The sequence below is a fragment of the Molothrus ater genome, chromosome 2 (genome assembly GCF_012460135.2).
Source record: "Molothrus ater isolate BHLD 08-10-18 breed brown headed cowbird chromosome 2, BPBGC_Mater_1.1, whole genome shotgun sequence".
Lineage (NCBI taxonomy): Eukaryota > Metazoa > Chordata > Aves > Passeriformes > Icteridae > Molothrus > Molothrus ater.
In genome coordinates this window covers 79,078,900-79,205,892 of record NC_050479.2, presented here as the reverse complement: position 1 = coordinate 79,205,892, position 126,993 = coordinate 79,078,900, and the positions used below count along the sequence as shown (strand labels likewise).

Below are 126,993 nucleotides of genomic sequence, written 5' to 3'. Positions count from 1 at the left end.
TCGTCCAGAGGAGGTCCCCAGCAATCCTCGTGCTTCTTTCAGAAGCACTGGACAGTGTGAGATAGTGGGAAACATGATTAGAAAACATGAAAGCATCCCAATCCTGAAAATTCATCTTTTCTCAAAAGCATTCCTGTGTATATATATACACCCCCAGGAGATCTGCCCCTCTGACCAGGGAAAGAGTTACACACTGGATTAGCCTTTTTGCAGATTTTCCATTCTCTTCCTGGCATTTCCCTCTCCTCAAGTTTTCTTTAGTAGAGTTGTGGAATAAAGAGAGACATTTCAGCGTGCTGGTCAGCCCAGGCTCCTCAGGCTGAGTGGAGGAGAGGACAATCACCCAGGCAGGGAGGGACAGCTGCGATCTGCCCGAGCCACCTGCGCTGAGCAGCCACTTTCTCCCTGCACTGTATGGTTTGCATGCAGGTTTTACATGCAGGTTTCCTTATGAACAAGCGAGTCCCATAGGGGTCTGGATGGCTGAAGCACAGCTCTGGATGGAGGGCTGTGTGGAGTGAGGCAGGAGTGAGGCTTGTGCAGGGCTCAGCTGCAGGGGACTCACTCCTGCTGGGGCTTTTCAACCAAGTGTGACACTATCATGTGCTGCCATGCTCTATATGGCATTACAGCTTCTTTCATGCACATCTCAGGAGGGACTTCCAGGAATTAAGTCAGGCCTTGACAAGAGAGAGTGCAATCTTCAGGGACTCCAGGGCCCAGATTTTGTTCAGGTGCAAAAAAATCTCCAGCCTCACCAACTTCTGGTGCATCTCCTGAAGCTTCAGCGATGATACTCAGATGAAGGGGCAGGGAAGGAGAGGTCCGTGAGGACGTACTGCCCAAGTGTTAGATCCCATGTAGGTTTTGCAGCCTGCCATGGTGCTGGGGTTGCCTGGAAGTGTGTTTGCACTGGATCTGCAGAGGCTGGCCATGAAATGCTTCCCTTCCACCTCATCTGTCTGAGCTGCTCCTGTGCTTTGCCAAATCCTCTCTGCTGCGTTAGGCCAATGTTGTGCCTGGATGTCCCTGGTGAAAATGTAATTGCATGAAAAAGTGTGCAGTGCTTTCCCTGGGGGAGATTGTGTCAGATGAAGTTTCTTCCTGATCCCATCACTTTATGGCAGTTTTATTCCTCAGAGCATTAAAGAAAGTCTCATGGTGATGTGCTTTGTGTAATTTTCCTTTTTTGTTTCTTTCAGCCTTTATTTAAATTATTTTTGAACTTGTGGCCCAGTGAACTATTTTGGCAGCACAACTTATGAGCTATATACTCATACAAAATTAATTGAACCCTGCATATTTTAAATGTATCAAACTGGTTGCATTGAGTAAATGCACTTCATTGGAAAGATAGATGATAGTAACGAAATTGAAATACAGGCTTGGAGGTCCTCTCAAATTTTCAGTTTTGGCTACCATAGGTCAAATGTTCAGTCTTGCGATAAAAGGAAGTCCCGTGTTTGTGTTCAGCATCAATAATTAACAGCAAAGAACTTTTAAATTCCTTCTTTTTAAAGGGAAAATTATAAAATATCTAGAGGTTAGAGGTTTTTTTAGTATAAACTGCACCTCAAGAAATACATATCACAAAGTGCTCAGCATTAAGAAAGCATTATAAACCATATTTATTTGAAAGCTGGCTGGTTTCACTCTCCCTGAGAGCTCCTAGGAAGCAATGCTTCCTCTCTCTGTGCTGCAAACATCCCCCCTGCAAGGGAGGAGGTTTCTCTTAAGCAGAAATGCATTGGAGTGTGAAGCGGCAGTGCTGGGTGACAGCTGGGCAGGGTGGGGGCCCACTGGCAAGGCAGGGGAGCAGCAGGGACAGGGGAAATTTTGGGGCAGTCTTCTTGCCTGCAGCTTGTGGAGAAGTGTGGCCATATGAACTGCACTGTGGGGGCTGCTGCTGGAGGCCATAGGGTACAGCCCATCAACAAGTCACTATAGAGAGAATCACTTGGCTTCAAGGAATCATACAATCAGTTTGGCTGGAAGAGACCACCAAGCCAATCATTAATCCAGCACTGCCAAGTCCACCACTAAGCCATGCCCATAAGAACCATATGTACATGTCTTTTAAATACCTCCAGGGTGGTGACTCCACCACTTCCCTGGGCAGCCTGTTAAGTGGTTGACAACCCTTCCAGAGAAGCAATTTTTAGTAATATCTTCTAGCATAACCCAAAGTCATTTCCTCTTATACTGATGATGACTGGATTATTGATTAGCAACCAATCAAACTGAATTTAACCTTGATGCTTGACCCATCTGAGTCCCACCAGCACCCATCTACCTCCCAGCACCCCAAAGGCAATGGGGGATGAACTTCAGCAGATATCACCTGCTGTTGGGCTGGAGTTTGGAGAGGATGCTGTGGACATCCTGGGCTTTGGTGCTTGGGCATTGGTGCAAGGCTTCAGAGGGGAACAGTTTCTGCCAGGTGTGAGTGAAGGGATGCACCCTGCCTGGCTCTGCTGCAGGATTTGATAGTTAACTCAGAGTAACTTTACAGAAAAGCCAGATTGGAGTGTTATTCTTAATTTTACTTACCTTAGCATATTCATGATGTATTTTCCTAGCAAAGCTTTTTATTAAAATTCTGTCCAATCACATTCAGATGAGGCTAATGATATGCTATAGAATATTAATCCCAATATTTCCAGGTGGGATGTGCCTGGCCTCGTCTGACCCTTGCTGCTGGGCCAAAGGCTGCAGCTGTGGTGTTTCACCTCAGAGATACCTTTGGCCAGCTGGATGCTGCAGCTGGGCACTCGGAACAAATCCAGGCAAAGTAGGAACTCAGTTTACCTCTGGTGGAAAAGGTTCAGGTGACGGTGAAGAGAAAGGAGAGGATTCTCTTGTATAGTCTTAATCCAGAGTTTTATTTCAGCATGGTAGACCTCTGAATGTTGTAACAGCTCACAATAGAACTCCAGCCGCATGGTCTCGTGTCCTTTTTAGCCCCGGGGACAGGGGGAGGGGAAGGGACAGGTGAGGGCCCAACCAGGTGGGAGGAGGGGAAGGCTCAAGGGATACAGACGCTTGGACAGGCCAATGAGCCCGGACCTGAGGGGCATCTTTTGAACTTCTGCCAACCACACCACGCCCTTGCTGGAATGTTAAGATTGATGGACAGCTCTTAGGCAGGAGGGCAAAGGGGAAAGGAAAGGTTGGCACACCTGAGAGGTTGGGATAGGTGAAACAGGAAATCCCACTGCAACAATATGCCACTCCAAGCTGTAGGTTTTTCATCCATTAGTACTGCTCTTCTAGTTTTATTTTTCTCTGCTTGTCAATCAGCAGTTCTAGGAAGCAAAAATGTATCAAACAATATAATACACACTGTAAAAAATTAGGTTGTCTTTGTTTAATTACAGAGTGGCCTTAAACTACCAGGCTCTGGGAATTACTTAGAAGATCTGTAAAATATTTAGTTTGCCACTCCTACCCTGATGTAGGCATCTGCAGATTTTACTGCTACATGCTCAGTATTTTAGGTCTTCCCTTTGCTTATTTCCATTATTTTAAATGGTTTTTTCCTTTCTTCTCATTGCCAGATGGGAAACAACAGTCTCTCAAGTTTGTCTGGAGGGCCTGATTTCTCATTCTGCTGCCATTAGTAATGGAACAAAACCACATTAACGATTGTAACAACAGCCAGATAGGAGCCAGAAAGCTCCTTTTGCTCTCTAATATGCTGCATGAGTACACTGAAGTGCTTTATACAGAGGGTTTGCTTTTTTTTCTCACCCTTTTGCATTGATGTCTTTTTTGGACTTGATAAAATGCTTGACCTTGTCTTTTGCTGAAGAAAAGATAAAAACCACCAGAGTTAAATATTTGAAGAGGTTACAGATCTGAGATAGCCCTTTAGAGGTAATTTCATCCTGCAAGAAACCATAGGAGAAAACTCAGCAAAGAAATATTGACAGCAACTGCAGGGCATTGCATCTGCCTGGTCTGCAGAGGCTCCTCACCCTTGTTTTGGTTGATGTTGTAGTGAGCTGGCAAACAGCTGGCAGAGAGCAGGAGAGAGCTGCCGGCTTCCAGACCAGCAAAGAAACATGCACCTGGCACAGAAGTAGTCAAAAAATAGGTAACATTCTGCTGGCCCCTCCTCTTTCCCATGAGGTTAGTCATCCGTGCTTAGCTTATTCTGGTCTTCTGGAAGTGAGAAGAACATTTGTTGTGAGGTCTTGGTGTGTAAAAACATTCCTTCTGTTTGCATAAGATGAAAAAGGATTTTTCAGCATCTGAAGTAAAACCTTGTCAAATCTGCCTTTGCATGTCACTGGTTTCTTTTTGCTTTTTATTTTTTCTGCAGAGGCACAGTACAAAAAGCCCTTTTCTTACCCCAGATCAATCAACAGCTGTAAGAAGAAAGACAATGGGCAGTTCTGGTCTGACAGCATTCATTCACTTTTAAAGCACTTTTTAGACTGCCTAAATCTTGTGGGTTTGGCCTGTGGGTTTGCAGGTTAGGGAAAGAGAGGAAAAAAATCAAATGATGATGCAGAAATGTTTATCTGAGAATGCACAGATGCTTAGTAGAAGGGAGCCATTTGGAAATAGCTTTTATCAAATTGGAGGTGCTCAAAGCACACCTTTGAGCGGGGATGGCTGACATTTGCCCATGGGGTCCTGCTGTGGCAGTAAATATCTTCCAAGACAATACATCCTTCCTCTGTACTCACAGAGAGTGAAATATCCCCATGTTCTTTCCTTGGGAAACCAAAGTACAAGATTGCTTTTTTTCTAGGAAGTTTATATCAAAACAGAGAAAATAAATCCTCATTATCTTGAGTCTCTGAGGTGGTCTTTATCCTGCCTCTCTGAGCAACCTGTTCGAGTATTTCACCACCCTCACTGTAAAAATTTTCTTCCTTATATCTAATACAAATTGAATCTCCTCCAATTTAAAACCACTACTCCTTTTACTTTCTCTACAGCTGCTCCTTTTCCTTTCTCTACAGGCCTTCCTCATCCCTATCTTTATACACCTGAGCAATGTCCTTATACTCTTCCCAGGATACCTGTTCCTGCTTCACTGCCTGTGCATTTAGTTTCTCTAGCAGGTCCCAACTCAGCCCTGCTGGTCTCTTGCATTCCTTTCCTGATTTCTTATACCTGCGGATTGAGAGCTTTTATGCTCTATGAAAAATGTCCTTTAAGATCTCTCATCTCTCTTCTGCTCCCTTGCCCCTGAGGGCAGGTTTCCACAGGTGTCCTATTGACTAACTCTTTGAAGGATTGGAAAGTTGAAGTTTTTTTTTCTAAAATTCAGGGTCCTGGTTTTATTCTTTGCCTGACCTTTATCCCTCAGGATGTGAACTCCACTAGTGCATTATCGCTGCAGCCCAGGCTGCCTCCAGCCTTGATGTCACTGATTAACTCAACTTGTGGTAGTAAAATTAAATATTAATGCAATTCCAATTAAATAAAATAATTATGTTCCACTTTGGACACTTTGGAAAGTCAGTCATTCCTACAACCCTTCACCTCACATCAATGTCCCAGGTTAATGTCTGTTGGTTAGTGTTATACCATACAAAGAATATGCAAGAGGAGCCTTTATCACAAGGAAGATTCATCTGACCATTTTCCAAGTTTCTAGTTCAGCTTTGCAGACCGATGGTATTTTTCACTGTTGCTCATTAGCAATATAAATATTTTCAATTGCAGAATTCAGCAAAGTGAATGGCACATCTGTCCACTGTGTGCAGAATGAAAGCAGTCTCAAAAAGGGAAGGGACAAGTGCAAAAGGGTCTCTTCTGTCTTCCCTTTTTCCCCCTCTTTTTTCCCCTCTTTTTTCCCCCTTTTTTGTCTCCATTGCTGTCCATTACCAGAATAGCACAAGCTTTTTTCATCTCAAATCCTGGGATGCTCCAGGTGCTCAAGCCTGTCTCTCATCTCTGATGTGATCACAGTCCTAGGGTGCAGGATCCTAATCTGATATGTACGGGTTGGGTGACAAGTAAAATTAAACATGAGTAATAATTACGAAAAGCAATAATTAAGCATTATTAAGTTGGTCTAGTTGAAATGCATTGTTTAAATATTCACACTTCAGTCTTTACAACACTTTTTATGCAGATCACCTAAGCAGCTCTCCAATTCATTTGGTCTAAATTTGGTGCAAAGTATTTATTCTGACCTGCCCTGTCAACACAGCTATGTCCTCATGGCATCTGAGCTGCCAAAACCAGAACTCATTTTTCTACCACTGATGAGGCTCACTATGGGCTTGCTGAAGCACCAAGCAGGGGCTGCCACAGGGTCTCTCTAGAGAGCCAGACCTGATGATCCTTGCTGCAGGCAATCTCCTTATCTGTGCCGGTTGCCGTGCCTGGACACAGCACCTGCAAGGCTGCTGGAATACAGAGCACTGAGGTGAATTGAATCCAGTCCGTCTGGCCTTGCAGAATAGCTGCTGAAGCATGTCAGGCATGTGGTCTTTCAAATAATGACTGTGATTGAGCAATGGAGGTGTAATTACGGTGTCTCCCATGGAAATAAGTACGGGTAACTCAGGGCAGTCACAGCTCAGACCCTTGCACAGGCACAGTGGGTGGTTTCCCCCTGGAGCACCACATGTGGACATCACAACACCACTTATAGCCTGGGGCTTTCACCCCACCTCAGCCTATGTGTGTGGAGGACTTAGGAACTGCTCCCAACACAGCAGAGGTGGCAACTTGATTTTTCAGTGCAGGATGGGTAGGTGGCTGCTGGAGGAGTCATGCAGCACCATCACTGAGAGAAGGAGACCTTCTTCCCTCATGTTTGAACAGATCCCTTAGGGTCCAGGATACAGAGAGTCTGCTAATGGTGGACCCAGTTTAGATTTAGAAATCCAAATCACACTGTGTCCTTGACTTCTTATTGTTGGAGTTCAAGAGTGGCAAGCAGGGCTCTGAGCAATGTCATCATTAATACAGAAGTGGCAGTGGTTACCTCAGTGGTACCTGTGGAGATTGCTCATCTCCAGTAGGGCTGAGAGAAGTAAGGAACAAACGTCACTGAGATTTGTCAGTCTGAACTCTGGGCTGGACATCAGATATCCTAGGTCTACACTGAATGGATTCCTCTTAAAACAGAGGGCTAACTTTGACAGAAGCGTCCACTTTCACTGTAGCTTTTTAGTGATAGCAAATCCACCTCAGCCCTTGCCAACTTACTCTACTTAATGGATGTTACATTTAAAATGCTGAGCCTCATTTTAGTCTTAATTTGTCTAGTTTTAACTTCCAGACACTGGATGTTGTCATAAGCCCTGCCCGTGAGGGAAAAAAAAGAGACAAAGTAGCAGAAGCATGCTCTGGGTAAGATTGATCTCACCTAAATCTCAACATTGCAGTGCATAGCATCACTCAGGCCTTCCTTTGAGGACAACACAGCCAACAGTTTGTTTTAGGTTGTGATACACTTGATCTGTCTGTAGATACCTGCATTAGATTGTCCCTGAGCCCACACTGACCTGCAGCTTGTTTGACCAGCTGAGCACACGATGTAGACTTCTCCTCATTGCCCACCCAGTCACTGGTACGTGCAGGTCCACATGATGCCAAGAATCACCCTCACTAAAGGTTCTGATACCGGATGGTAATTTCCTACTTGTAATTGCATTTCAAACCTGCCAGTTGTTAATCTACCTAATGCATATGGCATTGATTTTGTATGGTTCTTCTTTCTTAATCGAATTTCAGTCGGATCCCATCTCAGATGCTCTAAAGATGAACTGTAAAAATGTCAAAGAAAGACAAGACAATGGAAGCCTCAGGGTATCTCAGTGGATCCTACCAGCCAAGGAAACAATAGAGTACTGCTGGGTGCTGGTGTTTGCTGCTTTATGTAGCAGCTGTCTAGGCTGAGAAAAGTTAATCAAAACTGAAACTGTATAGAGTCATTGTCATGGACACTTCTAAGGGTCAAAGGAGGTAAGTCCACATGTGGAGAGGTAAACTGGAAGAAAAATAAGGGAATATGAACCAGAGGCTGTAATCCATGAATAGAATGGCTTCACAGGAGTTGGGTCATTATCCCCCATGCTGGCAACACCTCAAGGACCTTGAGTCTGCTGGACTGGAACAACTAGGCATTTGGGCATTAAGTATAGGACAGAAGTACTTTTGTATTTATTTTACTTGCACCTAATTGCTTCCAAAACTTTGTCCGACCTTGATGAATGTTTTCTTTTTAAGCTTGCTGGGGGATGTTCGGAGGAGAGAGTCATATAAGGATGGAAAATGGTAAGCATTTGTGAGAGTTACTGTAATTGTGTTTTTGCCATTTTCCTCTCTTCACACAAAGCAGAGCGCTGTTACTGGTATGAAATTTAGGGAAGCTTTGCCAGGGCCAAGTATGGCTGAGTATGGCAGATACCCCTGACAGCAAAGACTCATGTTTGAAGTCTCTGTGAGTTTCTGTGGTGACACTGGGTGGTAACATGGTGGCAGTGGTGACACTCTTCAGCAGTGTCCTTCGCTGCTCTCTCAGGAAGCTGTGGATCTAGTGCCTGCCATGCCAAATCTGTTAGCACAGAAAGGCTGCAATATCAAACTTTGGGTCTCTGCAGGGTAAAAGCAGGAGAAGTTGAGCACAACAGTGGAAAGGTATCTCCAGATGTAGACATTTGCCTGTCAGAGCTGCTGTGTGGAATGGATTCTGGGCTCCTTCAAAAGCAATGTGGCCTGCAGGGCGAGGGAGTGCATTCTGCCCCTCTGCTCTGCTCTGCTCTGGTGAGACCCAACCTGCAGTGCTGCATCCAGCTCTGGAGTCCTGGCACAGGAAAATGTGCTGACTGGGACCAGAGGAAGCCACAAAGATGATCAGAGGGATGGAGCACCTCTCCTATGGAGACAGACAGAGAGATTAGGGGTTGCTCAGCCTGCAGAGGAGAAAGCTCCATGGAGTCCTCATTATGGCCTTCAAATATCTTAAGGGGGCTTATAAAAAGGAGGGAAGGGGACTTTTTGTATAAACAGATAGTGACAGGACAAGGGGCAGTATTTTTAAAATGAAAGAGGGTATTTTTATATTAAATAATAAATCTTTACTCAAAGGTTGGTGAGGCACAGAAACAGGTTGCCCTGGGAAATTGTGGATGCCCAATCCCTGGAAGTGTTTAAGGCCAGGTTGAATGGAGCCCTGAGCAACCTCACCTAGTAAGTGGCATCCCTGCCCATGGCAGGGGGCTTGGAACTAGATCATCTTCAAGGTCTCTTCCAAACCCCTAGCACTCTACGTTTCTATGGTCAGGAAGTAGGGTGATAACCTTGGCATGAGGGTATTGGGGTTTCACTCCTATCTGGGTCATGCAGCAGGTCTCTGCCCTGGTTCAAAGCATGTGAGCTTTGTTCTGCCCCACACAGGGGGATGGACAGGTCCCCAAACTAGGTCACTCCTAAATCTCTCAGGGGAGTATGTTTGCATCAGCATCCAGAACCTGTGCTTTAAGGAGAGCCCTGCTCTCCTGGCGCTGGGGTAATGACAGCCTTGGTGCCTCCCTTGCGTAAGCACAACCTCACACACTCCCACTCAAATCACTGCTGTGTCAAAGACTCCCGTGGGTGACAGCCTAGGGCCATAGTCAATGGCAAAGCTTTTGATTTTTAAAGCAGTTTTTTTTTTCCTCTTTTCTAGACACATTATAATTAATATTTCATGGCAATCTCTAGGGACACAGGAGAGAATTCCTGGTCTTGGTTTAACAAAGCATATCAAGAGGGTGGCTGTGCATTGGAAGGTTAGTGTGCCCAGGTGCTCACTAACACTAGCACAAAACATAAGGTTATGTGAAATTTTTCTGAGGAGGAGCAGAATCTCCACCTTGCTGAGGATGGATATTTTATAAGAGATGAATGATCCTCCACAGGGAGCAGAATCCTCAAAGCCAAATCTAGAGTGCAAGGCTGGCAGTCTTCCTCCCAAGCCAAGGCAGTTGCCTTGGTACAATTCAGAATCTTGTGGCTTCTTGCTGGGCTTGCTGCAGTAATGCACAGTGGCACCAGTGGAGCTACTCACCTTGTGCATGCCCATGCTGGAAGTAAATCACGGAGCAGTGCTTTGTTTTCACCTCAGCAGCTCTCTCGGCTGTGAGGGTTACTCTGCTGCAGGATATTTTGGTTATGCCAGTAAATATCTTCCTTTCAGTAGTGCCAGGTGTTTCCACTCACAGCAGCTCCCACAACCACTTTGGAAGGGTACTGTGAGTATGGTTCTTGGTGGATTGCAATTGACCCTGGTAAGTTGCTGCACAGCTGCTGAAGGAAGTACAAAATGACAGCCATCTGTGAGCCATTACTATGGAATCCTCCTGAATCTTTAATTCAGCTCACATCTTAATGCTCCATCTCACTGGGACATGTTCTCAGTCCATCAGACTGCAGGCTAGAGTCCAAACTCGCTATTTATCTGGGTTTCTTGTCTTCCAAGCCATTAAGAATTTATGCAAACAAGGTATTGGGGGCTTTTCTGTATTATTTGTGGCTTGAATCTTTTTGGGATCTTGCCTTCAGCATTTTAGGATTTTGTGTCCCTGCAGGAAAGTTTAGGATCAGTTTCCAGCACCTTTCTGTCATCACAGTCCTCTGACTTCTCACACACCAGTTTGTGTATGTCACATGCCATCCTGTTGCTATGCTAGGGTAAAACCTTGACATGAGTGATTTAACAGGTTTTAGACAAAATTCAGATTTGAATGTAACAGGTTTTAGACAAAATTCCAATAGTCTGTCTGGCACCTCTATTTTGCTATCTGGTTTTTGTTAAACAGTGGCTGTGTAAATGTTACTTAGTGAATAGTTAAGGGCTGTGGCTTTACCTTGCTTACCTATTACTGCCCTACCAGGTTTTATAGAGGGAATGTCCCACACGTTCCCAGGCTGAGGGATCCACTGGCAGATACTGCAGTGGGGAGAGACATGCAAAAACTTTTGCAGTATGAAGAAAGCTTTTGCAGTATGAAGGAAAGCATACAAGGAATGGTGCAGAACTGATATTACTGCTGCACTGCTGTGGCAGTTGCACTGCTTTCAGTAATTGGTGTTTTCAGGGGTTTGATGTGCTCCCCAGGGATGATTATGCTAAACCCCTTGCTGTGTAATGGAAACAGGCCTGCTCACCTTTTTTTTTTTTTTTTTTTTTTTTTTTTAATCAAGAATACCCAATCTATCAGACATTAATTTGTCTTCCTTGTGGCCAGAAAAGTAGGTGACTTGGGAACTCCCTAAGTGTTGGAGCAGGATTATGGCTTTGCTTTCAGGTGGAATACCAGGGGCACCTCAAAGCAACCACTGCTGTGGCCCAAGGTGTCCCGTGGTCACCACCACAAGATTGTGCTCCCTCACCATGTGACTTTAATCACTGCTGACTTCAAACTCACATATTCTCCTTGGATGAACAGAAAGCCTCTTTATTTCTTGGTGAGGAATTTAAATAAACTATTAGTGGAGAAAGCAAAGAGTGATGCTGTCTGTGCCATGCTCTAACTGCTGAACACGCTGTGGCCTTTCAAATGAAACCCCATATTTAATCGTGGTTCTCTTCTAGTGCAGTGGTTGGCAAAGGCTCCTGTTTCTCCACCTGCTGCAAGGGGATGAGGATGGCAGTTCTCCCTGTGATATTGCAAACATCCCAGCTTTGAGGGAGGAGGTTGTTCTGAAACAAAGCCTTGGCCAGGTGTGAAACAGCAAGGATTGTGCCCAAGGTAAGAAGCACAGTGAATGTTTTAAAGGGGAAGAGCTGGCTGTAGGTCCCGTTCAGCAGGGAGCAGGCTGGGTAGCGGATGACAGGGGGGATGCTCAGGGCAGGCTCCCCTGCCAGCAGCCTCAGCAGGAACCCAACCAAGAAGCCAGCAGCTGACCCATAGGTGTTTGTGCTGGGTGCAAAGAGGGCACAGCAGAGCTGGGGGAAGAGGAGGGCGTACACCAGCTCCCCACTGAGGAACCAGAGGTCGTAGATAGAGTTGGAGTAAAAAGCCAGACCAGCAGCCCCGGCCCCAAACACCACCATGGAGGTCCTCATGGCCCACAACACCTCTGTCTCTGAAGCCTGTAAAGCAGAGATTGCAGCATTAGAGACACAGTGTCTTCTGGCAGGATGGCCACCACTGCCCTGGCCTGGGCTGGTTCTCCCCAAGCCCTTGGTGCTTTCAGGCACCGCTTACTACCAGCAGCCAGGCAAGGCAGGTACCCCTGGAGGGGGCCTCTGATTTTAAGGGTCATGGTTTTATGCTGTTTCCATTAAAACCTTAGTCGAAATTTTACACTAGTCTTGTTAGAATGAGCAAAGCTCACCAGTGTGGGTATTGGTACCCCTACCAAGGATATGAACACCCCTGGCTTATGTTTGGAGCTCTCTCTCCAGAAACCAGTTCAGCAGCTGAAGGACACACACCTCCAGTCAGAGACTGGTTTAGAAATAGCCTTGAACCAAGACTGTCTTTTCTGACACCAAAACTACTGAATGCTGCAAGCAGGTACCTTTTTCCTCAGGATTTTCCTGTAGATATTGTGAGCGAACATGGAGCCAGTGGAGAGAAGAGCTGAATCTGCAGAAGACATTGCAGCAGCAGCGATGGCTCCCAAACCAGTAATGGAGATGTATGCTGGGCAGAGATGTTGTAAAACAAGTGGGAGGATCATCACCGACTCCCCTCTCTCAAATGGACTTGGAAGACCATAGCTTGTCTGATTCCAGTCTTTAAAACAAAACAAGGAAAAGTCACAACAAATCCTTTGTGAACATTTCTGCTGGCTTTAAAATTGTCTTTTCAGAAGGGCCAGTCACAAAGGGCTAGGAACTGAGACCCACTAAGTATTTTAGGACTTAGATTGATTTTTTTTGGTTTTTTTGTGAACTTTTGTGATTCCCTTTAGCATGCTGCAGCTCCCACTAGATAAAAAATTTCTTTTTTCCTCAGCAGCATCTATAGAAATGGGTGTGCTTTGTGTGATTCCAGAATTGACTCTATTAAAGGTCAACCTCTAGACACCGCTCATGAGGAGAAGGGAATTGGATGAAGTCATGACTTGAGCTGATTTCCTTAAATGTTCAGTGGTCTGGCTGCCTTTTACCCTTGCTCACAGCCAACACAGGACTGATTCCCTGCATGGAGACTGTGAGTTTACAGGACTGAACTTGATTCCTGCAAGCAAGAACCTTATTAACAATCTGTAGTAAGATTGCTGTGTCTTACATGTCTAAGGCATGAACAGAAGGAAGCATAAAATTTCTTCTAAAATAGGATTATACAAGGCTTTAGAGAGTCTGCCTTCATCTTTCCTCAACACAAAGTCTGGGAAAAGTCATTCATCATAAGGAAATAGCTTTAAACAGGTCTTGGGACTGTTTAAACATCTGTAAGTAGTTGTGCAGTGTACCTCAGAGGACTTCACATTTTCTGGACGGATCACCTATCTTGGTGTCGAGGATCATGGGATGGGGTAATTTGAAGTCTCTGTCAGGACTTCTTTGGATCCTGTTCTAATCACCTTTGCCAAAACCACATTGGTTACTCAGAGACAAACTGTTCATTTTACCTGTTGATGCTGCAACTGCCCCAATGAGCACCGAGGGGATGGCCATAGCAAAGCACCCGAGTCCAGAGAGGTAGGAGATGAGCCTTGCCTGTCCTGTCGAGGCAGCAGAGAGCACCCTTTGGAAGTAAGTCTGCCATGGGATGCTCCCAAGCACCTGAAACATTCATTGGTTACCAGCGGTACCCACCAGGCTGCTGTAGGTCATCATCCATAATAAATTCTAATTTCAAATAATCAAATTCTCATTTCAAGTGCATAAATATTGCCCAGCTCTAACTCTTAAGGATAATATTTCTGATAGTTGAGAATTCCCTGTTTTCTTTGTTTTCATCCATTCACATTGGATGTGAAATTTTAATGAAAACAGGTTAATGGTTTGGCAGATGGAGAAAGCTGAAAAATGGTTGTTTGGAATTGTGAATCAGGCACAGAGAAAATGAAAGGGAAGTTTTTCAGGAATGCAGCTTTTGTAAATAAATCTACCCAAACTTAGCTATTCAGCTTTTAAAATGAAAAATAAAACCACAATTTTCACTTTCTTAGTAAACAAAATTAATCAGATAAAATCTGAAGATTCTGTCCTCACCAAACAAACTTCTATGTGTCCTTATTATCAGTTTAGTAAGAGCAGAACAACCTCCTGGAGTCTTGGCTATATTGGTAAATCAAAAGTTGTGTTGTGCAGTAGAGCAAATTGCACTGTGCTTGCTGATGACTGACAGTCATGTCATTTTAATTTTTTTTTTTTTCAGACAGAGGGAATTTTACATATTTATGTTAAAAGCACACTACTGGGGCTGCAAGACCAGCATCTCAAAAGGTAGGAAATTACTAATTTATGTGCCAGGAGAGGAACTGGCTGTCTGGATGGTCTTACCCAAGAGGTATGTTCCTCCATGTGGGTAAAGGATGGAGTGGCCCTACTGCTTCTTTTCATCCCACAGCTGAGCCCTGGGTCTCCCCAGTCCATTTAGGCTGCTGCAGGGGGTGCTGAGGGACAGTTTTACACCTCCAGCCCGTGTCAGCTGGCCATGCAGTGCAAGGCTCCTGGCTGGTAGAACTCACAAGCTTTCCAGAAAGTCCCCGCACAATTTCTCCTCCCAACCACTTGTCCAAGAAGTACTCCATACCAAGTAGAAGAAGTCATCCAGCCACCTTCCAAGATACTGTTTTTCTATCTTCCCAATCCAAGGGTCTTGGTAAGATTGATGGGTTGCAGTGTAATAAATACTTTCTGTTGCAGAATTCACCAGGGCAAAGGGGATACAGATCCACTAGGATAGAAATGGAAGTTGTTAACCATTTTCCCAGTATCCTTGTTCTTGGAGAACAGATGCTTAGGTTAAGGTAGATGTAGAACGTTGACTTACATAAGACTAAGCCTAGACTTAGAGTCTTCCTTACTCTAAGCCTTCCCCCTTCCTTACTCTAAATCTACATGTTTCTGGTTAATGGCATCATCAAGACCATGAGTCTGTAATCAAGTTAATTGGTACTTTCTGTAGACAGATATCTCTCCATTCAAGATGGTTCTAGACAGGTTCTGCAAACTTCACTTTTGTGCAGACCCTTTTGTGTTCACCCAGCAAGGCCAGTGCCTTGTGTGAGCACTGTCTGAAATGCATAAGGTACGAAGACTTACAAAGATTGTAATATTTTTCAGGAAACATGTTCTCCTAAAGGGGAACTGCAGGTCAAGGAAGTTATTTTTTGTCTGAGACATGCTGAAAAGAAGAGCAGGACTTTTCCCTTTAGTTAGAAAACTACCACAGAAATGCACAGGACTTGCCAGGCTGAAGGTAATGAAAACCATCTGGATGACATCGGTGTAGGCAACAGAGTAGAGGCCTCCCAGCAGAGTGTAAAGTATAACAGTACAGGCCGAGATGGTGATAGCCAAAGGGCCTCCAATATCCAAGATGACCCTCATTGTTGCTCCTAGCAGACAAGAACAGCAGTCAAGTTTTTAAGACAGATTTCATATGTGCAGAATAGAGGATAAATAAGGATATGTTATTCCCCTGGTGCCAGTACAACATACTGTATGAAAAATGCAGTCTATAGAGAACGTGCACAGTGGGAGCTCAAGAGAGCCCATGATTCCTTCCTGCTCTTACTGCTTCACCTTGCTGCATGGCCATTGCCAAGGCACTTTGCCTTTTTACATCTGCTCTCCTGCAGGGAAGAGGAAGGTACAAACTCATACTGGAAGAGTTCTGTATTATAATATAATGAATATATAGCACTATTTGTTTTAAACCTGAAAATATATTTTCTAGAAATGAGAAATGCTTGTTCCTCTCACAAAAGGAGACATGAAGCACAGCTTTCCACAATTCACAAAGGTGTACGGCACTCTGTCAGTCCATGTGACCTTTAACAGATATAACAGGAAAGCAAGTATTTACCCAGGGATGCCAGGATGGCTGCAAACCAGAACACCTCTCCTAGCAGTGGTGGAATGAAAAGTAAGGTACCCATCACGTTCCCATAAGTTTCTTGAAGGGGGTCCATCACAGTCACATAGTTCTTTGATCTCATTGGATTTACAAAGAAGAAACCACCTATCAGAAAGAAATGACCTTTTGGTAGAATTTTGCATATTTTATATTCCAGGAAAAAAAGAGGTAAGAGCAATATGGTATACGTCTATCAGACCCACCCAGTGAATTTGTACATAATGGACCCTAGAGAATGAAGCAGCCAATCAGACACCAGGGTTTAAATTCACTTGCTAAATGTAGGGTTTCATCCATTTGAGAATTCCCATATTATAAAGCATATCTGCTTACAGCTTATATATATGACTGTCCACTTTTGGCACACCTAGATCTTTCTGAAGTGACTACTGGAGGTCACCCCCTGTGGCACCCCAGATGGAACAAAATACCTGTGTGACTGTAACAGGAATTTAGCTCAGTGGATACCCATATATAATCTCCTCTGCATCCTCAAAGTACTACCAATCTGAGACAAAGTTTATTGAAAAGCATCCCACGGAAGATGACAATAGCCAGAGTGAGGCATTGAAGTCTCATATTTGGCTAAAAAGGAGGCAAAGTTTTGTCCTTGGTCATGTGATGCAACCTGTTGATATGTGGTCCTTTTCTGATTACAGTTTTCATTTTGGTGCCTTCATTGTCTCTTCCCAGGACTATATTGTTTTAATCTGCACATTGAGCAGAGTCTCACCCACCTTCATCTAAATATTGGACCTCAGATGTGCAGCCATCTCATTAAAACCAAAGAATACATATTGTGTCTAACCCTGAAGCCAGCAGGACTGCTTGTCTGGGCACTACTGACCTGAGCAAAGATTGCAGGATCAGACCTGCACTCCTCAGTTTCATTAGTAGGAATTACTCACATAAGCAGTCCTGGCAATATATTTCCAAGCTTGATTCATATTCACGTCAGTTGGACTCTTTTCTTTGACTTGAGAATAAAGGTTATTGTTCTTTTAGAAATTCCTGTGTAAGGTCTGCACAGGTCTCCTTGCTTTCATCATCGTGTGTCCCTAGGAGAGTTATAGTATAACACAATGTGGCCTGAAAGCAACTTTGGTCTTGGCAAGAGAGCTGAACTTCAGCACGAGTCCAGTAATTCTCAGAGTTAGAAATGGCAACTCAGGTATAGAACACTGCGAACACTGCACACTTAGCTTAGTTTCAAAAAAAAAACCAGCTACAAAGTGGCGTAAGCTGGTAAGCTGGATACATGACACATTCATCCTGAGACGAGACTACTCAGAAGAATGCATTTTAGTGGAAAAATCAAGATACTATTATTTCATCACTCAGAAATTACAAGGAAAAAATTAGATACCAATACTCTCAATAGTCTGTGAATTAGAGACCATGTGAAAAAAGCAATATGCACAAAAAAGCAATAGACATATTATTCTAAATTCTCAGATAAGATTTTTGTCTCATAAATTACTTCAAGCAAGCAAAACTCTACACTAGCTCCAAGCTACCCTATGTTTCAGTTCAGAGGACAGCATTATAAATGCTTGTTCTCAATATATGGGAGACTGAAAAAACAAAATAACATTTTAAATGTACCCTATATTCTGTTACATATCTTAATGTACTCCTATGATATATTTTTAAAGCTTATGTGTCCTAATCACATGAATTATTTACCAATAACAAGGGACAAGGCAAATCCCACAGGTGCCTGGACCCACAGTAATCCTTTTGAAGGCAGATAGACGATTTCAGCTGTGCTGTTGATATATGCTCCTCCAACCCAGGTGGCTGTAATCACGGAAGATGAAAGGTCAGAATTGAGAGACATATTCTCAACTAGCCCTGCAAAACACTCTGAGAACTTGTAAACATTTTTCTCATACAAATATTTCATCACACCTCTATTTTCTTTGCAAAGTTTTCTGCCATACAGAGATGTGCTGACTATAGGTAATAGTATTATAATCTCACACTAAATTATTTTCCAGCTTCAAGAATGAATATTTGTGAGTGCATGGAAAAGCTCAATGTTTAAACATTTAGAGGCAATTTGAATATAGTAATTTTTAATTACTTTTTTTTCTCAGAGGAAGACTTTTGCTAGAGGAAACGGAATTGCCTTTGTAGAATTGCCCTCTTTCAAGAGCATCACTTACAGGGTCTTAGAAACTAGACATTAGGGAAAACAAATGCAAACAGGCAATGCAGTCAGATAACAAACCTACAACAATGATTTAGGTGCCTTAGCCATGGAAATGCCACTGGGGGATGCCTTTACAAAACACAGGTCAGGGAAGCAAATTTCAGATTATGCCAGGCAGCAAGGAGAGAAAAGGGAATTGAGGGAAACTCTCTCTTTAAGAGAGAGACCAATGTTCACGAGTGACAATTTATTTCACACAGAACTAGACTTTTCTGTCAGTAAAATTCTTCTGTTATGTTGGATAACAGAAACTGGTTCACGACTAAGACCACAGTCCTCCTTAATGAAAAGTGTTGTATTCTTTTGTCACTCTTAAATTAAACTCTTTACTCTTAACTAAACTCTTAAACGAATCTCTTTAATTTAAGAGAATATACATAAACATTAGGTTCTGCTCAGTGTGAAGAGGTTGGTAAGAATCCATCCCAAAATGATTCATGAAACCATACTCCTTTAAAGTCACACTTAGGCAAAATCTACCCTGACTTTAAAGGAGTTCACTTCCTTTGAAAGAAAAGTCACCCAGATCTATGCAATACATGTGTTTTAAGAAGAATTTTAAAAAGTCTTTTAAGAAAGCTTACCTGTTGCAGTAAACAATCCAATGAAAACATGTATATTCCTGCCTCCAACCATGGCCATCTCTGTCGGGTTCCTGTTCTGCTGATCCTTTCTGCTTTTCCAAGAAGCCCAAATTCCAGTAGCTAAAGTTAATGTAAAAAATACACTCAGAGATACTAAGCCTGGTATATTTAGAGCCATTTTCTGTTGCTCAGTTTAGGCTATATAGAGGAATAATGGTGTGATGATAATGTTCTTTGATTGAGTACACAATCAGAAAAAATCAGTGGAAATAGTGGTGCCTTGTAAAGGAACTGCTGGACTTTGCAACAAAAGAAGCAATATGAAACAGAGTGATAACCCCAAAAGTCTGGAGAACCAGATGCAGAGTCTGTCTTTGGAAAAACACTGGCAATTCTGCAGCCTTCCCCCTTCTCCAGTAGATATCCAATCTTATTTTTGTGAGGAGCAAAGATTAAGAGCATAGGGATTAGTGATGATATGCCTAATGGAAAACTGATGTGCGGGGCATTACCAGATTGGCTTAAAGTAGGGGAAATGTTATATTTTGTCTGATATGAAATTGTATGAAGATAATCCATATTTCTCTGGGTTCTAGGCACAAGGCTATAGCAGAAGACAGGGCTAAGAATTTGTCTGTTTAAAACTGACTAGACTAAACTCTCAGCAATGATCAAAATAAACATAGGAAACAGTAAAAAAAGATTTACCATTGACCAATAAAGGAGATACATGATAATACTCAAAGAAATGATCGGAAAGTGGTAACAGAGTGAGGTGGTGTTGGACTCTTCAATGAAACTATAAGAATGATACAGACTTTTAAACTTTGTGAGCCTCTCTGTTAAGATAAATAATTCTGGGGAAAAACCTCATATATGTGCATTATGGAATTAAGTTGGTTACATTTATAGTACATTTATTGTAGAGTTGCCACACCAATATCTTTTCAGTTGCTCTGTCAGTCTTTACCATCTGTCCCTGTATGGCTTTTATAACCAATTCTATGTAAAGTCTGCCTATTTTAGGGTACATATATGACTTTCCTGGATACCTTTGTTCATCCATGGAGTGGGTAGCTCATTTCCACCGTGAAATCTCCAATGTCTTCTTCTCAGATGCACTCTGAGTAAAGGCCAAATCTTTAGGAGGGTTTTCTGCAGTGTACCAGCTCCTGCAGACAGACAGGAGTGGCTGTGCAGGGAAGTGACAGTGGCACAGGCTAAGCATATCCCATTGGCAGGACATGGTGGGAACACACAGGCTGATGGCTGGGAGAAGAAAAGGGGAGAAGTGCAGGAACTCTGTGTTGTCTGTGACACCTCTCTGTACAAGGGGTAATAAAGGTTTTGGTAAGATATGCAGTGATCTGGTGGGAAGACTCTATAATTAGTGTTTATTAGTGAAAATTAAAAGAGATGAAAAAGACTGACAACCAGATGATTACTTAACCTACCTTAGGAGAAATATTCCCTTATAATAAAATGCTATTTTCACTGAGCAATGACTTTTGAATTTGACCCAATTATTTCAAGTACAAAAAGGGACACAGTGCATTTTAAAGGCACATTTTTTGGGGTGGTAATTAGAAACACTCCTTCCACCTTAAATGAACCTGCTACAAGGTCCTAGAAACTGCAGCTCCATTGCCAGTGGCAGTGGAGCCATTGGTTTCTCTGGTTTACCTTCCTTGCTCAAAATGGGTGTTCCACAAACTATTAAAACAGCCTACACATACTAAGTTTTTTCTATGAACAAATGTTTTACAGCATATTTGGTCAGCAGGAGCAGGGAAGGGTTGAAGGTGCATGTGGCTGAGGGTGAATGCAGCCAGGTCTCAGCCTGCTCTGCAATCAGACACTCCTGGGAGGACAGACCTGACCTTGCACCTTTCATGTGAGGGTCAATTAAATTCAACATGCCCAAAGAAAGATTTGAATTTTGTCTTTGACATCTGCAGAGAATGTCTGGACTGACCCTGCTTTTTTTCATCTCTTGGGAAAAAATCCGAAAAATTGTCAGGCATAAAACTCTCCAGAGAAACTTCATTTAAAGACCCAGACGGGTGGAGGGCGGATGTGGTAGGACACAATGTAAGTGAAAACATGACATGATGGGATGAAGGCAACTTAGAGAAAGAGCATATGTAAGGTAGTTCATCTGAATCTGGAGTGTTTTTGCTGATATACAGTGCAAGGGCTGTAAAAATACAAGCTTATACCAAGAAGACCAGTTCCTCACTGAATCTGTTATTGTACTCTTTTGCCATTAAATGACTCTCAGCTAATGCATCTATTTTTAAATAAAAAAAAAAAAAAGAAATCTCACCAATGAAGAGGTTTTTGAGGTGGGTTTCACTCCCTGCTCATGTTGGAGGCTGCAGCTTTGGGTTCCAGCTGCTGTGCTGCTCACTTCAAGCTCCTGGAGTAACCCATGGGGACAAATCTTAGGGGGAATTGACTGACCTGTTTCTAGTCTTGTGAGGCAGGACAGAGTAAGGACATGTCTCAGACTGATGAACTCAGGGTTGCTTCTAAGAGCAGTGTCACTGTATTTCAGAGCTTGATTTGAATGCTTACATTGAGGTGGCTGGTGTCACCTGAGATGCTATAAAACCACTGAGATGTCCACTTGGCCAAGCAGAGGCTACAGTCCCCGCTGGAAACACCTTGCCCTCCTGGAATAGCAGCCAAGATATTCTGGTGTATCTCCAATGGTTCTGAGCTTGGGGGATACAAGTCCTTTCCAGTACCTGAGGGAATACAGGAAAGCTGAGGAGTGACTTTTTACAAGGGCATGTAGTGACAGGACAAGGAGTAATGACTTTTAACTGAAAGAAGGTAGGTTTAGATTTCACAAAGAAATTCTTTACTGTGAGGGTGGTGAGGCACTGGCACAGGTTGCCCAGAGGAGTTGTGGGCGCCTTATCCCTGGAAGTGCTCAAGGATGTGTTGGACAGGGCTCTGAGCAACCCAGTCTGGTGGAATATATCAAGTTTGTTTGCAGAGAAGAGTTCACCTGGGAGCAGAGGCACAGGACTGGGGCTGGGGCAGTACAGCAGGAGGCCACGGCACTCTGAGATCTGCAAGGATCAACCTGTCACTGGTTTACTTTGCTCTGCAAGCCAAAAAAATCGAGAACATCGAGTGCCGAGGCCTGAGGCATCTAAGCCATTTGCATCAAAATGAACTGACAGTTCCTCTTGAGATGAGAGGGTATGAACTAGTCTGTAGTGTCCAGCCCAGGTATTTGGACTGTGTCCTTGATCTGACAGCTGAAACACATGGCTGTTGGTCTCCAAACATTTACATTTTTCAGATGATGTCCTTGGTCTAAAGTTTTGTTCCTGTCCCAAGTTAGTCATAATTGCAAGTGGCTGATCTCCTGCATGAGTTTCAAAGGACAGAGAGGGATAATTTGATGCAAACCCAACATATTTAAGTCCTTCAATCAGAGCCTGTGTAGTGTGATTGCACAGTGAATTAATATCAAAATGATACAAATATTTTTGTCTTTATGTCTGGGTAGTTTTTGACTATTAATTATTTAAAGTCAATAGATACAGAAAAGATAGACAGATAGATAGATAGATAGATAGATAGATAGATAGATAGATAGATAGATAGATGATGAATGTAGAGAATAGCTAGATATAGAAGAATAAGTGTCTTAGTTTTACTAAGTTCTTCATGTACACATTACAAAAAAAACCTCTTAAGGAAAAAATTGCTCTTTTCCTTTGCTAGGAGATTTCCCTGAGAGAATTCTTTCCATCTTGGAAAAAAACCCCAAAACCAATAATTTAAAATCTGTAGTAATCCTAATTCTGAACCATGATGTCTTATCTTCAGTCAGGCCAACTCCCTGTTCAAATCAAAGTTTTTATTATTTTTAGTATTATGCAGACATTTTCTTTTGAAACCTTGCCCACCAGAAGAGTTTGGGTTCGCAGGTCTCCCTGCAGTTCTTGGCATGAGGAGCTGCCCCTGTTGCAATGTGCTGGCTGGCTCCTGGAGAAGGCTCTGGTGTCACTTCTGAGAGCACAGGTCTTGCCTCATGTAAAAGGTGATCTGGGAGATCCAAAAAAGCACGAGCTGAAATAATTTAATCTAATTTAGTCATCTTTACGTATTTTCACTAAATGATTTTTTAGCATCCTTGTGTTTGCAAGAGACAGCTGTTTGCTTTGGTCAGCCACACCTTCATGTTGTTAGCTGCAGATGAGACTCTTGGATCTCCGGACATTTGTGCCTGGGTTCTTTGCTGCACTTCAAATGGCACCAGATGTTCCTGTCCATGGTGGACAACTGAACCTTGCTCAGCAGGGCAATGCCTCCCACTTGCCTTAAGTATCTCTTTCAGGTGTGGGCTGGGGGAAGGTTCCCTCTCCCCATGGCCTGTGTATCTTGATGCCTACCCTGGAAGAGACTTCTTCATGGTGATTCAAGTCAGCTTATTTAACTCTGCTTTCTCTGTTATCCCATTTATATTCCTATTGGAGGTAGTTTGAGCTCACAAGTCCTTCAGACCACACAAATCAAGCCAGAAAATAAGTTCAGAATAGCAATATTTAATATTTACATATATCAGTGAGGCCAGTGGTCACACAGTTGGCAGGATAGAGGGTGTTCCCAGGAGCACACAGACATCCCCAGGGCAGGACAGCCTGGAACAAGCAGATGGCAGCAGCACAGTGCACTTATTTTTCTGTGCTGGAGGTGTGCCAGTGGGTATCTCTTCCTCTTCTGGTGCTAGCACAGCCAAAGTTGGCTTTATCCCAGAGGTGAGAGTAAGGGAGTCAAAACTAAGGGATGAGGAAGGGCAGGTATTTAGGGACTGTGAAGGGTTCACAGAGCCCCTGTGCTGATGAAGGAGTCCCTCTCCACCTGACTACATGCAAGTATACTTCTTTCACTGCCTCTTTAACTCTTTTCCTGGTTGGCTGTCAACTGTATGTGGTTGCTCTGTCCATGCTTCATCTGCTGGCAAAGAACATGAGCTTTTTAAGCCACCTGGCAGGTTTGGATGCACCTAATGATGGGCTGCAAACTTCAACAAGTCTTATGCTTTCTTCTTTACAGAAGTTGCATTTAAATTTTATAGGTTAAATTTCCTCCTTCTAGGGGTGAAACTATGCTCCAAGGTGCATATGCGCCTCATCTAGGCAACTGGCCTTTTCTTCTCCATTTTGATATAAAAGAGAAGGTGAAGCATTTTGCATGTTGCATTAAAGGACAGCACAAGCAGCCACATATGTCTGCAGTAAGTGTATTTAAAGCTTGTTCCCATGCTACAGCACAGAAATACAAACAACTTTGAGAAAACATAAATCAGGGAAAATAGGCTCCAAGTGCTTTAAATATATTCAGGTTTTCTAGCTGCCTACATGCATTTAGGATGGGTAAAGATGATTTCATGGTTTGGCTGACAGCTCCTGTCCAAGAATTAACCTTTGAGGAAGTCACTGAAATGATGAGTTTTCTGAAACATCCCAGTCATGGACATTAGCTCAAGATCAAGGGCTTGCTCTTGAGTGATGTTGGGGAATTATGCAGATGCTGGTTGGTATTACAGTTGCTAAAAAACTAAAGCTGATGCAATCTGCTGCCTTCAGATTATATCTTCTATATATTACTAAGTTGCACATAATTACTACATTTATCTTTGGTGATAATCCTTGATCCATGTGCTCTATTCTAGAGCAGCCCTTCAGACCTGTGTGGAAGTTAGTGAAGTTCTTAGGCAGTTTCATGAAGGCAAAATTGGTGGTGAGGTTCTTCACCCTTTTGTTAAGCCAGACATTTCTAAACTCTTGCTGCAAACCCTGTTACCTGTGTCGACCCAAATGCTTCTCTACGGCTTCCACAACTCTCAGATGTTCCTGAAGAGCCAATTTAGAAGTGCCCTGGGCTTTGGCAAGGGGATCTGGCTCCAGGGTGGCAGAAAGAGGGTGGAACCCATGTTCTTGAGTTCCTCTGCAGTGTCTCAAACACTGCTCGATATATTCTCTGCTCATCCTCATTCAAATCTGTGAGTGCCCCATTCGAAAATTAATAGGAACAGACAGGTGAGCTCATGGTCAGATTTGGGGAGCATGGGACATTATTTACATCAGCCAGAGAGTGCCTGCTTCATGCAGCTGATAAATGTGTACATTAGCAATAGCTCCATTTCCCACATACATGAGAGGGCAAGTGGTGATCTTTTATCTGAGGACTGTTGTGCTTTATACACAAGTACAGCAGTAAGGGCCAGACAGATTAATGTTTTTTGCCAGTACCTGAGGTTTGGCAGGTATGTTTAGAGAGATGAAAATGTGGAGTCTCAGACTGAAATGATCTAGCCCTTTTCCACCTTGACTTCTTCATAAAAAAATAATTTTGCCCTGTGAAACACCTGAACATTTTTTTTGTTGTTGTCCCCCCATAAATAAAACAGTACAGTGCACTATCCTTATTGCATGTGAATCAGCATTTTGGGGCTTGTCTTGGCATTCCTTGTAGGTCATTCACATTCCAGAAATATTTGTCTGAAAGGCAATGAATGAAAGATGATTAATTAACATTTCAGGGGATATCTGACTTACTGCAAATATCTTGTACAATGAAAAGAAACAATGAAAAGGAAGCAATAGTGATAAATGAAATTTGAAAAATGTTTCTTCCATTCAGTAAAATAACAACATTACTATATTTGACCAATTTTAAAAATCTCTACTTTTTGTCTCTCACTTACATATGCTGGGGAGGGTCATTATACTTTATCAAAAAAGGCCTCTTAAATAGCAATAGAGCCATGCAATGAGTATGTCAGTATGTCATACTGCTGTTTAGAAAAATCTGAGGACCAGGTTATCCCTGACTATGATGTGACAGACAGAAAGAGGCTGTGCAAATGCATCTGTACTGCCCAGAGGAGCTCGTCCAGGGACTGTGCAGATCTCTCAGCTCATGTACCATCACCAAAGCCTGAAAAATAAAACTGGAAAGAACATAAAGCACCCTTTTACTGCATACCAACCTTTCTTCTCCTCATACATGTGCCACATATGAAGCCAGTGAGTCCATTGATGACTTGAATGAAACAAAGAATAGCTTCAATCACACCGATGACCAGGAGAATAGAGGAAAGGACAATATTCCAAAGGATGATGTTTTCAGGTTGTTTGCAAATACTCCATGTTGTCTGGTTAAACAAATAATTGTCTCTGTGATAGAGGAAAATATTTGGCAAGGTATTAGAAAGTAAAAACTTGAGAATGCTTTCTCTGTTTTCTGGCATTTCATTTTCTGAACTTGACTGCACAAAGTGAGTCTCAAATGGTGCTATAATTGGTCAAAGCTGCTGCTTCTCCCCAGAATTCTCTTTGCAGAGATGCAATTGATAATTAGGAAAGAGAGCCACATCCATACTTTGTTGCATGCACAAGTATCTCCTGTTTGTTGTATGCCAAAATTATGTTAATAACTAAAGAGAAAGGTTTTAAAACGTGTCTCCACATTCTCCATTCCTGCTGTGGTATCTCAGCCCAGTCGATTCATTAGCTCTAGCTCTGATTTGAAGAGCATAGTTGTCAAGGTTGGCTTTTTAGATTTAGAGAAGATTTTTGCTTTGCTTTTCAGAAGCAGGCGGAGCAGGCTGAATTCTTTGTAATTTAACAGATTAATGTGGCACAGTAAGCAAACATTTCCTTTTGACTCCAGTGGGAGCCACAGCTCACGGAATTTTGAAAGCTTGGTGCAAATTGCACAAGAGGCTTGTGGCAAGCACAGCAAATGAAACTCAGGCAATTTGCCCAAGGATGATTCCTTGGTCAAAGAAATGACCAGCTGGAACATGCTACTCACAGAAGTGTGAGTTTAGGAGTACACAGGGTGAACCATCAGTTCATTTTGGAAAAATCAAAGTTCACTTTAAAAAGATAGGGGAGCGATCAGGGAAAGCAAAATTGGAGGAGTTTGGAAGCCGTACTCACTCCAGAGTGTCATTCCTGAAAGGGTAGAGGTATTCTCCATCACCTGTGTCACACAGAGGACCCCCAATCAGCCCCAACAAAGAGATGACCACACAATATGCTCCTCCTGCAAATCCCATCACAGACAGGATCACTGACAGCAGCATCTGAAAGGGAAAAGACCTTCAACATAGTGTGCACAAAGGTTTGAGTAGCATGGAGAACTCACAATGAATGAGAAAGAATTCTCTTTCTTGTCTCTTACTTTATGCTGAAACGATTACTGCTACTAAATTTGTGGGAGTAAAAAATAGTTGACTTTTTCTGACTATTGTAGCTGTCCTAGATGTTAAAGAACTTATTGAGTTTTATGCTTAAGCTATTAATGATGAAAAATCTGGTGAGTTTTCTTTCAAAGCCGGCATAAGGCTAATGCTGGATTGATCTGTTCTGTATCATGTACCTTGGCATTTCCAACTCTTCACCTTTCTTGGCCCTTGCACCAACAGAAAAAGGCAAGCAACTACTGAACAAGATATGAAAGTAACAAAAGATAGGTTAATTGTTTTTGCTAATTGATGGAATGCAAAAAAGCCTTTCTTTTCCCTGCTTTCCTTCATTTTGCAACACCATGACATGCGATTACCACTTCTCATGTTGAGAAATCTAATTGTGCTGCATGTGGCAACAAACCAGCAGTGACTTCAAATTGTATGTAATGCATTCATGTTTTACATCAGCCACTCCCACAGAAATGTTACCTTTACTCCATTCTGGGTAGTTTTCTAGTAATGAATGGGATGTATCCGGTTGCTGTTTGTCTATAGAAACAAAAATCCCAGGAGGGTGCTACTGGTGGTGCATCTGGGACAGGCTTCTCAATAGTCTTGTTAAGAAACACTGCTTGTGGTTGTTCACAACTCTGCCATAGAGCCAGGGGAAGACCTGGAGCAGGGAGAAGGCAGTAGGCCTGCCTTAAAGGCAGGGCAATGGCATGACCAAGGAAGCACATACAGAATACTGTCATCCATGACTCAGGTTTGAAGCCAAATATCTCAAGTCTCATAATTCCCCATTGCCAGCAAATACCAGGTGAAATCCACCACCCCACAAGACAGGTAGAAACCTTCTCCTTGTCGCAGTTGTTCCACAGACCACTGCACTACACAGTCAAATGGAAATATCCACCATCCATGTCAGAGTTTTTTGACAAAGCCGTGAAAAGTCTTCACTGTTTGAACACATTCAAGCTGGTGAATGCAGTTTCCAGCTTACCAGCCAACAGCTTTCTGTAGAACCTTGCTCGATGCTGGTGTGTGAATTGACTAATTTTGTGTATTGTTTTGCCTCTGAGGCAATCCTTGAGTTAAAAGTTGCTGGGATTTCTCATGGGATTTATTTAATCATAACCGATTGACAACTCAAAGCTGGATACTCTTTCCTTAGTCTTTATCTGCATGTTGGCTGAATTGCCTCTTAGCAGAGCTCCATTGTCAGCAAAATGTAGTTAATTTAGTCTATTGTCCTGGACCAAAACAGTGTCTGGGTTGTAGCTGATGCACTGTCTCTCACAATAAGATCACCAACCATGCCTTGTGGTGAAGGTGAGTGACTGATACTCTCTTTGAAACTCCTACCTATTCTGAATCACTTTTCCCCGTTTGCTTCCTCATTTACTTCAACTCTGCATTCTGCTTCTTGGTTGAAGGATCTTAATTATGTTAACAATTCATTTTGGTAGCAGTACAGGGCATCCCAAAGATAATTATGAAGAAAAAGTCAAATGGTCTTTTGGTATTACTATGTTTTATGATAGCAGTTACTATCATAAACATAGTAGTACCAAAAGTATTTATGGTATTTATTTATGGTAGTACTTGTCAGTGCTATCTGTGATGACTGTGTTCTGTCACATGATTGTCTCATTTGAAATCTGTTGACTGTAGGACTAACCTCATCCCAGCTATTTCCCTTACTGTGTACAGGATCATCTAGACAGAGACTTTACTTGTCACCAAAAGAGGAGTCTGAATTTGCTACAGCTGTTAGATTGGCTCTCCTCAGCATTTTCTAGACATGCAGGGGCATTTCCCCATTTTATCTACTGATCTGGAGACTTTTCTGGAGGCTTGCCTCATAATCTGTGAAAATCCAAGGATTTTATTGACCATTTCATCATCTCAAACTTTCAGCATTTTCTCTAGTAGTAGTTCTCATTGAAATATTTCATTTCCTCATTTGTGTCCTTAATTGCAACAGGAGGCCTAAGCTGGGATGCTTGAGTGTGTTGAAATTTGTTTCCCATGATGTTGACCTGTTCTGTACTCCTGAAAAGGTTTTGCTGACAATTTTTGCTGATTTTCCCTGCTTTATTCAATCCTTTAATTGAATTGTCCCTGGTGAGCTGCTCTTAGAATTCATTCTTTGAATGTTTGTATCAGCTGCTTTGGTGAAGTTACCAAGTTCTTCCTGTCCCAGCTTGTGCTGCTCTTTAATACCCTGGTTCTTGCTCTATACACATTTCTTTCTTCTCTATTTTTTGTCTGGAAGTGGTTTTTGGGTTTTTTTTGTGTTTTGGTGTTTTTTTATGGTTTTTTTTGTGGGTTTTTTTTGTTATTGTTTTTGCTTTGTTTTGGTTTTTTTGTTTGGTTTTGTTTGTTTGCTTGTTTTTGATGGAATAGTTATTCTGTCTGGTTATCTGGATATCTTTGCTTAAGTTTGTCTGGAAAGCTACTATGACTATTCTTGTTCTACTAGTAACTCTTAAGGAAGACTTAGGAATATTGGACTATATGTTTGCTGATGCAATGAGAGAAGCTGTATTTTGGGTGGGTCTTTTTCCTCATCACGTCAGTGCAGTGGGTAATTTCAGATGTGTACGTGCTAAGCTGCAAGACACTGAAGCTTTCTAAATCTATTACTTTCCAAATTCATTACTCCATAATGCAAGGACAAGAGGCCATTGATGTATGTTTGTAAATAATAATTTAAAGTTGATTAATGAAGAAACTTAATGTAGCATGTAATCACTGTGAACTGGAAAACTTGCTAAAGTGAATAAAAAGTATGAGAAACATACTATTTTTATTACTGTTGAAGATACTTTGGCAGTGTGTAAAGGCTTTGATGAAGTCTGAAACTATTAAACCAAGAATTGTGCAAAATAAAATAGATCAGAGTCCCTGCCCTGAGCAAAATGTTATGTTTTGATTAAACAATAATTCTGATCAGTAATAATTCTTTAACCTTTTTTTTCCCTTTTTATTATGACAAGCAGTTCTGCAATTTGGAGTATCCAAGTGTAATTTATCATTTTATACGTAAGATTTCCAAAGCAGAAAGGTGCCCAAACTTGCCTTTGGATTACAGTGGCTCCTGAGTAGTTCCATGAGGGCTGTTTCTCTGCCAGTAGGTGGGGAACCCTTAGCAGGTCCATCCAGACCTACCTCCCAAGGAGCTCTGTCACTCTGGGACGTTGCTGATATTGTGGATGTTTGAACCAATCCCAGGAGTTCTCTGCTCTCCAGGGCCTCACACCATACCTACCCTGCCTTGCATATACAGCCCTTATAGTCAGGACATCTGAGCACCCCTGCTCTGGATGCCTGTGCATTTCCTTCACTCTCCACAAAGCACATTTTGCCTGAAGTTTCATCCCTTAAAGAAGCAGACCATCAGCCTTCAGATCTCCCTGCAACACTGACCTCTTTGTGAACGTTTGGAAATCACTCTTCCCCAGGAGCTGTGCAGGGTAAACTTGTTTTTAGTTGTTCCCAGCCATTCACTCTTCGCTCATGTCCCCATCTCATCCCTACTTTGAGCATCTCAAGCAGACTGTTTAAAACATAGGGAGCAGAGCTTCACCATTTCCACCTCACAGAGGTGTATGACTCCAGAGGGGTGTGTGTTCAAAAAGACAGCATTTTCATAGATAGACTGTCCTCACCGAGCCTGTTTTCCACTTTGCTTTGGGTAGCTTCGTCACTTGGCCATCAGCCACTTTGTGATATGGTTTAGTGGGCATGGTGGTATTCATTTGAAGGTTGGACTTGATGAACTTGGAGTTTTTTTCCAACCTTAATGATTCTGTGATTCTCCTGATTCTACAAAATATCACAGTGCATAATCAAATTACTTTCTTAATATCTATTTTATTCCTCCATAACAGCAAATAAAGAAGAGAACAGCTTGTAGGCAACCAATCAGTGATGGGAAGGTGCAGACAGGGTATCTGGCATTGATGTACTGCTGCTAGGAATGGCTCAGACAGTGAAAGACGAGGTGGAGAATGGAGGATTGTGGTAGGTCTGTGGATGTGGGCTGCTGGATGACACTGTGCTATCACTTGTGTTGTTGGGCTGGGGAGTGAAACCAGCCAGCCTGGGGAAGTTTGACTCTTGGCTCTGGAATATTTAGGGCTGGGATGAAAGATGGAGAAGAGACACCTGAGATGTTGTGTGAACTCAGCCCAGTTCAGCTGGATTTCCCCTTGTGACTTAACAGATTCAGTGAGCATAGGAACTACAACAGTAGCTGTGTTTCATCACTGCTTTCTACATCACCCAAAGTCAAGCAAAGCAGCTGGCTCAGGCACTGTTTGCAGGGTGCCTAGGATCTCACCCCAGCTCTGCAATTGGCCTGCTTGGCCATTGTCAGCATCCTGTCTGTGCATGTGACATTTGGTAAAATCAATGTAACAGCATGTCCCTTGGGATGTGCCTGCTAATGTGTGACATCCTGATAAAGAATGCTATTTTGGTATTATGTATCATGAATTAAGTAAAATGTTTTAAAGAGGCAAAGGTTTTCTTGTGGATCAGACTAAATATTAATTGAAGAGTACAGAAGAGACATGCTTTACTGCATGGAATCTCTCATTCCAAGCTGCTTCTGGGAAGGATTCAGACTCAAAAAAATTTCTAAGTCAGTTTCTTCTTGCCAATAATGATAGCCACACAGAAGTCTATACCCAGGGCTTGAGGATGAATGGATATGCCTTTATAACATGTTGCTTTATAATATTCTTAATTATCAAGTAAAACATCTCTCTGGCCTTTCTTTAGATGTCAGAGAGCCTAAATTGCATTTTCACATTTCACATGCATAATATTTGAGCACATGTGAGCTACTGGTCAGAACTGCAGGAAGCAGTGCTGGCTCCTCAGTGCCAGATGCAGCTTCTCATGCTTTGGCCATGGACCTGCAAATAGGGGATGTGTGTATCCCTACAGAGAAAAGCAGGGATGAAGCTGTGGAAAAGTAGATTGCCATGGAAGGGTATAGAGGAACCAGGACTCTGTGGAAGCAGGAGGAACAGGCAACTGTCTCAGTCTTTATGATTGCCTTGAACAGGGGAGCTCAAGGAAGCTGGAGCCACGTTTTACTTCATGGGATGTAGCCCCCTTTGCTCTCAGCATTGTGCCTGAGGGCTCCAGCCCTGGCCCTGGCTTATTTCCCTCCTATCAGCAGCTGCAGCATCATAACGTTCTTGTTGGCTCACTGAGCCCTCAGCCCCAGCCCAGGGACGCTGCAGATCAAGCTCCTCTTCTCCGTTTCCCTGACATGGCTGCTGACAGAGGTGTGATGGTTTGTCACTGCACATTTCCACCTGCTGAGCAGCCATTTCAAGAGCTATTGCACAAACTCTGTAGTGCCATTTCAACACATGAATATCCACTTACCCCACACCTGTTAGCGCAACATCCTGCTCCGCCTGCTCCCAGCATCATGAATGCCGGCAAAATAACCTGTAAGAAAAGCATAGGCTTTGAATTAGTGTGCAGCACTTCTGCTGGGGTGCTTTTTAAATTCTAAGAGCTTGGGCATCATGTTCCTCAAATGTAAGTCACCTTTTGTCTCTTCTCTGGGAGTTACACCTGCTTGGATGTTGGTGCTACTGAAGAGTTACTCAGAAATAGTTGTGGCATTACAGCTAGAGCTGTCTGGCAAATTGCTGGTACATCAATTCTGATTGCTGAAGCTATACTGCTTTCTTTTCAGGGTATAAAAAGGTTCAGCACAGTATTGTTGGAGGTTTTTTTTTTGGAAAAAAATGTGTTAGTTTTGAGAAAACTGAATTTCTGCCCAGAAAAGATACATAGCTGGACTAAGAACTATGATCAGTGTAAGCCTCCTGAGCATTCTGCTCTGGATTATAATTAGGAAATCAGCCTTGAGCTTCCTGAAACAGATATGACTTTGGTTTGGGTGGGGGGTGTTTGTGCTGAATTTCTGGAAAACCTACAAGATGGACTTCAGTCAATGGGGAACTTCAGTTCACATCAGCTTTCTCCATGGAAATTATCAGGCAGAGCTGGACCAATATAATGCAGTCAGTAACCATCTGTGACTGGAGATATTATGCTGCCTTACAGACACCCTGGAGTTAGGAAAAGTTGCCTTCAGTTTGGTAGCCAGAGGGCAAGAAAGCTTTTATGGGTCTGGCTTTGCAGCCAGCACACTCCCACTGCCTTGTCTATACACACCAGTAATGGTTAAAGCATCTCAAAGAGCAGCACAAGTAAAGGAGTACTTAAAAAATTAGGAAATGGTTACCATAAAGTTAATGAAAGAAGAAGAGCCCAAATCAGTCAATCAATCAATCAATCAATCAAACAAACAAACAAACAAACACAAAAGGTAAGGACTGTAAAAATGGCCTCACTAGATGCTGGCAAGATTTTTTCTCATTCAGGGCAGGAAGAGCAGAATGTCCATGATTAACAAAGCCCACAGAATTTATGTGTGTAGTGTGAATATCCCTGTTGAACAGTGTGAGACGTTGTTATGAAACTTGCTTAGATTTGTAGGCTCCTACATATTTTTCAAAGGATTTATTCTCTGTTTCCTTTTATGCACACCCTAGAGGCAACCTACAGCACCTGAAGTGCTGGCTGGACCACATCTGGAACCTGCAGAAACAGAGCATTGAGGTTAAAAAGGTGTTCCGCTTCCTGCAAAGAAGTCCAGTCTTAAATAATCACAAATGGTCCCCAAGGCAGCCTCAGCCCAGGTGTTCTACTGTCAGGCACTCAGAAGGAGAGTTAATACCTCTGCCCATCAAACCAACACTCCTGCTCCTCCAGGGCTGTCATTTTTCTTTCGAGGTTTCCCATCTAAGTGGCAAACACTTTTGTGTCATCTATTAGCCTGGCTCAGGATGAAGGGTTTGCTTGGCAGCTTTCTTTTTATGCAGTGCCTGATTATAAACACCTGCCTTTTGACACGGGCATGAGAATTTGCTGGGTTTGGCTGTTGTCAGTAAAACAAGAGCTGTGTGTGAGCCATGGCTCAGTCAGGCATTTCCTTCTGTTGCACACAGGCTTTCTATGAGGAAAGGCGTTACTGTGACACATAGAGCCAGTCTTACTCTCTTTACATCCCAAATATTTGAAATAAGGAAATTGAGAGGTTTTCATGTCATATAATTTCCATTAGAAATTCATCAGAGGAGGAAAGGGTGGAGCTGGCTGCTCAGCCAAAGGGTATGCTGACAATCTATGTATCAGTCTACAGATGAAGTTCCCAGGTGCAGGGAGGTTTACTGGCTCACAGAGCTAAGCCAGGCTGTTATGAAGTTTCTCCCACAGTCTTGACTCTGGAGGCTGCATCCTAGTTGTGGGGAGATTCTCCAAGATCAGGCAACCTGTTGGCAAGGCTTGCCTCAGTTTCCTTTGGGAGGAATCCAGGTGGATGGGGGAACACACTGCAGCTTCATCTTTCCTCACTGAAGTGTCAGGATATGGACCAGACTTCAGTCGTGGAGCATCCTCTCCCTTGTTTTAACTCCTTAGGACACTGAAAAGCCAGTCTTCATTTTCCCATGCTTCCAGCATCTGGAAGATGGAGCTGCTGATAATGCTTTCTTTCCCCTTACCTGTGGGCATTTCTCATGCTGTTTTCTGGAAAACGTGCACTCAACAGAATTTTTTGTGGATCAATTACTCCTAATGTTTTTTGAAGGTCAGTGCAAATTCTTCCTCTCCTCTGACTAGCTGTTCTCATTTTTGATGTATGTGGTGCTGGCCACAGGCAAATCTGTGTGGAAGCCTTAAAAGAAGGCACGTTTTCAATGAGCCAGTGATGCTCTCATGTCTAACATCTCTCCTTTCCTTTCATTGAACGCCAATGGCTCCTGGGCTTGCAGTGATGCGAATTTTCCACAAGGTCTCTCATGTAGTTGCACTTCTTCCTTCTACAAACTCATGCTTATGTTCAAGCTCAGCATGAGTAATAGGCCCAAGTGGTAGCCACAAGAAGAAGCAGACAAGCTGCTGGTGGAGAACAGTTTATTGAATGACCTTATGCCATGTTTCTGCTTTGGGAAATATGAGTATGAACCAGATTCACTGCAGGCTTTCCATAGACTTAAGCAGCAGCTGCATCATAGGCTGACTGTGAAAGAGATTTACTTTTTTCTAAGTTAATTATTCTTAAAGATTAATTTATTTTTTGGCCAGCTCTGTGCCAGTTTGCCATCTGCCCAGTACTGGTCATATGCATTTTACTTGCTCAGCTTTTTAACTGCACTTGGGTAGATAATTGAAAGGGCACAAGGGGAGCAGGCTTTCTGATGAACTGGAAAGATAAGTATTGCCCAACATGTTCCCTTCCAGACATGGATATTCACATAAAAGTGATCTTTCCTGAGGCCTGGAATGGAGAACTAGTTACAGAAGAGCACATTCAAACCAGATCCAACCCAAAAGAAGGTGGGTGGGAGTGTGGGAACAGGAGGCATTCAGCTTATTAACCCATTTGCAACTCCACATTTGCAAAGTGTTAGCTGGGTCTCAAACTAACACCTGCTGAAACACGTTTTTGATTTTCCCTTAATGTTTTTGTGAATTGGGGGTGCAGACAATAGTGAAAACTCATTGCCTCCAGCTGACCTCAGCTTTGCTTTCACTCTTGGAGGATGAACACTCATGTAGCTCTTCTCCACAGTGAGTAGTTAGGCCTAGTGCTTCTTGGAGTCCTGATATTTATTTCAGGAATGTTTTGTATTTCTTTGACTAGGCACTTTTTTGCCATAAATGCATTTTCTCAGTTACATACCCAACTTCTCATTTAAGCTGTTCACATGTCTATGCAAAACACATTTTATGACTTTTTTTTAATGGTGATTTTCTTGGCCCCAAATTTAAAACAAAACTGAACAAAACTCACAAGAAATATTAATCTCTTACCAGTATCCCAGCTCCCAGAATGCCGTGGAAAAACCAAACTAAATCAGTTATCTCGCTGAGCTGCAGTACTTGTCCATTGGGGAAGTACAGGAGAATGTTGGAGACAATGGCACATATTGCCAGTGGGAAGAGGGTGATCCCAATGCACTTTGAACACTTCCCCGTGCACATGGCAGCTCTCTGCTCAGGAAAGATACAGGGAGGTTTGGGTTACTGCAGTGCAGGGAGCACCACATTTCAGCAGTTTTATACTTTAATGAAAGAAGAATCAATTTCATAGAAAGAAATGTTTCAGGTAAGACATACACAGATAATCCTGTTCTACAGACCCTGTTCCCTTCAGAGAATTTATTTAAAATTGAATTATTCACAGCTGGGATGTTTAATTGAATTTATTTAAAATTGTGTTGGTAGGAAATTACCAGAGAGTTTCATTTTAGTTTTTGATGGACAATTGTCTGTCCGTTGGGAATATCAGTCACAAAACCATGACTCCACAAACAGATACCCTGGCTGGCAGTCAGGGCTAAGGCCTGGAGTGGAAGGGGAGGTGGATGCTGTCCTGGTTTAACCAAGCCTGGTTTTCAGTTGGGGGGGAAAGATTGACATCCCCATTACCAATCAAAGGGCTAGTTTTGGAGATTGACACCCAGTTAAACCACTTAGAAGAGCTGGATACACCTCTACAAAAACGCATTTATGGACGGGCTAGGGCAGGGAAGCTCTCTTGGTTCCTGGCCTCTGAAGGGGTAACTAGCCAGGCCCAGGCTGGCCCCTTATGGCTAGGCCAGGCCTGCCCAGACCAGGCTTGCACAGCCCACATGGTTGGGTTGGTGTGCTGCTTGGTTCAGATTTCTGCTGCCTCCGGGCCATGCCACTGAGAATGTCCCGGCGCTGTGGATGACCACGCAGCCAGGATGCTTGGCTGGAGTTGGTGTGGCCGAGACAGCGCCGTGCAGCCAGGGCTATCTCAGCATGGCTCGCACATAAATTTTGCTTTACTCCAAGACCAGCTCTAGCAGTGGCCCTGTGGCCAGCGCTGGAGACGGCCCCAAGGCCAGAAGCGGTGAGGGCCAAAAGATGGCCCCAAGGCCAGAAGTGGCCAGGGCCAAAACTAGCTGCTGCCAGCCCAGTCCAGGAGCAGCCATGGGGCTGAGAGCGTGTGGCCGCAGCTATCTCAGCATGACTCGCAATAGACTTGATTTGCTTAGCCACTTTTAGCCAGCCATACTGCAAACAGAAAGACAAAAGCAGCAGCAGTTTTGTTTCTTTTTCCTGGTGCCTTGCATGAAGAAAAAGCAAAGGGGTGGCACTTGCAGCCAGTGTGGCTTGCACAGTGCTGGCAGGGACCATGTAAATAGCAGCAAAAGACACAGCCATTCCTCAATTTCAGAGCCTGGACGAGATCAACCTTTCAATGCTGCAAGACTATCAAAACTATTTCAATTGATAAAGCTTAAGAACAAACAAACCTACAAACACTAATTCTCTCCTAAATGAGGAAAAAAACAGAGTGAAGGCATGTAGAGAAAACAACGCAGAACACTGAAGTCAGTAAAGATGTCAAATACTAGATGGGAAAGAATCAAGGAGATGCCTTAGTCTTAGGCTGAAATACTTTTGTGAGGCTGTGGTGGAGATATATTTTTTGATATATCAAACATCATTTTTTCCCTATAATTCATAAAGTGCGTAAAGAAATGCATCATTCATCTGCAGCCCATGAAAAAAACGCACTCATGCTAAAGCATATAAATGCTAAAAAGCTATAATCCAATAAAAAACTTAAACAGCAAATGATAAGAGAGATGAGAAACTTTGCCCTAGGGATAGAAGAAGAAAAACTTCTGTTTCCAGAGATTAAAAAAAAAAAAGAAATTTTGTTTTTATGCTAAAACAACTTATCCTTAAAATAGTACCCCATGAGCTGACATAGCCCATAGAAGCAGCTTTGAGAAAGCTGCAAAGCATAAGAAAGACCTTCACACTGCAAAAATTTTCCTTTCCCAGGTGGCTGATTCATTATGACATTAAAGCCATGAGAAAACTGTTTCTTGTAAAAAAGTCTCCATAGCATGGCAAGAGAGACTCCTCTCCCTAAGTAAACTAAAGAAAGTTTATTTTAGAAGGGATAAACTGACTAAAAGTTCCAAATTTTGTCTCTTCATGTTGTCAGGGGGAAAGAGAAGAGGGTATGGGGAGAAGATAAGTGTTCTGAAGATTTGTTCTGATTTTCTTATACTTTTTCTTTTAATTCTGTTAATAAAGTTCTCTTTATATCCTTTAAAATTTTGAGCCTGTTTTGCCCTCCTCCTCCTAATCCATACCTCATTTCAATAAATGAGTATATAATTTCTAGTGGGTGCAGTAACGTTTAGCCAGCACTAAATCCATTACAGATGCCTTGGGTTTTCTGGGAGCACTGTCTTGGGAAGCTGATTTGAAATCTCTTGCACTGAAGGTATAGAAGAACAGGAAATGGCTACCAAGGATACCATGTGAATGTTCAACCCTGCCTTGGCACTGAGACTAGCAGGGAAGCCTCCCCAAGGTGCCTACCAGCTGCATTTCCTCTATTTCAGTCAAAAATACACCCTCAGCAAGAATTGGAGAGATATTTATAATTGTTTACTGTGCACGTAAGGGTTGATAAGACTGTGGATTATAGGCCTGCTTGGCACCCACCCTAAAGTAGCTGAAAAACTGCAATCTTGTCTAATTCTGTGTCTGTTTGCTAAGGGCAGGTCAAAAAACCATCCCATCTCATTTTCAGAGATCTGTCATAACATACAGTAGCTTAGTAGTTCATAGCATCCAGGTTCTTTTTTTAAAATCAAAGAATGAACATAAATGAAGCACTGGATGAGAGAGATCTCTGCAGGTGTCCAGTCTGACCTCCTGCTGAAAGCAGGACTACCACCAACACTAGGTCACTGTGTCAGCCACAGCTTTGTGTAGCTGAGCTTTAAAAACCTACAAGGATGGAGCCACCACTGCCTCTCTGGGTGACTTGTTGCAGAGTTGACCCAATCTCTTGATGAAAAAGACTTTTCTGTGTCCAGTCTGAATCTCCAAAGCTGTAAACAGGGCTGTTGCTCCCCATTATATCCTCTCACACCACTCCATCACCTCTGTCACATCCCAGTTTTTCATAGGCCGTTATTAGACCTGTCTTCACCAAAGTCTACAACCTCAGCTCACACTGCATCCATGCTGTGATCTACAGCTAGAGAGAAAAGCCTGATCAGTACAAAAGTGGATCCACAGATATGCCTCCAATTTGGAAATTTCAGACTACTGGGTCAGAGATTATTGAACTTGCATACCACCTTCAACTTTATGGCACAAACTGATCACAACTTCTTCATAATGTTTTATTATTGCTTCATTCCAGCTCAAGGGTTTCAAATGCATAAAAATAAAAATGTGCATGAAAATACAAAATATCAAGCTGTGGATTTCTGTCCTCAGAGAGAACTGTCAGTTTATAACAAAAAGGGCTTTGCTCTCCTGTGAGTCAGTTACCAAATGTAAGAGAAGGATAAGGACATGGGCACACACCATTTCATGCACACACAGGTGCCTTCGCTTGTTATGTGCAAATAGTTTTTGTAATTACTGAGGCACTCAGCAGTGAAATGTCCCTCAATTTACTCATATGCATTGGCTAATCCGGAAAGTTTTATGACAAAGATTGCTGTGGAGAAGGCATTAGGAGGCTAGGAACACAGAAATCCATCAAGGTTGGGTTCCCAAGCAAGAAAAAGGGCCAGGTGAAAGGTAGCTTGAAGCCATTTGAGAAAGGCAGAGACAGGCTAAAACAGATCTTGGCGACAGAATGAAGATAGTAAAGAGATAAGGTAAGATATCAGGTGAGATGTCCTCTGACCTATTCAAATGAGAGGGAAAACAGAAAGACTTTATGGGTTGCCATATATTGCTGTGAAGCAGATGTGGCTGACAGAGACTTCTGAGTTTGCATTTCTGTAGCAAAAAATTTGCATTGTTCTCTGCTGCTATGAGTTGAACAAGAGCACTGTGCTTGTATGCATTTTCTTCTGAGCACTTTGCAGTCATGTTGAGCTTTATAATCTGTGTTAAAAATAAGCTAATGGGCATTAAACTATTCCAGATGGGATCATTTTTAACAGAGACACTTCTGTGTTTATGGTCATTATCTGTTGTTTACACAGTGCTCAAAATTTGGCAAAGCATTTTGCAAGCCTCTGGAGAAAACCCTAGCTCAAAGAGATAAAAATCTAAACAGACCAACAATGTGCAAGTGAAAGATGAAGTGGGGAAAGGGAATGGAGGAAAATGGAAAGAATACTGGATATTTCACCTGCCTTTCAAATCACCTGTCTTTCAAATAAGGTTATTTTTTTAGACTAACTCTTGCCTGCCTGCTTTCCCATCTCATTCCAGCTTTAGCTTTTCCATTTGTTTGCCCAACCTCACCTACCTCCCCTCCCCAGAGAGAAGCAAACAAGGACAGGCACAGCCTAGCCTCCTTCTACAAAAGCTAAGCCTTGTAGTTGAGTTACGAATTCTCTTCTGCATCTTTCGTACATGGCTGGAGGGCCCAGTTCTTGTACGGCACAAAGCAACCTGACGCTGCTTTGGCTGGAAGAGCTGGGGGTTCCAGCCCTTTCTCTCTGACCTATCTCAATACCACTTCAAACTGCAGGGAGAACTTACCTAAACAACAATCACCAGACGTAGTGAGAGCCTCTACCACCAAAATCAATGCCGCTTTGCCACCTGTGCACATCAGAGGATCTGCATGCGTTATTATAGCTTAGGAAAACACTCTGGTTTGCCAGAAGCACTAAAACACTTTATTAATTCACCAACCAAAAGCACATTCTACAGCTTCGTTAAGCAAAGTGGCTAGAGCAAGCTTCTAATTTTTAGTGAGGTTTTTAGAAAGTTTTGCTTTTTAATGCTACAGTAAGCATGTAAATACTTTTGCTTACCTTCTAAGCAGGGCTAAGATGGCCTCCAGAGTTCCCCACAGCCAGCTTCAGGGCTTTCCAGCTCCTCTCTCCTGAAGTGTCTCTGTTTGACCGAGGCACGGCGATGTTTTTGGGTGACGGCCTCTATTAAACAATTAGCTGTTTCTCTCTGAGAATGAGGAAATACCCCAAGTTATCCCTGGTTGGCCAGTGAGAGGTTGGCATGTCACCCGCAGTTATTGATTATTTTAAGGCAGTGTTCCAGTGGTCAATGTCTCAGCCCCCGGGACACATGGATCGGAGCAGTGGAGACCTTTTTGCAGCTGTAACCATTTCAACTGTGTGGAGTTTGGCAGCAGAGGAAAGGCAGGGGATTGCAGAGGAACAATGAGTACCTGGCAGAAAATGTGGTTGGAGCATGAAGTGGTGGCATAGCAAAGTCTGGCCATTGCTGTGGCATCATCTTCTGCACAGCAGGCTGTGGCTGCTAAAATTCAGTACTGGCTGTGCTCCAAAGCATGCTCTAGGGAGAGTTAGGTGAGGAGAATGGGGATGGGAAGGGAAGAAGAATCACAGTGAGACAGGAGAAAAAAGAGAAAGAAGGACAGACAGGCTGGGGAGAAAAGAGAGATGTGACCAAGGGAGGGAGCAAGGAAACAAAAATCCACACTATTCTAAGGAGGAGAGAGTAGGAGTAGAGAAGGGAAACTGAAAATTTGCTTTGGCAGTGGAGAAAATAAAGGTAGAAGTGACACTAGAAATGTAAAACACAGTGAAGAGTAATAAGACATTAAAATTGAACTGGGAGAAGACTCATACTGAGGAGAAAGGGAGTTTCTTTTGTAGAAAATGTGATGATAATAATAACTGTTAAAATATGTCCTAACTTTCAAACACAGAAATATATATCTTACTTGGCAAGTCAGATTTGGCCCCAGTTGTGCTGGGAATATACCCAGATCCCTTCCTTCAGCTGAAAACATCACCTCTCTGACAAGCACCTGCATCCTCAGCTCTCACCTTCATCTTCTAAACTCACCAGGAAAGATTGATGGTGAAGGGTGGAATTCATCTCATGTGACTTTGGGCATAGATGTCAACCTAGGCTGTTCTTGTTTCTTGTGAGAGAAACAGACACTTCTAAGGAAAAGAATCCCAAGATCTATTTTAGGAATTACTGTAGAGTTACAGTAAACCATTAATGGTAAAAGAATCTCACCTCTTGTTCAGATCTAGATGTCAGAATCTGTTGTCAGATGAATCACATCCATGAGGACTACCAGCATGGCAGAGTGACTGCAAAAGCACCAGGAATTCAGTCCCTGGTTGCATATTTAATATAAATAATAATATTAAATTATCACTGACTCACAGCCAGTGAAAATCTTTAGTGATCTCAGAGGGATCTCAGGCAAAGAACCTTCATTGAAATGCAAATGGTAACAAGGAGAAAAACTGAACTAACTCTCTGAGTCCCTAAATATCATATAGTGGTTGCTTGGAGTTTTTATAGACTTTAACTCCATAATATTTCTCAGGCACCACCTTTCCCATCTTCCCATACCCAACACCCTAAGCTGGGCTCAGCATCCTTCATTTTGATTCTGCTCTTCTCTGATTTTGCCTGGCTCATACTCCTCCAGGATGATATGCAAACCTCACCTCTGTAGTTTCTCACCTATACGGTACCCCCAGCATTACACATTCTTTTACTGACCTTTTTCATTTTGTTCTCTGCACTTTCCAAAGTTTATCTATCAACAATGTGGATTTTAAACTGGGGCAAGTTCAGTGTTTTCATTGATATTTATATAACACTTACGTGCTCAGGGGCTTAACAAAAGACTAGTGCTTCTAGTTACTACAGAAAAAATAAAATACTAGTAAGATATATTGAACTCTATTCTCTTACTGGTTCAAGAATTTCTTTAGATGTGCTCATTATTAAGTAGGATCTACATTCAGTCTTTGATGAGTTCTGTGCTAAGTACTGCTCATTGTGAGGCACAGGAGGAATGCCAAAAAGAAGAACATAATAAAAATCTGTATTAACACCAGGCATCCTGACTCCTACCTGTTTTTCTAAAGCAACAGACTCACCTGAGAGAAATGAAAGCAAGCAAGCTCTAAAACACTTAGAAACACTGAGCTTTGTCTTTGGAGTGTTTAGTGGCTAAGCTGAGTGTATACAATTGTGTACATCTATTTTTCCCCCTGCAATATTGACTTTTAAGGCTATGAAAACATTTTCTGTTCCACTCATCAATGCCTCCTGATTATATTGACTTACTGTGCAGCAGCTCTGATCCTCCTTTTATTTCTACCCTTTTAGCCATAAATTCTTTATTAATTTTCCAGTTACATGTAGTAGCATGGGAACTGAGAGAGGAACTGTAAATATGTGAAAAATCTTGTTCATCATGATAGGAATGAAAACAGTTCCAGCCCCACAATTTCCCTGAGTGGCGCGATGTGAGAAACTGAAGAATTACAGCCATGTGCAGGTTTTTGAAGGGCATATCTGACTGCCCACTTACTCTATTAATTGATCTGCCCCAGTTGGAGTGTGGCTGCTGCGCACTAAGGAAAAATGGCCTATTTACTGTTGGTGTGATGTGGAAAAAGGAGCAAGGAGCTCTGTTCCCATCTATTCTTGTACAAAGCTTGAGCAATTTCTCTGAAGTAACAGCTTTTTTCTGAGTAGACAATGGCACTCCACTCAATTTAATTTATTCCATTTTGACACAAATTATTTCTGCTGTTTCCTGTGACACTTTGCTGTTAAAGTTCCCTTCAACTGAGTGAAAGGGAGGTTGATTGTCCCGAGATGAGACTGCGGTTAGGAAATTTAACTGCTGTTAAGAAGCTTTTTGAGATGAGCTGTCTCTGAGAAGGTCCATGTGGTTGGGCACTGCAGGCAGCCTGGCCTGGAGAGCCAGCTGCCCCTGCTTCTCTTGCAGCAGGTGCCCAGCTGAACCTGCCTGCCTGTATCCAGGAGCATGCAGATGCTCTGTTAAGGTAGAAACAGGCAGATGGAAATGGCACTACCAGCATTATTCAGGTTTTCCTTTATCTGGAGTATCCAAGACCTGCATGACCCAGGCCATAAAGAGCTGATTGCACAGCAGGAGTATTGAGGAAGCTCAGTAAAAAAAAGGTCATGTCTTGAATCATTTCAGAGACAGCCAGAAAACAACTATTTTTAGTGGCTAAGTAGTGCAAGTTAAGGTCTTTGTATTAAGGATGCCTACGAGTCTGAAGAGGGGGAATGGAAGTTATTCTGGACAAAGTTTGAAATAGGCTCTCTGTACTCTTGGGAGTGTATCACCTGCATTGCACCATCATGCACTGGTGGTCCCAACGCACAGCATATGCTGGACATGCACTTCCCAGCAACAACAGTCACATGGATGGATCTTTCCTTCTCTTCTCTTTTACCTATTTTTCATTCTCCCACTGCTTATTTCTTTCCTCTTGTCTCTCCTTTTATGTGTAATTCCCTTTCCTACATACTTAGACTCTCCCTGCTCCCTGAGGTGACATCCTGCTAAGCACACTTTTCCCCCTGCAATGGCAGCACTCACATCATTGCCTCTGGGGACACTTGCACCACTACCAAGAGACAGAGCTTTGGGAATAAGCCCCGTCACTATCAGTTACTCTATGACCCCGGGGTGGCACAGCCAACCCTCTGCAAAAGCACCTTCTGGGGTGAGGAGAATGATCCTGACACCACACCCAGTGAGCTCTGCCCATCCAACAAAGCATTATCCATTGCTTGCTTGTGTGCACCTATGTTCATCTGATTTATTACAAAGCTTGTTTTATTTAATTATCTGAGTGGTTTGCCCACGGACAGCACTGTACCAACCCCAATGTTTTCTACAATAGCAATGGACTACGACCTGTGGCCAAGGGTTGTTTGTACTCCCAACACAGAACAACACTGTCACTATCCAATATTAAAATAATTAGAGGTTTGTGCTTTCATTTTGCTGGTTTCATGCAACACTTCTTTCTGGTTTTGGCTGAAAGGCATTTCTCATCCATATGTTTTGACACCGGGGTTTGCCCAAGAATGTGCTTAGGGAGAGGGTGAATTAGGAGCTAAAGTAGTACTGACTGGAAAATGCCCCTGTTTACCTGAGCAAACAGAGAAATCTTATTGGTGATCCTTCTCCCTTCCTCTCTTGCCCTGAACTGCTCCAGGTTTCTTAGGAAGTCTTCAGTAATGAAGAACAAATACTGGGAATATGCTGAAGAAAAATGTGGTTTGTCAAAAAATGCTCATTGTATTTTTTATAGATGTTTGACACTGTCAGGAGGGAAGGTTTCTGTAGTCCAGAGTGCTGGTTTTGGCCAGACTGAGAGATGTAGCTTATCCAGGTAACTTGAAAGAGATTACAAATTTCCATTCCATGCTGAGGCACCTGGGTCAGTAACTCCCACCGGAATGAAAGAGGAGGACAACACCCAGGAGGTCAGAAGTGACCATCAAGTGTTTTGTTATTGCAAGGGCCACTGTCCACTCGTTCACCATCTCCATCTGGTTTTGTGCCAAAAGGAAAATCAATACTAGCTCTGTGTGCATAGTTGTGATGTTTTGAACATGCACATAAGGCCAGGTTTGTCGCCAGAATTACTGCTTGCTAGTAGAAGTGCTTACTACTTACTTTGCCTGTTTCAGAGAAATGAATATATGTAGAAAAATTGGATAAGCTTTGGAAATACAGCTGGTTTTCAGATCCTGATGTTTGTTTTTTCCAGCTGGTGCTGGCTGGTTGAAGAAAAGACAATCCATCCCTTTGCTTACTCGAAAGCTGTTAGTTGTTTGCATCCATTGTGGGACAGGATAGTATTTAAAATCTCCACATACATAGCAGAAGAGCCTGAGGCAATTAAGTCAACATTTCCTAAGTGGGAAGTGCTTTCAGGCATTTCTTGGCACTGCATGGGTTTCTGAAAGGGATTCTCTGCTTTCACAAACAAACACATCCCAGATTTTCCCAGAAATTAATCAATCTTCATCTTCAAATGATTTATTCTTTACTATGTCCACTGAAAGGCAGATTCAGGCTTTTTTGAAGGTGAGGGGACATTGAGGAAAGTGGGCTGCAGGCATTTTTTTGTGTGCAAAATTAGGCAGACATAATTAAAGGTTCTTTCTGAAAAGGGGTGAACTGTCTGTCTCCATCCTTGGAGATCTATAATCTCCAGTCCTGGAAATATTCAAAAGCTGTCTGGGCAGGGTAGCTGCAGGTAGCACTGCCTGAGCCAGCATGAGGAAGAGATTAGAAAACAAGATTTTAAAAAATGAACAAACCATCTGGAGTATGCTCATGTCATTCCTTGGTGGTGTAATCCATTTTTCATATTAGGTGTGGGCCTGAGCTGAGCTAAGGGCAAGACCTGCATTAACTCTGTGATGATGGCAAGGCTCCAGAGGCTGGGAGAAAGGCAAGAATTCCAGGAAGTGATAAGAGGGAAGATACTGGGTGGAGACAGGATCACAAAAGAGCTAGGTGAGAGATGAATTGCCACATGCATTGCCAGAATAAAAGCCTGGAGGGCCTCCTCCAGGGGGCACATCTCACCTTGTGATGATGTGCCGGGGCTTTGTGCCTGTGTGGCTCCCCTGCAATGGCACAGAGGGACAATGACCCACGGCGTCGATAACCATTAGTGGGAGCTTGGAGGAGCCCAAGGATGAAACGTGGCCCTGGAAAGCAGAAGCAGTGTATGGAAGACAGCTGGTTCCGCATTTTAAACCTATTTTTAATATCCTTGAGATGCTTAATGAGATAAGGAGGCATTTCCCTATGATCTCCAAGAGATACAGCTGCTTCTTCCTTGGAAGAATTGCTTTTTGAAAGATGCTGGGATTCATTGAAGAATAGTTGAATAGTTTAATTAAAGCACATGTCTGGTGGTGTCTTCCATCAGGCATCCTCCTCCCATGATAAATTTAAAAAAAAAGATTCAGCTGGTGTTGTCTTAACCATGTTCGCTAGCTGTTATTAAATGGACTGGATGCTTTTACTTGGGAAAAAGCAAACAAGAATACCATTTGGATTCATACAGCAGTCAGAGGAAGGGTCAGCAATTGCTGGATTCACCCAGGACACTGAGCCAGGATTCACTCAGGGCATTCACCCAGCAATTGCTGGATTCACCCAGGACACTGAGCCAGGATTCACCCAGGACATTCACCCAGCAATTCCTGGATTCACCCAGGACATTCACCCAGGTCCAGCCACAAGCTCATTCCACTGACGGGCTGAAACAGACCCTGAAGGAGGTGAGGGATGCAGATGCCTGACACCTGGTACTCCCTGACCCAGGATCTGCTTCTGCAACCCTTCACACTCTGAAGAAAAGGTGTGATGGCTCAGATTGGCACAGCTCATCCCAGAGCGTCCCACTGCAGCTATGCTACTGGCTTTGGTCATGTTTCCCACTCCCTCCACTGAGCCAGCCCTTTCACAGTCATGTTGTGAGAGTGTTCAGCATCTGTCTGCGACCCACCTGGGTCTTTTTACTTCTGTATCTGTCTGCCTGTCTAGTCAGGCATTAGATAAAGGAACAAATTACTGTGGAGCATTTCATCACTGCATGCAAGCTCCTCCTAACACCCAGCCCCCTGGCACTTTGAGGAGAATGAAAACTAATTGTTAGAGACTCGCTGGGTACACGGGAGGGAAGAGGGATGAGCTGTCATGCAGCCCATGCTCACTTCCTTCCTGCCGAGCAGTCGATTGACAGCAACCTGTTACCACCAGGAATTTGTTCTACCTATCCAAATATTTCAGATTGTTCGTGGATAGTTTTGACTTCTTCTTTATTAATGAAATATTTTAGTGCTCATGGCTGCAAAGAAAAATTTCAAAGCTTGATTTGCTCAAAAATTAGAGGGCAAACAAGGAGGGTTTGCATTTACTACCTTTTATAAAAGACTTTTCCATTTTTGAGATGCTGACTTGAGATTTTTAAAATACCTCAGAACAGTACTATCGTGCTTTCTTTGGCTAACAGGACACTTGTAAAAAAGCAGCTGTTGCGAAACCCAACCCGTGTGCGGTAAGTCACTACATGTATTGCTCTTGTCTGGGTTTGGGCTCCCTTCGCCGCTCTTTGTCTGGGTGATCTGGCTGGTGAGATTAGGAGCACTGCAGGGCAGGGAGGATCCCCGTCTGTGTATTTGCGCTGTGTCTTGACACTTGTAAAGGAAGCGAGTAATCATCACTCTTGCTGCTTTCATGTCTCCTTGCACAATAGAAATAATTAATAGTAATAGCAGTGCTTTGCCTATCTGCGGCCCCTTTCATCTAAAGACCTGAAAGTGCTTGACAAGCATTAACTAAATTAGCTTCCAAATACCTGGAGAGGGAGTCAGGTGTAATCATCCCCACTTTTAGATGAGCACACAGGAGGAGAAGCTAAGCTAACTGAGTGCTTACAGTTAGTCAGCTGAAACCATGTTTCCTCCATTGGGGGAGCTTGCTCAGCACTTAGGAGGCTTTTTGAGGTATCCAGAGGTGGGGTTTGATGTCCACTTTTTACTTCCAAAACATACAGGCTGTGGAGCTGTGTGATCTGCCCTGCAGGAGCTGGAGGATGCATGTCTGGCACTGTCATTCATGAAGTTTACCATTTGAACAACTAACGTGGACTGGGAAGAAAGGAACTTCTGCTGACACCAAGTTGGCAAAACTTGAGTGACTCTGAATTTGTCCTGACTTCAGAAATGTAAATGGCCCCTGACACAGAAACACTTCAGCTTGGATCCAAGGGTGGTGCAGCCAGGTTTGCACCATGCTGCCTTTCACTTCAAAACCCTTTTGGTGGCAAATTTGATCAGCCTTATATACAATGTGTGGCCACCCTGCCACTGTGGCCCTGCCACAGTGTTCACAGCTCTTTCTTGCAAAGAAAGATGCTGACAGTCAAATCTGACACAAATCTGGAATCTTAAATAGATCTCTGTTAAAACAAGGGTACTCTGCAACTCCCAGGACTGTACTCAGCAGGGGAAAGTAAGAAATTCTCAGTATCAACTATGTAAGATCAGGTACTGACATGAAATTATAAAACAAAGGCAGGTGATGTTTTGAAAGACCACAGCAAGCTCTTCAAAGTTGTAACTGAGCTAGTGGACAAGAGAGGTTTCTTTCCATAAACTATGGAATTTCTAATGCTGCTGAAATTATTTTCCTTTTTAATATCATACCTGAAAGGCTTCCATTCCAGGAATGGTACTCAGGCTGTAGCATAGGCTTGAACAGGAAGTATCATAGTCACTGAAGAACAAGGGCTGCTCCTTATTGCAAAACTATGTAGACTCAGATGAAAGGCACTCATAGTGTTGGCAGCATATCCCATAAATCACATGATTTCACTGTGGGCAATCATCCATGTTTCTACAAGGTTGTGACATTTTCCACATTTTCTCCTTTCAGCCGAGAAACTGGCCAGAAGAAGTTGTCTGGACATCAGGTAACTCCTGTCAGCTCTTCCACTTCATATGGCACCCTCCCATTTAATCAACAGACACTAAGCAAAATGTCACAATCCTGCTTGGAATATGCAGCTTAATATCAGTCTTGGGGATGGGTTGCCTGTCAGAATTGAGTTTGCAACAATTTGAAGCCACTTGAACAGATGCAATCACATCAGTTCTTTCTTTTCTGCTCACAATGCTTGGTACCTTCTTTTCTTCTACCTGCTTTAAATAGTCCTGGTTAGGTTTCCAGTGCTGGGGTTTATTACCTCAACTCCCCTATTTACCCAGAGAGAAAACGAGGCAATGATCTCACGGAAGGAAAACAAAAGGGTCACATTTTCTCTAGAGTAAGTAAGTAGGTCAGTGCCATGAGATGTGATGGAAGAGGATCCCATGGTGATGGAAGAGGATCCCATGGTGCCCACAGGGTGACTAGAGGAGGCTGGACAGGCAGCAGAGCTGCCTGGAGGAGAGCTCAGGTGAACCTCAGCACTGGCCCTCTTGCTGGCAGGCAGCAAAGGTGTGTGTGAAAGAGTTTCACCATGCCACCTGTCACAGCATCACTTCCACAAACACTTGAAGTCCAGCAAGACACTGATCTCCACCAGCCCCGTGCTCAGGGGGAAGCCTGGGGGCCAGGAGGGCTGTTGCCTTGCTCCCAGCTCTGGAGAGGGAGTCAAGAGACCAGGCTCCCTTGCTTCATGAGCAACTGGACATTGTGTACACTTCCTCCTTCCTCATTTGTATAATAGGGTTAATAAACATGTTCTGTCCCACAGTGCTGATGTAATGCTAAGCTCTTTCATGTTTGTTGAGTGTTACAATGCCACTCCATGGAAACTCATAAATAATGTGCCTTGAAGTTCTGTCGAGGTATTAACCTTGTTTTAACAGTGCAGATTTACATGAGTTACCACGCACAAGAAGCTTCTCTTAATTAGGATCAAAACTTACTTTTTTTAGCTTTGTTTTAATGGCTCTTAAGGTTGAACAATTTTTACTTGCCCAGCCTATTTGGCAATTTATTGTAATCTCTTCAAGCTTGCAGTTCCTTTCAGTGCTCAGTTAAATGCCTTTCTTCTCATCATTGCATTCCTTTACACTCTTCAAATTGAAATAACTTTAGGGGTTTTTTTTTACAAATGTATAGTTGGTTTCTTTGAAATATAAATTAATCTATGTTATCGCACTTTTTTGGTGGTGTGAGAGATACTGGGTTTGGCTCCAAATGTTGACAGAAAAGAAAGGATCTGTGTGCTGCTTCTGACACAACAGAGGCCCTTTTTTTCCATTTCACACCTTGCCTCAAGATTTGTCAATGGCTGGTAAGGTACCAAAGTAGCTGTTCTGCAAGGAGACACAGACAGGTACCGAGAAAATTATTCTGCACTAATGATCTCCAGACAAGCCACTGTGGTAAATGCCCAATTGTGACGCTGAGCTGGGTGCATGGACTGAGCCCAAATGGCTGGAAGGCAATGCCAGGGAGCCATGGGGGCTCTGACATGGGAATCTGGAGGGATAGGTTCAGTTTCCATCCTGCCACAAAGACTTCTGGGCAGATGTGAGTCAGGTTCACCATGTCATGTGTAATATGGGATATAGCTGCACTTCTAATATCTTCACTGATAGTAGATCCTTGTTATTCTTGGAGTTCCAGCAGCTTTTTTGTTGTTCTGTCTCCAACAGTTTCGGTTTTCAGTTCTCAGACTTGGAATGCTCCAGGAAAATGCTGTGTATGCCAAGGAAGCCTTTCTCACCAAAGTCCTATCCAGAACTCCAAACAGAAATTCTGAATGCCTTTTGAGATTTCCAACCTACCAGTGTGAACTCAAAAGATTCAAGTAATTCACATGCATCTTGTGTGACTACCCAAGATAACGTGAGGTTTATATTCTGTTCACTACTGCTGCAACTCAGAAAATTTTTTGAAAGTGCAATAGAAAATGGTTTTAAGTGATATACAAAGAGGCTTTTACATTTAATGTGTGTTTGTGTCTGGAAAAAATGGGACAACTGATGAAGGGAGAGGATGTCCTGGTTGAAAGGCTGATGCAAAACTTAGGAGGGTTCAATTCCCAGATGTATCACAGACACACTGTCATCTTGGGATAGTCACTACAGGCACGGCTCCAGGGCTGGTGGCAATACTAGCTGAGGGTAATCTTATGCTGGAAACTGAGACCAATTCCCCAACCTGGATTGCAATGGTGACACAAATGAACACAGCAGAGGCACCAGGAAGAATCCACTATGAGTGGGAACTACTACTATCAAGAGAAAGCAGAGCAGACAATCACAGAGTAGACAATCTGTGTGAACATCAGCTCATCATCTGCTCAGTGATTGGAGAATCAAAGCTGGGCTTCAGTCATAGGCAGCCTGAATAAAGTGCTCGTCTATGATCTAATGTCAAGGAACTGACAAAGGTCAGCACATCCATCATCTCTCTTGTTTGATCTTACAGCCATCACTAATGTTTTAGTTTGATCACTAATGTTAGTTAGCGCAAGTCAGGGCTTTAGTGCACTAACTTAAGCTAGTTCTTCCAATAATTCTTGATTTACTTGAAAAGAAAGCTCTATTGGTGATGCTTTGGGGCTCATTCACAAACTGGTGTTCAAGATGTTCACCCTTCAGTCCTATGAACATTGCTTCTCATTGCAAAACTTTGAAGCCCAGCCATGCTCTAATTTTAGCCTTCAGAGGGACAGAAAGTCTCAGAGTAACCAACAGTCAACCCCTTTGCGGAAAGGATCCTGAACAAAGTGACAAATTTAATCCCATGAGCTCACTGCTGGAAGGGAGCTTCCCAGAAATTTTCCTGATGCAAGGGCAAAACTGCTGTTCTTTCATCTTTTTCTGAGTCACGCCCACAGCACCTCCCCGGAATGCAAATGTGCCTGGGTTTAATGATGTGACAAGGTAATTAAGTGTTAATGTGTGGATGCAAAGGGTATACAAGTTGCCAGATTTACTAAGTGCTGAAGCCAAGCTAAGGCGTTTACCAGACTTACAACACATTGCTGATAAAGGGTGCTAATGTCTACACATTATTCCTGCTACACAAGTAAATTTTACAGTAATAGACAAATAAATTAACTTCATATTTGAATTTTAAAGAGGTATTCTAACAATAAAGCAGCCAGGATCCAATCCTAGGTGCGTGAGAAGCAATAGAAAAACTAGGACATAGCACTATTATTATTTAAATGACTATAATGCAGTCAGAGGCCAGCTTAGAATTGGACACTCCCCCTTCGTATTCACCATTACCCTGATGCATTTGTGTTATATTAGTCCATATATACTGAGATTTAAACAGAAAACAAAATTCTTGAGTTACAAAAAAGCACACGGACAGAAAATCATAATAACACTGTCTAGATTAAATTGGCCCTGTACCCAGTCCTTAAATATCTCAAATGGCATGCAAATGGCTGATTTAAGCAATTGAACTCCACACAATCTCATGCAAAGTGAGCAGTGCCCTATAAATAAACATATTTCCTACTCGAATGCAAATGCTTGTTACACCATGACAATGAATATTTGCATAACAGGCACGAGTTCTTGTAAATGCAGGTGCTTGAGTGACAGGTGATGAAGTCTGTAGCTCCCCTGGGCTCAGGAGAGCTCCTCTGGGCGGGGGAAGTATTCCTAGGCCCTGAGAAGAGATGACAGTGGGATGCTGTTAGCCTCCAAGTGTCCCCTTGGCCTTTCCACAGGTTTGTAGCCCAGCAGCTGGCTCGTCTGTCCCACCCCAGGGGCATGCTCCCTGGATGTGCCACGGGCTGGCAAAGCTCAGCTCAGCTCCCACTGTCACTGTGTTTTCTTTTGCTTTCTAATTAGGCCTGTTAAAAGCACAGTGCTTTTAGTCATCATCATTTGAGTAACAACAAAGTGGCACAATAAAGCAGTGGAAAAGGAAGATGACTTGAGAGTATCAGCATTTTGGAAAAGAGGATACAGATTGACGTGAGAAGACAAGAGGCTGGGCACAGTGTGGTTTTGCAGCAAAAGAGTGAAGAGATCAGCAAGGTGTCCAAGGATATCAGGAAGACTGGAGGTGCTGCCTCTGAGGATCTCTGTACAACACCTGTATTGTCCTGTTGCACAACACCTGTGTTGTCCTATCACGTCTCCTCTTTCTCGATGTTCATCAATTAACTGACATGAGCAAATGAACATCAGCATGTATCAGAGAGAATTTAGGGGGCCAAGGGACTCCTGCTTTTATAACTGTGTCAAGCTGACCATTTGCAGTTTGTCTGACTGTACATATATAACCCACATATACTGGGCTTTCAGTCTTCATAGCTAAAGAAATGGAAAGCATAGCCTAAAACCAACAAAACCTTCTTCAGCACGATACTGCGTGTGTCTGTGTGCCTTGTCTCTTCATTTAGATGAGACCCATCAAGGTCCAGGTGGCTGGAGCTGGGCTGCTGTCAACAGCACCTGGTTTTTTGAGTTGTTCTCTGTGACTTCAGAGACACCTCCACACCCTTGAGGAGAGGGAAGCTCAGCACAGCTGACCATCGATGTAGCCATCACTCCCACATGCCAGAGGGTGAACCTCACTCAACTGCCACATAAAATATCACTCACATCACTGAGCTACATCCTGGTGGACAGCACTAAACCTGTGACTTCCAAATCTGTTTCAGAAGCCTCCTGCATCCCTAGTCATGGATAACCATTAGCTTCCACAGGAAGAGGTCAGATGGCTCTGGACCTGAAAGGGGAATTTCACAACTGTTAAAGTTTGCAATGAGTTCAAGAACTCTATTCCAGAACTGCAACTTTTTTTATACCTGTAGTCACTTAAAAACTAGGAACAGTATGATTTTGCAAAGTGTCTTGTCACCTAGATATTTTTGGGGCATTTCCTAAGTGGTTTAAAATATCCTATCCTATCCTATCCTATCCTATCCTATCCTATCCTATCCTATCCTATCCTATCCTATCCTATCCTATCCAGTTACCTGGGCTTTGCCAAGATGGTAACACAGATATCCTCTTGGAAGACGTTAAGCTGTAAAGCGAGGGAGTGATTTTCTAGAGAGCTACGTGGGTATGTTAATTGCCAAGGTTAATAAAAGGGTGATCTTCATGTGCCTCAATTCTTAGGTGTCCAAATAGAAAGACTTTTATAAGGGCTCTAATTTCCAGGGATGCTTCTAAAAAGGTACCTCATTTTGGGCACTCTCAAACTGCATATATTCAAATCAATTTCAGTCTTAATAAATAGATTAGAAAATGATGAGAGGTACTGGCCAATTCTTTTGCTCTCTCTGATAATGCTGGATTATACCTTAGTGTTATGTCATTTTAAAAAACCAATGAAGACAACAAGATGCTATTTTTAGAAATCTCAGACATGATCAAGAAGTTAAAATAAATTTTTTTAAACAGGGTTTTTACAAGGATGTCAAAACCACTAACCCCTCCTCTGCCCTAGTATGCCATATCACCTAGTCTGGAAAAAGGAGGACTGAAAAGCATCCAGACTTCTAAAAACCACCAACTGGCTCTAGCCTGGACAGGTAAGTGAGTAATTTACTCACTAACCAAAGGATTGGCAAAGGTCCTGCCATGACAGCAACATTCTCCCTGCTCTGCATAGCCTGGCTCTCTACCTATCCCAGTCCTAACCTGCTGGAAAGGAGGAGCTTTGCTCTGTCCCTTCCTTATTTATAACTTGTTGGGAGCTGGGAGGGAGGGAGGGGTGAGCTGGCTCTGGTGCACCCTGCTGCTGCCTGCCCGTGCCAGCCTCGCAGTCAGCACCACAGATGCCTCCTGCGCAGCGCGGGGGCTGCCTCCGCGCCCTCGGCTTCCTCTGGCTGTGCGCGCTGGTGGAAGCAAAGACCAGAACTTACTACCTCGGGATTGTGGAAGAGAACTGGGACTATGCACCATCTGGGAAAAATCTGATCACAGGGCAAAGCCTCTTAGAGGACAAGTAAGTGACTGGGGGCTTGAGTAAGCTGGAGGTGTACCAACAACTCCAAAACAAAATCGGTTCATGTGGTTATCTTGCTGCAAATGTCTTAAGATGGCCTTTTCCTTGTTTTTATTCTGATGATGTTGTCATAGGTGGGAATTCAGTTTCAAGGCAAGACTAGACTTTGATTGATTTCTCTTCCATTGTGGTTGATTAAGCAAGGGGATAGTTAGCGTGTATTTGAAGAGGATGTTAATGAGCTGATATTTTTTAAAAAAGCATCAAGTATGGGCCCAAAATCCCCTACCTGTATTTCATAGAGATGGAGGTATCTCTGGGTCTTGGTATCAAAAAGCAAACTGCAGCTTTTGCTATAACCACGCACAGTCTTTGCAGTAAAACACAAAACCCTGTTTACTGGCATATGATGTAATTTTAAGTATTTCCCCTGATAAAATTTGGCAAACTTGATATAATGAAATTCAGATGTGTATGGTACCTACGAATGGGATACAAGTCCCTACATCCATGCAATCTATACAACTTTGGGGACTTCCCTTTTGGAAACGTGCATAGATAAGTGCTTAGGTACACAGCAGTGAATGGTCAGAGAGAATTCCTGGTGAGCTCTGAAACTGGGGAGTGCTTTGATGAATCCTGCCTTAGCCAGTGAAACAGGTGTCTGTTCTCATGCCCACACGGCTGGGGCTGGCTGTGTGTTCCTCCCAGAGCAGGAGAGCTGGCCTGGATGTTCCATGGAGATGGCTCTGACGCCTGGTGCCTCTGTAAAGAACGATTTGGGTGGAAGGGACCTTTAAAGTTCCTCCCGTTCACCTCCCCTGCCATGGTCAGGGTCATCTTCAACCAGGTCAGGCTGCTCAGAGGCACATCCAAGCTGAATTTGAATGCTTGCAAGGATGGGGCACCTACCACCTCTCTGGGCAATGTGTGCTGGTGTTTTACCACCTTCATTGTTAAAAATGTTTTTCTTACATCTGAATCGACTCTCTTTTTGTTGAGAACCATTGCTTCTTACATCATGGGATTCAAATGTGTGGGAATATTTTTAACATTTCATTGATATTTTTGACACACTAGAGGTATTTTGGGGATCCCTCCTCAGCATCTTGGTTTGGGATTGGAGTGGGAGCTGTGAGGAAGTGAGGAGGTCCTGGTCTCTGTGCCAGGTTTGGAGGCTCACTGGGAGCTAGATGCTGCCTCCCAGAAGCTAGAAATGGAAATGTACTCTCTGACTTTTCAGGAAATCCCAAGCAAGTCTGCACATGTCTCTAGTGGTAAGTAATTTCAGAATCACTCTCAGAAGAATTTCACAAAAGAAAGTATTTTGTCGCAAGAAGAAGATGAGAAAGAGTTTTATTTTTCAACACAAATTTATGCTTAAGCTTTTCATAGCTAGAGGTCCCAGATGGCATCCAAGTCAATAGGTATTACATTTGTAGGTAGAATTAAGGTTAATAGTTTGTTCCCAGCCCATGAAAACAAGCTTTACTGACAAAATTGTTCTTAGTTTATATTAAATGCCTGAATTTCTCACTTTCCTAACCTTTGTAGCAAAGGATAACTTTCTCCACTCAATAAACTAGGAGATCTCTTACTACAGAGCATACAGCATTAACTGAAGAGCAGCTACTTATAAATCCACTTCAACGGAGAGGTATTCAATAGAGAAATACCACAGAGAGATTGGAATATGTTCTGTAAATTGTACTTTTGAGGCTGTGTGCACTTTGTGCTCCCTGAACATCAAGAGGCACATTTACTTTTAAGTTTGTAGCATAAATGCTTTTTTTTTTTTTTTTTTTACTAAATGGCAACACAGGGATGGAAGATACTTCATGTCTTCAGTCATCATGGCAATGTAATAATTACAGAATGCTAATTACAAAAGGTTTACCCACAGAGGGTTTTAATCTAGACTGCACATTCAAAGCTGGGGAGATGTTTGCCACAAACTTCCTACATGCAAAATAATTATGTGATTTTTGTTATTTTACTCCACTTTTAAATCCTATTGAATTGAGCCAGTATAAAGTGCTGTATTCTGGAATAATAGTGTCTGCATAGGCATGTGGGTTAAATAGTGAACCAGAAATAGCTATTTTGACTATTCAGCTCTTTAGGATAATCTCTAATGTAAATTTAAAACAGTATAATAATGGGCTACTTTTCAGCTAATTAATTGGTTCCTACGGATATTATTAAACAAGTAGTTCCATTAGCAATGTTTAAGGATCAGTTTCTAGGTAGGGATAGGAATGCCTTTTGAGCCATCTTTGTTCTGCAAGCAGCAACACTCAGGCTCGCTGAGCCAAGCACTTCTCACCTTGTGAAGCAGCCTCGCAGCACCCATCTGATGGGGCACTATCTCAGTTTTATTGAGAGCAAAGTGAAGATAAAGAGGTTGCAGACAAGCTGATTATCTTTAAAAGAATTGATGCATACACAAAAAGGAATGTTCCCTTTGATTCCAGCTAGCCCACAGAGATATAATCAAAACCTCTTATTCCTCAGTACCTAATGAAAATCCTGAATTAGCAAGTGTGCAATGGAAAGTGTTACATTACCTGGATCAGATAGCGACATTTAAGAGATGATTATCAATGTTGCTTGCCAAAGTCAATAACATCTTCCTCAACCTTTAGTTTTTAGTAGTAAAGAAGATAAAGGGAGCTTTGGTAGCTGAAGCATGGAGCTAGAAACCAGATTCTGGCACCAGACACAGCTATGCTGCTGAGTTCCTGCTGTGCTGGTGCTGAGCGAGCTGCCTCTGGAGCCAGGAGTCCTAGTGCTGCATCAGAACCTGCCTGGGTGGATGTGAGCTGAAGACTGGCTCTCATCAGAGCTGATTAACCCAAATGAGCCCTGTCTTAGCAGAATTATTCTGCTTGGATGATAATTTTTATTATGCCTAGTCTTACTGCAGTGTTTCAGAGCCAGCCTGCTGCTTGCAGAGACTAAGTATCTTGCTGGACATCAGTAATTGTAAAGCAAATAGACTAATGAGGCTGTTCACCTCTTCCCTTTGTCTTGTCTAAGCTTAAGGCCTCAAGCAGTTCTACTAACTCTCATAACTTGGAGTGTTGTGAGTAAAACCAAGACATTTCACTCTCTGTTCTCCCTTCAGAAATTAAACTTACATTTTCTGGAGCACACAGGGCTTTGGAAATCGCAGGTCCAGATTACAGCCACCGAGCATTGGTGAGCTGTGAAGGTGGTTAGCATCCCTTCCCACCTGACATAACTGCTGGAAGAGCTGACATCATTAAACCGTGCTGGACTAGACACACAGGGTGCAAGTGCTGTCAGTGCTGCTGTATGTGCTGCAGATCCCAGCGGGATTTTGTGAGTTAGGGCATGGGTATTGCTGCTGCAGGAGGGTGAGCCTGGATGTTTTCTCTTTCCCAAGTGGTCACGCAGAAAATGGCTTTTCAAGAGGAAAATATACCTAAGTGTTGTGGTTTGACATCCACCAGTCATTCTTTCCCCACTGTAGCTCAGCCCTCAAGATTAAAGTTTAGTGGATAATGCCTTGAAATTACCTTGATACGAGTTTATATGATGGACACTTAAATCTTGCTCTGCTGGTGGTAGATGTTAGTAAGTTTTGCCTGGTATAGCAGCTCATCCCTTCTCTTTAGGCCACCAATCCTACATTTATTTATCTGGGCCAAGTCTTGCACCCCAACACTAACGGGTGTTTTTTGTTAGCACAGCATCAAACACAGTTTGTGCAATTTGCCTGTGAGGAGATCCCACCCAGAGAAATGACGGTGAAACTGTCGTCACAGATGCTGCACTAATGGCTGAGTCATTATGAGGCCAAATAACCCAATTGCAACAGCAGAGATGATCATTGTGGGAAGGGTCAACATCAAAAGGGTATTTGAGGTGAAATCCTGGCTCTAATGAAGCCTGAGAAGAGCTTTGTTACTGACTTAAGGGGCAAGTTTATTGTAGGAGGGAAGCCATCATACCACATCAGTGACACCACGGAGCCTCATCTAAGATTTCATGGATTTTATTGACCTCTGTGGCTCATGTGGGTCAGAAAAAGCCTAAAAACATCCTTTGAGGGCTTTGTGTCTCTGTCTTTTGAGGACACTCAACTTTGTTGTTTGACGCTTTGTGGTCAGGGCGCCATTTAGAAAGGTGAGTTGGCACCACTGGTCCCCCTTCCCTGGCTATCCCTCAAGAACAGACATTGCACTGGCCTGGGCATGGGAGTCATGGTTTCTTGGAGGGTTACCTCGAACAGGTTACGTGACCCAGGGGTTAAAACAATTGTGGTAGTCCAAAGCCCTGTCCTGGCACTGTCCTGGTTTACTTCAGCCACAGGAAAAATCAGGAACTTTGACAAAATAAAATGGTTATAAACCCAAACCCAGAATATGTAAAGAGGATAGAGAGTAAGGAAGGTTTCACCATCTACAGATTTTAGGGAATAAACCTATAAAGATGGTTGTTTAAACCATAATGATGGTTATAAGTGTAAAGTCTATGGGACTTTATTGGAACAACAACAATAAAAAGAAATTTTGCATTTGCGTGCATTTGCACCCAGGAGTGTACAGTAGCTATTGGGAATGTTCACCACAGGAGAAAATTTGGGACTCCACATCTACTAGTTATCCTGAGTGCTGTTTTTTGGCACTCAGTGGTGATTACAGCAGCAAACAAACTCAGAAGGCTTTGAAATTGTATCTGCAAAGATCTGTCTCCAGGCTACTGAAGAGCTGTTTGCTTGGTCACGCACAAGCAAACAGCTCTTTCCATTTCTCACTGCTCCCTGTAACACCATGCTCATGTAAGCACCTCTTGGAAAACATAACCTCTGTTAGGTTGTAGCCTTCAGATCAAAGGTAACACAAATGCATTAAAAATTATGGCAAAACACGTCTTCTGTGTGATAAAAGAAATGGGTGTAGAAATTACACTTCACACATGGATATACCTGGAAATGGCAGATTGTCTGCATGTCTAGTCTTGATCTGAAGTAGAATCTATGTGATAGTCTTGTTTTACTCTTTCTCTCTGTGGAAGAGTTGTACTGCTTGTCGTTGCAGGGAACAGGATGTCCATAATTATGCTTACACTTGTTTTCAAGAACTAGAGTTTATTCCCTGTTAATAATTCACTGTTCCACTCAGGTGCATTTCCAACTTTTCTTGTGGCTTTGGAAGTGCTGAGAGGGGTCAAGCACCAAAATGAAATCACACACAGAAATGAAGGCAGGATTTGCATGTCTTTCTCAGTCGGAACAAGACTTTTTATGCTGATTTGCAAACCTGCTTATCTCTATATGTAACCTCAAGACTGGCCTGACTGCAGGAGATGAAAAGGAATTTAGGAAGTTTGCATGGGTACTGCCCCAGAGGATGGAGTATTCCTCCTTACTGTAGAAAGAAAGGCTGTCTGAGCATCATGACTTTATGGACATGAAGCACAGGCTGACAACAGAGTCGAAGGGAAATAGTTAAAATTTAGAGGAGCAGCTTTTACATCTGCAGATCAGAAAGATGGAAGAGATTCAGACAGAAGCATCACAAAGCCACCAGGGTGATGAAGCAGTTTGAAGTGAGCCGGAGAATATGAAGAGGCAGGGAGAAGCTTTGTCTTCTTGTGACCAAAGAGGAATGACAGATAGGAAACATTTTGACATTCAGTCCAGTGAGGCTATTTGTTCTGCAAAAGGACTTTAAACACTGTAATGCGAAGTACAGCAACACTTGTAAAGAGGCATGGAGCTACCAGCTACTTGGGAAGGCTGAGGTGGGCCCCCAAAATCCTCCAGGATGAAATGGGACAGCCTGGGCACCTAGAATAGGACTTAGAACAACCTGAGTGCTCTGTTTTCAGGTACTGAGGGCAACCGAAAGGATGTGCTGAAAATACATCTCTGCACAGAGCATTACCTACACTTTGACTGGATGCAGCTGATACCCTCTGTACCCATTTGAATAGTCCTCCTTTCAGAAAGCTGCCACTAAAAGACTTCTTTTCCTGACTTCTAGACAGCTTTAAGTAGGAGGCAACCACAGATCCAGATATTATAGCATAGCTTTAGATACTGAGACTCTCTGAGTGCCTAAGCCTAGAAGGTTTTCTCACAGTAATTTCTTGAACTTTGATCACTAACTGGATTTTGGGATCACAGGCTATGCATTAAAAGGGGCTAGGTTCATGTAAAGTATTTAACAAAGCCTGACTAAGAAGTGCATTTTTCTGGGGTACAATTCTCCTTCTTCAGAAGACACAGTGTATCTCAGGGGTGTTATGAGAGAGTGTGCAGTGTTGTCTGGACATAAAGACACTGTCATCATAATGAAAGCATGGTGCCACTGCACCAAAATATTTGGTGGCTGGTGAAATTGGAAAAAAAACTGAGGAAAAATATCTCCTGAAAATAGGGACTTTCTGAAAAAAATGGATTTGATATTTTTCTAGAGAAAATTTCTTACAAACTATTTCAAAAAATCAATTCATTATTCGAATTAGGACATAGCCATGTGAGTACATTGCCATGAAGTAAGGAAGCATGTGCATTTACACTGCACTCCTACTGACACCACCTCCTACTCTGTGGTAAACACTCTGGTAGCAGCTCTTCCCCCAGGCAATAGAAGGTATCTTCTCCTTGGTGAATGTGGTGTGACTTGCCAGGTCTTGCTATGTCCACAGACTACAGACCTGCTAATTCACTGAAAATTCAAATTTCCTGGCAACTCATTCCTTAACCCTGTTTTTGGGGTGTATTTTTCTGGCATACATTATTCTGTGAAGAAGCAGATGAGAAGCTTCTGTCCCTTCCCCTCCATCCTACCCCACTGTTTCTGCCCTAGAAATACTGGCAATGTTTTAATTGCTGCCAAAACTTGTGGCTTCTTATAAAGTACACATTTCAAATGAAAAAGTGTACTTTTTGGAGTATTTTATATCTGGATCACTTCAGAGGTCTGTTTTAGACAGTGATCGTGGAGGTGTAATGACCACAAGTGGGGGATGTTGTGTGTTATGGTATCATAGAAATCACAGAATCATAGAAAGATTTGGGTAGAGGGAGAAGTGGATGTGTGGTGAAGAACTTAAAGCAAATAATACCTTTCAACTTATGTGACATCCTCCACTTTGGTTTCTTGCACTTCACAAAAGAATCTAAACGAGATTTGTGAAGCAAGTGAACTGACCAGTCAAAGTCTCACAATAAATATGAAATTACTTTATTTCTGCCAGTGATACTTCAGAAAAATTTAGTTTGACTTTTTGATGAGTTTTTTAGGAAGCAATGAAAGTCCAATCAATCTTCAGGAGATGAAAAAGCTCACCGTCAGTTATGGTGAAATTGGTCATACAATCCCCTGCTTGCTGTGTAGCAAAGGGTTTAATTTCTGCCTTCATTGAGTGTTATAATTAGGGATAAATATTGTATATCATATTTATCAGCTGTAACATGGAGAGAATTAAAAAATGGATTTCATATCATCACAGATAGGATGAACTGGGTCATCAGTATGATGTTATAGTTAAAAGGGCAAAATTCATTCCTAGTTATGTAAGAAATATTGACTGGGAACATCTCTGACCGTAGCTGGGATATTACTTGCCTATTGTGTGAGTTCTTTTGTTCAGACTTCAACAGAGACAGAGAAATATTTGCTTTCAAAAGAGAGCTTTGCGTAAGATTTGCGGCATAAAGAGTGTTGGTGTGCTTGGTTTGTCCAGAAGAAGGGTAGAAGGCAATTTAGTCAATTAATTAAAACTTATGCAAGTGTCTGCATAAAAAATAAGTTTGTGATGGTATGTGGCTCCTTTGATCTGAGAGAGAACTTAACTGGAAGCAGTGGTTGGAGTGTGGAGCTGGATGATATTAGACTGCAAATGCAATTTAGGCTTCGAAGGGAGCAGGTATTTAAAAGTTATAATATGTTAACCACTGACCATATGGTGGGTTCTCCATCACTTGAAGTTGCTATAAACATAGACTCCGGAATGTGGAAGTTATACATTTCATGCAAAACACATTTAATGCTACTCTTCCAGGGAGCCGAGCTGTGTTGATTAGAATCTCTCTTATTGGCTTTTGAAAAAACCTTAATTTGGTTTTATTTTTCTTCTGAACAGTCATGCTTTCAGAGGTGAGGCTTCAAACCTTCAAAAGAGGGAGAAACTGTTAAAATTGAGCAGCTTGAGGCTTGAGTGGCTGGTCCTCAATGAAGGCTTGGAGCAACTGTGCTAATGACTGGACCTGAAAGCGGGATGGTTGTTACTGTACAGAAAGGGTCTTGGGGCCCTGATGTACTCCTGAGCTTTAATTCAATTCCACCAGCCATGAGATGTGTCCCAGGGAACTATTTATCTTCACTGCAAGCACCAGTTATTTGATCAGTTCTTAAGATAGGTTTACTGTTTCTCAAATGTTCCCTTCCCAATACCAGGTTCGCAAGGGTGTATGCAACAAGAGGAGCCAACCGGATAGGACGTGTGTACAAAAAGGCTATTTTTAGGCAATTCACTGATGACACTTACTCCCAGGAGATCCCCAAAGCAGCATGGCTGGGGTTCCTTGGCCCAGTCCTGAAGGCAGAAGAAGAGGATGTCTTTATCATCCATCTGAAAAACTTTGCTTCCCGCCCATACTCTGTGCACCCACATGGGGTCTTCTATGACAAGGACTCTGAAGGTAAAATCTGGCTTGCCTTTTCCTCTCTTTTTCCTGGAGTAACTAATGTCATGGCTACAAGTCTGTCCCAGTATTTATTGACATTGACATCAGAAGACTTTAGATCACCCTCTCATAAACTCATCAGTAATTGCAGCTGATGACTAAAACCAGGAACAGCCGCATCTCAAAACTTTTTGCCACAAACTTTCGACACCTGGGATAAACCCAGTACTGAAACAGGTTGGATGGGTCTTTTTGCCTGAATTATTTTTCTGAATCATAACTCACCAAAACATCTTCCCTCCTTCCTTCTGCCTCTAGTCTATTTGAACAGATGGAGTTCTTGCAACTAAATGTTTTCCTCTCTTTTAGCCTATAGCAGACATGATCTAATTTTAAGAATCCCAGACCTATACATGTGTATTTTTGTTAGAGGATTGTGTGGATGTGCCGACATGTTCCTACAGTCAGTATTCTCATCTGTTTCCTGTGAAAAAATACACACTGTTAGATGACAAAATTCTAGATGACTGATAAGAGTGAAGAGACTAGGAAGAAATGGGACCTGTTAATGCATTTTTAAAGGTTTATCTACCAATAAAAAATGGATTTTAACTCCCAATATATTTGTGGTGAGATTGACAGAAATTCTGAGTTTTTTCAAAATTTCTCAATGATTCTGTATTTGTGAACGCTGCTATTATTTTATAAATACAAGTTAAAATAGAATAAATTACACAGTTATTTAACACAAGCAACTAGGGGATGGCTAAAGTATTCCTTTTTCCTTTTTATGTATTAGGAGCACTTTACCCTGATGGAACTGGCGGTAAAAGCAAAGAGGACGACTTTGTTGTTCCCGGTGGAAATTACACGTACACATGGCCAGTAAGGAAAGATTATTCCCCAACTTTGGCAGACTCAAACTGCTTGACTTGGATTTACCATTCTCACATTGACACACCAAGAGATATTGCATCTGGTTTAATTGGGCCTCTGCTGGTGTGTAAAAAAGGTACTGAGCTAGAAACACTGATAGAGCAAGCCCCTCTGCCAAGCTTGGCATCTTAACAGTCATTTTTGCTTACAGGTTTAAACAGGATGGTCTAGAGTCTATCCCTACATAGCCCATAAAAAGGGGCAAGGAATAGATGGGCCATTCCAGGAGCATCCCAGGGTAGGTATTGTAGCTCTGGGACACCCCCCTTCCTGCTCCCCTTTGGCTTCAGATAGATTTGCCTCGGCTGGTGGAGGGACTGCAGCATGCTGTGACCATCCCATCGTGGCCGAGACCAGAAATAAGTATTCCCAAACTGGGGAAGTTTCAGCATGAACAAAGGACTTACTGCTCAGGAAATCAAATTAGAGCGGGTGGTGAATTTGGCATTAGCATTTACATATTTGAAAGCACAATCTTTGTAATTTTTTTCACATAGAGAGTATGTATTTATTTTTGTTTACAAGTTATATCACGCAGCCTTATGGGGATGTGCATGGAGCAGCCTGTCCTGTGTATTTTATAGCCTGATAATGTTGTGCTGGAGCTATTATGAGCCAGCCCTCTTCTCTTCATCAAGTGAGTCATTGCCACTTCTTCCCCTGGGCATGTGTAACTCTGCCACTCCTTTTCAGTAACTCCCAGAGTACAAAATCAGCCCTGATTTCATATGCAGTACTTCTAAGTGAAGTAGGTTCTATATATGAAGAAGAGAAATACTTTAATGTGGAAAAGACAAGCCTGGTTTCCAGCTTAACTCACACAATTGAAATGTCTCTGATTTACATTCTCCTTGAGATCCTTTGAAATCCACAGAACTGAATATGTGACACCGAGCTGATAACTACAAGATAACATATGAAGCTAGGAGACATCATATTCCAAACAATCCTAGCCTGAAAGCCAGATTATCTACATGTTTGGCCTTTAGTTCATGAAGGAGGATATCTACATGATGTAGTCCTCCAGGTGGTGGTGGTGGACACAGGACTGAGAGCAAGACTCTGAGCGTTCTCCCAGAGAAGGCAGAGGAGAGGAAAGTTTTCATGGGATCAGTGATAGACTGATTGGAATGAAGTCTACATCTGCCAGTGGATAATAACAGACTACTCAGCATCACTAGTCCTATGGTCTCAGGTTGCTCCCCAAATAAATATGGGGATAAAGATGTTGAACTTAGCTGGAATAAATTCTGTTCATCCTGTTTTCAGCCTTTTTAAATTTAAGTATCTAGTCCTAGATAACACTTGTGGATTCCTTGTCAGTCTGTGGAGAGAGAGCCACATTTAGAGGGCCACTCTGGGGGTATGGTTGAGAATTCACTTCAGTGCAACAGAAATGCAGGCTACCACTCACCACTCCTTGTCAAAAAACCCATGAGTCACTGGTTTCTGGATAGATCCAGCTCATGACCTGGCTCACTGTGCAGGAACACAGATGCTAAATGACACTGACGAAGGGACAGGGTTGGGTGCAACGGGCCAAAGAGTGGGGAAATGGGACAACAGATATTGGCAAGTGCTTGTGCTCGTGTTGGACCAAAGAGATACTGAAATATCAGCTTGACATAGCTTAGCTTTGCCTTCTGGAGGCACTCATCTGTTCAAAGTCTGTTGGAGCGGGGTCAAAATGCCTTAGAAGAGCAAAATTAGGTGAAATTCATCCTGCCCTGCAGACTGTGGGCAAAGAACTGTATTTCCTTGAGTGTGCCCAGGTTATTGTCATTTTTAAATTCAATCCCATCCCAGGCTTTTTTTATCACTTTCCTTTTCGTTTGCAATTTAGGAACTGCAGATGAGACCACAATAGAAGGGACTGGTGCTGCTAATGCTTTTGCCCTGATGTTTAGCATTGTAGATGAAAACTTCAGCTGGTACCTTGACGAGAATATAAACACCTTCTGCTTAGAACCAGACACAGTTAACAAAGAGGATGAAGGTTTCCAGACCAGCAACCGAATGCATGGTAAGAAGGACTTTTGAATAAATGGTGACCTACAGCAGTGAGCAGGCTCTTTTCAATTCAGTAGGACCCTCTGATGTCTGTCCTTTATCTGTGTCAGCAAGGAATGGGTCAGAATGCTGGAGTACTGTATTGATAAAACCCTCTCCCTAAAAACAGAATGACACTTGCAGAAAGGAGATTTGGCTTTCATGCCCAGCTCTGACATTTGTTTAACATTTTATCTCAGGCAACAGATTTTTGTCCAGCTGTGAAAAGAGCAAAGAAAGTTGCAGGGCAATTTGAGGTGTGTGTATTGAAAGAATTCTCAAAAGGCTTGTGGATGGTGGGCTGGCTGGTATAACCACTCCTGCCCTACAGAGATATACTGGCCAATGGTACTTTGTGTTATTTGGACATTTGGTATAAGTTGATTCCAGATATTTCTGTATATTTTGTTTGTTCCAGGGAGCCTAGGAAATAAAATGTTTTGCAAAATATGAGTCTCATTCTCCTAGTGTCCTGATATATTATCAGACGTAGAAGTTAAGGAAGACAGAGCTGACTTCACTGATTTGGCTGATAAAATTTTCAAATCTAAATTGCTTGTGCCTGGCATATAATGGTATATTTATGACATAGGACAAGAGGAAATTGATTTCAGCCATGCTAAATAGCTGCAGAACAAGTTAACTTCATTATCAGGCCTTTTTGGTGACGACTTGGCCTTTGCAACATCTTGATATTAACCAGGATGTTTTTCACAGACACAGACAGAGAATTTGGGACATTTGATCATACAGAGCAGTAAGACAGATGTTCAAAATTCTACTCCTTAGGAATGGGACCAGAGTCACTTTTCTTTCACTTCTCATAAAGTCTCATGCTTTGTTTTCAGCAATTAATGGTTATATATATGGCAATCTCCCCGGCTTGGAGATGTGTGCTGACACTTCCATGTCCTGGCACTTGTTTGGCATGGGGGCCGAGATAGATATCCATGCTGCTTACTTCTACGGGCACACGTTCACCAGCAGAGACCAGAGGGCGGACGTGATCGGTCTCTTCCCAGCGACATTCATCACGGCAGAGATGACCCCTGGCAGCCCCGGGAGGTGGCTGATAACCTGCCAGGTCAATGAGCACCTACGAGGTACGCTGCCAGAGACCTCCCTCATCAGCCTCTGCTTTGTTTGGAAGGGAAAACTGGGAGATGTTTCCAGGGGGAGCAGGATTTGGCGCTTTTTTTGTGTAACTTTGGAGAAATTTGCAACTGTTTCGCCAGATAAACATCACCATCATGAGTTTAGTCACCAGAAATGATACATGTTGGGTCAAATCTTCAGCTAGTATGAATGACTTGGCTGTGTAACCCATGTGAGGAAGACTTGCTAGACCCAGCACTGTCCCCACGATTCCTAGGTAAACCCGAGATTTTGATGAGCAATGAGACGAGTTTTCAATATTCATTTTTCAACATAGTTTTTTTGTTGTAGATAAGTACTTACACATTAAAAAAAAATCATGCCAGCTGAACACTTCGTAGCTTTTTGCTTTATGGAAATCAGGCAAAACTTAGCAGTGTTCTCAGAAACCATTATGTGAAGGGATTTGATGGTGATGTTGTGATATTTGTGCGGTGCAAGACCCTAAAAGCGTGTATCATAAACTAGGTGTCATGGCAGCAGGCAATGTGTAATTATCACAGCAGAGACGAGTTGGGAGAATTTTTACGCATTCATTCCAGTGGGCTTGGCAACAGGCAAAACAGACTCAATTCTGGCAAGCAATGAATAACTTCAGCAGAAATAACCAGTCTGTATTTCAGTGGAAGTCAGGGGGGGATGATGCTATTTGGCAGATATCTGGAGGCACTCTGACCTCCAAAATCATTCTATCATCACTATGGAGATTAAGAAATTGAGTAAATAAGTCCCCTAAAGAGTGTCATTGATGCCTATGGGTTCCACCTATTGCATAAAGTGTACCACCTTGCAAAGGATGGGTATTGGTATCTGGCCTGTTGTAAGCAGAGAATGTATTTTGAAATAGAAGTTTACTGCAGTAATTACTTCCAATCCATGTAGCTCCCAGAGAGTTTTGAATTTACATTTGTATCCATGAGATTGCTGACTCTGCAGGTGGTCAGGGACTGTCTCCAGACTCTTTCTTCTCCCAGGTGGCATGGAGGCACTATATGATGTTCAGATCTGCCAGAAAAACCTGTCTCACTCCTCACCAATCAGTCATAAGAGAAGATATTACATTGCTGCTGAAGAAGTGCTCTGGAATTACGGGCCTGACGGTTATGATAAATTCACTGGGCAGGGTTTGAACGCCACTGGCAGGTAAGATTTCTTGTCAACTCCCATTGTGCTTTAATTTCAGGAGTCTGTGTGCCACTGCCCCAGTGATTCACATGGGCTAGGTCCTGCACTGTCATTGGTTTTAATTGAAAGGGGCAGGGAGGAATGGATTTAAAGAGCCTTGTCAGGAAGCTGGATGCATAACTGTGATGCTTCAAGGTGCCTTCTGGAAGCACTTATCTTACTCCATTAAATCCATGGGGAAAGTGAGGCACGCCAAGTTGAACACAGTTAATGACCCTTCATCAAGACTCTTCAGGCAGCTTTCACACTTACAATCAGTGCAGTTCAGAGGTGCCACAGTGGCAGAATTTTCCCCCCTGATATGACTGATGGAGACAAATCGCATTATAGTGTCTCCCAGAAAAGCCAACAATGATTAGACACACATTGTGCACAGTTCTTGCCTAAGGTAAGTGGATATATATGTCTTCCTAAGTAAATCAGGGTTAAACATAAAAGTCTAATGTATAATCAATGCTCATTTGTTGGCTAATTCAAACCAGTAATACCTTTCTTTGTGTGCTAGAAAAGTGTATGCAGATTAGTAACCTGGGGGGGGTCATTTCTCCCATGTCTGGAGTAATAATTTTATCTGAAATGAAGGGTTCTGCTTGAACTTTCAATTATTTAACCAGTCTGATTTGCTAATTCCACAGTGAATCTGCAACATATTTCACACAAGGGACTGACAGAATAGGAGGGCAGTACTGGAAAGTTCACTATGTGGGATATACTGATGCAACGTTCAGTAAGAAGACTTGGTCAGAAGACATGAAGCACCTGGGAATACTTGGTACAGTGAATATTTTCCCCTCCTTTCATTACATCAGGTTTGAATGTAGAACCATCTGGACTGAGAGGGGAATTAAGTGCAAGCAGCTCTCTCTTCTTTTGGTGGAAATATGCTGGAGAGCAGTCCTTCTAATACCTTCCCTCACTCTGTTTTTTAAGGCCCTGTTATAAAAGCTGAGGTGGGAGATACAGTGCTGGTTACGTTTGCCAACAAAGCCAGAAGAAGCTATAGCATTATGGCCCATGGTGTAAGCTTCAGCAAGCTGTCAGAAGGTGCTCCCTACTTAGATGGTAAGTTTTGGTTGTACACTGGATAATCACCTCTAAAATACTTGAGCCCAAAAACCTGCTGCTGAGCTCTGCAGGTTTTCCCTTTTGTGTATGATAAGGCACAGAAAGGATGATTTGATTAGTTTGCATCTATCCTTCATGTCACAATCAATGGGACTCCACAGTCTGCAAATGTGATGGTTCTTCTCCTTGGATATGTGCCATATGATATATCTAAAACTAGCTGAGGCCTATGTTGAACAAAAGTCACAAGCACAATCCAATTTCTATTAGTTCTAATCTAATATTTCAATTGAATCTCCATTTCAAGGAGTGGATCTCCTCTGGACACGCTCCAGAAATTGACTCTCAGGATCTGGCTTGATGGCCCTGCTGAGTGTTTGGCTATAGCTAACCACATGTGTGTCAGCTGCATCACTCCCAGTTCTCTAATCCAGGCTGGCCATTGCCCTTGCTTTACTGTCAGGATAGTCAGTTTCAAAGGCAACTTTTATCTAATTTCCCTGGAACATATCACAAAGCAGTGATAATCCTTATTAATTTTCATAAATACATAAATGCTGAAATTGAGTGTTGATGAAATTCTTCCTCTCATTTTGTGCAAGGGCAGGGTCTTATCGTCTAAGTTTAACTGTTGAATGTTAAATATCATGTTAATTGGTAGGCACCTTTTACAGTCAGTGACAAGAAGGTGCTCTGGAGATGTGATTCTGTCTCCACCAAACACAGAAGTCTAGAATTTGAGTTAGGGACTAAGCTTGAGATGGCCCACTTCAGGTGAGATGAATCCCATTCATAGCATCTGCAGAGATAATGCTGTGGTCTCTGAAAAAGTGCATTTTCAGCCCTGAAAAGGAACATACTTTTCTTGTTGCCTAAATTGCTTTGTTTCCACTACAACACATCAAGAGAAACTCATAGGACATAATCCCTCTTTTGAAAATTGTGCTGAGAGAGAATTAGGTCAACATGTAAAACTCATCATACAATAAGATCAATGCAAAAGGCTTTATTAAATTGTTGTCTCTTGTTCCCGACCTTGTAACTCAACAAATTTGCCCGGAGGCAAAACATAAAAAAGCAACTGGCTTGAGTTCAGCCTTGAAGTTATCTGTACAGATCCTAATGCCACCCATGTAAGAGATAGTTCTCCAATGGAAGTGCAGCTTCCTGCTTGCAAAGCTGTTATGATTTCATTTATCAGTGCCCTTCAGCACTGCACACTTCAGTGTGTAGCAAAATCAAGGGGGCTTTTGACTCCAAGTCAATGTTTGCCTCATTGAGGACTGTTGCAGGATGAATCCAGTAGTATTGGATACTGTGGAAGCTGTAGTCTGTTTTCTATTGCAGTTTGCAGCAAATAGCCGGGCTCAGATGCAATACTGCTATTTTCACTTGTGTCTAAGTTTCTAAGATTTTCTTGGAGTACTAGACACTGAGTGTGCTGAGAAAATATAGATAATGGGTGCTTAAGTGTCAAAGACAATCTAAATCCACCCTTTGCATAGCAGCAGACAATGGCCCAAATCCTTTAAAAGTAGCCTCCAACAAAGAACAATATCATCCACTCTGGAGACGCTGACAAAGGCTCCTGTGCATTGCTATAAAATCAAAAAGAAACAATTACCAGGATCAGATTTGTTTTGAATTTCTAAAGAGCCACAGCTCCAGCTCCACTCACTAATGTAATTGATTTGTTGGTGCTTAATGAAAAGCAGAGACTGAGTTTGTGCCGCAGATGAATTCCGTGCCACAGATGAATTCCATGAAAGGGCAGGTAAGTTACAAACATTAGAGGCATCCATTTAAGCACCAGGATGAGCTCTGCGTGTCTTGTCTGATTGAATATAATCCAGATAATCCAACGTAGCGTCGGAAGGTGTCTGAGTGGAGCAGCTGAACATGTTCTGCAGGGAATTGGCTTGGTTGTCCCCATGGCACGGGCCTCGGGTGAGATGCTCCCATGGCACAGCTGCACAAACTATGGGATGGTGCTCCAGCTGTGGTGGCAAGGGGGAGCTTCTCCACAGAAATCTGTAGCTATGCCCAACTTCCATCTAACTCTTGTAGTCAGGGAGACAAAGCCTTCCTGTAATCTTGGTGCATCTCAACTTTGTCTCTCCAGGCTACCTGAAGCCAGGAGCCCATGTCAAGCCAGGTGAAACCTTCACGTACAAATGGAGGGTGCCTGAAAACGGAGGTCCAACAGAGAGTGACCCCCCGTGCCTGACCTACCTGTACTACTCAGCCACTGACGCTGTCAAGGACACCAACTCTGGCCTCGTGGGACCTTTGCTGGTCTGTCGGAAGAACGCCCTGAATCACGACGGGACACAGGTGCCCAACGGGAATGTCTGCTTGTTCCTAAGAGCTGGATGGTGCACTGGGGCTCCCATACAGGCAGTTTGCCCAGGTCCCAGCTCTGTTTACAGAGATTAAACAAATGTTACTCCTCAGGGTAAAAGCTGATCTAAGGGGACGGTTAAGAAGACGAATCACCATTCCCTAATTTCCTGTCTTTTCCCTAGCTTTTCTGTCTTTTGCATGCAAATAATAACTCTTTTCACACCCCGTAAAGGACACTCTATTCATCCTTCTGGCTGATGAAAAGGTGCCAATTCCTGTCTCTGTGCAGTCTTAGTAAGAAGGTGGCTTCAGGGAAAAGAAAGCTTTGTTATAAAAACCTATTCATTTTTATTGAATAGACTTTTTTTATGTCTTGTCTTCCTCCTTGTCTACAGAAAGGAATAGACAGAGAATTTTACCTCCTCTTTTCAATCTTTGATGAGAATGACAGCTGGTATCTGAACAAGAATATTGAATCATTTACTGGAGACCCAACAAAAGTGGATGAAAATGATGCTGATTTCATGGAATCCAACAAAATGCATGGTACAAAATATCTAATATCTGTTAATGATATCTTTTATTCAATCATATTAGGAAGATGAGTTGGCAGGTTTTATCATCATTCATAGCTTTCTGCACTGCACTGGAGAGTGAGCTGAAAAGCTGTCAGTCAGCTTATGGCCAGCTCCTGATGCCCTTGGAGTGCACATTGAAACTCCAGTCACAATGGCAATGAATGCATACATCTACAAATACATCTGGAAAAAGGGAACAGAGCAGTGATTTTAGATACAATACTTAGTTCTGTAAAAAGGCACAATGCCAGAGACAGGTGCAGAAGAAGCCAATGTTCACTAGTGTTTTAAATTTCACTGCTGGCCTTGGCACTGACTCATGCAGTAAATCTACCTGCCCTGCTGGGCAATGACTACCTCTGGAAGAGGAGACACAAAGACTAGGGGAATGGCCAAAAATATTTTACAACATCATTTCTGGATGTAAGTATCTGACTTTAGCATGGATCTCCTCCAAGGTACCCCTGGGATGACAGACTTGAGCAAATCACATAACATACCTTTGCTTTACATATATATTTTTAGAGAACTCTGGGATTTTCTGGGCCTGTCTATTTTATTCTTCTTCTATGAGATGGAACTAATCATACCGAAGTTTTGTTCTTTTATAGCATCTTTCACACATTGATCACAGAGAACAATTTGAGGATTAGGGAGTTTTGCCTTACCCTTGTAACTCAGACTCTTTACGGCCCTTTCCATAGCCTTAATGATGTGGTTATTCATTCTCCAGGCTGAAAGGAGGTACCAAATTTGTACACTTGACTGGTGTCTGGGAGGTACGCTCAAAAGCTCAGAGGAGGAGTGCTACATCACAATAGCAGAGAGCTATTACAAGATTTTACAGGCTAAAACCAAAGAGGTAGAAGTTCTGAGTTTATAGGAATAGCACTTAGATGTTAATTTGATGTCATCCAATCCTACTTTTTCTTCACAAAATGCCCCTTTAGTGACTTGCTGAGTCGTGAGTCTTTGGCCAGGTGGGTGGTAGGAGGTTCTGTAATGCATTCTTGTGGACCTGCTGCTAACCTTGACTTTTTCCTTCTCCTCCAGCTGTCAATGGCTACTTGTATGGCAATCTGCCAGGCCTGACCATGTGCAAGAATGACAAGGTCTCCTGGCACCTCATTGGGCTGGGCAGTCACTACGACATGCACGGGGTTCATTTCCAAGGAAACACCATCGACTTGAGAGGGACAACAAGGGATGGGCTGGCCTTGTTTCCTCATTTATCAGGGACAGCACTAATGCAGCCAGACCGTGTGGGTATGTTCATGAACTGATTTTGGTTGTGTGGCGCTTGCAGATACCAGTGAGCCAAAATAACAGACAGTGAGATGCTCTGCTCTGCACAGGGAGGCTGAAAGCATGGAGAGAGACCCTGGTGACCTGTCATAGCTGAGAATTCAGGCTGGATTACTTTTCTGGGAAGGTGTATATATTCATGTACACCAAAAACCAGAGGCTTTAATGACTTAGGGATGGGTAGAGCAGCAGGCAGAGAGATAGCTAACAGGATGCTCATAGAATTTCATAATTCTCCAAAAAGACTTTTTTAGAAAAGCAAGTTCACTGCCATGTGGATAGTCAGCACCATTTAAGGTATTTTAGGACTTCAACAAAGGCTTTTCAGTAATAGTCAGTCTTTAGGAGTTTCTTCAGAAGCTTATACATTAAAAGTACTTTTAAATCTCATGGTTAATCCAGTGATTCATACTTCAAACCAGGAGAGTGTGAGTTGTTTGCTGGAGACACCAAATAATCTTCATCATATAAAGTACAACATTACCTTGCTTTGCATTGATGCAACTCTGTTTAAATTAATAGAGTCATCAGGGTTGTACAAAGCTATGCCAAGGGCCATCCATGGCCAGGGCACCTGATAGAAATGTACATTGGAATTGTGTATGTGCCAGGTTAGACCTCTGTTGCAGATGCTGTAAGACAACTGAAATTTTTCTAACACAAATCCCAAACATTTCCACCATCTGTCATGAAACTGCATTGTAGATCTCACACAAAACAATTATTCTAAGAGATTATTATTTTTTGGCTAACCTTCTACCAGCAATAACAGAAATTGAATGAATTATCAGATCTTTACAATCGTCAATGCTTGTGATTTTATTTTAATTACATATTATTTTATCTCTTTGATCACTATTGCCTCTGAGGTGCAAGAAATAGACTGAGATCTAGTCTGGACAGGACTATGCTTCTAATTTTGATTTTATCACTGACTCACATACAAAGCAGCTGTGAAAGTGCTTTCCTCCTTCACACAGTGCTAGCAGGTGGAGCTGTACAGGACAACATCACAGTCAGCTTCTGCTTGAGTAAATGGGCAGGAGAGAAGGAGAGTATAATATTAAAATCTGCCCATGAACAAGCCAAAATACGCTCCCTCAATCACTACCATCTTTGACCACCAGAGCCACCAAAAAAAAGGGCCAATGGTGGCTTGGCATTTCATGGAGGGAGTGCAAAGGGTCAGAAGGTCCCAGTTTATCTCAACTGTGCAAATAGATAAATGGTTATAAGCAGGCATTCCTGTATTGTGGGACTGTATCTGTATTGCAGAGCCTTTCTTCAGCCTGACTACACCAGACAAACTTCAAGGGCTCTGTGGAGAGTCCCTTGCACTGAAGGATGGTAAAGTGGCTCTGTGCTTAGGGACAAGGAACCAGCATCTCTGAAACACACCCCTTGTTTCTCCATGCCTTTACTGCGTTTTGCAATGAGTGCTTCCTCCTCCTCTTCCTGTGCTCCTCGTGGGCATGTCTGCAGCATGAGCTCGCTGGCAGTGAGGCTTGCTGGCAAGCTTATTCCTGCTGCCAGACATTTGAGTGCCTTTCAGAGTGTCCTTGGCCAAGCTGATCTAACTCAAATAGTTAGAAGTAATTTATGGTGATTTTTGAGCAAAGATGGAGCAGGCTGGTTTTTCCTATGGAGCAAAACAAGGTCAAGTCCTGCTGGGTCCTTGGTTCACAATAACCCCATGCAATGCCAAAGGCTGCAGACAAAGTGTCTGGGAAACTTCTCAGCAGAAGAGGACCTGGAGATGCTGGACAACAGCAGCTGAACATGATCCAGGGTGTGCCCAGCTGGCCAAGAAGGCCGATGGCATCCTGGCCTGGATCAGCAATTGTGTGGCCAGCAGGACCAGGGCAGGGATTGTTCCCCTCTACTCAGGTCTGGTGAGGCCACACCTCCAATCCTGTGTCCAGTTCTGGGCCCCTCACTGCAAGAAGGACATTGAGGGACTGGAGCATGTCCAGAGAAGGGCAGCAGGGCTGGGGAAGGGTGTGGAGCAGCAAGTCTGGTGAGGAGTGGCTGAGGGAGTGTTTAGCCTGGAGAAAAGGAGTCTCAGAGGGGTTGTTCTCACTCTCTATAACTACCTTGGTGCTAGTCTCCTCTCCCAAGGGGTACCAAGTGACAGGAAAAGAGGAAATAACCTCAGGTTGCATCAGGGAGTTTTAGTTCATTGGAGCAGGCTGCCCAGTAAGTGGTAGAGTCACAATCCCTGGATGAATTTAAAAGATTGTAGAGATGGCATTTAGGGACATGGTTTAGTGGTAGACTTGGCAGTGCTGGGTTAATGGCTGTCTTCATAATCTTGGAGGTCTTTTCCAGCCTAGAATATTCTATCATTCTATTTAAACATCCTCTTGCTTGACTTTCCATACAGCATTATACATTAGGATTATCTGAGGACAGATCAGAGATGTACACAGGACCTAATTTGCCAAGATGCTTGTTAGGTTTTTTAATTGCTTTAATGCCATGTGCTTTTCTTTCCAGGCACATTCAAAGTGGTTTGCAGGACTTTTGATCACTTTGTTGGTGGGATGAAGCATCTCTACGAGGTCAGCAGCTGCCGCAGCCCCAGCGGAGCCCAGCAGCAGCGTGGAGCCATGAGGGTCTATTACATTGCTGCAGAGGAGGTGGAGTGGGACTATGCCTCAAATAAGAGCTCAGCACCAAAGGTTTACAACATCAGCAGCTATGAGGAAAGGTACCCAACCCAAAAAACAGTTGTGGGCACAAGACACACTCACAGTGGAGGGGAAACTTTGAAGCACCATTTCATGACACCAACCTTGTATTTTCAGGAGGAACTCTTCGCCAAAGATATATGAGAAAATGTATTTACAAGTCACAGCCTCTCAGTCTAGACCAGTTCATAGGCACCAGTTTCAAATGCTTTCATTCAGACTGTCTTGTAATGCTGTTGAATTCAAGAAGGCGTCCAAGTTTGTGTTCCAGCCCTGGCTCAACCTTACAATGTTGCCCCCCAACCCTCTTCTCTCCCTTACCCTCCCCAGCCTTGCCATCCCAGACTTCTGGTTTTCATAGAGGAGAAAGTCAGTCACCTGTTCCAGATGTGAGCTCCTGTAGGCAATGCAGATGCATGATGGGGGTGCTGAGTCTGCTTTCTTGCAGCATGGTAGCCCCTAGATCCCCTGAGAAGATCAGAACATAAGTAACCCTGCAACTGAATCACTCTACTGTGTGAGGAATAAAAAACTTGGGAAAAAATACACATTCCACATCATATTAGACAGACTCGTCTCTGAGGACACTTTGGTGAAAGCAAAAAGGAACTTATGTCAAAAATAAACCTTAGCAAAGCATCTATGAAAGTGCTCTGGTACAGAGGAAGAGAAGTCTGTAAAAAAATACACCTGAGGAATCACAGGTGATGATGTGAGTTTAAAGAAAACATAAACTCCACTACTGTCAAAGGCTGCTGTTGCACAGCTCACTACACAGTGAGCAGTATCCCTGGGGCAGTTTTTTGGTTTTATTTAGTGTATTGTGAACCAGCCTTGCAACTCCCCTGCCAGGGGCACCCTGGAGATGAGGTGCCAGGAGGCAGCTGCTCCCAGAGAGGGTGAAGGCTCAGCTGCACAGCGGCTTGTGAGTGTCCTCTGCCGGCGAGTCAGCCCTCTGGGATCCCATGGGAGCAGCAACACACTAGGGAAACCTGGAAAGCATCCTCTTCCCCTTGCAGAATGAAAATACATTTCTCCTTTTATCATCATGCTGGGAAAGCATCCAGCCTGTGCAGTACACAGCAGCAAGAGGGAAGGGTAAAGCAGCTCCCTCTTATCTCAGATGATGGATCACATTAGTTTTCAAAGGTCAAGCTTTGTTTATCATCTTCCCATGGCTAATAGCCAAGATAGTAAAAGCAGCCATCATGATAAGAGGATTCAGGTTTCCAGGGACAGGCAGTATCTGTTATTGGAGTGAACAATGCAGCTGGAGAGGGCAGCTGAAACCACTCTCATCTCACACTTTACCCCTACTCCAGCTCTAGTGAAGGATTTGTGTTCCCAAAATTCTTGGAGAGTGCATCTTATCCTCAGCTTTACCTGTTTGAGGAGGCTGCGCATTCAGTAAGGATTATCACTCTTGCTATTTGCTATTCAAAACCTCTTGCATCTCTCAGGGCCTTCACATCCATCAGCACATTGGATCAAGCTGTATATTCTCATTGAATCTGTTGTGAATAGCACAACAGTTGCTAGCTTTCAGCTATGTACACTTTAGTGCTTTTATTGCATTTTATTTTGCAGCTATGGGCATGTTTTTCTGGGCCAAGCAGAGGACCTGATTGGTTCAAAATACAAGAAGGTGGTTTACAGGGAGTACACAAGTGGCAACTTCACACAGCGCAGAGTGAGGACAGAAGAGGAGGAACACTTGGAAATCCTGGGCAAGTAGCTCTCATGTCTCACAGACCAAGCCTGTGCTCAGGGAGAGGATTGCTTTCCAAAAACTAAGATGTTTTCTAGCTTTATTAAGATGGAAAATATGGATCAGTGACGCCTATTCCAGGTGTCAGCTATTTTACATGCTATTTATATAACTGCTGAGTGTAAAGATCCTTTCCAAATTAAAGAATTAATTCTTGAATATGAATAAGGAGTATCCTAAGGAGTGTTATAATGGCAATTCCAGGACTCACTTTAGCTTCAGAGCTTGTAACATGGGGGAGACTCTTGTAAACAGATTAAGACAATATTAAGGAGATGGATTTGTGTTTGCAATTGGCAAGACATAATTTTACCCATCGTAAAATAACCATCAGTTCAGGTTTTTTATGGGGTGAAAAGCAGGCAACAACTGGTCATAAAATAGTCATAGAATTTTAGAATATCATGAGTTGGAAGATCATCAATGTCCAACTCCTGGCCCTGCATGACTCACACTCTGTGCCTGATCGTGTTGTCCAAATGCTCCTTGAACTCTGTCAGGCTCGATGCTCTGTCCACTTCCCTGGGGAGCCTGTTCCAGTGCCCAACCACCCTCTGGGTGGAGAACCTTTTCCTAATACTCAAACTAAGCCTCTCCTGATACAGTTTCATACTCTTCCCTCAGGATAACCTTCTCTAGGAATATGTTTACAATTTCCTTTTCTGAAGGACAATAAAATTTTGAAAGATTCAAAAGCCATCCTCAGGAGTTTTCCTTAAAAACAGCTGTTCAAAGACCTGTCTTCAGAGAGAACAATTCTCTTCATTGACTGAAAGGGGATTATTTGTACATACGGAGCTTTTAATCAGCTGAGATAAAACAATTTTGATGGCTTTCCTGGAAGAATAGAAAAGCCCAATGATTTTGATAGAGACCTTGGCTCTGCTCCCAGACCAAGCTATTGAAAGTTTGTTGAATTCAGAAAAGCAGCATTAAACACTGGCATCTCCTGTTTGAATTCAGGGCCACTACTCCATGCCGAGGTTGGTGACTCCGTACTGATCGTATTTAAGAACAAAGCCAGCAGGCCTTACTCAGTAAGTGCACATGGTATAGAAGAGGTTGGTTGTGAAGAACAGCCTGAGACACCAATTACCCTCCCTGGTAAGGCTCCCTTTTTTTCTTTTTTCCCCCCTTCTTTTCTTTGAGCTACAAAGGCTGTATATAAAAGCATTTTAGCACATTCATGATAATCTCTCTTTCAAACTTGCCCATATCTATATGTTCTCCCGGGTACAATATGCTCAATGCTTATTCAGCTACAGTTCTGGGTTTCTAGACATGTAGGTTCTTGACCAAGTGAGCATGTTTGGGCAGAGAATAAGCCTTCATTCCTATCAGGGGTAGAAATAGGAATGTAAAACCACTAGACAACCTCCAAAAGAGAGAGAAGCAGGCCCATAATCATGGCAAGAGAAGTGTAAGCCAGTGCTGCATTTGGCTCCAAACTGACACTCTAACAATGTTTTAAAAACTTTCAAATTCAGAGGTAAGAATTGCAGATGTTAATATTGACTCTGCCTCTCTCAAGCTACAGAGAATTGGCATTGCATTCTGACTCATGCATAAAATGCCAAACGTAGCTGTCATGTGAATTAATAACCTTTGAAAAGTGTACCAAATATGCCTCAGTTTCTAGTGAGGAAAACAGTAGATAATAGTTTTTCATATAGAAAAATTCCTGTTTAATTCCTGTTTTATTCCTGTTTAACTTTTTGAACTTCAATTTTTTTATTGGGTTTATGATCTAAGTGGGAAATCAAACCCAAGCATAGCAATCAATCCAAAATGTACCCACGTTTGCTTTCCAACACCCATGCAAATTTTTTTGGCAGTATTTGTGAACTCCAGTGTGAAACTAAATGTAAAGAAAATTTGATGTAATAAAGCTCTTTGCAAGCTGAAATTTCTTTCCTGTGAACAGCAAATACACAGAAATACACAGAAACTCATGTCCAAATGTGAGCCAACATCTGCCTTGCTGCAGTTTGATGAATGTATACCTGAGGTTAATACATGGGGGAGGGGAAGGAAAAGGAACTGGTTTATATACAATTCCTTTGTTTTGTAATTTGCTCCATGATGATGTTGACACTGCTAGGCTGGCGTTTGAAATGTAGCAACGGGAACACTACTGTCATGTCTCCTGTGTCCACACGGGAGCAGGCTTGGGATGAGTTAGATGAGGGAAGGTCTCTGTGTTTGAGAGTAAGCCAAAAGCATTCTTCAACAGGATCTAAGGACTGACTTTTCCTTAGGAGTTTGGAAAGAGCAGTTGACATAGAAATGAAATCCCTGAAAATAAGAAAAATTTCTGGGCACCTCAGTCCCCACCAGCATCACCTAGAAATCCTCACTGTCTTTCTTCCTAGGCCAGGCTGGACTGCTCACCCCAAACTTGCCAAAGACTGTCTAATTCTACTAAATCCTAAATCAGTCATCAAGACAGATTTGCATCCTGACAAACTGTGCTCCTGAGAGCACTGCCGGGTCCTAAAGAACCTGTGGGGGGCATGGTAAATAGATGCAGAAAGCATATCCATAGCAACCTATGCTAGACCAGCTCTCATCTGCCACAGCTTTGTTCTCTCCCTGGCCATTCTTCCAATTACCCAGAAGGAAAAAAGGGAGAAAACATCAATTTTTCCTCATGTTTATAGCTTTTTTCCAGGGGTTATGCCTTATTTGAACTTCAAAGATCAATCTTCAATGCCTTCTGAGGTGTGTCAGCTTTAAGTAGGGTGGAGATTTTTTTCCATCTACAGCCTCCAAACATCCTGAGCTGAGGAGGAAAAAGTAAGGAAGGGGTGGAGGACCACGACCAGCCTCCCTTCTCAGATCACACCTTCTAAAAAGAGGTGATGACATGTAGGTTAGATACAGGTGGATGAGAAACATTTCCCTGGCCTCCATGTCTCCATGACATGATGCTTATCCTGTAAGAGTAAATGATATTGCAATACTTACATGAGACCCATCTCATACTGTATGAGAGTTGAAAGTCATCACTTTTTTGTTTTTGTAGTTGCTGCTGTACAATTAAAACCCACTGTTGCATGATGCATGAACAGTGTAGTGGCTCAGTGACACAAAAGCTAGACTCAGTCATTTCCCAACCCTTTAAGCTTGAAAACTCTCCTTGCCTAGATGCCCACAGCCATTGGCAGCTCTTGGGCTGTAGCTGTACTAAAACCATGGTTCTGTGATTTCCTGGTTTTAACCTGACTCCTAGCATGTCCCATAATGCTCTTGGCTGTTGTCCCCCTGAAAGACTTTTGGGACAGAGATTGCTTGGTTCAACATTTCTCCACCACTTAAAGGGGCAAGGTGTTGACCACATCTTGGTCTCCTACTCTTTCCTGAAGTACCAGCAAAAAAGCAAAGCAGGGAAACACAGCATAGGCATTTCATCTGAACACAGATGTTTGTGTTTGGTGCAGAGAAATGATCCTCACCCAAACAGATCATTTTTTCATCCATTCATGATGATTTTTTTAAAATCAGAGGTCAGGGAATTTCTGCTCAGGGAGGATGTGGCAGAGATGATGACATTTGGGAAGGGATAGAGGTTCTCTGGTAATTGCTGTGGAGCAAGGTCTTATCTGGAAGATGAAAGACCCCCCCTGCTCCCCCCTGACAGCAGGTTGGTACATAGCCAGCTCTCCTATCCGGGCCCCCAGCTGACACACTTCTGCAGCACCCCCTGCAAAATCCCAGTGGCAACTGCCACTTCTTTTTGCTCTTTTCAATTGAGAAGGTCCAAGAAACATTTTCTGGGCTTGGCTCCCAGTGCCTCATCTGATCCTAAGTATCAGCAGCTGAGATCATTGAATTACTGCAGGTTTTGCCAAGGGCAAAGATGAAGAGTCCGATCTGTAAACTTCCTTCTGTGGGATGCCACTTTTGTTAGAATCATTCGCAGATCTTTTCTGGAGCAATCTGCCTTCACTTACACCACTGGAACCTCACTGACCTCCTGGAAGGCAGAGTCATATCCCTATCCCATTGCTGCATGCTTCCACAGGTAGTTTTGATGCAGACAGTTTTTTGATGAGGAGGGTAGGAGGTCTGAGTTAGATACCATTCAGAGACTCTAATACTTAGCTGCTCAAGGTAAAATTGTTCTCTCTCTTTTTCAGGGGAAATAAACACCTACAGGTGGAACGTCCCAGAACGATCCGGTCCTGGCAAAACAGATCCAAATTGTATCACTTGGGTTTATTATTCAACAGCAAATTTTGTTAAGGTAACCAAGAAATGGCCATTAAAGCTTGCATTGCTTTGGCTAACACGTCATGCCTTGTGTAATGTTTATGAAAGGATTCTGCTTCTCAGCTGGGAGAGGACCACAGGCTAGAGACACCATTTACAGAGCTAGATGCTTTGAACTCTTTACCAACAGTTGCACATGCCTGGGTAATTTAAGCTACAGAAATCCCAAGGCATACACCACAGTAATATGATTTCCTCCTTAAAGAACAGTTGAAGAGATTTGGGGTAAACACAAAACATTGCACAAAATCACAGAATCACAGAACGAGTAAGGTTGAAAGGGACCACTGGATGTCATTGTTTTGGTAAATTAACAGAGAGACACACAGAGAAAGAAGTTTTTAATTGGACTGATTTTTTCTCATCTGATAGGAGAAAGCAATTTAATCTTCAATTAATCTGTATCTATTTCATAACTGGATGAATTGAAAATCTCTAATGCATATATTTATTTTATTTCAGGACACATACAGTGGTCTGATTGGGCCTCTTGTGGTTTGCAGAAAAGGAACTTTAGATGAAAGAGGTCTGAGGAAAGACATTGATCGTGAATTTACTCTTCTGTTTATGGTGTTCGATGAAAATGAATCCTGGTATTTGAAAGAAAATATTGAAAGATACCTTCATAAGAATCCTGATGATTTTAATTCCACTGAGAACTTTGAAGAAGGCAACAGCATGCATGGTATGTAGGGTTCAGCAGCAGCAGCCAAGAGGAAAGAGGTTTATTTTTCACAGCCCTTTTAGGGAGACATTGGACTCAGCCTGCAGTTACCCAGCCATGTGACAACTTCATAAACTGCAATGCTGGAAACAAAGAGATTTCACAAGGCCCAGCCAAGATATTTTTCTAACATGATAGTTTACTCTTATACTTTTGGGAAGAGGCTGCCCTGCCAGGATTCCCTTGTCATTTGTGAGCTGTGTTCCTCCAAGGCTTGTTTTTTAGGAGCATAGGGATGATATTTTAAAACTGTGGCTGTATTTGCAGCCAGTCCAGGAGCCAGGCTGAATAGACTGGATGGGGACACACAGCCTGCAAAGCAAACTTTTCTTCTACAGCTGGTACCCATTTTAGGCAACAATTCTATTTCCTCCTTTTCCATGTAGCTTCTCAGCATAAATCCAGTTTGCTCAGGAGTTCAATCTCAACCAGTAAAAAAACAGTTTGATGCTCTGTAAGACAGAAAATTGTTTGTTGATGTATACTTACACAATTTGGAAAGTGAAACAAAAGCATGACTGTCTCCCTGCAGTGGCAGTGGTCACTGGGGACAGCGCTTGTCCTGACCACACATGCCTCTCCCCTCTCTGCCTGAGCACTCCTTCTACCCTGAAAGTGCAAAGGGTGCCTGAAGTAGAGGTTATAATCACCCATACTGTGGCCAATTATTAATCATTCCTATTTTGTCATTCTTCAGCAATCAATGGGAAGATTTACAACAGTCTCTTGGGTCTAACGATGAACGAAGGTGATAGGACAAACTGGTATTTGATAGGAATGGGCAATGAAGTGGATATCCACACAGTTCACTTCCATGCGCAGACCTTCATCTTCAAGGTTGGTAAAATAAATCAAAGTAAAACTTTTATAGTATTATGGGAAATTTATGAGAAAAACAAACAAACAAACAAACAAACAAAAAATCCATATTTCCAGCCTGGTTTTGTCACTTAGGCACAGAGCCCTGGGCTAGTGCTGAGGTGGGTGGGAGTTTTGCATTTGAAGGAAATACAAAATGAATGAGATACTTGCAAAACTTCTATTACCCTAGTAGAGGACATGCTTAGGTGGGTTAAAATATATGATTTTAATATTAATGATTTAAATATATGATAGGTGTGAGGGAAAATACAGGGAGGAAATTAGAGTTATGCTGGGTTAGAGTATGGTTTTATGCTGTGACAGTTTGCCACTGGAGGACTACCTGAAAAATATTTCAAAGAAACATGTTTGCTCAGCCAAAAGCTGGAGTCAACAGAAGGGGTCTGCTGTTGTATAATGGATTAAATGATGTGTCCACAGACCTCAGTTTCTCTGGACGATGCTCACTAGAAATGTACAAGAAGCATTTGATCTACCTTAAGGAGCTGGAATTCTGGCTGGAATATTTCAGTGCCCATGGGGGAGTATTTGAGGCATGACTCTCACAATTCTGGTTTTGCTTTGCCACAGACAGATAAGGACCACAGAGGAGATGTATATGACCTTTTCCCTGGGACTTTCCAGACAGTTGAACTTGTAGCAGAAAACCCTGGGACGTGGCTTCTGCACTGCCACGTGGCCGATCACATCCATGCTGGCATGGAGACAACCTATACCATCAATAAATCAGGTGCAGTATCAGAAACATCCCAGGACTCAGAGGTGGTATTGCAGCACAATTGGATGGAAGGCAGGGACGAAAGGAAGAGAGGTCACCTGTGCACTGGTGGGAAGCACCTGCACTGCCATGGCCAGTTAGCAGTGATAAGAGACAGGACAAACACCCCGAGTGACATGGCAATCTTTGGTGCACTTTGCCGCAACTTGAAATCAGTTGGTGCTTCACAAGTGCTCCTCTGAGACAGTGGCAGCCTAGGGACCATTTGTCCTTTAAAGGTGGCACAGAAAACATCTGCAAAGCTGTTGTTCAGCCTTTCTGCCTCACTGTGCAGGAGAGCCTTCAGTCTGGCATGGTGCTTGTTCCTCCCTGTGAGCCCTGTAGATGACTTGTAGAGCTCTTTGGGCTCCTCCCTGCACAGGCAGACACCAGCTGGGATAAAAGGAGCTCCAGAAAATGGTTGTTCAACTTGTCCGAGAAATAGGTGATCTCTTGACTAAGAAAAGTTGGCAAGCTTTTTGAGTGGTGCTTGTCTCTTCCAACACACGTGAGTGAAGCTGAAAGTGTTTTTTGAGCATCTCCACATCACATTACTTCACTAAACATCTGGATCCAGTATCTAGGTCCTCACTGTGCTGGCTATACTCCTCTACAAGAGTTGAAACAGTGCCAGTAGGCACACCTCATACCTATAACCCTGTAGCAGCATGATGACAAATGTAGATGCCAAATATAGCCAAAATACTCCTTCCTTGGATATCATGAATTTATTTGACTCCACATATTCATGTGGGCTGTGAGATTTCAAATGGACAAGCAAATGCAGAACTGAATCATGGAATGGTTTGGGTTGGAAGGGACCTTAAAGATCATCTTGTTCCAACCCCCCTGCCATGGACAGGGACACCTTGCTCTAGACCAGGTTCTTCAAGGCCCCATCCAGCCTGGCCTTGCACACTTCCAGGAATGGGGCATCCACACCTTCTCTGGGCAACCTGTGCCAGTGGCTCACCACCCTCATAAAAAATGTGTTCCTTATATCCCACCTAAATCTACCCTCTTTCAGTTTAAAAGTTACCCCTTGTCCCATCACTACAGTAAGCGGTGGAGTAACAGAGATGCCTACAGAGAAGGGGAATGTTGCCCATGGAGCTGCCCAGAGGAACAGTTGTGATGATCTAATCACAATTTCTGTTCAGATCAACAAGGTAGAAATAATGAAATAAAGTCAACTCTAATTTTTCAAAAGAGAAAAAAGAAATATTTATTAAGGTTTCCAACTTAACTATGCTTTTTTTCACCCTGAGAAGGGCAACGAGAGTGGGAAGTTCCTTCAGAAGGAGGACACACAACTGGAACATACAATAAAACTACTACAACAAATGAAACCACTACAAAGGGTAAAGATTTTTTAAAATGCCATTTAAAACTCTTCAGATTCATGTGCATATTTCTCATTACAACTCTCTTTTAACAGATTATGACAACAAAGTGGGCAATTTTTTCAGCAAAACTTTGAGTTCTGGAGAAGCCAGCCTGATACTCGCAGCTTTTGTTTGCATTGGACTTGTTCTACTGTCAACAGCATTAATCTTCTTCTGCTTCATCACCCACCAAGGAAATCGAATACATTACACAGCTCTGGATGATAAAAGTGCACTTCTGGCAGATTCCCTGTAAATCCCCACTTTTAATATCATTCACAGGGACTCACTGGATTTCACAACACAGAACCATAAAACCATTAAGTTTGGAGAACACCTCTAAGATCACTGAGTCCAGCCATTAACCTAACACTGCCAGGCAACATGCTGCTAATAAAACTGGAGCAAGGCATATGCTGACAGTCCTACCCAGGCCTACCCATGGCCAGTGTTCACAAGAGTGAACACGAGCTGTAGAGCTCAGCTCCAAGAGCCAGGTACCACCCATCACCATTTCCACTCCTCTGGAGTTCAGATGAGCTCTGTCCAAGATCCAATCTGACACCTGAGCAGAGCAGCACACCTCTTGGCATCCACTGGGTTTTCACAGGAGTGAGGAGCAGGCAGAATGGCATCCATGTGCTCTGTGCAGAAACTTGGGGTTCACACTAGAAAATAGCACCACCAGGGACTGGCTTGAGTTGTCATCCTCTGAAAGAGCAGGTGCAAATCTCCCAGTCCCTGCAGTTTCCCAAAGTCTGGCTCAATGAAATCACCACCATTCAAGTGATTGTCTCTTTTTTTTTTTTTTCCCTTTTTAAATGAGGAAACTTTTCACCGGGGACAGATTTTTGAAGACCTACGAATAAATTTTAGCACGTGATGGGTTCAGCAGTACCCCTGCTGTTAGTTTCTAACAGCTTTTATTTATGTCTAAAAATCTAGCTCTGAACAAGCTCCAAGAGACTGACTTTGTAAATGCTGCTTGTTATGGTCCTGATTCTGTACCTCTTCTTTGCACTGAGCAACACCTCTCTCCCAACCTGTAATGAAGCCATCGGGAGGATGATCTTTGTGCTCTGCGAGGCAGACAGACAGAATCAGGACATGTTTAGTGATACTTGAATGTTTATAGCTAATTTTTTGTTAGGTTGTGTTTATTCTTGCCTGCTCATTCCTGCTATAGCTCTAGCACAGGAATTCTAGGACAAAAACCTTTGTAAAACTGTTTACACAAATTTGATTTTGAATGTAAATTCAAGTTGCTAGTTTGGTTTTTTAAATTTTATTTTTTCCACTCCTGTACTTTAAAGTATATTCAAAGGTAGGAAATTTTACTGTGCAACACTCTTACTGTAGCTTAAATGTGTCCTTCATTGGTGTCCAGTCAAACAATATGTTGAAGGTTCTTGGATGTTTCTCAGTAATTTCTTTGTTTTCCTCAGTCATTTGAAAGCACACACATGAAGTAGAAATGCAGGACTGAGCCCTTACAGATTTTACATCATAACAATAAACAACTCAAAACCTCCAATTTGAGCTGGCAAATACAGATATTTTCATCTTCCTGTCCTGTAACCTTTAAAATTGGGGTCTCCTGTTCTGTGCAAAAATACTGTCTGTGCAGAACTTTAGCTCTCTGTGTACATATAAAATTAAAGCCTATCACTCAAAATGCACTATTACAAAAGGAAATTATTTGGTACTTCACTTCTAGGGTAGCTAATGCACCTGCTGTTTTAGAAACAGAGTCATAAGTATGTTTTGACTGTAGAAACTAGTTTGCCAAAGTGATTTCATTGATAATAAAAAACCCCAGCTATTTGTATGAACCTTCTGGCCCAGTTCATTTCCTCTGTCCTGCTTCTCAGCTGGACAGTGGCTGTGAAACCAAAACAAAGGCTCCAAAGGGTCCCAGGACATCACTGCTGCTGGACCAGGGGACACAGCCTGCCAAGGGGATCATGAAACAACAAAAAAAGTGTAAAGCAGCAAGTGTACCATTGCCTGCCTGGTGCAGGCAGCCCTGTGCCAGCTGTGCCCTGACACCTGTGTTGAAGGACAGCATCTGTGCTGGGCTGAAGCACTGGCAGGAACAGAGTTAAGCAACAAAATGAACAGAACATCAAGTCACCAAGGCAGGGGTGTTTTCCATGGAATGCTACAGGCCCTCAAGTATGAAAAACCTGGATTATAAAGTGGGGTAGCAGCTGGGAACTGTCCTAAATCCAAAAACTTGAAAGGTGACAAATACAAGGTCAACCTTTAAAAACTTTCCAGAGGACTAAAAGCTCTGTCAGCCACACAATGGGAGCTAGTTGAAACTGTTCTAAAAACAAAAGCAGGAAAGTGTCCAAAGGAACAGAAGAGAACATGGAAGAGTTTATACTTTCTTTTTTTTTCCCCCACAAGAAAATTGGGCATTAGGAAGGTTTTTGAAGGACTCAGTGCATAGGTAAGAAACGTGGATGAATATAACCTGCTTACATTTCCATAAGATCTTTGAGAAGGTCTTCTTAAAGCTTCTTAAGGAAATGAAATCACCATGGGATGAGGAGTCCATGGAGGTTAAATAACTGGTTAAAAGGCTGTGAAAAGTGGTCAGTTTTCATGTTGAAAGTCACTCATGGGGTGCTACATGACATTCTTGTCTTGCTTTTCACTATTTTACTAAAGTGTTGTGAAAAAGAGTGGACAAGTTGAGTGACAATCTTAAGTACACGTAGCATAAAAAATCAGGGGAAAAAAGGGCAAATTTTATTACTGATACATATACAGTACTACATGTGGTAAAAAGCAGTCCTACCCTTATGTGTATCATACTGTCTAAACATCTCTGAAATGGGATTTGATTTGTAATACTTTAATGACAACATTAGCTCCAATGTTGTTCAGTGGGCAGAAAGGCAATTAAATATTAGGAATCAGTACAAATTAAGAACAGAGCAAAACAGAAAACCACTTCGTCCCATTACATAAATGTCTGGGGCACCTGCACCTTGTACACAGCATGAGTCAAATCTCCTGGCCTCATCCAGCAAAGCAGCACAAGACCAGAACAAAAAGAATAAGAAAGGGAATCAGTATTGTAGAACAGTTTCCATATGAGGATTGATTTCCTTGGCTTATGGCTTGGAAAAAAATAGGAAGGACAATTGAAAGCAGATAGGATACCAGTTTTATAAAGGGGAATTTGAGTGGAGGAGGGAATATTTTGTCCTTTTTGTAGAAAGCAGTGAGCTGGGGGAGTATTACATGAAAGCACAGCACAGGAAGTGGCTCTGCATGGGGTGGACATGTGACTTCTTCTGTGACTTCTGGGCTGAGGATACTCCAAGCTCACAGAGGTCCAGAAACCAACAGGAAATGTACAGAGGGGCAAACAAATAAAGGGTTTTTAAAGGTGAAGGCACCCCAGTGCCCAGTGCCTCCCCCAAAAAACTGACCTGAAAAGCAGCGATCAAACATTATGGGTGGGGAAAATGCCACAGTACAACGTGCTGGGTAGGTTGGGGGCTTGGAGCATCTGTCAGACTGTGTTGGGGCTGTGAGTGCTGAGAGAGCTGGGGCTCACCAGCCTGGAGAAAGTGCCTCAGGGGCTCTCCACAGTGTGTGCAAACAGCTGATGGAGGAGTAGCATGGACAGAGTCAGGTTGTTCTTGGCAGTGCCTGGTGAGATGACCTGAGCTGATGGGCACAAACTTGACACAAGGAGTCTCCATTCAAACACTGTACCTGCGTTGAGGCAACCACAGACATGAGTACAGACTGGAGAACCCATGGAGAGCCCCTCTCATTGGGGGTTCTTGTGGATGAAAAGATGGACATGAACAAACTGTGCTGAGAATGCAGAAAACTAAGCTCATCATGGGCTGCCTCATCAGAAAGAGTGTGGCCAGCAGGACAGGCGAAGTGACTCTGTCCCTCTGCTTTGGTCTGTTGACACCCTGTGTGGAGTGCTGTGTCCAGCTCTGGGGCCCCCAACACAAGAAAGACATGGACATGCTACAGCACATCCAGAGGAGGCCACAAAGATGGTCCGTGCAGGGGCTGGAGCAACTCTCCTAGGAGACAGACTAAGAGAGTTCAGCCCAGAGAAGACAAGGCTCTAGACACACCTCACTGTGGCCTTCTAGGACCTAAGGGGGCTTATAAAAAAGAGGGAGAATGACACTTTACAAGGACATGCAGTGATAGGAGAAAGAGGAATGGCTTTAAACTCAACGAGGGTGAGTTTAGAATAGATTTCATGAAGAAATTCTTTATTGTGAGGATGGGAGCACAGGTGGCACAGCTTGCCCAGAGAAGCTGTGGATGCTGCATCCCTGGTGGCGTTTAAGGCCGAGCAGGGCGTTCCTGCCCACAGCAGCGGGGCTGGAAATATATGATCTTTAAAGTCCCTTCAAAGCCCAGCCATTCTGCGATTCCGTGCCCCCCAGGGCTCCTGGCACTGCCGCAGTTCCTCTCCCGAGCCGCAGGACGCCGCTCCGCGCCCCCCGCCCCTCTGCGGCCGGGCCGGGCCGGGCTGCGGGGGCGTTCCCGAGCCGAGCCGGGCGGATCCGGGCGGAGCCGGCCCAGCCTAACCCGGCCCGGCCCCGCGCAGCGCGGCCCGGCGCAGCCGTGCGGAGCCGTGCCCGCCATGGCCATCGCGCACATCGCCACCGAGTACGTCTTCTCCGACTTCCTGCTGAAGGAGCCGCCCGAGACGCGCTACAAGGGGCTGCGGCTGGAGCTGGCGCTCGACAAGATCGTCACCTGCATCGCCGTGGGGCTGCCGCTGCTCCTCATCTCCCTCGCCTTCGCCCAGGAGGTCTCCATCGGTAACTCTGGCGCCCCCCTTTCCCGGTTCCCGGCGGCTCCCGCGGCGGACAAAGGGCTGGGCGGGCGGGGGGCGGCGGAGCGGAGCTCCGGGCTCGGCGGGGCTCCCGCTCGGGGCAGGGCAGGGCAGGGCAGGGCAGGGGGGCGCCTTTGGGCCGCGGGAGGAGGGAACGCTGCCGTCCCGGAACACAGCCGTCCCGGAGCGCATCCCTGGCAGCAGGCTCGTCCAGGGGTGCTGGGCTGCCCGGCCGGCCTCACCCGGGCCCTCCTCCTCGCTTGGGCATTCCCTGGCCGCTGCCGTTCTCTCGACACCTCCCGAGCAGGGGCTTTGTCAGCCCAGCCGGCGCATCTTCTGCCGGGGAGCGATGGGAGCGCTGGAGCCGCGCTGCCCTTTGTTTCCCAGCGCAGTTCAGAGCGGAGCAGCCAGCAGGGATGTGCCAGGGAAGTGCCCGTCTGCTGCCGCTCCGGGTGTTGGGCAGTAGGATTCGGTGTGGCTCAGCTGTCAGGGACAGGTGCCACGGGGAGGGCTGTCAGAGCTCTGCCTTGCGCTGCAGGCGGCTCGGTGGGGCTGCTCACCCGCAGGACGGGCAGTGGCAGAGCTCTCTGAAGCTTTCCGCTGCTCCTCTGCCCTCCTGCAGCTGTTCCCGGTCAGTTGTCAATTTCTGCTGTGACTCTGGTAGATGAAACTACAGGTCGATGAAACTTTACAGGCAAAAGGCCAAGTTCCCCAATTATTTTACTATCTTTTTATTTACCCACCTCCCCAAGTTACAAAAGTGATCATGCAGCAGCCCTTGGCATGAGGAGTGGAACTAAATGATCTCTAAGGTCTCCTCCAACCCAAGCCTTCCTATGATTTGCTAAGAATAGTACTATATGAATGAAGATCTCAAAGGTCTATATGTAATGCTATCCATTTGGAGACAGGGGTGCATCACAGGATTTCCAGCCTTTCAAAGAGGTAGTTTGATTTGCTGTCTGCCCCTGTTTATTGGCATTCAGTGTTATACACCTGATCTCCATCATCTACAGGATTGAGTCAAGTGAATGTCAGGAGAGTGGAAAGTGGAACAGAACTTTGGATGAGTGGTGAATCTGTGCAAAGCCATCATGAATAGCATTAGTCAGATACCAGATTGCTTGAGAGATAGGATGCCCCAGATGGCTGTATTTACACACAGCTACACCCCTATTGCACCAGATTGCTGTGGCCCGCAATAACTGCACAGGGAACTGAAGGACAACCAGACTGGGAATGCTGAGACCAGATCTGAGCCCCTTGCAGCTCTGTTCATCCAGAAACTGGATGAACACATCCATATTTCTGCACTTTAACCTGCTTCTTTTAGTTTTAGATCTGCTACTGATATAAGCACATTTCTTCCTCTTAAAGCAATTAAAAAGAGGGTTTGCTTTTCCATACAGTAGCTTGTATATGGGGCCCTTAATTCTTCTTTCTGCTTCTGCTGTAGAATTGCTGGATCCAGTTTGAAACAGTGCCTGGGTACCAATGTTTCTTTTATTTCTTTCCTTTTGCTCCCTTACACAAAGATCAAACACACAGTTGAACTGCAGAGTTCAGTAAAGTGTGCCTTTCTTTCAGATGAGTTAAGTTCTCGTCTTTCAATTATTTCGGATTGAATCTGTGAGTGCAGTAGATTCATAAAGCAAGAATAAAAACAAGGGCTGCATCTTGCTAGTGTTTTTGTTTATAATCCTGAGAACCTGTTAGAAGGAAACAGTGCATTGAAAACTGAGCTTTTTTGGTTGAGAAATAAATATGCAAATAACTCTGAGAAGTACTTGTTATTTCCGGCAGGGGTGAAACTGCACCACGTGGTGTCCATACAGAAAGTGATAGTAAATCAGCCACACTGCTGGGACAGCTGTCACCTATTTCCCACACAGTCCTTGCAGCTCAGCAGGCTGGCTGCTTGTGGGACAGCCCAAAACTGCTTCTATTAAGGCATTTGGGGGAACACTGAGGATTTTAGGGGCTGGAAATGCCTGGTTGTCTGTGCTGTGGCTTTCAGCTGGTGATGAAATAGACAGCACGGTTTGTTTTCAAACACTTCGTGATATAATCATGCTCTGAAAAAGCTCGGGAGTGCTAAACTGAGTGAAAATGTCAGGGTTCATTTTTGGGTCTGAAAAAGAGTAACTCAGAGGTGGGTGTGAAAATGGTGGAAATACCTGCTCAGAGTACAAAAACTGAACACCCTTTCCAAAAATGAATGCTCAGCTTCTATTTCTGTTGGGATAATTGCATTCTTCCCACCTTGAGTTCTCTTGGCGCCTCTTCCTGTCACCTTCCCTTCCTGCTGTGCTTTCCTGTTCCGTTGCAGTCTGGTGTCAGACACCTGCAATTTTCCTCCAACACGCGGTTGCTCGATTTGTGCAAATTTATTAAAATGTTTGCAAAGGCTATGGAAGTTTTCTGAAGCCACCAAGCAACTTTTAGTTTTGATGGGAGTTTCAGGAAATAAATGAGATTCCAGCTGAATCACAGAGGATTTCTCTGCTGGAGCAGAGCAGCTGGAGCACCCAGCCAGTGAGCAGTGCTGAAATTCTGGGATTAGTGCCTGCACCCTGCTTTGGCATTCTTCAGGGGCAGGGGGAGAACTAACCTGAGTTTGCTTTTTGCTATATTTTAGTTATTGGTCAGTTGTAGTTTTGTGAGGATTTTAAGCTGGTTCTGGTGTAGTTAAGCAGTGACTGAGCTGTTGTCTGCTATCCCTGGGAATCTTTGCTGCTTGAAATCCTGCACGTGTTACCTCTTTGCCGCTAGACCTTGTTTTATACAATTTTACATATACTGGGAATGGGAAAATGGAAATAACAATAGGATTGTGAGGATTGTGCTGTATATGTATATTCCTTATAACGTGGCTTGATATTATTTCCTTATATTATTTGGCAGTTCTTGGGTAAATTATACTAGAGGTGGTCAGTAGCGTGGTAGCAGAAAACATCTAAATGTAGCTAAATCAGCAATTCTTCTTATAAAGGGGAAAAAAACCCTTGAAAGATAGGGCACCCTCAGCAGTGTATGAATGAGAAATGAGTAGAGTTTTATCTGTGCCGTTTTTAGTAAGAATAGCTCTGAGTCAGAATTTAATTCCAGTTTCTGATCTCAGATTGTGTGTACTGCAAGATGTGCTTTCTTACTGTAAACACTTTGGCTGAAAACATAGATACTTATTCCCAGGGTGCTGCTTGGAGCAGGATGCTGCAGCCCTAAGCAGGTACAGTCAGATGAGCAGAGAGGAAATCAAAACAAGCTGCTTCATTTTGGCCTCTGCCAAAATTCAGCTTAGTTCTGGAAAAAGTATCAATGGCTGTCTCGGGTTGCAGCTTAAAGAAAAGCAGATGTGAGAGCTGTCCACTCAACATCAACTATTTTCATCTTTTTCTGTAGGAAGGCAACTGTGAACTGCTCATCTGTGCTTGTCACCAAATGATGTTTGACCTCCTGCATGCAGCAGCTTCAGGCACAGCTGTGCAATGGGCAGCATTCCCTGCAGCCTGTGTGGGAGGGGATGCCTGGGGAGGGATGAGAAGGGAGGGAGAGAGTGGAGAAGAATGGAATTTTGTGGTGGCCACAGCAGCCCTTACGTGTTTGGTTTGGGTGTTGGTTGTGCATGGCTCACAGGTAGTGGGATGAAGTAATGCAGGTGTTTTAGCATCTCTGTTTTATCGTATAAGAAAACTCCTTGTAAGCCTTTCCAGGACACAGAAACCATCACATGTTGAGTGTAGACTGCTGGGAAACTTGGTTATAATCATAATGAAGGCTTGCTTAGTGCAGCTGGCTTATCAGTTTGGCAGGATGCTGGGCTAGGAAGTACCAGACCATGGGCCAACCAACAGCATCTGCATGAATCTGTCAAAATTGAGATTGGTTGCATTAAAACCATTTTATTTATCTTGCCATGCTGGAGGATGCTCAGAGGTGGGAAGGTGGAGCCTTGCCTTATGCTCTGCACACCACAGGGTAATGTCCCCATTGACCACTTTGGACTTGCCCAGTGATGACAATCCTTACTTGCCCTGCTCATTTTCCACCTAATTTATGGGCATCTTTTTTCACCCAGGTTTTTTGGTTTTGTTTTGTTTTTTTTGTTTTTTTGTTTTTTTTTAGTTTCCATCCTCGCAGTTGGCTGCCTGTGTGATTTGAGGTGCTTTGGCTGGGTGAAGGGTGTTAGTGGGGAGCTCTGCGTGCTGCATCCCAGAAGCTTCTGTGGGAGCCACAATGGCATCAGTGCCCCTTGCTGCATGTCCAGCTGGGCCTGGATCTCTCTAGATAAGTTAATCATGTGTCTGAAGCAGTCATGGGAATAAAATGTGTAGAAAATTATAAAAAACCCAAGCAACTGTGAGACTAAATCACAATAAATATACTGAAAAAATAGTCTTAACTCTTGAATTGGGCCCCTTTCCTCTCTTGTACCTCCCCGTTTGCTCCTCCCTGCTGATGTCCCTCTCCTTTCATGTTCACAAGTTCCTGGGGAGGCTCTTAGGAAATAATCCTATCTTGTGACTTGGTAAGAGCTGGAGGCTAAAGTTGGGTTGGGTGTAATTAAGCCAAAGACTATTACTATGGCGGCTGCTGGCGAGAGCTGGAAAAGCCCCTCCCAGTGCTGCTGGAGCAGGCTGTGTGCTAACAGCTGACTGCTGCACACCTTGCATTCAATTCAGCAGGGTGCTGTGAAACCCAGGGCGTTAATGAAGAACTGAGACAGCAAATGTGTTGCCTCAGCCCAGAGCAGCCAGGCAGGCTGAGACCTTCTGTCAGAGAGGTGCAGATCCCAGCAGGATACACTGTGCTGCTCTTTGGCATGTAGGGAGTGATCAGGAAAGAGCAGAAGTTCCAGCATCAGGCACAGGCCTGCCTGGGCAGCCAGGGCAAGCTTGTAAAAACATTTGCTTTAATATCAAGCTATAAACTGTCATTGTGTGAGCATCTTCAGCTGTTGGTAAGATTTTTTTCTGTTTAATTCCTATAGAGCCAGCTTTACATTTCCTGTGGAAATGATGGTAAGCTGCTTTAGCTGCCAGAGTAAATGTAAAAATCATGGGCCTCTGGTGTTGTCTGAGATTTGGGGTACCACCCATGTTGGCAGGGAAGCTAGATGGTCATTGCCACTGTTTGGTAGTGCTTCTCCTTCAGATGAAGGGAAACTCTGTTTAAAGATGTGGTGGAAATTTAATTCACAATTGCTGTTTCCCATGAATCAAAAAATTTATCACTCTGAAGGCTGTGCTTGATAAATAACCATCTCTTTTCCCACTGTATGATTTTGAGACTTCTCTGAGGGGCAACTTGCAGCCCTGTAGAGAAGAAATATACCTGCTAATTTCTCTGACCCACTTCACTTAAACATTGTATCACCTGAGCTTTACATTCTGCTCCTGCTCTGTTGCCAAAGTACCCCGGGAAGAGGTTTTTTTCTCCAGTGCCCCCTTTTGCTCCATACTTTCTTCTTCAACAGATTCTGTTTCTCCCAACCTTCTACTTGGCATGCATTGGGTTTCCTTTTTTTATTCTTTAAAATATTTTTTAATGTTCATGTGGAGGATGTATGTTGGATGGTGCCTGGCAGTCTGTGCATTGTCAATGTGTGCCTTGATTTTCTTGCTTATGTTTTTGTTTAGTGGCTACTAAGGAGCATAATTCTTGCTGGATGAAATCAGATGTTTGGATATCATGGCAAGTTCATTTTGCCTTGTGGAAAATTATAGTAAAGATTAATGGCCAGGTTTTCCTCCAAGCGTATGCAAATCTTTTTGCAGTAACTGCAGTGTATTAGAACCCAAATAATTACTTAATGAAGGTTCAGTCCTGTCAGCTGCAATCATTTCATCCTGGTTCAAGAAAAATAGTTAAGCCTATGATTGGCATTGATTTTTGACTGTCCTGTCTGTTAGCTGCAGTTTCTTAATTAGATGTGTAAGTCAGCAGAGAGGTTTTGAGCCACTGAAGAGGAAACCAGTCTGGCTTGCTGGCTTTACCCTCTCTTTTGTGAAGGGTGCAGCCAGAGGGTGCTGATCCCTCAGCTCCTCCTGCCTTGGACCCAGCAAAGCAGTCCAGTACTGAACAGGGATTCTCCTGTCAATTTAAGATTTTCTTGGGTTCTGAAAGTTTCTTCTCATACACAGATTTGCTGCATAGAGCTGCAGAAGAGCCAGTTGTAGGGGAAGAAAAGGTATTCCTGGTACAGATGTGGAGGCAATAGCTGGAAGTTTGTTGGCAAAGCACCCATGAAGAGGTGCCACAGCTGCATGGGGTGACAGCTCATCCTTGCTGTGCACTGGCTGCAGTGACTCAGCCTTGTACTCTGCACTCAGCTGCATGCCTGCAAGCAATTCCTGCTGCAACAACCAGCCCCATCTGTACTCCTAGCACTCTTGGAAAAGTGTCATTTCATCAGATATGGCTGCACACCTGCTGCTGCCTAGCTTTCTGCAGCTCTTTTGGGTGGTCTGTGTTTAGGACAGCCATCATAAATAGCATTTTTTAATCCTCATTTGTTTACAAAAGTAAAAGACAAATCCCTATTGCTCCCTCTCCAAAGCTAATCAGGAAATGATTACAAAAAAAAGTCTGTTGCCAAGAGTAATGATAAATTGGCCAAAGACTGTTGTGGCAACTGCTTAACAAATTCAGTCTTTTGTTATTCCTCATGCTTCTTGCCTGTATATTTTATCTCCCTGTAGACGTGGGCTTGTTAGCTGCTTTTCTCTTTCCCAAGCTATTACTTGCAGGAGCAAGAGAAAGGAATGGCTTCATGTCATCAAGCCAGGAGGCTGCTCCTGTGATAGCAGAGGACCATTAGCCTCTCATAACCTAGCCCTGTGCATAGCTGTGTGCACAGTGGGTCTGTGGAAGGCATGTAGCCCTGTGCCAAATTTCTCTAATAGAAACTACAGATTTTCTTTTCAACTTCCTCCAGAATAGTCCAACATAAAATAAATTATCTCTCTATACATACTGCTGTTACTCCTTTGGAGGAGAGAAGGAAGGAAGGAAATAAAAGATGGGAAATGGTGACCATTTTCTGACGCATGTAATGGTCTGTGTTTTGTACAGATGATGCACAAAAACATCTTCCCTGTATAAGTCCTAACTTTAGTACTGTCACTGCAAAGTTGTAATTTGAATTAACAAGTGTTTACAAACAAGACTGCAATCAGATAGTTAAAAACCAGTCCAACAACTGGAGTGTCCCCCTGCTTGAGGGTGAGCTCTATGTGCTTGGCTCCCAAGTCAGGTTTCCAGTGTCCCTGCTGAAAGACTGTAGGTTGTGAGTGATGGTCTCTGCTCTGCTGCAGCACTGGCATTGCTGTAGCTATTCTGGTATGAAGCTGTGCACATGACATTTTGGAGAAGGAGGCTGGCTGCCTTTTTCATCACTAGTTTTGGAGAAGAGGCATGCCTGCCTTTTTCCTCACTTCTGCCTTTTAAACACTCCATCACTTTAAGTGGTGTTCAACTGTTAATGAGAATGAACACATGGAATGTGTTTCTTTTTGTGGATGCACAAACATGAATAAGACAAAGCATCTTTCTGAACACTCCATTGCTCTCCTTTTGAAAGGGTCACTTGTTTGCTGCTCCGCACTGGGCACAGCCAACAGCAGGAGATTGGTTAAATGATGAGAGCAGGGCATGAATGGTCCCTATCCCATGGAGAGCAGACATTAAATGCCTGCTTTTTTCTTTGCTTTCTTTCCCCCCCTTTTTTTCTGCAATATATTATTTCTTTGGTTTCCACAACTAATGGAAATCATCTGGGAAACAAAAACTCCCAAGGCTTTGGGGGGAGTGCAAGTGCTTGTGTGGTGCCAACTTTGCTAAATCACATGAGCTCTGTTCTGATAAACAGTAACTTGTTTTCCATAAGGGAGACTTGTGACAGGTCAAACCATGATGATCAAACCATGTCCTTATGATACTACAGCCCTAGAAATAATTACAATAGTGACTCATGGAAAGGCTTTTATTCATAAAGCTCCTTGACTATGCTACATTGTAAAGAGGCCGTACAAGTTACAAGGCAAATGCAGTTGGTTCCTTTTCCAAAAGAAGTTGTTACTCTCTGAAAACTAAACTAGAAAAAAGGCATGACAAATGATACAGGCTTGTATTACATACTTACTCCCATAAAGCACACAGCAATTCCATTAGCATAACTTAGATGAATGTGTTCAGGGGAAAAAATACAGCACATTTTCCCCTGTTGGCCTTTTGATATTAGCAAAAGTGTTGGTAGTGTTGCTCTTAGAAGAAACGTTCGTGGCAGAGCCATGTCCACTCTGGGTATTATTTGGTGAAATGACTGTCCTGTTGCAGCATTTATGAAAGTCTGGTGGAAATGTATTTGTGCTGGGGGGATTGCTTTCGCTATCAAAGCTTCAGAAATAAAGTTGAACCCCTTCATCCTGTTTTACTGGCATTACCTAGGGAGCCACTGGTATTCCATGTCCCATAACCACTTTTCCTGGTTGAAGTATGCCGTGGGAGGGGTCACCTGGTGCCTGTGACTAGCCAGAGCAGAATTTGACCCTAAGGCTGGTAAATAGCTGCCCTTGCTGTCAGCTGGGGCCTTGATCTTAATTTGAAGCTCCTGAGCAGCTGGAGAGGTCCTGGGAGTAAATGGGAATGACAGTATTGTGCATAGTCTTGGACACAGCACATCACTCCACTGATGAGGAGAGACCTGGCATCCTTTGGATGTGTCTGGGGCCACAATTTCTCTGCCAAAAATTACAGGAGGAAATCCTTGTTTTCACAGATATAACTCGAACCCCTCCAAATAATTTGCAGTCTCAGAGGCAGAAGTGGCAGCACCCTGGGAAAACCTGCCCTTCCATCAATCATTGCAGGGGCTGCTGGCTGCAAGAATGGTGTTTGAGGTCTTGTTACAGTAGACATGTGAGCTGTAGGTTGTGCTTTTGGGAAGCTGTGACACCATGGTATGTGATGGCATTTGTTGCCTCGGGCCTGATGCGGTCACACTTTGTCAATTCCCCTTTGGCCAACCTGAGTTAAGTGCAAGTGAGAAAGATCTTAAAGGTCACATTTCCCACAAGACTTACAGAAATAGGCCTAAAAGATAAGTGTTGTTTATATGCTGTCTCAACCCTTAGGGACATCCTTAGATGGATCCTTGTGGGAGTTACAGCCTTTGGGGGCAGTGGGACTCGGGACCCTCCTCCCTGCAGAACTGCTGGGCTTTGTCTGATCGCTTAACCTGATAACTTTGGGTACGACAACATATTAAATGGAGGCTTTTCTTCCTAAGCTTGCTTTCTTCTTTTTTTTTAAATCTTTTGAGGCTGCAATAACTTTTGCTTTGTTTTCCCAGGTGCTCAAATAAGCTGTTTTGCACCCAGCTCCTTCTCCTGGCGACAAGCTGCTTATGTGGACTCCTACTGCTGGGCAGCTGTGCAGCAGAAGCAACCATCCCACAACAACTTAGAAAACATACCCCTGTCACTGCATAAAGTATGTATAGGTCTCCATCTCCTGGCAAAGTTTTTCCCACATAGAAACCTACCTTTGCCTCACTTTTCTGCTTTCTCTGCTCTTCTGTAGTCCTTGCCTTTGACTTGACTCTCTATTTTTAGAATGTTTTCTTCCCCTTACTTCCAAAGAGGGTAGTACTAGAGAAGGTATTTTCTGCCTTTAAATAAAGGGTCACCAGCTATCTGACACAAGAGTAATGTTAATGTTGCTGTGTTGCCCTGGAGTGAATGCTTCATCTGGCTTTAGCCAGGAACTATTTTAAAACTGGAGTACAGGACACAACAACTGCCTTAATGCTTGTAAAAGCTTATTTTATAAAAACAGGGTAATAAAAACATTTTATATTTTTATTGTGTTACTCTTGCCCAGTTATGCATGGAGACAGAGACTTGTGGCAGATAGACATTTTGAGGGAGGTGAAATAATCAGTGGTACCAACAGGTTTAACCCTGTCTTCAGCGTGCTCTTCTGCATGTCTGCAGGCCAGCCATGAGCTGGCTTTCATTGCCTCGGGTAAAGCAGTATCCTATAAAGCACAGAAGGATTTATTTTATGGGTTAAAAGTGCAGTGGGTTTTAAGATACCTGAGCTGGCTCAAAGCAGTTAGCAGAGGTTTGGCAGGAGCTACACACTGGGTTAATGCCATGCCAATGCCTGGAGCTGACTCAACTCGAGAGGCAGCTTTGGCCTGCTGGAGCAGTGCTGATGCCAAGGTAAGAAATGCTTGTTGGGCTCTGCAAATTTGTGTTCTGCCTTCCTCAGCCCTTGTATTACTTGCCCCAGCAAATACACCCCTGGTACCTGGGAGCAGAGGAGAACCTGGTGCTAGAGGGAGCTCAGGTATGAGACTTGCAGCACCTGTATTTCTGGCTTTTGCTTCTCTATCCTGAGCCTCAGATTTTATTATCCAGTCATCTGGTGGTATAATCTCTGAGGGGCTGTTCAAGGCTATCTCTGATTTGTTTGCTGACCCAAATCATTAATTGAGGATTTACTTTTGGCTTCTCCAGTTAGCTCCACTGATAACCTTGACCCAATAGGCATGTGTTTCATGAATATTAAAGCCAGACTTGTTGGTTTCTAGCCTGAACTCTTCCTTGCACAGTTAGAACTCCACTTCAGCCAGACCTTCTACAGAGGCCTAGTCGAAGCTGCTGGAACATTTCACAGTGCTGGAAACTCCACCTGCAAACCTGGATATTTTGCTGCCCCTTTCTCTTGAGGGAATGGGCTCTTGTTACCCAAATTTTTTGTGTTGAATTTCACGTGATAGTTACCTGCTGATAGCATTGGCTGCTTGTTTGCCAGCTACAAATAGCTTAAGCACTCATACTTTTATGATGCAACCCATGTTAATTTGCTGACTAGTGCTGTATCAGAAATTGCTGCAGTTCTCCATGATGTGTATGGCATATGATGTTTCCTTGTAAATATCCTGCAGACTGTCAGCAGTGCATCTGCTCAGCTGAGCCAGGGGCTTTTACAGAGGCTGGTGACTCATCTTCCTAGATCCATGATTAGCCACCCACTCTCTGACCCAGACATTGGGAGCTGCAGATGCTCTTTGCAGATCAATATTAACTAGTATACTTCTGGTTGTTCATCAGCCTCCATGCTTTACAAGTTTACAGGGAAGGAGTGGCATTACAGCTGTTTAACAGTGAACTTAGCTTCCCACTCTGCTATCTGAAGGCTGTTCTTTGCATCCAGGGGCCAACAGCTGCTCAGTGCCTTGGGATCACTTCTGCAGGAAGACTTGGGTTCTCCCCACACCATTGCACTACAAAGTATGCACAAGCTCATTGCTCTGCAGATGTGGCTAAATAATTATTGTAAAAATGGCCAGAGCAGAGCCTTTTGGGAGCGCAGTGATGTTAGGAGAAAGGGGAGACTTGCTGTGCTCAGGTCAGTGGTTAGTGGAGACCTGACTCTGCATCTACAGCAATGCACACAGAGGGACAGCAGGGGTCATTAGGCCCAGTTCTTCTTAAAACCTCACTTAAAACTTTTTTCCTTCTTTCTGGGAAGCAGAGCTTTTATTTGCAGGGCATCTCAGATTCTTTCCAAAACTCTGACTCACTTAGTATCTCACTATATTGGCATGCTGGAAGGCTCCATAAAAAACACTTAAGGAGGCACTATATTAAAGTTTTGGGGGAATAAGATTGTAGGCCCCATTACTGATTAAAATGGATGGGTTTCCTTCTGGCATGCTCTCTGTGCTCTGGCAGAAGTACTGCCTCCTGGGGCAGTGCTCAGTGTGGTACAGAAGGAAGGAGGAGCAGGGAGCTCTTTGGTGACAAAGCCAGTATGTAGTAACCTGCACTGCTTTTGTTCTCAACATCTGGTTGCTCTGGAGGATTATCAAAAAAACCTCCAGAGGTTTTTTTTTTTAACAGAAAAACTGAAACCTTTCCATCTCCCTCCTGTTTCAGAGTTCAAGTTTGCTCTGGGATTTTTGGTTTTTTGAACAGTAAAATGTAAGTTTCAGTTCTGGGCACTCCCTAAAGCTTGGCACCTTTACTGGTTGTCCTTTCTGCTCTAGGAGATCTCTCCCAGGGGTTGAATTTATCAGTTTGGAAGCTGAAAATGACCATACTGCAAACTTCTGGGTTCCTTGACTCTCTAGTGGTTATTGTGCTCCTAGAAGGAGCCCAGGACCTCTCCCCATGGAGAACAGGAGTTCTGAAATTTTCAGTTGTTCTGGAAACTCCTCACACTGGATAACCCTCAGCAGGAAGCAAAATGAGTTGTGTACTAAAATGCACAATTCAATGAACAAAATACCTGCAGATACATATAAAGAAGAGACTCTGGTAGGTCCTGCCTATATTCTTAATTTAATGCTGAAATTTCCTTCTCTTTGTCAATGAAAGAGCTGTCAAAATGATTATATGGCTGAGTCCTCTGACTCCTCCTCAGGTTTGTCATTGAGGAAACTTACTCTGGTCAGGCTTCACTATTTTCTTGCCTCTGTTTTCTTCTGAGATTTTCCATTCAGGTTTAATTCCATAAAGAGGTTTCTTGTGTCTGTCTAAAGTGTCAGAACAGAAATGTTGGTTTCTAGAGATGAGTGGTAAAGACAGACAGACAGTCAGTGGTGGTGGGGATGGAGGAGTTTTGTATTTGCCTGCCCTGTGCAGGTAGTTTGCTTATTGTCTCTAAAGATGAGTGTTCCACCTGACAAGTTATTTTGGTAAAACTTGTCTTGATCCTTAACTGGAAGGAGAAGAAAAGGTTTTGGCCATTTTGTGAGGGCAGTCCTCGCAGTGTAGTGACGGAGGAGAGGAGGCGACTGCACTTTTTAATGCATAGTACATAGAGAAATTTATGCCTTTTTAATCCATAGTGCACAGAGAAATTTATGAAAACTCAAGCAGGAGAACAGTGAGCATCATCTTACCAGCTCTTGATAGCAGCCAAGCAAGTTGAGGGGTGGTTGAACCCTGAGTGATGGCCACTTCATAGCCCTGAAATTTGGATTGCTAGGATGGAGCTACCTATGATCAAGAGTCTTCTAGGGATTTTTTAAATTACTGTATGTTCTAGTCTGCTATTAACTGGGGAGAAGCAAAGATGATAAAGGTAAGCAAAGAAAAGGTATAGGGTTGTTCAGAAAAAGGAGATTTATACTCATGTGAAATGCAGGCAAACAATTCATCTGACTGAAAGAAGAGATCTTCACATGTGGCACAGCCAGGAGAGGTCAATTGTCTGGCTCAGATCTTTCAAAGTGCAGGACAAGTGCTTTGGGACCTGCTGAAAGCATTGCCTACAGAGATGGGTCTGCAGTCTTTGTATGCATGAGGTGAAATTATGTGAAAACCCTAACTTTTCATAAAAGAAGTGAGATTTACAATGGACCCTTGAGTTGTTCTTTGAGTCACTTGTTTGTGAATACGCCAAAGCAAACCTTGGAGTTATTTATTATATTGATGGTACAGTTATAATTGTGATTTTTACCTGGTTCTAGTGACTCATTGTTTGTACAATTTCTTAATTGACTGAGGCTCCTCATGTTTCACCTGTAAACCCTTCCCAGAGAGATTAAGGGCTGTCAGAGCAAGGACACCCATAGATGTATTTATAAATGCAGATGCATTTTGAAGTAATTTCTTGAAAGTGTAGTGCTAGAGGTACTTCATTCTGTTGCAGATGGAGTCATCCACTTCACTCTAAGAGAGAAGCAACAATGTGTTGTTCTAAAGCAGTGAGTTAACACAGTTAAATAAATGTGAATGTGACAGTGGTTTATCAAGGTTCAGTGGGAAGATGCACTACATTATTTAGTGCATAGAGGATAGAATGAGAGTTGTTGGGGAGACCCTCCTGTTGAGTCATGAGGTTCAGAAAGAACTCCTTTGTGGTCTAAACTTCTCAGAGGGGAGTTCAGATGTGGATAGGTTCAAACTTAGTCCCAGACCTCTCAACAGTTTATGTCTAAAGGATTGTATATGCACTGTCAATCCTTTGAATCACTTAGCTAAAATTTCAAGCATGCTAATAATCACCTACAGACCGTGTGTTACAGCAAGGAATTTCTCAGCCTTGAGGAGTAACCTTGAGATGTATCGCTGCTCAAGGGGAGAAGCTGGGATGCCGTCTGTAGCCAAGCAGGAAAGCGTACCAGGCCCAGGGCTGCCCACTGCTTATGGAGTGTGATGATTGACTCGTGTACCCCAGCAAGAGGTCTGGGTCACTGTTCCTGGCAGCCCTTGACTACCATGTTGCCAGCTGTCCCCCACAGTCCAGAATAAACTGGATCCAGCCATCACAGCCTCCCCTGGTGATCATGGCTTGAGCTAATTAAAACTGGAGAAGAACAGTTTTGAAGCTGTATCAGAAAAGAAAGTATGTAACAGGAGGGATAAAGGTCAAATAGGGTTTGAGATTCACCTGTAGATTTGGAGACAGGACAGGATCTCATTTAGAATGATCAGTCATTTATAGCTGTTTCTGCTGAACACCAGGGAGACACCTCCCATTGCTGCAAAGAGGAATTGGGTCATATCCAGAGGGAGTTTAATGCCTTTGCTTCTGGAAATGTGTAATTACTGTCATTAGCCTGTTTGGGGACTAGTGCCTTTGCTTGGGCTTTTTCCAAAATTGGAACTGGTGAGGGAGACATCTCACCATGTTTATGTATTTTAAGGAAGGCACTTCAGTGCTTCATTCTTTTAATTGTCTGCCAATTAATTTTCTCAAAGCTGTTACCCAGACCTGTGCAGCCCAAGTTTTGTGCTACTCTACTCAAGTTACTCTTTGACCATGGTCAGGTAGGTGGAAGTCAGATTGCTTTCAGTCACTTGTATAGTGTTTGCCCAGAGGAAATAGGGACTGAAGATAAAGTAAGATTAGAAAGCTGTTGTTTTCTAAATACCATTAAAGTTATTTTCATCTTCTTCCAGACATTTATATCCAGACTCTGGCAAGCTTTCTGTAGATTAGGTCCTTGAAAATGCCCTTTGTGTCACTCCACCAATTCCAGCTATTTTTTTTTTTGCATGATAAAAGCATATTTGAGGTTATAAAGCACTTATTTTAAATGCCCTTCTAACTTTTCTGTGTATTGACTTCACCTTAGCAGAATTAAAGCTGGTGATGACAGACTATTTTGTGCTTTAGTCTGATTTTATCTTTCACCTTTGGAGGAGTATGGTGCTTGTGCATCTTCAAAAGGGTTTTGTGATTCCACCACTTGATGTGCTTCTGCAAATGGATTGCTCAAATGCCTCTTCTTCTCTACCCATGCACGTGTTCTTGCTGAACAGTGGCTGAGTGCTAACAAATTTACTTAAACAGCCTGGAATGTGCACAGGGCTCAAGGGCTTGTCAAGTGTCATGGTGACATGACCTGCAGCAGTACAGGGGCAGCCTCTTGGCTTCCAAGTGCTCTGCCTCCTTGGGAGCCTGCTGTCCCCCTCAGTGTGCCATCAGGCTAAGGCAGGAGAACCTGCTTCCATCATCCTTAGCTTTCAGGAGCTCAGCTGCAGCAGAAAACTTACAGGGCACTGCAGTTTGGGTCCCTGCTGCACACACCACTCCTTTTGTCAGTCTCCTACTGAATATGTTGAGAAGGAACTTTGTAACTACACAGCAAAGGAAAAACTGAGTTTCACTTCTGGGCCAGTATTTTTCTCTGGCATACCTTTGAACATACAGTTCTTGGGATCAGTGACACTTCCTTCTACATCAATGCTCAAACTACGCAAGACTGAAGGGGCACTTCCTCCTTGTGCGTTCGGTGCCTTGGGAGCAAATAAACCATAAACCATAAAAGAAAGGCTGATGGCACGTGGTTGTCTGTGCACAAATACCACAGAGTCCTCCTCTTAAAAGGGAAGTCATTATGTTTGACTGTCAAATGTAGTCAGATGAGCTGGACAACCCAAGTCTGTTGCTCTGAAACCTAGGACTCATGCCAGATGACTTTGCATTTTCACTTCTCCCTGTCATTCAAGACCTTAAATTTTAATGATTTGAAACAATTTGCTGGTTATCTAAGCCTACTGTTAACAAATAGAACAAGTGTATCTTTCATTTTTGAAAAAGCCAGGACCTGAGAAGGATGGAATTGTGCATCAGGTGCTGTGGAAAAGATGACAAATACAGACTTTTGTTGGCAAACAAAAAGAGCTGCACTAATGATCGTGTACTGCTCTGGTTTTGTGACTATTCAGAAAAGAGTTGCACAGAGTTCACTTTTGCTGCAATGAACTGAGCTTTGGGAGTGATGATAGCCTGGTGAGAGGAAGCCCAGCAAATGCATAGCAAATGTGCCTTTTCCCAGCAGTGTGATGCTCTAGGTGAGGAGGCAGTGGTGAAGGAGCTGGGGAGAGGAGGAGGTGCAGGGCAAGATGGCAGGGGCTGCTTTTTTTTAAGGCAACAGCCTAAAGAGGGCAGGCTAGAGGGGGACATTGGGGGACATCTGGGACAGAGCAAGAGCAAGAGGGCTGCTGCCAATGTGCTACACAAGTGCAGAATTCTTTTATATTATAAAAGAAGAAGTAGAGACTGGAACAATGGAGGTTTGGGGCTGTAACTCCAGTGTGAAAACTATTTTGCCTCTTACCACATGTCTTGTAGTGCTTGGGGTAAAGAGATCTCTAGGATTATATGGGATGCTCCTGATGGCGTTTCTAGTTTTGAGGGTCAGAAAGGGAATTAATACATCTTCTTATGCTGGTAAAATTTGAAATGAGTGAGTACTGAATCGAAGTGGTGTAAACCAATATAAGGCATTTTGGTTGCTCCTTTAAATCAGATGTGTCTTTGTTGTTTGTTTCCCCATCTAGCACCAGTGGAAGGTGGCTCAGAGGTGTATGACACAGGTGTAAGTGAAGTCAAACAGGCTTTGCAGCTATACAGGCAATCTTAAACATTTGTTAAGACCTATGGAAAATGTGTTGCAGCAGCTTAGAGGAGCTTAGGTAAATATAAGATAGGTTCAAAGACAGATCATTTCTATTTCTACATCATACAGAATTCAGAGGACTGATAGAGCCTGGATGTGAAACCATGAAGTTTTGGGTAAATCAAGGCATCAGGACTCAGACCTGTTGGCATTGTCCACAGTGATAAAGAAGAAGACCAAGTTCTTGTGTTGATGATGAGATGTACAAAATACATTGGAGTTTTACACCTCAATTGGAAGGTCTACACCTGGGAGAAGGAAGATGATCTGATGTTATCTGTTGTGTGCAAAGAGGAGGGAGAGGCAGTAGTGAGGGCAGAGCTCTGCACAGTTTTTATGGGCTGCTGTGGATAGGGGAAGTCAGTCATTTAAGGTCTAACACATCATATGCATTCCTACTGCCAATAATAACACAGAGTTTTGCTCTAATGGTAGTTCATATTGGAAGTAATTTTCCCGAATAAAATGTTCCATAACATCAAATTACTTTGTGCATGCAAAACTTTAATATCTCTTGATTAATGCAAACACTAGTTAACATTGTTATATTAGGCCCAGATTTTCATCTTGTTAAATACCTGCAAATGTACGTGTAGCTTTTCCACTTGCAGTGATTAATGACTTCAGTTCAAGCTTCCTCTAAAAATCTCCACTGGCTTTGCCAGTGAACGTGCAGGGGCACATGTCTGTAACACTTGTGATGTCTTACATCTGTTTCATATTTGTTCAACTAATTTAAAGTTCCTTATGAACTGATGCTAGATTGGAGTTAAGTGTGCTTGCTAGCAAAGGTTGAATTGAATGAATTAGAGGTTGGCTGAATTTGCAGTACATTTCATTACAAACTGCTTGTCTCTCCAGGTCTTACATTGTGTCTCTGTAAGGGTAATGTTATCTATAATTTTATGCTTCGAATATAATGTCAGAGTACATAGAAACACCATCTTTCCTGCAGCTGGGAGGAATTAGAGTGACAAAAACTACTTGTAGATGAATAGAAGAAAGATGGCAAAACTTCAAACTTGTATTTTTTACCTGCTTCAGCACTTTTCCTAAGCAGTTGTGACCATGTAAGGGCTGACTTCTCAGTGCTGCATTAATACCAGACCATTCTGATGCTGTGTGTTGGTTTCCATTTAGGTGTTACCTGAAAATATTCAAATACCCTGAAGTACTACAGCCACACTTACATCTTTTACAATCACTGGATGCACTCTAAACAGATGTGTGTTTGCAGGCAGAGGCAGAGCTGTAGCAGCTCTATTCATTAACCTCCTGACAGCAAATGGAAAGCAGGAGAGATTTTGCTGGTATTTGGAGTGCTTTAGTTGCTATGAACAGTGGTGACACATCGGAGAGGGAGAGTTAGGTGATGATGTCTTCTTCTTTCAGTCAGCCCCTCTGATAGCTGCTTTGCTGTTCTATTTGTTTTTTCCCCAGGTTAATGCTGTATTTCTCAATGTCAGCTCCAGTTGTTTTGAATATGCAGAAATTGTTATCAGGATCATGGCACCTTTATTCTGTGTGCTTTTTTTTTTTCCCTTTGGTGGGGAGACGCTCTAAGCAGCAGCAAAGTTACTGGAGCTGTCTGAAAAGAGATTTTGCTTCCCTGCATATCCCAAATAATCACAAAATTGGGTTTTAGTAGAAGGATTTAAATAAAATTACAGGGATTTAGTAGGCCTCTAGGAAATGTAATGCTTATGGGGAATGATGGCGATTGGCTGACTTATTACTTAGGCAGGTGAAGCCTAATCAGGGTTTTTTTTCTCCCTGCAGTTCTTCCCATACATCCTTCTGCTTGTTGCTATCCTGCTGTATCTGCCATGTCTGTTCTGGCGCTTCACTGCAGCACCTCACCTTTCCTCAGACCTGAAATTTATTATGGAAGAACTTGACAAAGCCTATAACAGGGCAATCAAAGCTGCTAACAGCATTCGGAGTGGAGACCCCAGGGACCCTGCTGACTTGATTCCAGCTGCTAATGAGAACTTGACACAGAGGTAAGATGTTGAGGCTTGGCTTTCTTTGCTCTTCAAGTTCGTAACAGGTGTGACATCTGTACCCACTTGGAAGTTTATTGCAAAGGTTTGAATGGTGACTTGACATAATTTTAAGTTTGGTTAAAAGAAAGAAGATATCTGAAATGATTACTTTGGCCCTGGGAGCTGGAACTTATAACTTTCTTTTTTCAAAGAAAACATGTAATGAGCTCTTCAGATTACTTATTACCTGAGATGTTTCTGATTTCTTTAGTTGCAGTAGCTGTTAAGTAGTGTTGCCCACCACGGTGTAAGAAAAGAGATACTTCAGTCCTCAGTTCTCAATGTTCTTGACAGTCCCTTGCACACTGTCAAGTTACTTGTTATCTCCTGTTCTTTAAGATACAGGTCTGCAAAGCTTCTGATCAGAAAAATGATTAAAAACTCAAACATCAAAACCCACAAAAGCAACCCACCCCCCCACCTTCTGATCAAGCTGGTGCACTGTTCCAACCAGATCCAGTTCCTGCTTCCTTGTAGGCTGAGGGTACCTGTTTCTCTGTGTGGGGTTACAAGGAGTGCAGCAGTCTTAGGTCCCTGTGAAATGTGGAGTTGGGTCTTGGCAAGTAAAAAGCCTTCTAGTGTTCTGTTTTGGAACAAGTGCTTGGAAAGTCTGCTCTTTTGCATGGATTTGCTTACTGCACCTGTTCTGTACTGGAAAAGAACAAAAATATTTTGTTGCCATGAGGGCTATGGTTTTTTTCCCATTTTCCAGGATTTGAACTCAATTTTTCATTTGTCTTCTATTCTATTGGTTTTCTACTGACTTCAATAAAACTACCCTTGATTTACCTCAATAAAAGGATGTGAACGTGTTGGAGTGAGTCCAGAGGAGTATTATCAAGATGATTCGAGGGATGGGACACCTCTCCTACAGATACAGGCTGGGAAAGCTGGGGTTGTTCAGCCTGAAGAAGAGAAGGATCCAGGGAGACCTTAAAGCACCTTCCAGTACCTAAAAGGGATATTTGCAAAAAAGACTGGAGAGGGGGTTTTTAGAGGGGCATGTAGTGAGGAGGAATGGCTTTAAATTGAAAGAAAGTAGGTTTAGATTAGGCATTAGGAAAAAGTTCTTCCCTGTGAGGATGTTGAGGCTGGCACAGGTTGCCCAGGAAAGTTGTGGATGTCCCACCTCTCAAAGTGCTCAGGGCCAGGTTGGATGGGGCTTTGAGCAGCATGGTCTAGTGGAAGGTGTCCCTGTCCATGGCAGAGCACGGGGGTTGGTTGGAAATAGATGATGTTTAAAGAACCCTTCTAATGCAAACCATATTGTGATTCTGTGATTTTAAGAAGGTTTCCAATCTTTTATCTCATTTAGAGTACTAGGTTTTGTTGATATTTGGGGTAGGTGAATGTTGCAGCATCTGACCTATATGAGTTTGATGTGGTTTTTTCTCTCTTTTTCAGTTTGTGGGAAATATCTGAAAGCTACTTTAAATACCCAATTGTGGAGCAGTACCTGAAGACAAAAAAGAATTCCAAGTGCTTAATAATTAAATACATTACATGCCGTTTGCTCACACTAGTAATTATTTTCATTGCATGCCTCTATCTGGGCTACTACATCCGTCTCTCCTCTCTGAGTGATGAGTTTCTTTGCACTATCAAAACTGGGATCCTTAAGAATGACACAACTGTTCCAGAAGTGGTTCAGTGCAAGCTTATTGCTGTTGGTGTCTTCAAGGTACTCAGCTATATTAACCTGATAGTCTATCTGATGGTGATGCCCCTGGTAGTGTATGCAATGTTTGTGCCATGGAGGTGGAATTCAGGTGTTCTCAAAGTGTATGAAATCTTGCCAACTTTTGATGTTCTGAAACTTAAGTCAAATCATTTTGATGACTTAAGCCTTTACCTCCTCTTTCTTGAGGAAAATGTGAGTGAACTTAAATCATTTAAATGCCTTAAAGTGCTGGAGAACATTGCAGTTTCTGAGAAGTTTGATGTCATGCAGCTTTTGGTAAACCTTGGTACTATTAAGACTGATACCATAGATGGCAAGCCAGGGACTGCTGAGTTGGAGAAGCCTGAAGAAACAATTACGGAAGAGCTGGAAAAAGATGCAACAGAGTTACAAGGTAAGCTGATCTAGATGTATATTCCTACCAAAATCTTATTAATATTTTCTGTAAGGTAATGGACCTCCTTAGTCCTTGCTCTGTTGCCTGCTGTGTAAGTGCTATAACCTCAGAAGAATGTGGTGGTGTAAGTCTGTGGCACAGCTGAACCCTGGGTTGTTTGTTGGGTTGGTGGTCCTTGCTGACATCTCTGCTCTGGCACCAACAGGCTTCAGCTGTTTGAACTTTACCTGCCTGAGACCCCCTGCACAGTAGGAGAGTTCTAGGCTGGGTTGTGCATGAAGCAGCTCCAGTGAGAAAGATGGTGGGTTCAGGACTTTTCTTCAGAAGTTGGCTCCAAAGTGCAGCAACTGCTGCTTCTGCTTCTATTCAGGCTTTGACAGAAGTTATGGGTGCATATAAAAATAAGTCTGATGCTCAGAAATGCTGCTGGCAGAGGAGCAGGAAATGACAAAAGAAGGGAAGTGGAACTGGAGTCAGTGAACACACTCCTCTTCCTGCTTTCATAGAGAGCAAGGAAGATTGACTGTAAAGAGATTTTTGTCAAAATGGTCCAAGTCAGTCTGGATTGGTGCAATGGTTCTCTGGATATCCCATCAGTCTGCAGACATGGTCAGCTTGAGCAATCACTCATATACAATACAGTCTAGGATTCTGTCCTAAAAAATGTAGCATACCTTAATTGTGAAACCAGTTCCTTCCTCAAGTGTAGAATTAGAGAATCCAAATATCCAGGGAGAGGTGTAAACCAAAAGTGATGATGATTTAAAACATTTAGAAGCTTACCTGGGTATGTGAGCACAATGCTGAGGGAAAGTTAAAGAACTATTTCAAAGGTAGGGAAGGAATAAATCTGTTCTCTCTTCAGAAAGCTATGCCCTGTAATTAATAAAAAAGAAGCATCAGTACCCGGGGATTAGCTGTTCCTGTACTTGAGTCAGGCAGTTGTGGTAGGCTGAGATTTGGAGAAGTCAACTTATACAACAGAAGAATTCAGAACAAACAAGCAGAATTCTTTTTGAACCAGAAGAACCCCTTTTGGCAGCCATCTCTTGTGCAGCAGCTTGGAGTAGTTCTGACAGCATTTAGTTTTCCTTTTAAATCTGTCCATTTTTTAAATGACAGGTGGATTTGGAAATAAAATATAAAAGCCCGAGGTGGAGATCTGGGCTCAAGGAGCTGAAAAAGTTAATAGAAAATATGACTGATTTTTATCTGAAAGGAGAATTTTTGAGATTGTTTTCACCTCCTGAAAACACTTCAAAGATCTATTTTTGTCCAAATCAGAGCAAGCTAATGCTTGAAGTGCTGTTAAAATGGATTGCAGAAAGAAGCTGCTGTGTTTGTGACCAGCTCAGACTGGTGTGGCCACTCTTCTTCTGCCTGGGGACAGCTGCAGGCTCCACACCCATCAGCAAAGCTTCACCCACACCTCATTATTTTTTCCTCTGTCCTTTGTGGTGTCAGCATGTTTTTCTGAGGGGCTGTGCTGACAAACCAGTGGCACAGTGCTGGCTCCGGCAGAGCGACGTGCAGGGCACCCTGGTGCTGGGCGTGGGGACAGTGGAGGCAGCTCAGGACAGCCAGCAGTACAGCACAGGCAGGGTGGCACTTTCTTTGTGCACCAGGAGGTGTTGAGTGGTTTGATGGCCCTTTCTCTTCTAAAGCTTTGCCTTCTCTTCAGTTCTGACAGACCGTGGTGCGAGTGGCAATACGAATATGAGAGAAGACAAGAGACTTCGCCAAAGGCTCATAGATTCTTCGTGCTGATGCTTCCCAGCTGTAGGAGCCAGGAGCCCTTTCCATGGGAAGGCTTCTCCACTGGGCTCAGTGCAAGGTGCTGCTCTTTAATGCAACGTTCTCAATCGCCTGACAGTTCCCCAGAGGCCAAACTGGTTTACAGACTATTTGTTGTATAATAATCAGGAGTCATGTGCCTGAAAAAGCACGTTGTACGCTTCCGTTATTTATTAAAACAATCAAACCACACACAAGGAGGAACAAGAACAAAACAATTCTGTCATGAGTAGCAAGTGATGTGTGTTGAATGCAGTTGAAGCTGGCAGCTGGACAGAGCTCACTCCATGCTGGACAGGGATGGGAACATAAGCCTGCAGGTGGCAAAAAGGGATGGCCGCTGATTGCATTCTGAAGTGTTGCTCTGCAGCAGTGGCCATCTCAGTTCTGGGGTTTAAGTAAGGTAACTTTGGGCTCTCTGACCTGGAAAAGGGGGGCTGGGGGTAGGGTTTTATGATGAATCTGGTTAATCTGTCCTGGATGGTGGCTGCTGCTGGTACTGGCTGTGTCTTCATGGGAAAAATAGAGGTTACTCTGTTCAGCCAGAGATGTCTCTGTTAGTCATCCCAACATTTGTGTCTGGGATTAAGTACTTGACACTGGTAAAGAGACTACATACAGTTTTAGTGTTAAGAAGGTACTGTAAATATTAGGGATTTTGAGTTTTCTATGTATTAATAAATTAATAATGTCTTAATAATGTTTTTATAAAATGTAATGATGTGTAAGCTAAGTGTTGGTTTAATTTCTATCCCTCAATTTCTTTTGGTCTTAGTGTCTAATAAATCTGCCTCGGGAGTTTTGGACTGAAGATCAGTGAAATTGGTTCTATTTTTGTAACAGTTTATTGAAGTTGTTTTGTAATGTTTTTATGAGTAGAATTTTTCTCAGCATGTTTGTAGTATCAAATGCAATATTAGTTGTGGTGTTTTCAAACCACACTTGAGAAGACAAACTAACTTGTATAAGTAGCACCCAAATGCCTCAGCAGAGCCAAGTACCCAACAGCCAAGGTGAAGTAGATGTAAATAGTATGACAGGTTGTTCTCCCCCACACACATTGTGACTGTATTTTAATTAAAGATGCTTAAGTGTATTGGAAGAGACAAAATAAGGGGGAGTGTTTGTACATCAGACCATTTGGGGAGAGTAGAATTCAGCTTTAATGTTGTCCCTTCTGCCCAAGACCTCAACCTTCACTGAGTATTAAAATGACCTTTGTCTTGAAATATTAGATGTAAGGTGAGGTGGGTGGGGAGAGTGAAGCACCACAGTGGCAGTGTATATCTTTCACAAATGTGATATACTGACTCGTTTTTCTGTATTGTCCATGAAAGCGAAATGACTTGACTGTCACCTCTTCCAAGCTGGCTTTTTAAACAAGGGAGGACTTCTTTTATAGCTAGGTAGGACTTCCAGTTTCCAGTTCCTTAGTGTCACACACTTTTGTGCTCTCATCTGCTAGCATTCTCCATATGGTTGTGGATGAGGGGCAAACAGGAGTAACTGGTGATACCATTTTTGCACAGAACTCTTCATGTGCTGCTGCAGCAGATTTCAGAGATTGTGCCCATACTTGAATCTGGCAGCCATTGTGAACTGAAGTGGATCTGAAGCTGAGTGGATCTGAAAGTGCTGCTGTGCTACACTTAGGGCTAATATTACAAGAACTCTTCTGTTTTCTTAAGGCTTTCAACTAAGACAAGCCTTATTTTAAAAGAAGTCTTTAAGACCATAATTTTATGCTACCTCTGCCCAGGACAGCAGCACAGCTGCCCTCCTAATGTCTCTTGCATTACCAGCACAAAACAGGGCTTACGTTGGACACTGGTGGTCCACAATGCTGAATTTTACTGCCATAATTCTGGCACCAAGCCTATGATCCCTTTGACCTTTCCTAGATTCTGTCTGGCTGTGCTGATGTGTTGCTGATGGTCCTTTGTATGTAGGCAGTGCAGGTGCACATTGTGCATTGTATGTCTTGGACGAGGAGCTATAGTGCAATACTAAGATTTTGTGATGTGGATGTGTTTGAACTGTTTGATGTAAGTAGAGTTTCCAGTCTTTAAAATTCAAAGCTCCTGAAAGCCACATGTTCATGTTTCATGTTGGATATGTACCTAACTTTTTACTAACTCCCCTTTTGTATTAAAAAATATGACTTGCTGCAGTGAATCTATTGTTGTCTTCTAAAGTGTTTAATAAAATGTCTATCAATCTTCCTTGGTTATTAAAATGAAATAAATTTTGTGACCTTCAACAGCATAAATGTCCAAAGGTTCCAGGAAAAATCACGTGTTGCCATAGTGCAAATACATGTGGTCTGATGCTAAACCCTGAGAAAACATTTTAGACAGTGGTTATAATTCTGCTCTTTTTATTTTCTCATGAAATTGTCAGAGCAACAGAAAATGTCAGCACATGATAAATAGTACATCCACTTTGTAATTTACTATCTACAAATTGGCCACACTGTCAGCACATACTTTTCAGCCATATCTTCCTGTTTTAACATGTGTTTCTGAGCTGTCCAGCTCAGTTCTACTTATGTTTTAGTAGCACTGCTCCTGTTGTGTTTTGCCATTTTCAAAAGATGGGTGGAATGCCAATTTAGGCCTTGTGGAAAAGAGTCCATCTTCAGCCACTTCACCACTATACTCTTTTAAATATTCTTCTTCTAAATATTCCAGAAAGTAAAATGACAATGTCAAGGTTCAGGTTTGGTCCGTGCCATTCCTTCTTGCCCCTTCTCTCTCCACCACTTGGGTATTAATAATTCTCTAAATGTAGGAGAGTTGCAACTAGTTCTTCTGCACATGCTTTGTCTTACAGTGGCTCTTGTGAGATTTAAAACTTGTGATTTAAACTGCAGAGAACAAGTAAAAATGTTTATTCCATTAGCAGATGGTGTGCCTCTAAAATCATCTGTACCCCACTGTTTTTCTGCCTCTGGATGTTGTCAGTCACTTTCAGAATAAAGATATATATTTTAGGTCAATTTTTTTTCCTTATGGGGAACAGTGGATGTTTTAATAGCAGCTTTGATTACTGGTTTAGTGCCTAAGCTTAGAACCCCATTAACAAAGGATGTCCTGACTGCACTTTGTGAACAGAAAGATAGAAATTGGGTCTTGAGTGTTTTTCTGAAGATGGTCGTAGAAGGAGGGATTTAACCCCCAGTACAAGCACAGGTGAGTCTGTCACAGAAGCAGGGAAGAAGCAAAGCTGTGTCATGGGAATAAACTTCCTTAGAAATCTTTTCTTTGAGCACCACTTTGCACAGACCACATGAAAGTCACACAAAGGAAAGCCTAGCTGTTGATTAGGGGCAGTTTGGTGTTTCTGTCAGGCAGGCTGTGTGGCCAGAAGCTCCAGAAGACTGCTTTCCTCATAATGGAATATTTGACTTAATATACTAAATTACTAAGAACTCACACTATAACACTAATCCTTTTAGGTAGTAAAATTTGCATCTTCGCTTTTGTTTCTTCAGATTCTTTGATGTGAGTTATCTCAAACTTTTTATAATCACTGAGATTAACCAAACGCCACCATGCAAACAACATTCCTAGCCTATGAATGAACTCCCACCCAGCCCAGGGCTGCTGAGTTAGTCCCCTTAAGTCAGAGTCTTGCTTTCCCCACAGTCCAGGGAAAGTGCAGGTGCCTTGGAAGGCATTTGAATGGATAAGTAGTCCAGGGATGCAAACAGCCTGGGTGCTCTCTCCTTGTGCTACCTTTGAATTGCTTTAGCTCTTGCACACTTAAAAAGTTCATGTACCTAAACCAAGAGCAGTGAAATCTCCCATCCAGCAGCAGAGGAAGTGGGGGCTTTGTTTGCTTTTCCCCTCTTATCTGAACTCAGTTGGGATGAGAGAAATCTGTGCTGCTGCACAGCTCAGAACAAGGCCTCTCTGCTGGGAATCTGAGCTGCAGGATGAGAAACAGAGCCTAAAGCTACTGTCTGCTTCTCTTGGAATGTGTTTGCACTGCTGAACAGGAATGCTGGGTACAAAGCTCAAGGGTTTGCTCCTTGCTGTCCTCCTTGTTCAAGTGTCAGATCATTCCTGAGCCCTGTCTTGGGACTTCTTCAAGACAAATTCTGGGCAAATACTTCACTTCTAGAGCAACTTCCAAAAATCACTAGGGATGAGACCATAACAACTTGGTTATCACCATCCTACATATCCCTCCAACATATCCCACCAAGTTTGTACCTTCAGAGGCTGATGATGTTCTTTTAGAACATCTGATACATATCCTTATCTTCATATTATTAAAAACTGGTAGCCTCTGACAGACCTGTCACATCATAGTGTTTTTAACTGAAAAAAAAAGCCTACAAAAAATGTAACTATGTCTTAAAATCCTCATATCCCTATGACTTCAGGGGCTAACAGTCAAGCACTGTGTACCACCACATATCTGCTCTGGATGGACCTAACCCTACATGTTGTGGAAATAAGTAAGCTGACATCTTAGAGCCAGGAATAATTTGTTAGACCTTCAGTTATTTAATTGGTGCCCTAGTTTCATCCAGAATACAGTTACTTGTTTCTTAGTAGCTGGCACAATGCCATGTTTTGGACTCAGTATAAAAATAATACTGATAACACACTGATGTTTTGGTTGTTGCTGATCAGTGCTTACCCTAAGCCAAGGACTTCTCAGTTTCCCAAGCTCCGCCAAGGAGCAGGTGCACAAGAAGCTGGCAGGAGACATTGCCTGAACAGCTAACCCAAAGTGGCCAAAGGGATAATCCACACTTAGTTTATAAACTGTGGCAGTTGGCCAGGAGGCACTGATTTGTTTTATAGATAAAGGTAATTTTTTTCCTGGTCAGGACATTGTGATGATCACTGGATTCACCTCTGCCTCTCTATCATTAAATGGCTTTGAGCCTGAGGCAAGAGGTGGAAAGTTTCATTGCACCATGACTCAGAAATCCCTTCAAACTTGCAAGCCAGAGGGCAGGCTATGGGGGACATTGCACCCAGAAGAGAAAAGGATGGGCCAAAGAATTTCCCTGCTTTTTTAGTGCCAGTCCAAACCTTCTTCCAAGCCCACTGTGCCACCCCCAGGACAGAGCAGGGGCTGCCCTTCTGTTGGGCTGTGCAGGATAGGGAGAGCAGAGGAGGATCCCATCCTCATTCCCCTTCGGTGGCGCAAGGAAGTTCAACAGCAAGTCACCAGCCACTAGGACTGGACACTGAGGCTGTGGGAAGGCACAGCACTTCCAGCCAAGTCTCCAGGAGCTGTAGGTGCCTTCCTGGGTGCAGAGTGTTCACAGCCTGCTGCCCTGACACAAGGCCGGCAGACTGCGTCAGCAGGGACCTGGCTGCACTCACCAGCACTCAAGGGCTTTATGAATAAGGCAGATGTGAATAATAGTTATTCTCAATCTCCTGGGAAACTGCTATTCTAAAGCTCTCTCTCTCTGTGTCCACATGCAGTTTCTAGGTCAGTCTGCTTAGAGGACTGAGACATCCCTGGAGCTCTTGAAACAACAGAGTGCGTGCACAGGTCAGTGCTGTGCAGATGTCCCTGTTCACATCCCAGAGCTGTACAGCTTCATGCAGCTGTTGCTAAGCCCAGCATAAGCTCCCTACTAGGTGGCTTCAGTGCACAATTGTAGCTTGAAATTTGGAACAAGCAGACAAGTCTGTAGCCAGCAATGATATCGTGGTCTTGTAGAGCAATCCATTCACGCCTTCTATGCAGTTCATAGCCAGACTCTTCTAATCATGTTCTACCCAAACTGCATCCAAATACATCTTGAAGTTTCACATTTAATATGCAAATATTTAAGATGCCCCCTAATAAAATATTCATAAGATATCCTGAATTGGAAGGGACCCATCAGGATCCTTCTGGCCCTGCACAGGACACACCAAGAATCACACCTTGTGCCTGATAGTGTTGTCAAAATGCTCCTTTGGACAACAAAGCTCTGTCAGGCTTGGTGCTGAGACCACTTCCCTGGGGATCCTGTTCCAGGGCCCAACCACCCTCTGGGTGAAGAATCTTTTCCTGATATCCAGCCTAAACTATCCTGGACTCAGCTTCATGCCATTCCCTCATGTCCTGTCACTGGTCACCAGAGAAAAGAGATCAGTGCCTGCCAGATAGTAAAACCGTGTTTGTAACAGCTAGTGGTGGCTAGTTAATATATTCATTGAAGAAATCAGAGGTTTGTGCTTTTCAGAAAACTGTGATTATGAAGTCTCTGGAATCTCCCAGCACTATTTCTATAAGAAGAGTGGAAGTAAATAAAGACAGCTTGGAGATGGTGTCTGATATCCTTTGAAAATGCCAGAGAGACAATGGAATTACTATTCCTGAACTTACAGGACATTACTATATTTTAAGCAGCTGCCTTTTCATCTGCATCAGCCAAGTGGAGAAATTCATCCCACATTGACAGGAGAAGAGGTGGGCTGCCCTGCAGTTAGAAACAACACCAACCAAAGGTGAAGTGCCTTTCTTCTGTGTAGGAGAAATTTGTCATCTTTTTTTTTTGTGTGATCTCAGTGTGCTTCGAAGAGTTGTCCTCCTTTTATGTGTAAAAGCAAGAGGTTTTTTCAAGGATTTGTTTTCCCCTGAGCGCTATTCAGAATAGCACAAGCTGCAAAATACATCATGGTATTGTCTGTGTTCCCTTGCAAGGTCTCTGCATCTTTCTACACAGAGAAAATGAAAGAAACACTAGCAAAACATGCCTGTTCTTGGGCTACGCAGATCTCCTGCAATGAACAGCTGTTCAGTGCCTTGTGCAACACTTCCCAAATTCAAAAGAGATCAAAACCTCCAGCTACAGCAGGCAAACACACACCAAATGGAAAATTGAAGATAATCTCCATCCTGTACATGCGTCTCATTATATCCACACTCAGATCCTCCCTTCACACCCACCAAGATGGCATCTGAATGCAGTTTATGCACCAATGGCTGTATTAGAATTCTAAAAGAACCCTCTGATCTGCAAGAGAGATGGGGTAGAATGGAAAAGTACCCATGAAGCCTGCATACCCAAATTGCCCAGAGTGTAATATTTTTTTGAGTATTTCACCTCATACTGCACTTTGTGTGCACAGATCACAACCCCCCCACTGATTTCAGCAGCACTGGTGAATGCCAAATATCTGTCCAGAATCCCAAATCAGACATGAAGAAGATGAAAAATAGCTAATTATTCAAAATTACGCCGTACCACATCAAGCACATTGTAGCACACACAGTGTATGATGTACAGTTTCCAAGGACACCATTTCCAGGGCTTTAATCATGTCCCCCTCTTCCATGCTGTCCAAGTCTCTCTGAGACCTGTACCTCTGCTGGCCACCAGCCACCAGAGGTACAAGTTTATCCCTGGAGAGGCTCCTGAAGTTCACTGTCCAATCTATCTCTTCTTTTCCTTTCATCCTGTCCATCCCTCCTCTTCCTTTGATTCAAATCAAACAACTTCAACTTCTTGCATCCCCCCCTTGTGCCCAGACTCAGGATTGAGCAGAGCCTGGAGGAGAAAGGTTTTCCACTCAATGCAGGGGTGCAGGATGCAGAGCTGCAACTGCAAGAGCCTCACTCAGACTCACCAGCAGCATTTGAAAGGACATTTGAGGATTTTGTCTACTGGAGTTACTGCAGTGTTCTTCATGCATAGCAGGATGACAGCTGCACTCAAAAACTGTGAATCTTAAGATGTTTCCTTCAGCTTCAGAAAGGACATCTTACTGAGGTACTCAGAATTCTCAGAGATTTATTTGCTAGTAAAGTGCTGGATTCTGCTGCCACTGGAATGGGGAGCATGGTTGACAAGCTCTGCACAATTGGGAAATAATAGAATAGAATAGAATAGAATAGAATAGAATAGAATAGAATAGAATAGAATAGAATAGAATAGAATAGAATAGAATAGTTCATTTGCAAGGGACCTACAATGATCATCCAGTTCAACTCCTTGAACAATTCAGGGCTGATGTGTTACAAGTGTTGAGGGAGGAAATGGGACTTGGTGTAAGGGGTCAAAGAAGACAGGAGGAAAGATTTGACTTCGCAGATCAGTGATACAAAATAATCTCACTCCAGGGGCATTGATAAAGGGCAGTAAAATAGCACTGGATTCACAGTGAGAGAGTGATAACCACTTGTGCAAGGGCAGGTTAGCTGCAAGGAGTGGTAGATATTTTAGTCTCTTTAAATACTGAGGTGTGAAAACTCTGCAAAAGGCTTAAAATTATTTCAGAACTGTCAGTTTATTACAGGACACTGAGAAAAACAGCTTCACTTTTTTTTTCCCATTTATAATAAGATTTTTCTCACTTCATGGCTGAATACTGCAAGTTAAATGTGGAATGGGTCATCCTGGGGTGATGTTCAAGCTAATTTCCACAGCACAGGGAAGTATTGATTTTCTGTGCAATATAAGGTACAGGTTTTGGAACACCCTTTTTTCAAACCCATATTTTCTTCTACTAAGAACATTAAGTTCTGAAATCTACTTCAGACACTTGGCAGTCATGAATTTTCTTAGCCACTCCAAATAGGACACATCTCAGCTTATCCTTAAATGCACCAAAATTGTACAACCAGAGGATAAGTTGCAGACAAATGTTCCATTTTTATTACTTGCTATCAGAGATACCATCTCTTCTCTCAAAGCTTCTCTCAAAGCTCTCTGATTCCAGAGAGCTAACATCTTAGTTGGAATAAAATGTTCCAAATGTCTGAAGTGACAAGTTGTCACAATGCCAGTGCCCTCATGAAAATATCTTCTCCCTAGTATACAGGTGCTTTACAGGGTAAGAGAGCAACATTCAAAGGCAAGTTAAAAATTCAAATTGCGTGATCCTCTAGCTGCAACTTGACAATGAAGAAAAGATGTTTTGATAAAAGGTTCTAGTCCAAACCCACAATAGCACTTAATTTTCCATTCTCCAACTGTGAATGCTATGTCCAACTTTTTGTATGTTTTTGGGTTTAGTTATCTATTTGAAGAAAAACCATCGACTTACTTGAAGAATAGGCATCCAGTTTTCTTCAAATCTATCTTAGAAAAAGTGCCTGTGATGTAAGAGGCTCCTATTTATCAAAGTCTATCATATCCCACACTTCTGTAAGCATATTTAAACACATACACACAAAAATTATGGAATAGATCTGTTCATTCATTCTGAACAGGTCTTGACTTTTCAGACCCCAGTTCAGAAAGAATGCTTTCCTACCCAGTTGCACTGGATCTCAGACACTAACCTAAAGGTCTATACCTCAACCATTTCCACGTTGCTACGAGGAGACTCAGGAGAGGGGAAGGGAGATCTGATGTAATGAGACTGTTGTTTAGGTACCAGCAAAACACAGAGTCCTAGTTCTAAAAAGGCTTAGTCATGCAGGTAACAGCAACACACATGCAGAGAACCCCATCCTGCGAGCCAGTCCAAAGTCACCTTGACAAAGACGAAAGTTCCTTCCTGGAAGAGTTTACTTTCTCTCCTCTAGGGCCTCCTCACCATTATCACCAGCCTGCATCAAACATGCAGCTCTTTCATATTGCCTCCTGCAGAACCTCCTTCTTGGCTTTATCACCTGTTGTGTGGCCAGGGCTCCACATCTTCCCACCATTTTAACTCTTGCCAAATCTGTGTGCAGTCCAAGGCCACCATTTAGCTCACAGCTACTATTGGCTCAACTGCAGAGATGTCTGTCTTCCCTGACTGGATGTTGGAGGATGCTGGAAGGACATGGGAGGCCTGCAACCTCTTGAAGTTGCCATTTTCTGGCCAAGCCGGTCGATAGGATGGGACTGTGGAGGGAAGCCTCTGTTCCGTGGGCCTGGGGGCTTTTCTGCACATGTTGAGCAAAGCCTTCAGTTCCGAACGGAAGCTGTCATTGAGCCAGCAGTAGATGAAGGGGTTGTAGCAGGTGCTGCTCATTGCAAACCAGTGGAAGGCGAAGTACAGGGCGTTGTTGGTGTGGATGGTCTGGCTGGAGAGGAGCACGACGTAGCAATTCAGGGGGAACCAGCAGACTGCAAAGAGGACGACAACGAGCATCAGCATCTTGATGGTCTTCTTGTTCTTCCTGCGAAGGATGAAGTACTGCTCAACAGTGACGTCCCCGATGACGTTGCGCAGCCAGAGCTTCTTTGCCACCGTCACGTAGGCAGCGGAGATGATCAGAAGGGGCAGGACATAGAGCAGAATGAAGGTTGTTAAATCAAGGTACTTCCAAAAGAGGTCAGCGGGCTCAGGGAAATCTGGCAGACACAGGCACCGGGTGACATCCTCACTGCAAACGGAGAGATGGGACAGGATGAGAGGCACATATGGCCAGGCACGGCGGGATAGTACATCAGAAACAAGGACCCAGCTGGGAGAGGGCTCCTGCCACAGGGCCTGAAAGCAAACACTGTTTATCTCACAAATGTCACAGCTGAGCAGAGCTCTGCTCTTCAAGGATCTAAGCCATGGAGAAGCCAGTAAGCAATGTGGTGATAATTTCTTATGGGCATTCATGACCTTATGATAATTTTATGAATTTCATCAATTACAAAATTTCCAGCTGCATATAAGCAGTTTTTTATTTTCTGTCCTTTGGCAAATAGGAACACATTCTCTGACATATTAAGGACCTTTCCCTCATTAAAGCACTTTCCAAATACTAAGGCTCTTGACAGCTGAGATAGATTTACATACTTTCCTAGAGCAAAAGACTAGATTAAAACCTCTTGGGTTTTAGTGGGTTTCTGGTTGGTTGGTTGGTTGGTAGGTAGGGTTTTTTTATTTCCCATTTCTGGTCTGCCCAAACAGGCCAGATTGGTATATGGCATAAAATGCCAGTGTCTAGAAGTAAAGAATCAAGCCAGATCCTCTAACTTCTTAGCCTTTTTTGTGTGGTTAGTGGGACAGAATAAAGATAAAATGTTTAAGAATAAAAAGGACAGGATATCAGACATTGTGGAAGGAATCGGATGAAAATTGTAGTTTATAGCCAGGTTTGGCTGACCTTGACATATGCTCGAGATTTTCTGTAGAATATACCAAAGTATGACTGCTCAGAGTTTGGCCTCCAGGGAGACTGTGGAGGAAAGCAAAGCACATCCTTACCTGTATTCAAAGGTAAAGAGCTTTTGGTAGATAGCATGTGGTAGGGAAAAACAAGTTGCCATGATCCAGATTACAGAGATGTATATAACACCTTTTCCAGTAGATATGCGAGGTTTCAGGGGGTGCATTATAACCTGTGCAAAATAACCCAAAATCTAGGTTTATTACATTTCTGGAAAAAATTATACTTTTTTTTTTTCATACAACCTTCCAGCCTGAAATCTATTACTTAATGTGGTAATTTAGCATGCAAGCAGTACAGCCATCACCCAGCTCCTAATGAGTGTAAGTTGTACATGAAAACCTGAATTTTAACACCATGAAATATGGTTCAAGTTAGATCCTAGTCCTATCCTCAAATTTCAGTACTTTCATCTAGGTGGGAAAAACTGCATACCAGGAGCTGTTAACACATGTTCATTACCAGGTTAAATTTCCTTCATGGGAAAAAAAAAAAAAGAAAAAGTGGAGAAAAAAGTCTTAAACTCTTCACTATCAGTGACCCAAAGAACCAAAGGGTTTAACCAGACCTCCATGGGAATTCTTCTGATAGTGAGTGCATTTTCTGGAAACAATCTTCTAGAAGAAAATGCCAACTGTAAACAGTTTTGGGTGGTTGTTGGGTGACTCCAAGCTGATAATACCCAAATATCCTCAGCTTTGAGCCCATTATCCACAGCAAGCTACATCTCTGCTTGTGACAAACACCAGTGTGCTACAGTCAGATCTCCAATATTCAGGATAACAGGAGGTGGGTCATCCCAGAACATCAGGAGATAGAGCTGAGAAAGTTAACCAGGATGTCCCTTACAACCCTGGTGCTGGACAAGCCACCTCAAAGGAGAGCTGTCCACACGAATTCCTATCAGGATCTTGATCTTTCTCTTTGTTTGAGAGCTACTGCTGCTACTGCTGCTGGATTATCTGCTGCATAAAAAGCTCCCTTTACTCAGCTGGAAGAGATAGCAAGGTGATGGACACCTCCTACCTTGCTGTGGGTTTGAAACTATTCTGACAACAAGAACTGTCCCCCTACCCTGTCAGCTTCTCATGAATCTTACAGTACACTGGAAGCTGAAAGGCAAAGGATATGG

At 43.1% G+C, this 126,993-nt stretch overlaps 5 protein-coding genes across 5 annotated transcripts in view; 2 read left to right on the top strand and 3 right to left on the bottom strand.

The window, feature by feature from the left end:
- Positions 1 to 11,530: 11,530 nt before the first annotated feature.
- Positions 11,531 to 18,978, bottom strand: LOC118685267 (high-affinity choline transporter 1-like). Its single transcript, XM_036380729.1, has 8 exons — positions 18,801 to 18,978; positions 17,688 to 17,801; positions 15,951 to 16,106; positions 15,332 to 15,480; positions 14,673 to 14,816; positions 13,543 to 13,696; positions 12,484 to 12,701; positions 11,531 to 12,052 (listed from the first exon to the last, which is right to left on the bottom strand). Exons 1-8 carry the CDS (start codon positions 18,976 to 18,978, stop codon positions 11,531 to 11,533), a joined length of 1,635 nt encoding a protein of 544 aa, XP_036236622.1.
- Positions 18,979 to 25,294: 6,316 nt separating this feature from the next.
- On the bottom strand, positions 25,295 to 36,111 carry LOC118689212 (transmembrane 4 L6 family member 1-like). Its single transcript, XM_036387342.2, has 5 exons — positions 35,941 to 36,111; positions 32,434 to 32,499; positions 26,774 to 26,919; positions 25,819 to 26,005; positions 25,295 to 25,327 (listed from the first exon to the last, which is right to left on the bottom strand). Exons 1-5 carry the CDS (start codon positions 36,109 to 36,111, stop codon positions 25,307 to 25,309), a joined length of 591 nt encoding a protein of 196 aa, XP_036243235.1. The 3' UTR covers positions 25,295 to 25,306.
- Positions 36,112 to 55,190: 19,079 nt separating this feature from the next.
- HEPHL1 (hephaestin like 1) lies at positions 55,191 to 87,543 on the top strand. The gene is made up of 20 exons (XM_054513998.1): positions 55,191 to 55,360; positions 63,796 to 64,040; positions 64,825 to 65,037; positions 66,805 to 66,984; positions 67,859 to 68,113; positions 69,140 to 69,308; positions 69,986 to 70,122; positions 70,281 to 70,412; positions 72,538 to 72,749; positions 73,154 to 73,304; positions 74,390 to 74,602; positions 77,138 to 77,351; positions 78,919 to 79,058; positions 80,063 to 80,203; positions 83,239 to 83,345; positions 83,834 to 84,056; positions 84,793 to 84,932; positions 85,548 to 85,707; positions 87,003 to 87,095; positions 87,173 to 87,543. Exons 1-20 carry the CDS (start codon positions 55,191 to 55,193, stop codon positions 87,373 to 87,375), a joined length of 3,498 nt encoding a protein of 1,165 aa, XP_054369973.1. The 3' UTR covers positions 87,376 to 87,543.
- A 4,171-nt stretch (positions 87,544 to 91,714) lies between these two features.
- Positions 91,715 to 117,019, top strand: PANX1 (pannexin 1). Its single transcript, XM_036390122.1, has 5 exons — positions 91,715 to 91,939; positions 101,306 to 101,445; positions 110,660 to 110,883; positions 112,330 to 113,000; positions 114,685 to 117,019. The coding sequence occupies exons 1-5, from the start codon at positions 91,759 to 91,761 to the stop codon at positions 114,768 to 114,770; spliced, it is 1,302 nt and encodes a 433-aa protein (XP_036246015.1). The 5' UTR covers positions 91,715 to 91,758; the 3' UTR covers positions 114,771 to 117,019.
- A 6,011-nt stretch (positions 117,020 to 123,030) lies between these two features.
- GPR83 (G protein-coupled receptor 83) overlaps positions 123,031 to 126,993 on the bottom strand; it is a 5,685-nt gene continuing 1,722 nt past the window's right edge. The window contains exons 3-4 of the mRNA XM_036381760.1: positions 125,900 to 126,033; positions 123,031 to 125,081 (exon numbers count right to left, since the gene is read on the bottom strand). Coding sequence (XP_036237653.1) covers positions 124,457 to 125,081; positions 125,900 to 126,033 — 759 coding nt within the window. The 3' untranslated portion in view covers positions 123,031 to 124,456. The remainder of the gene's footprint in view (positions 125,082 to 125,899; positions 126,034 to 126,993) is intronic.

Coding starts and splice junctions, on each gene's coding strand:
- LOC118685267 (XM_036380729.1), bottom strand. CDS start 18,978: ATGGCTCTAAATATACCAGGCTTAGTATCTCTGAGTGTATTTTTTACA. Junction 15,481..15,950: donor AGCCATCCTGGCATCCCTGG/GTAAATACTTGC, acceptor CTTGTCTGCTAG/GAGCAACAATGAGGGTCATC. Junction 12,053..12,483: donor GGAAAATCCTGAGGAAAAAG/GTACCTGCTTGC, acceptor TCTGCTTTACAG/GCTTCAGAGACAGAGGTGTT.
- LOC118689212 (XM_036387342.2), bottom strand. CDS start 36,111: ATGTGCACGGGGAAGTGTTCAAAGTGCATTGGGATCACCCTCTTCCCA. Junction 32,500..35,940: donor TTCTGGGAGCTGGGATACTG/GTAAGAGATTAA, acceptor CTTTTCTTACAG/GTTATTTTGCCGGCATTCAT. Junction 25,328..25,818: donor CATGTATGAGGAGAAGAAAG/GTTGGTATGCAG, acceptor ATTGCCTTTCAG/ACAAATATTTCTGGAATGTG.
- HEPHL1 (XM_054513998.1), top strand. CDS start 55,191: ATGCCTCCTGCGCAGCGCGGGGGCTGCCTCCGCGCCCTCGGCTTCCTC. Junction 69,309..69,985: donor GGTTTGAACGCCACTGGCAG/GTAAGATTTCTT, acceptor CTAATTCCACAG/TGAATCTGCAACATATTTCA. Junction 84,933..85,547: donor CGCAGACCTTCATCTTCAAG/GTTGGTAAAATA, acceptor GCTTTGCCACAG/ACAGATAAGGACCACAGAGG.
- PANX1 (XM_036390122.1), top strand. CDS start 91,759: ATGGCCATCGCGCACATCGCCACCGAGTACGTCTTCTCCGACTTCCTG. Junction 101,446..110,659: donor TACCCCTGTCACTGCATAAA/GTATGTATAGGT, acceptor TTCTCCCTGCAG/TTCTTCCCATACATCCTTCT. Junction 113,001..114,684: donor AGATGCAACAGAGTTACAAG/GTAAGCTGATCT, acceptor CCTTCTCTTCAG/TTCTGACAGACCGTGGTGCG.